The following is a 116,295-nucleotide window of genomic DNA, read 5'->3' as shown; positions in this document are numbered from 1 at the left end:
AAATTTTTATTTTTGGTATTATTCTATTTCTTAAGCTCTGTCTATGCTATCAAAACTAGTTTGACAAAAAAGGTGTGATTTACCTAAATATGGTAGTGATATGACATCATAATGTCCATATATGGGCACATCACATTTTTTTTGTCACATAAAGTTTGATAGTGTAGACTGAGCTTTAGCTTTATATTTTTTACATAAGTTATTATTTATAAATGAACATTTATACTACAAACTGTATCATAAAGGAGTACATTTTTTCAGACAATTTAATTTAATCATGGAGACATATTCTCTACAATTTTGATAATTCATAAAAATGTTTTTGTATTGATAATTACTACAATTACTTATTGTTATATTGATTTTAAATCGGAGATACATTTTTTCATGAAGACAATTTAATTTTATCATGGAGACATATTCTCCATGATTTTGATAATTCATAAAAATATTTTTATATTGTTAATGTTATAATTACTACAATTCCTTATTCCTTCCTTATTAAATCAGATATACAAACTGTTTTATGAATGAGATACATTTTTTCATGAAGACAATTTAATTTTATCATGGAGACATAATATTCTCCATGATTTTGATAATTCATAAAAATATTTTTATATTGTTAATGTTATAATTACTACAATTCCTTATTCCTTCCTTATTAAATCAGATATACAAACTGTTTTATGAATGAGATACATTTTTTCATGAAGACAATTTAATTTTAATCATGGAGACATATTTTCTACTATTTTAATAATTCATAAAAATGTTTTTGTATTGTTTTAATTACTACAATTACTTATTGTTATACTGATTTTAAATCAGATATATTTAGCACAGCTGGCAATCACTAATATTTATAGCACTTAGCTCTTGTATTCCTTGCATTAAGAGTGTCTGTTTTTAAGTTTTATATCTGCTTGTGGATTTCTGATCAATTAGTACAAAGTCTATGACCACAGAGTAGTCTACTTTTAAATTTTATACTTTATCAAAAAAAGAGGATATTATTATTTAAAGGTAATTTCCTACCTTATTAATTTTCTTTTGTTTTAACAATATTGAGTGACCTTGATTAAAATAATATAACGTTATACTGTGATAATTAATCAATTGTAATTAATACAGTATATATATAAAGTTAAATTAAAGAGTCACTATCAAATTGAATTTGAACAATACCAGTGGTCTAATGGTTAGGGCATCTTCATATCAAGCAGAAGGTTCCGGGTTCGAATCTCGATTGGGGCGAATTTTTCTCATTCTCACAGATTTCCTCATCTTTATTGTTTAAAATTAATTAATTAAATTTCATTATATATCACCGGGTGGTTTAGAATTTATTCGGTAGTAACCAATAAAACTATGGGATACATTATGGTACATATCAATAGTAATAGTATATTAGATTACACATTAATTTATCATTAGTTATTTGTTTTTATCTTAATAGCTATTAATTATATAAAGTTAATTATATATTAGGAAACATTAGGTTAAAAAGTTAAATTATTATGGAACATACATTATACTAATAGTGTATATTATTAATGGAGTATATGATTAATATCATAATTACCTCCGCCAAGGAGGTTATGTTTTCACCCCTGTATGTTTGTGTGTGTGTTTGTGTGTGTGTGTTTGTGTGTGTGTCTGTGAACAGCCTGGAGGCCACAGTTTTTATCCGATTCTAACCAAATTTGGACACAATGATCTATGCCCAAAAAGCTCGGACGTGTTCGAATTTGAGGGGGAAAGGTCATAGGTCAAGGTCACAACTAACAAAAAACTATTTTACTGTCTAGAGACCACAGTTTTGATCCGATTCTCACCAAACTTAGCCACAATGATCAATGACACATCATATAATTGTGGTTACATTTTGAAGGGTCAGGGTCAAAGATCAAGGTCCACCAAAAAAAAAAAATAAAAAATAAAAAAATAATTAAAAAAAAAAAACCCTCAGTGGGGCTTGAACCAGCGACCTCAACTGTGAGAGGCTGGATACATAACCATTACACCACACTGTCATCCACAACTTTGTAGTGTGCAGTTAACATATTTACACTTAGAACTAATAAAAAAAAATGTTAAAAAAAAATATTCAGGGGGCATTTTATATAGAGGAATTTTACAGTAGGCGGAGGTTTGTACTCTCGGAGTACCCTTTAGTTTATCATATTACTGTTTATTTGTATGATGATTATTATTATTATTATTATTAAATATTAAAGTATAAATTGCACATATTTTGTATATTTCATTCATTTATGAACTTCCGCCAGTATTTCTTAAATCATTTATTTCTTAATTTAAATCCAGTTTTATTTATTTATTGTAATTTAATGAAAATACACTTTACATTAATTACATTCATTCATAAAAAACCATACAAATACATTATTCAAACATCACAAATACAATATTGGAAGTATGAAAATTATAAAAATAATTTGAATAGCACCTGCACCGAAACGTCTGAAAAAGAGGACTCACCTTGCACAATATAATTTACACTATAAAATCAACAATGTATAAAATATAAAACAACAATGGATGTATCAAATTAAATGGATTAAATCAAAATGTTTTTATTTCTTAATCCCATAACATCCGATTCTTTCTAACTTTGTACGTCTTGACCTTATTATTGTGTGTTTTCATTCGGCAATCACTTTAACACGTGTAAATAATCAAAAACCAATTTGTTTAAGATCCCTTTATTAAAATGACAAGTGATATGATTCGTTGTTTTTAGGTACAGTAACTAGAAATAAAGTGAGCCCTCTATTATTTCTACTTAAGATACTGTAGTTGATTGGTGTGTAATTGTCATGATACAATGAACACACAAGTAAAGATTTTTAAATATATTAAATAAACATTTATATAAAATTATTAAAAAATAAATAAAATAAATAAGTTTGTTTGTTATTTTTTAATTATTGTCATGATACAATGAACACGATGAGTAAAGATTTAAATATATATTTAAACATTTATACTTAATTATTTAAAAATAAATAAATTAGGTTTTTTTATTTATTTATTTATTTATTTATAACAATATTTAACCAGGGTGGCCCAATCAGTCAAAAAGACTGGTCTCCCTTTTAGGGCCGTGGGTACAATAGTACAGTTTAAACTAAAATATAAAAATAACAGTAACACAATAAAACTTAAACTACAGTAATGCCTTAAAGTTACTTTTGAAAACATTTAAATTACTTGACAATTTAGTTTCTTCACTTAATGTGTTAAAAGGATCAGCACCTTTCCATTTAAATGAATGCTTATAGTACTCTGTTCTACATTTTTCTAGGGAAAGTGATTTGCAACTATTTCTTGTAAAATGATCATGATTTTCATTAGAAAATTTAAAATATGATTTAAGGTATTCGGGTACATCTTCATTTAAACACTTAAACACTAAAGACGATTGTTTGAGATCAAATACATCACAAAGGTTTAACCAACCAAGTGATGTGAACATATCTTTATGTTTGTTATTACTTAATTTATTTATTAATGAATTAATTTCTGATTGAAGTTATTGGCCTCAGAATGCATACCGTTTACGTGTATGTTTTAATTTATAACTTTTTATTACTGTAAATTAATGTAGAGCTGTTATATAGACAAAAAAAATTATTAGAAATATATTAAATAAAATTAAAACCAAATCAGAATCTACTATGTTGATTTAGCATTATGCTTATTTTATTTGTATCCTTATTGAGATCAATCCACTGATGCCCACAGCATTGTCATTATTTTCAGTGCTTATTTCATTTGTATCCTTATTGAGATCAAGCCACTGATGCCCACAGCATTGTCATTTTTTATTTCGGTAATTAATAATAATAATTATTATTATTATATTGAATATTAAAAATATTTGTATATAATTTAGATAATAATAAGACAATTATTGGTTATTACCACAAAAATCAGATAATATTCTTAAATTTTAATATTAATTACCAATTCATAAATCACAATTCTTTATAAATTATTAAATATTTGAACTATTGATATTTAAAGACAATATGTCACAAGACAAAAACTGGTTTACAATTCAATAAAGCTCCTATTCACCTAAGATTTGCTGGGAGACCTTCCATCTGTGGACGCCATCTTCTGTGAATACTAATACCAATGTTGGCATTGTCTGAACAAATTTGTATTAATTTACGATCTATATAACTGCTTTATTTTATGCATAGATTCTTTTGTAATGTGCGTTGTATTATTTCATTTGTGTTCTGTCTGTTACTGATTTTATTTTTTTTATAAGCTACGTGAATTCCAAAACATGTTGTGTACTCTGTACAAGGACACTATTAATATTATTACTATAATACTAATTTTACTTCTAATATCAATCACAAATGATCTTTAATATCATAATTTAAATTTCATATTTAATTACTTTCACCTTGTGAGTAGGTAAATCTGAGAATAAATAGAAATTTACAAAACAAATCCTATTGAAATTTTATTATGATATCACTGGTTTTTATGTCAACTGCCATGATGCAAGAAATTATTGTCGACGCCAAGTAAGCGGTTATTAAAATTATGAGACCTGTGTGGATAACAACAAATTTGTCAAATAAAAAAGGACGAAAAAAGATTGACTATAAAAATGTGTAAGAATTGGTAGATTTTGTACTTTCTATTATGATTTTTGATTTCATACCGCAAAATTGAATAAATTAAATAAAATATATAAAGAAAGAGAAAGCCTGACAAAATAAAAATAAAATGTTTAAAAAGTAATTAACAATTAAATTTTTTTTATAATTTACCATCTTGAAATGCAGACAATGTAAAAAAAAAGTGTTGGTCAGTAATTTCCACCCAGGTTATTCAAGGTCATTGACCCTGAATTTTGTCGAGGGTCATGTCCAGATACGTCTGGCTGATTTCTTTAGAATGGACTGCTGCGTTTTTCTTTTAGTAGTAATCCATGTGAATGGGCTTTTAATCAATAGTGCTCCAATAGAGATCTGTCTACACTATCAAACTTTATGTGACAATGAAAATGTGATGTGATCATATACAGACACGATGATGTCATATCACTACCATATTTGGGCACATCACTACCATTTTTGGGCACATCACAAATTGGTTCAAATATGTCAGTGCTGTCGACCCTACTTTTAAAAGGTTATGACATTTTGGGTTAGTAACGAAGCGTTCAATCGTGATATCTTTAGATGGACCACTGCTTGGGTTTTTCAGAATGTGAAAATGTTTTTAATGTGTTTTGCTATATAAGTGCATACAGAATAAGCTTTTCAGTTGTTTTTCATTCAATTGTACGCCCATTTACCCACGCATCTTAAGTTATTTTTAGGAATGGTGCTCTGGATTAAGGTAATAATGATAAGAGCTCTTTGGGCGAACCTTGTATAAATTCAAAATAATATAATTAAAGGGGAACTGTTTCTTTTTCTCAAAACCACAGAAGGTCAAGGCTTCTATTCTGAATTGTGAATTCATATCAAAATTACAAATATTAATAACACACATCACAGACCTAGAATGCCTTCAGGAAATGGTTGGTTACACCGGAAGAGTATCCCCACACTATTTTAAGAATGAACTTATGCATAGGACCAGTGTCTACCTTGCACCAACAGCTTAACAAACATAATTTGAGAACTTTTGGTCAAGGACGAAAAAAATCAAAAAATATGTCACTGTCTTTCTTACTGTTTTCTATACCCTTGATAATAACAGATAATTTTATTTGTTAACCTATTTCAAATTTGAACTTCCACAAATCGTTTATCTCTATATTTGTTTTCTACTTTATCTTCTATCGATATCCTCACCTCTAGTCACCTATATGTACTCTGTCTACACTATCAAACTTTATGTGATAAAAAACATCATCTACCATATTTGAGCATATCACTACCGTATTTGGGCACATCACACTTTTTTTGTCAAACTAATTTGATAGTGTAGACAGAGCTCAGCTTTACATTCTAATTGTATTGGCAACCAAGCTTCAATGAGGCTTCTTGTAATAAATTTTGGATTAAAGTCCTAGTACTGTGGCAGGATTTGAACCCAAGATCCTATTTTGATTAAGCAACAATGTTAACCACATTGCCACTACAACGTTGAAACTATATATAAAGTACTTTTTTAAACTTATTTCTGTCTACAAATACACCACAACCCTTTAAAATGCATGTGAAATCATCTTATTTTACACTTCATTTGTTTTTTAAATTGTTCACAACAAATCATGAAAAAACATTAAGAAAACTGTTTTCAAAGTAGATCTCAAAGAAAGATGAAAATTGGAAGACATATTATAAGATATATCTCTCATTCTTGCTTGTTTAAAAACAGCTTAAGCGTGTGAATTCGCAATTATATTTTATGTTCTCTATCCATCCGAAAATTACATATTTTAAATTGAGAAAGAATATAGAGAATGGTAAACGAATTTATGTTTATTACATGTTTAACAGTGTGATTCATCTCCATGTCTTCATATTTTATACAAGCCAACAATCCCGTTGTGGCCAGGAGACTCGCATATTTTGTACTCATCTCCTGTTTAACATTGATATGCTCTAGATTTTCAACATTTTCTTCCAGATTAGACTTTATAAAAAGTTTTCTACAATAAATATAACAAAAAGACATATAATTTGAGCCATTGTACAACAATCTGAGATCATAATTTTTCACACTGCGCTATTAACTCCTCGCCTCGTGGTCTCGATGATACATAGAGGGCAGTGCCTCATGTCTAAAAGTAGCTGCTGCACCCCCTGTTTGGTTTTTATGCAAGTAGCTTAATTCCATCCATTATGCCATATTGCACAATATACTGTATTGACGTTTAAACTTATTTTTGACTTCTCTAACCTCCCACCCACATAAGATTAAAATATTCTATGAAACCAGGGAAACGCATATATTTATATTCATGTATACACTGTACTTTTGTATATTTATTATTGTGGAAAATAGACAATTGAATAAAAAGAATTTTCAAATTTTGTTTGGTTTGGTCTGGAGGCCTACTTGTATGTAGTACTGTTCCAGGTACACTCCATGTTCTATTTTATCGTGGGAAATAATGACAGAACTCAGACTTGCACTAAATAACACTCGGGCCTACACACATTTGAATTAATTTTCTTATGTAAATAGCTATTGTAGTTTTGTCGTAGATATAAAAGCCTAACTGTATGTAGTACCAAGTACTTTATTAATTCATGTGGAAAATAAACAGAATTTCAACTTGTCTATGAAGATTTCCTCTAAATATTACACATTTCTATATTAAATTCTTAAACCAGCTATCATAATTTTGTTCTAAATATAAAATTAGAATCCTAACTGTATGTAGTACCAAGTAAATTCTATGTTTTTATTTATTGTAGAAAATAAACAGAATTTGTCTATGAATATTTCTTCTAAATAATACTATACAAACACATTTTCATATTAATATTCTTAACTTTTAGACATAGTCGTATTTATGATCTTTGATTAGAAGCCTACCTGTATTCAGTAGTACCAGGTAAAGTCTACGTTCTTGAATAATAATAATAATAATTAATAGAATTGAGACTCAATATTCATCAATATTCTTAATATCCTATTAGATATTTAAACTCTATTATTGTTTTCTTATTCACAAGTACCAGCATATTCAGTATTTTCTACAATACCTTTTCAAACCATATTCCATCTTCAGTAAATGCAATTTGCTAACAAAGCAATGGCTCCAAACATTTAAAAGTAAATATTCTTAAAATAACAACGGACATCCTCCCTTGAATACACTTTCATTCAAATAAACTGGCAAGCAGGGGCGGATTTAGGGAGGGGGGGGTGCCGGGCCAGCCCCGGCCTCCCCTTTTGTAATATATATACAGTATATATATTATGCACCCATTTACATACGATTTTATCAACGATTTTACAGGAAAAGGGGATACAAATCAACATTAAAAATCGTTAAAATCTTCAATTTTTTTTTCAAGTTGAACCGAGTTCAACTTCAACGTTACGATCGGTAAAACTGACTGACCAATCAAATAGTTCGTAAATTACGTCATCATTGTTTGTGAAAAAATACGTACGCGCTGAAAATTCTTGATTTTTTACAACGCGACGATGTTTTTGTACTCTTTTAAAGTCTGATATTTCAAAATAACAAGTGTAAGTAAAACTAAATTTTAATATAAAAACAATTTAATTTAATGTTTGTAAAGCCTAGATTAAGATATCAGCGAAAACATGTCCTACTGTAGGCCGGCTGGGTTGAAGCATCAAAACCCGTAACTTTTTCAATTTTCACACGGGCCCGGCTGCGCGTGACCGGCTTTGGCTTTGCAAAACTTCACGTCCATGGTGTGTCCTCCCAGCAGCAACGTCGAAAGAACAAAGAAACCATTAAAGATCGGACAAAAAACGGAAAAACAGGCTTTATGCGCAAAAAAAACAGTTCTGTATATCAAATATCGTCTATAAATTATATGACTAGAATCGACAGGCCAAAACGCCTCAGGTGCTATCTCCGGGCGTCTAGAAAAAAATTTAGTAACATTTATTTAACATTTTTGGAGAATTAATAATTTATGAAATCGTTTTACATGAAGAGACATGATTAATGTAAAATATGTAAATTAGCATTAATGTTTAGAAACTTTTTTTGAAATGTAAATTTGGCAATTAATGATTCTGTTTATGTTGCTAATTGCTTGCATACTAATAACTTATATTCTGGGACAACCTATTTTATAGACAAGCCTTTTTCAGGCACACCCTATTTTGAATACACCCCTATAAAAATGAAAACCCTGTTAACAGACAATATTAAGATTCAAGAGGACATCCCTGGATATAAGGTAAGACTGGTTCTCTAGTGAACCAAATAAGGAGCAAAATGTTTTAAAATTATGACGAAGACACCCCTATTAAAGGGACATTTTGTTGGTTCATGAAGGCATCCCATTGATAAGGGTTCTTCCGTATTCACTATGACAGAAGATGAGTGTGTGTAAAGCGGATGTGATTTTTTTTCATAAATTTGCATAGCACGTCAGGTGAAAATTGTCTTTGTTAAAAACTTAACTTTTGTAATGTACAATTATCTACAGTATTACTTTATTATTATGCCATAGAATTTTAACTATTCAATATGTTTATTTATTACCTACTGTATGGTCACATTAATTAAAGACAACAAACCAATTTGTTAGATAAAATTATTTCACCTGCAATTTAATTCTTTACACTGGCAGTGTAAAGAATTAAATGTCTGGCAGTAATTGAAATTAACAAATTTACTGAATTTAAACATAAATACAGAAGTTCTGGCAATAAACTGTAAAATGTTATTGGTAAAGGCAGGCTTATATCTACCACAGACATAATACTAATAGTATACAGTACTTAATAGATTTGATAGTAAAATAGTGGTATTATTAAAGATTAAACAATTTTAATTGTTTAATGAATTTCAATATTCTGAATTGATATTATTATATTCCATACAACAATTTCCAAAAAGCTTAATCAAAACACAAAATTTTATTTCCTGGAAAATGCGATTAGATTTAATCCATAGCAAAATAAAATCGTACTTCATTATTGCACTGATATAAAAAATATCTTTTTATGTTCCGAAAAATGTCATATTTTTGTTTATATCATTGCTAGCAAAGTTATCATATTTTATAGTTTATTTTACACTTGCCATTTGGAGTATTAAATATGATGACGATGTTTCGGATATGTTAACCTATCCGCTGGGAATACTTGCCGTATCAAACCGAGCTGTGTGCCGAAAACAGTAACTTGGAGATGAAGTGGTAATATTACACACAGCCTCAGTTTTGAGATACTGTAAAAGCAATTTACACTCATTAACGCACATGTCTTCACCTTAGGGATCTGAATAAAACAAGACGAGTTAATGTAACACTATCAAGCTATATGTAAGTCTACTTAAGTGGGTTGAATCAATTACAGTCTTAAACGATTAGTAGGCTATCCAATTTTATATCAAAAAGCAGTACTCCAGTCTCGTGGAATAATTATGTAAAAAAAACTTATTTTTGTGTTTATTCGAGTGTCATCTTCAGTGATGTTCGCACCTATATGAGGTCGTGCGTAACAAGAGTTATCTCAGTTGTTGCGAAGGTTCCGTGCAAAAGACACGCTTGAGAGGAAAAGTTGCATAACGCTAGGGACTTGATATGAATCACGTATTATTATAATTCAAATATATTATTAGTCAAGTGTTGTCATTAACGTTATTGAGTGATCACTTTTGAACGATTTCACACATTCCTTGTGTTAGGAGTTGCGCTAACGGAAGTCTCCTTCAAGAATATTGTTTGTAGGTGAGATGCTCAGTTCTTCCAGTCTTCTTCTAAATACAGGGATACATTTTTGGTGAGTTTAAATTTGTATTTACTGTTCTGTTCTATTTTTTTTTTTCAATCTTTGTTTAATTTATACATTTTTCTATTTAGGTATTCTAGATTACTATGAATTATTGACAAATGAATACCTTTTAAAAATTATTTTACAGTACTTTATAATTATTTTTCTCTAATAATTTAAAGAATGAAATACATGTACCATATATTAAGTAATTAGTACTGTATTATTTTAAAGCCACAAAACAGTGTAAATTTTATTTAAATGAATGAATTTGTTTATTTTGTTAGTACTTGTAACACACCTATTAAATTCATATAATTTGTATTCAATTTATTAAAAATAATTTAATTTTTGCTTTTTTTTCTTTAAATGAAACCATTTTAATATTATCATTTATTGTACAGGTATTATTTGGGTTTTCTTCAATAAGAATAATAATTCTTCTTGTATATTTTTTATTTAAATACAGTACAATGCAATATTGTACTCTCTATTATTTTTTCCGAAATAAAAGTTGAAATAAAATGAATGAAATACATACTTTAAATACATATACAGTTATTTAATATAATTTATATTATTACATTTATCAAATTGATAATTTGTAGTTAAACATTTCAATTTTTGTATTTATATTTTGTATTTGATGCATTTTTAGTTATAATTATTTATTTATTTTTTAGGATATCTTTCTTGTACTTTCTCTATTAGTAATTATGAGTTATTGACATATTAGAAAATATTAATTACACTTCTTAATATTGTATACTTTACTTTTTAACTTGAATGTTAATTTGTCTTTAAAAAATTTCATAGTAAATATACATACAAACAATTCTTATTTTAATACTAAAATATCTACATATAGAAATTAACATAATAATAATAATAATAATAATTTATTGGAAACTTCACTTTTACAACAGTGGCACACTTTGATGATAAAGATGCGTCCAAGTAATAACTTAAAATGAAATAAAATAAATGTTGTGTGAAATAAAGCATACAAGAATAAACAAAATAACATATTAAAATACCGATACAGTAACAAACATTCAATCCATGTAATTTTTATTAAATCTATCAAATTATAATTTGATTTGCTTTTTATTAAATATTGTATTAATTTGCTCAATATTGTTTTATTTCTATGCCACTTCACTTTGAATAGACATTTCCATTAGCTTGTGCATGATTAGTTTTCTAATTAAATAAGTAAATAAACGTATCATCGTATGTGTACAGTGTAAACGCAATAAAGATGTCGGTATAGACGCAACTGTTTAGGTAAAACACATACGCAAAACAAACAATATCTATATAATTAGAATAATTATTTTTATGACCAGAACATCTCTACACTATTAATTTTAACCATGTAATATACAATAATTTATTGGTAAATGCACTTTTTTTTATCAGTTGCACATTTGAATGTGTGGTGTTAAAAAACATACTTTAGCAATGCAAAATATAGTCACTGGCTGGTTTGTGTATACTTAAAATGTATATTATCATTAGGTTTAAAGGGAAAATAACAATTATTGGCTATATTTAAGCATTTTATTTATATATACATCTTCCTTTAAATACAATTTATGGAATGATATTACTTCTTTAATATTGAATTGAATACATTAAAAAAAACATTGATTTACATGGCAATTTGAAGTTAAGATGTATTGTCCCCAAAAAACATGAAAAATTAAGATTATTTAAATCATAAATATAACCTTGAATAGGTTATTTTGTAGTTTTAATAAAGTTAATCCCTTCTGTAAAAAAAATAAAAAATGTTTTTCTCATATAAAATGACAGTGGTCAAATTCAATCAAAAATTTGATTATTTTTTTAAAGTTTTTTTTCCATTCAATTTTTCAAAGTGGATATTCTATAATGTGACATTAAAATGGCATATTTAACAACAACAATTATTTTTTCAGGGGACAATACATCCTTAAATAAAAATGTTCTATATCAAAACAGTCACTCCTTGTTATTGCTTTTTTTGGATATAGTTTATTCAGAATTCTCAACCATATTTAGACAAGCTGTTTCTTACTTTCCTTCTCAATATTATATTGATTGCGCTCTGAAACAGTGGCATTCAAAAACAATATGGAATATGGAAGTAGATGACAACTTGCAACTAATGTATTAATTACATGTTTATAATAGTTTGAAGGCTTTGTTAATGAATACAACAGAGCAAAGACTGAGGCAATATTTGATGATACCAAGTCATCACCATATGGAAGGAAGAAAAGATCTCCTCAGATGGTCGTTCAATTATTTTAAGAACAATAATGGGAGGTCTATCTCTCTGAATCCCTAATTAGATGTTGATATTAAAAATAAACGTTTAGAGTCAATAAGAAACGATTGTATCGCCAAGATGTTACTCTGAAGTGATAACGAAAACATTGCCGCACTTGTAACAGCTGGTGAATATGCAAATAACCAGACACAGTACAAATATTCTTATCTCCTTTATAGTTTTTGAAGAACCTACAGTTGTGACTTGCTGCTGTATATTGGCGGGCACAAGAAGCTCACGGAAAAACCTGTTGACGAGGAACAAAAGGGGACAGTCTTTGACACAGGTAAGGACCCATTGTTTGGTTAAGCATCTTCTCTGAGATTAAGTCTGAAGAGATTTAAACAGATTTTATGTCCATTGTCTGAAATGGACAATAGCAAGTTGTAAGTAAGTTCACCTTAAAAGATAATGAATTGTATGGCATAGTAAAACAAACCTTGACTGTTAAGTTTATATAATTTAAATTAGATATATATAGTAATATCAAGGGTAACTGTTGGTAAAAATACTTATATTATTGCTTCATGGTATAATTTAGCTCATTTCAGGATAAGTTATGAAATGTTCCTATGTGTAATTTTTTTGTTTCTAGATTTTCTAGATAGATATATAAATTTCAAGATATGAAACATTAACTACAAAACCAATTCAGCAGCAAAAAATTTTATTTTTATTTATGAAAAGAAATCATATACTTTGTTATTAGGAAAACAATATTTTAAAGTTAAAATATTAAATTAAATATTTATTAATAGTAAAGTTAATATTATCATAGTACTCTCTGAATTAACAATAATAAAAACCTAATATATTCTGGAATTTCATTAGTCTTAATTTCTTTTCTTTGGTTTATTCCATTTTGCCTTTAGTCAATAGCTCAAAGGAACAATATATAGACTTTAGTTACAGATTTATTGCTCATGGGTTCCCTTGAAGTCATTGTGTCATTATTAATGCCCTAACGTACTAGACCTTTGATAAGATTAAAATCTTATTCGGTAAGAAGTGTCCACAGGACTTTGGACTTGGTGTTAAGGTGTCGCACACATCACCACCCACATTCAAGTGGCTTAAAAAAATAACACTTTATTTTTCTAAATTTAATTATACATCTCATTTATTATTGCTGGGTAATTTAGAGTGAGATATAAACATAAGATAAAGGATTAAAATGTACAGTTATTTAAAAATATTGATGAACATAAAAATCTTTTAAAAAGTACCACTAAAAAGATTTTAAAAGTGGAATACAATAAAAGAAATTTTTAAATAGCACGTTAAATTATACTAAAAGTCATTCTAACATGAAAGAACACACACCAAAAAAAAAATTACCCAACAGCTACCTTTACTAGGAAGTAATTGGAGTTTTAATAATAAGAATATATTCGGTTCCCAATTGTTATCTAAATATATATTTAGTAAAGGAAGTAATTGTGATATAATACCGTAGTGGATTGCTATAGCCTTGTATTTAAAGGTTTCACGATTCAACACCTTAATTTTTTAGTTTTAAAGACTGCATTGCCAGTTGAAGAAATCATCATAAAAAATTTTTAATCTGAAAAAAATGATTTCTGAAGGTACTGTAGAAGCCCTCTTGAGACATCCCTAAAAAAACACTTTGTTGTGAAACAAGACGAAATGTCGCGTAATAAAGCTCTGTCTACACTATCAAACTTTATGTGACATTTCTCTACTCAAAAGCTGTTATTAAAAATAAAACGGTTTTGTTTATTTTTACATTAAATGTAGTATTTTATCCTGGATTATTATTGGAATTTCTGACTCTTCCCAAGGTTAAAAATAGTAAAACAACAAAAACATTTCCACAATTGAAGGTTATACTTTCTAAATGTCATGATCATCATCGTCATTATTACTAGATCATTTATACCTACTGTATATTTTACTGATAAAAATAAGATGATGTCTCTCAATTATAATATGAAGGGTCATACATAGGTACAGCGTGGATACAATCATTTTGATGGAGCGGGGTGGGTGGAAAGTTGGCCAATATATTACACCCAGTCCAAAGCCTATTTTAAAAACTTTTACCCAGCCTAATTTTTGTGGGTATACCTATTTTATTTGTTTGTAAGCAACACTGTTGACACCCAATCCTAGAATCTGATTTCAACAATGGATCTACCATAAGGAATTTGGTGGTTGGGGGAGGTGAGAGGGGGGGGGGGGGGGGGTTGGAAGATGATCATATTGGAACATGGGATTAAACTCAATCATATACAGTATATGAAAGTCCTATATGGTTAATGCTGAATATTCTTGCGACAACATACAAAGTATTGACAGAATTTTTTCGAAGAATATCTTGGAACCCATTGATACTGTACTTATGTGTAGATTGTGAATGGACAACCTGACTTACAAAAAAGTAAATAGACAAAATATGTCTTTGCAGACACACAGATGAAAGAACTGATTAAAAAACATGGAAGTAAAAGTAACTAGTTATTAAATTCTTTAAGTTAGTTTAGTACAGTGTTTGTTGAATAATTACATTGTCTTTCTTTTCTCATTATTTGTTTTGTTTCTTATTTCATAGCAAATGCACACTTGACTATCTATTGCAACACAAATAGTCTATTATTTGAGTTCCTTTTCAGTGTCATTAGTATTGTTAAACATACAATGTTATCTCTCAAAGAATATAAAAATCTCATTGCAAATTTAAATTGAAGTTGCTAGTTCTACTTTTGATGGTTTTATTCAGGCCTGTTGGAAATTGCAGGTGTGCCTATAGTGCTCCTAGAAACATTCATTTGCTCTGTGTGTTGTTATATTGGTGTGTAGAAGTTTATAAAATGAAAGTGTGCTGTAAAGCCTGGTTTCCATAAAATCGCTACACCGTTTCCATTGAAATCGCTACACGCGCAGATGTCACCGACGCGCATCGGGGAGGTCTCCCCGATTCATCGCAGACAAATCGGCAAAGTTCAACCATGTTCAACTTTGCTGATTTTGTCGGCGATGAGTCGTATACGCGTGTACCAAAAAATATTTAGCGCTCGCGTACTAGATCCCCGATAAATTCCAGCGTTTCCATAGAATCGCTACGCTCTGTCGGCGACAGCAGTCGGCGACACGGTGTAGCGATTTTATGGAAACCAGGCTTAAATGAAATTCCTACTCTGTATACACTATCAAACTTTATGTAACAAAAAAAATGTGATGTGCCCATATATGGACACGATGATGTCATATAACTACCATATCTCGGCTTCTCACTACCATATTTGGGCACATCACACTTTTTTTGTCAAGCTAGTTTGTTAGTGTAGACAGAGCTTTACAGACATGTTACGTTACATGTTAAGTGTGTGATCGCACTCTCATGACTTTAAAACCCTGTTTATGTAAGCATACGTTGTGATTACTGGGTTTTAGGTTTAAATCTGCTTTACTTCCAATCAGCTGAATCGTTCCCCAATCCTGTTTCTCTTTGCAATTTCATTTCATCACCACCAAAGATGATCTTTCTAGCCTTTTATTATAAGCTAAACAGCTGAATACTGGCCCCGTCCTTGAGGCTAACTTATCGTGAGTAAGAACTTCCAATGAAATTCAGGTATATAGTTAGTCATTTTACTTCTCAAGACAAGCGTTTTTATTAAACTTTTGACAGAAAGGAAATGTTGGATACCACATGCTGAATTTAGTAGGCCGGGGGGTTCTTTAATAACTTTAGTCCCAAGGTCTGAGGAGCAGGCTTAGGGAAATGATATCAGAAAAAAATTATCCCAGTAATGACTGATTTATTTGGCACCCTTTCCTGAAGAACTGAATCCAAGGTTGTTCTAATTGGTTCACACAAAAAAACTTTTGCAAGTTTGATATCATCTTGATAATATCATTTTTAAGAGACACATGTTTGAAATTGGCAACAACATTATATAAATAAAACAACAATTTAAAATAATGACAAGTTGTTTTTTTTTTAATAAAAAGATGTTTTTCTGATAGAATTAACAAAAATATAAAGACACAGCGTGGGGGCATGAGGTTTTTATCATTACATACTTTCCTCTCGGCTTACTGTAGGTCCTCCTAAATTTTGCAAAATACAATTTGAAAGATAGAACATTAGTTTAGAAAAATGAAAAAAAAAAACAATTTTAATAAAAATATATTCAGGAAAATATAAAGACACAGCCTTGGGGACCTGAGGTTTTTATCATTGCATACTTTGACGGATAAACTATTTCCACTCAGCTAGACCCTTCTAAATTTAGAAAAATACAATTTTAAAGATAGAGCATTAGGTTTAAAGTTCAGTACATTTTAAGCCCTGGGATCCACCACATGGAAGTTTACGGTGCAAAACAGAAACATGTAAACAGAAACTTTTAAATGGTTAATAATTGGACGATCATGCCCCGCCCCCAATCATGTTGTGAACCAATCAAAATCATTTTCATACTTCATCATCTCATACATATTTCCTATTCAGACCGCAGTGTAATATATACAAATAATACAGAGGCAGAACTTTCATAGATTTTAATATTTTCTATTTATGTTTAAAAGCATGTGTTATCATCATCATGTGATCATAGAAATTATATATAATATGATATACTGTAACTATTATAACATTGAGAGGAAATTATTAATTGACATGTCCATGTGGTATAAGGCCAGGCTTTAAACAGAAATCATATTTGAATATAATATATATTTTGATTTGTAACTATTTTGGAAAATCTGTCTTATTTTGCCGCTGGGCAGTAAAATTGTAAATGGCATTAGCAAGGTCACAAGTCATTTAAAATTGTGTCATATTTGGTTGTTTTTTTTTTATATATATTTTAGTTTATTGACTTATGCCTACAGTAGTTTATTATAGTAAACAAGGAATTTTGTATCTCATAAAATCACTGTTAAAAAGATTTGTAGAGGAATTAATGGTATAGTACAATATAACCCTCCTTCAAGGGACAATCCAAAAGACACTTTCCTGTTAAAACAACAAGGGGCAATAAATGAACACTAACAGCCAATGATACTCCTATTAAGGGGACGTTTTGTTTCAACATGTTCAATCCTTTTATGTATTTATTCAATCTTTTTAGTTACATTTAATCGTCGACATCACTGATAACCAGGCCTATATGTGTTTATTCCTATAGTTTTATTAATCAAATATTATTATGTAATCTCGATATCTGTGATTGTTAAAAAGCTTTTGATAATTTCCTGTTTCATAATTAATAAGGTTATAGGCAATGTGTTTATGATACAATGTATCAATTAGCAAAGTATTCCTGATAGTATTACATTTTTTTATTCATTGGATATGTATAAAAAATCTTATACAATAAACGACGACTCCTTCCCTACCACTGTTCAGGTAACACTCCAATTAAGGGCCCCTATTCAGAGGGAGAAAACATTTTTTAACACTGCATCCTATTAAAGGGACACTTTGCATGATAACTAAGGAGTTCCCTTAATAGGGATTCTACTGTATTTTATTGAACTGTTATAGGTAGTATAAATTAAAAGGGTAATTACATAAAAATTAAAGCTGTGTGCAACACCAACAGGTTCTGAATCTCAGTTTAAATTTTCAATACATAAAACAAATAGCGAAAAAATAAAATAAAACTGAAATACCATTATTTCCGAAACTCAACCTTCAAATAAATGGTTTTTTAAACAAATATGGCTAAAGTAAATCCAGGAAATAAGAAGGTATATATTTCAAAACGCAATTTCTGAAGTATTTTTACAATTTTCCGCATTAATAGTGAGCATACACAAAAAGAACTTGGCAGTGAGGATGACGTATTGTTACTCGTGGGTTGTTTACAAAATGACCTTTCAAGAAGGTATTATGTTTACCCTGATTTCTTAAGCCTTTTTTGTATCTAATCATTCATGGTTGACACGCAAACCAATTCCTATGCTTTTGTGCACAAAATTCCTCTCTTCACTATTCAAGAAGATTGTAGTTTCCTTATAGCACGCAAATCTTTACAATTTGCTGTTCTGCATAGGTGCTGCTATTCTTGTTGGAATGTAGGGGTTTTTATTGGAAATTAAGATATGAAATCTGCTTCAGTTATTGTACAATAGTTCCAGAACACTGAGTCTATTTCAATGTCATCTCTTATGTTTAAAGTGGTTTTAGTTTTGTTATTAGTGGTTGAAAGTATTACTGTATAAAATGTTGTGATTTTGTTCCTGAAGCAACATTTCCAAATTTCTTTTTTTTAATTTAAATTGAAAAAAGGGCTTTTTTCCAACAAAATGAATCCCTTTTATAATTTTCCTTTTATTTTTTTCAATTATAATTCTTTCTTTATTTGTAAAGCGCTAATATTGAATTTTAAATAAAAAGCTAGTACTCTGTATGTAATAGATATCTAAATAGCATAAGAAAAGCATAGGTTTGAGACATGTCTGTGTCATATTTTGTTGTCTCATTGTCCTTCAGATGGAATGTAAGGCTGTTGGTCCTGGGTACATAAAATACATACATGTACACAATAAAGAAATTGATACACTATTCAAAATGAGTTGATCGTGATACTGAGGAGTTGTACTGTGACTATAGCTCGATACTATCAAACTTTATGTGACAAAAAATGTGATGTGGCCATATATGGACATGATGATGTCATATCACTACCATATTTGTGCACACTTTTTTGTCAAACTAGTTTGATAGTGTAGACAGAACTTTACAGTGAGTATACCAAGGGTCCGTAAAAGGCATAATCAAAGTTAAAAGCTGAGGACAATTATTATTAATACATTTACAGATGACAGGATATCTGCTTATACCAACCAGAAGATTTTTTCATTCTCACATATCTCGTCTTTTTCATATTTCATCTTTACACAATCTCACCTTTCCATAACATGAGAAAGAACACAGCTTTGGCAGCTTGCCTATTCAATTGTTATTCAATTTCTCCTTATGGTGCGAAGGTATATCTCGCAAGGTATTATTCTTCTGTTATGAAATCGTGAAATGTATATTGATTACATTGATTCGGTTGCATCTGTGCGCCAACCTTGGGTAATCCTTATCTAAATTTACACCATACACAAAGCTCTAGTTTTCAGCTTCAGTGATTACTCCTAGGCTCACCTACAATTCTGATTTCTTTCGGATTGTTTCCATTTTATCATCTCAATATCAGTTTTACCTAGTGGTTCTGTAGGTTTTTGGTTAACAGGCTTGCTTATCAATCACAAAGTTCGGGTTTGAGTCAGTATTATCATTGAATTCACGTTTAAATACAGATCTATGGTTTTGGTTATAGTAAATTAGACTTATTAACCCTACCACCGAAACAAAACGATTAAGTACCATAATGATTTGAAGAGAAACGCCTATATTTGTTAGTATAATTGCATTTATTGTTATCTTCTCAATAAGTATATTTTTTACAGCAGGATATATATCGTGTGTTGGGAGGGTTTTTCGTCTGTTCTCAAACTTAATTTCATTTTCATAGCATGGTCACACTCTAGTCAGATGATGCAGTTTTACTGATAGATCCTTATTTACTGCTACTGTACTGTGACATCACAATATCTGTATAAAGTGTTTGTTTTGTTATTTTCATTTCTAATTATACCAATGTTTGTCCTAGGAGCCTCAAGAAGTCCAGATGACCACATACTGTACATGCCAACAGGACATACAGTAGTTGACTGTTTCTTGCCTAAAAATAATTATTTTAAAATATTGTTATTACATAGTTTTTTAGACGATTCACTGAAAAATTTCAGGTAAAATTGTTTTATTGTAATTTAGTTGTTATTTCTATAATATCTTTTATCTTTATATCTATTATATTCATTTGTATGTATTCATCATTTATTATTCAAATATAAAATTTATTAATAAATTAAAAAATTATTTTTCTTTGAAATGTTTAAATTTTTGAAAGTATTAAAATTAAAAATATAAAAAACATAATCTATATAATCTTTATCCCATATTTTGTAAATTATTGAAGACTTCGTGGCAACCCATTACATAATTTTAAAAGTTTTATAAACACTTGGTTTAAGCAATCAACTTTGGGAAGAATTCTATATGCATTCACATAGTTGCCAGAAAATTAATGATTTAAATTGTCAATAGAATTGACCCATTTCCATGTTAAATACAAGGTCATTATTCAGATACTAGTCATATTTATGTGTGTATGTACATTATGTTATACTTGTTTATAATTATAGTTTAATTTGCTAAATATATTAACCAACCTTTCAAATTATGTGAGTTATATTTAAAAATTAAATAGTATCTCATATATGACATTTTCTGTGAAAATTTGACTGACCAAAACAAGCCAATTTCTGGGACGGTTAAACCGTTTTTAATACTTTAATGTGGTATTACTGGTAAAGATATTAACCCAATATTCAAATTGTGTGAGTGTTATATTTAAAAATTAAATAGTATCTCATATATGATATTTTCTGGGAAAATTTGACTTTGACCAAAACAAACCAATTTCTGGGAAGGTTATTAACCTTTATGGTCCTACTTGCCATCAAAATGCTGAGTATTGTAAAGTCATTCCTTTTTAAAAAAAATATATGTGAGTAAGAAAGTAAATGTTCTTATAATGTCCATTGTGATACCTTATGCTGAATTTGCTGTATCCGTAAGCCGTACTTAAGAAACAGCTCATACAGAGAGTATTACATCCTGAATCCTGGTATGATGTCTATTTGGCGATCATTTTTGTAGAAATGATATTGTTAAATTTTCTGATGTTGAATTTAAATTAGATCTTATGATTGCTAAATTGATAAATAAATATTATATCCCTAACTTTTATTTACATTTCCTTATAAAGTTAAGTTCAAACTATTAATGAAACAAAAACAATAACAACAAATTCAAAAGGTAACAACATTTTTCATAGGCACGATGGAAATAATTTTAGGTCAATTGAACTTTGCATGTTGGGATAGCAAGGAGCATCTAATGAAGTTTCAGATTTCTTGTTTTTTTTTTTTATATTTGTCTGGTCCGAATCATTATACAGCACCTGTAGAAATGAACTTTTTCTACCTTATGATTTTACTTATGATTTTTGTAAAATATACATGTAAGGGCCAGAGGCCTAGGATTGAAATAAAATCCCCACAAAAAAAGGGAATTGAATGGATTGTTAACATAAGTTTATGTTTACCGGACTTTCAGTTGTGATTTCTTATTATCCTCCTGTAATACTTGTAAGGGGACACATTTGTGACCAAACAAATATAGGGTTGGCTGTAGTGTTGTTAAAGCATTAATATGAAAATGATCAAATATGGGTGTCCAAAAGAGGTTACAAGTCCCAATATTTTGCATTGTTGAACTAATGTAAGAGTTAATTAATTTAATTAATGTTTTAATACCAACTTTATGATAGTTCAGTTCTTATAGGAATATTCCCTTTCATGTCCATGAACTAAACAAATTAATACAACTATTAAAACATAATATATTTTACTAATAAATGTTTGACATTAAATTTATAAATTACTATTTTTGTTGTTAAAGATAAATTAAGTTTTATTACATACATTTTGTTTATTTTATTTTTGTATCTCCATTGAGATCCAACCAACTGATACCCACAGCATTAATGTCATTTTTTGTCAGTAATTTTCCTTTGGATTTATAATACTAAACTAAGTTATTTTTCGCGACATATTTTTATTATTATATTATATTTTTGATCTTGCACTTTCGGTTAATTGAAATATACCTTCCAATTAATAATGCCGAAATATTTTGTGTTCGAGTAGACAGTGTTAATTTAATATCACAGCACACAAGGTTTTAGACAATTGTTTACAAAGACAATCGTACACATATGTCCTTAATCATTTGTTTAATATAGAATTCTAATATCCACCGGCATTCATCACCTTATTCTCTGCCAGTCAGGCATGGCTAACACGTAGCAACAGATGGCCAAGAAGCTGGCGAAGAGGAAACAAAAAATCTTAGTCATTGATTGGTCCTTGAATTCGTGGGCAACTTCACTATGGTTGATTTGGGTTGTACACTCCTTTCAAATAAATCCTTGTATGCTGACCTTAAACAGAGGGAATAATATTTTGGAGCCTACGTAAATTAAATTCCGTAAGCTTCACAATCCGACTCGTGAGTGATCAAAAGTGTTATTTCTATTTATTATCGAGTTTATTACGTAAAAGGTTGTGGTTTAATTCATTTTTATGTCAGAGTTTGTCGATGCAATCCGTACAAGACTATTTCCTATATCCTTGAGGAATCTTAATGTTTGATTCCCCGCCTTCACTTCCTGCAAAATGTCTTTGGGATGGTGGCAGCAGTAAAGGTGAAAATACTAGCGTATTTTTAGTATACTCAGGAAAGTGGGATCACATTGAAGCGAGCCACACTGGACTAAGCGTATTTACAACACTAGGTGAGATAAAATCTTCACTCTCATAATCTGTGCTAATTAATTAATTCCTATCTCGTATTACAACTATTGCTGTAGGCTATCGAGTTTGATAACTAAACGGAACTTTTATGATAATCAATGTTTCCTTAAGTATATCTGGCATATTTAATTTTTGTTTTCTTTTTTATGGTGAAAACTTACTAAAACTTTTTGTAATTTAGCTTATAGTCTTAATACTTATGCACAGAAATATTAAATTTCTGTGCATTAAATTATTTGCTTTTTCATAACTTTATTTTAGATTTACTTTTGCATATATACTGTATCAAACAACAGATTGAGCAATTTAATAAATAAAAGTATTATTTAATTATTGCCATGTTTAATTAGTATTTAATTAATAAACATTTAATTAATTATTATTTAATAATAATTAATAATAAACAATGTATATTTTTACACATTTTTTTTATAAGCTGAATATATTTTTTTATGTATTTCAATAACAGACTGTTATGATAATAATAACGATACTGTTAATATTTACACAAATAATTTTTTTTTCTGTTTTATACTATACTACAGAAATCAATGCTTTGCACGGTAAGCTCTCATTTGGGAGCTTCAGTGCTAGAGAACGGAGCAGAGAAAATTGTTTCTTTATTTTTTTTGGGCAATTTAGTCTTGATATTTCATGGACTTTTTTTTGTTTGTGTACAGCACGAAATATTTATTTAATATTTGTAATATAAGTCAAACATTAATATTAACAAAAAACCTAATAACAAATAAACCATCATTTTAATGTACAGTAGTGTGTATTTTATAAGTATAATAATTCGAAAATAAAATGTTTTTTTTACATTGTTTTTTAAATGTCATTTATGGTCTTAACCCAATGATTCTACTTTTAATTCAACTTTCATATTCTATATAAATAGTAATTTCAAGACTACATACACATTAAGAAAGAGAGTGAAAGTATTATATATTGATGTTCATAAACGCAAGGGGGTTATTATCATTAGCCATTGTTTATTCTGCAATCTCAATCTCAGAATTTTCAAAACTTTCCAGAAGATATAGTTCTCATTTCTTCTAAATAGAATATTAGCATTAGAAATATAAATATGGCATTGTCCAGTATCATAGTCAAATTCCATGACATAGCATCACATGTGTGTCACATGCGATGCTCATTAAGATTAGGATAACATTAACAACATTGATCTAGCCTACTGTATGATACATGTTTCATCACAGAAATTGTCTATGATACAAGAACATTCTTATATGCAGTTACAGAGAATTAAAATATCAATTAATCAGTTTCATTGCCAAATATCTCAATTTAATATTTTATCAATTATACTTTCATCATCTCCAATGTCCAAAAATTGTATTTTTTTAAGTAAAGAAAAAGATTTTAGTATATCAATTAATTGTCTTTGCCCCTTCAGCGGAAGTACTCTCACAAAATGTCTACAGCCCTAAGGGTATACATGGTGTAAGGCACCAATGCCATCCATGCCCCAAATGTATTCTAGCAAATCCAATGTTTCCTTTTTAATGTTTAAGCCAAAGGATTGTTTTAATCAAATAATGTTTTACATTGTACTTGACCCTTTCAGTGACCCTTCTATTTTTAGTCAAATTATTCCCGCATTTCTAAACTTTTATACTGCACTTTGATTTTATCCTTGGCGGAGGATTTTTTAAAATCCAACATTTCCATTTTTATGTCGATTTCAACCCATTGTTCTAAGACGGTACCCCTCTCCCACTGGTACAACATAGAAACAAATAATCATTAAAAAGTATCATTTAATGTCACTTTTGACACCAGAACACGGGAGGATGTGCTGGCGTTGCTATGACTAGCCATGTACGTCGTAACAGGTGCCTCTATCCAACATAATTATTCCAAGATCTAAATTCATATTATGTCATCATTATAATTTGAAAAATGACCTTAGAATCCACAATTAGTTCCAACTCGACCTAATTATCAAGGTTTTCATTTGTATAAGAATCAAAATGTAAATTCCGACCCTGACATGAAACTGAAATTAATAAAGATCTATCTCAGAAAAATTGTTTTTAATTGGTAACTCATTAAACTAACAAGTAAATTGAGATTAATTACGGTAGCATTGTTACGTACAGTAAGTTTATACCAGTAAGATTGGAAAGAATCTTAACTTGATAAATATTGGGTTAAGTATCTAGTAACCAACACCTGGTTATAATAATTGGTTTCTTATTTGATATTGATATCATAATTATACGTAAATTAGTATCTTTAATAATTAAGTGAAACTCATGTTTTGCTCTGTCAATATTTGTTTCTTCTGTTTTAGTATCAGTTGCGTGAGAAGCCATTCCATAATTACGTCTTCAATTACAGCTTTATTCTCTGAATTTAAATTTAATTGAGTAATAATAATAATACTAATAAAAGTGTTTCTCTTTATAAAGATAATGTTATCATTTCTCAAGAACTACTACTTAAGTGGGTTTTTATTTTCTCTTTTCTTTCACTTCAATTTGTAAACTTATCGGTAAATTTCCATTCTTTCAATGGCTGTTACTTTATTGTTTTGATTTAGCTTTTTGCTTTGTTTTATTCGTCATTGAGATCCCGCCAGCGATACCCACAGCATTGTCATTTTTTTCCAGTACTTTGCCTTTGAATACACATTTACAGTACAGTATATTCATTTTTTATATAATTTTTTAGGCTGCTTTACTTTATCGTTTTGATTTAGCTTTTTGCTTATTTTATTTTGTATCTCGATTGAGATCCCGCCACTACAGCATTGTCATTTTTCAGTAATTTGCCTAGTTTCATTTTTTTTTATATATGTATATATTAAAGATTGAGTATTCTTTTTGTTAGTATTTAGTTTTCTTAGTCCTAAATAAATACATTACTAATTAGCAGAACCAGTTGAATATTATATCTTTCTATTGTTGTGTCTCCTTTCTAAATTTATTTTATGAGTCTAAAATTATTATCTTAGCCTCTGTTCCGATTGGTTAAACCCGGGTTTCTTACCAAGCTATTAAGCCTAAATTGAAAGTAACTTTTTGACTGTTTAAGAGGCCTAAATCACCGATTTATTTCACAAAAAGCTTTGGAATTCTATTATTTTGTTAAGTAGCGAATTGTTGTACTTATACCAGCATGAATTCGGGAAATCTTCTGTACAACTACTTAATAATCAAAAATCAATCATGCAGTTTGAAATATTTAGTTTATTAACATAATGATGGTATGAAGAAGCCAGAACAAACAATTGATGGATTTTAAATGCTAAGTGAGTGAAAACACTACACATATTCTTCTTTACTTGGTGTTCTGCTTTTAGGGAAGTTAGGCTGCTCTTTTCGAGGCTGTGAGTTTATCATTTATTAAAGGTATTTGTTTTCAATTTTCACTTATTGATTAAGCACAGTAAAAACTCCTATTATGGGGACACCCTCTGGATCTAACAAACTGTCCCGTTAATTAATAAAGATGTTCTGTGAATATTTGGTTGGCAGTAGTGTGCAGTATAAACATAATATTCACCCTCGTTCGTTTCACAAGACTTACTGATTAGGTGTGTCCCAAAGAAGTGGTTCTACTACTGTATATATTAATTTATTTTCATTTATTAAGAAAAAATTATAATTGTATTTAAAGATTTTTTTTAAATTAATATTATTTTGAGGGCATTTTTATTATCTAAATAGTACTTAAATTTAATTTAAAGTAATATTAAAATATGTTTGTATTGCAATTTTTTGTTTTGTCATGTGAAAACAAATTTTTGTTATAAGAAATTAATTTAAATGGTATAGTTTATTTATAGATTGTTGTATTAGACCTAGTGTACTTTCTTTTATATTTACAAAGTACTTTTAATCAATTTAAACTCTGAGATCTGAATTTAGAAGTAACAAGTTGTTTCATTTAACTTAAATGTGCACAGACTATTAGGGCTAAGTCTTATGTTAGTATAGGATTTGCCTGAATATGAGGTGTAACAAAATAGAGTAAATGGATAAAAATTTAACAAAGAAGAAATGTGCTGTGTACATTTTGTATGCTTTTATTCAGGATAAGGACCTATGACATTTACACCACAATTAAACAGTACAGTTGATACTACCATACATTGTACTGTACTGTACATGGTACTTGTGAGTCAAAGTGTACCACTACTAGGATTTGAACCTATGATACTGGTCAACCCATTTAACCACAAAGTATATATGTATAGATATTAACATTCATAAAAAAATATAGGCCATAAAGAAAATACCATAGTACACTTGACGTGGGACTCGAACCTATGATACTAGAATGTACGGCAACCAGTTTAAACATAAAGTATAGATATAGGCCTAATCCATACGGAATACAATATGGCTGTATAACGAATATACCATAATCTGAACTATTGTAGGATTTGAACTATTGTAGGATTTGAACCTATGACACCAGAAAGTTAAAACAACCCACTTAACCATAAAGTGTATAACAGTATTATAGATGTAGCTATAAAGGATAGAGTACGCTTGCCCTTGTGAGTCAAAGTGTATCCAATCTTAACAGTACACAGTGGACTTTAAGTGCCGTCCAAAGTTCAAAATACACCAAGCTTTATTGACTCATTTGTTTTTTGATCAAGTCAAAAGCCAATCCTTTCTTTTCTAAGAGGTACTGAGCCGCCGACAATGTTACAATCTTGGTGAGTTCTTTCTTCGTGTTACTATTGTGATCTCTTTTCGCTTCTAATCTCAATGACTTTTACCCTTGGTGGTGTTTTCACCCATTGTACCTCACCAAAATCTTAAGGCCGCTATTTATGTTCTTAAATAAAGACATGATTTTAATAGTAACTAAGATTGAATAAGTGCATACGTGACTTTGTTGATTTCCTCAAAGATAGTTAGTCCAAAGGGGGTGTATTTAGGGTACAGCATCTTTGGACTTTGGTTTCTCTTTGTTAATCATTTTACACCTCAGCCATTATTCTCACGTAGCTATAGTCTTGTCTTAACACCGGCTGTTAGTCCGTCACGGCTTGCTGAGGAATTAGGAAAAAAGGAAATTGGACACAAGGTATTTAGATCTTTATTCTTGTATTGTTCTTTAAGGACATTGTAAATAAAAGAGACTATCAAACATATTGGAGATTTATAATCAACAGGTACTTACAAATCACAGCTAAGCCAAGATGGTATCAGCAGACAGTGAATTATATCTGAACAATAGATATTTTCTTATTTCTTTCTTAGAATTATTCTAAAGGAAACACAAATGTGTCAAGGAAATCCTGAAATTATTTGTTTGTAGTTGGTTTAATACTCTTGTTGTCTTTTTTGTAACTCTAAGCATCTTATAATTTTCTCATATGGTGGTTGGTAATACAGTCATTAGGTAAGGTAATTATTTTTAGTTTTAACTGTACAATATTTTGTTGTTTTTACATTCCCTCAACAGTACTTTGTCATTAATTAATCCTAGCCTTTATTTGTGTGTGGTTAGGTAGTTATTTTAATATTAAATTCTTTTGTAATACCTTTAATTAAAGGATTTAAAGTAGTACTACAAGTATAACTATTTTGTATTCTACTTTGTTATTTCATATTTTTTCATATTTAAGAACATACCATACAACGATATTACCTTTTAACATTAGTATTCAATTAATAGCATTGAATCAGAATTTTTTTTTAATTTAATTTACACAAAGTCAAATTATAGATATTTTATTTCAGAATTTGCTTTAATAAGAATTTGTGACTTAGATTAAACGTTAACAATTAAAAGTTTAATTGGTTATGATTATAAAGAATAATTTATCTTTATATTAAAATATTTAAATTAAATCAAATTTTATTATTTTGCACTCTGTAAGACATGCGTGGGAATTTTACATATTGTCAATATGAAGCTATTAAAAGGCGTACTGTGTATCGACTTTGATTGATATTGTTCAACAGTTGAATAATCTTACTGTGTGTATCGTAGCGTGTAAGTTAGATGAGAATTCACGTATTACATTCTCACTTCAGATGTATTAACACTTGTTTACATTACACGCATTTGTAAATAGTCAACGTATCTGATTGTTTTATCGCTTATTAAAGATTTCTTTATTTTAAGAGGAAAGTAGTCTTGTTATCCAATTACGGTTAATCAATAGAATAAGAAAGGAATCTGTTCCGCACCTTGGGAAGCGAGACAGCTGAGTAGTATGCTTCACAGCTATGCCTTTCAAGTGTATTCAGTCTATTGTTATATTATCCATGAGAGAATCAATAGCCAACCTAGAGTCAGTTTGCTAGTCCGTCATCCCTTCTCACTTCTGTATCTATAAAGCTAGCTTGCTTTCGTTGTGATTTCATATGACTCAGAAACTGTGAGATAATTTTTACCAAGAGCAGACAAGTAAGAATACAGATAGAGTTTAATTAGCATACAACAATAACCTTCTTATGGATTTTGTAACTGACTGGGCTTATATACCTGTATACAGTATATTGTAGGAGCAAACTAAAGAGTTTAAAATTGACTTTAATGCCGTAAGGCGTGTTTATTTTCTAAAGGGGTATTCAACGTCAACTGACTGTGAACCGCACATAAGTACATTATCTTTATTCAGGCTTTTCTCCAAAATTGCATGGTTATTGAGTACATCTTAAAGTTGTATTGAAGCAGTGTAAGCTTTGTGTTTATAATACCAAGGTTAAATATAGACTTTGTGTTTTTCTTTCAGAAACTAGTCAGTATAGTGTATTTGCAACCAAGCAGCACAGACCATTCATTAACAGCAGTCAAGCAGCTATATATGTTCTTTACCATTCAATCTGTGCAATAGAAGAAATCAAGCAGACAACAGAGAAGAATGTCTGATGTGGACGATCAAGTAATAAGGCAGAAACGACGTAGAGTCGACGTAGGCGTGCCGAGAAGTGTTCATTCTCAAAACAAGCTGCACGCTAATGCCATGCTAATGAACGGGAACGGAAGTATGTCCTTAACGTCTTCCGACACGACAGAGGTTCTACGCAAGTTGTTAAAACACGGTCAAAACGTAAGTGAAATGGAACAATCTTTTGGAGATAAATCACACGACGGTTCTTCAATCATGTCACATATTTTAAAAGCAAAAATGCAGGCAGCGAGTCAAAATAACTTAGATATGATGCAACGATCACCATCGTCGGAAGCAACTCACGAGATGGACACAAAAGAAGAGAGTTTGCATAATGGAGGACAATATTCTATAGAAAGACGATGTAATGGAAATCAAAGTCCTATTTATGAAAACACACCAGACAGTGCGGAAGCGAAAAGAGCGCGAGTTGAAAACATCTTGAGCACCATGCGTCAGTCACCTCTGCGTCAAATCCCAGAACCGTCAAACACTCCTCCTTTGGAATCGCGTCGACAAAAACGTAAGCAATCGCAACCTCAACAGCAAAGGGTTTTGGATGAACGTAAACAGACTCGCAGGGAAGAAAGACGTAAGTTGAAAGATCTTTTATATCATCTTCAGCAACAACTAGATATGCTTCAAGAAAAGTATTTTGATCTTTACGAAGATGACAACAGTAGCTTGTCAGATAGCTCTGATGATCTCGATGACATCAGAGAGTCTCCAATTCAAGTGCCTAATCTAAGCAAAAGCTTACAGAAATTAACGGCTGCCAGCCAGAAATCAGGAAAATTCACAGATGCTCTAAAGCAAGAACTAACAAATGTTGTATCAGCAACAGTTGATTCTGTCTTAAGTCAGTTTAAGCCGCCACCGGCATCTGCACCAGAATCACAAAAGTCTTCCAAACAACGAAAGCCAGTTGCAACCCCGAGCCCAGGTAACAACAATAACAATCATTATGAAAGACCGTCACCACCCAGCCATCAGATGCCACTAAAGCCAACTCCGAGAGTTCATCAAGACATTTCCGAACAGATGGAAGCCATCCCTTTGATCGTGCCACATCGTACACGAGTTCGTGATACGAACGTGACAGCGGCAGCTTCTGTCCGACATCGTACCGAGTCAGAGTTTGAAACGCCTCTACCATCGTCTTTGCCAACTAGTGTAGCAATTCCAAACCCGAGCCTCAATCATTCTTTATCAATGGCAATGATGCATAGTGCCATGCCAGAGAGTCGAGATGTTCTAGAAGATATGAGGTAAGGACAACTTTCTATCATTTGTATCAATTACTACTGTTTTATATTTCAGCAAGATTTATAAAACTTTATAAATGCTTAAAAATTTCCAAATAAACTGTTATTATTTTAAACTACACTAAACAATAATCATGAAAATACTATAGATAGATAGAAAATACTGTAAGGTATAAATTAATTGTTAAAATGTACTCAATACTATGGCATGCAATAAGTTGGTATGTTTCAAAACATGTGAAAGTAAAGAAACGTCAATACCAAACAAAACCAAAAGCATATGTTATTCTTTTGAAGTTTTGTAAAGGTATTGTGTTAAGTTACCCAATAGTAAATTAGCTAAATAATCCCCAACACAAAAATGAAGTTCATATTAGAAATTAATTCTTACAATTGTTCATAATTATGATAACATATTTATTTTTAAACACTGGAACTTTTAAGTAGGATTTATGTTGTTTTCGTAACGGTTTATTTAACAAACAAATGGTTATACCTGCAGAGAATTTGTTCTATAAAAAAAAACTAGTGATTCAACAGAACAGATAATTACAATAGTAGACAACAATAAACCTACTTGTTAAAATGTGTAGGTTTTTTTATACCAAACAACAATATACAAATTAAATTTATCCACAGAAAAAAATGATAAAATTATCAATTACTGTATAGGTGTTTAAAAAATACATGAAATTTATTTGAAAATGAATTACTATTTCTTAATACACATGGTTCACGCATAGAGGTATAAAATTAGATTTTTTATTTCTAATTTTATACCTCAATGGTTCACACTAGTACGCAATAGAAATTACGCATCATAAGTAATTTGACCAATCACAATCAACAAATCATCCAAACTTGGATTTGGCAACTTGCTTTGCGTGTATGTCCTTCCGTTGCGCTCTAGTGGGAACTAAAAGCTTTAAGTAAGATTACTATTTAAAAATCAATATTTTAGTTTAAAATATTGATAAATATGATGAGAAATAAGCAGATTTGAAAATAATTTTAGTAGCTATTATTGTTGGATTTATTCATTTGAGTGATTCAACCATGTTTGTCTACCAACTGAGATTAAACCAATCGATATAAGTAAGGCGGACGATTATTGGTAGTCAGTGAGGCGTAAGTTTGGTTGCAAAGCTTGTTTTGAAATAATATGTTTTCTTGTCACATTGGGACGAGTAGCTTAGAGAAAAAAACGATCTGAATCACTTGTTGCCATCCCGACATCTGATCAATTCCCACGTACACACTTTGAATTTACTTTAATGCCTCCACGTAAATGATTTAAATCAGATATATTATTACATTTTTTTAAAATAATTTAAAAATCATTTTCTGTATATAAATGCAATAAAATTTATTGTGTTCATATAATTTTTTTATTATACTATAATTTCGAAAGAAAAGAATTTTGTTTTATAGGTAATATAATTATCTTTAATAGAAATATTAAAATATTATATAGCTAATAAAAACAATGTTTCATTGTCTGAATTACACATAATTCTACAACATGCATATTGTTGAAAATTAAACAAATAATATTTAACTTTTTATGCATAGTTTCAAACAGAAAAAATATCTTGAAATTCTTCAAGTACTTGAAAAGTTAATTTTTTATTAATTTTTTTATTACTTGATTATATTTTTTGGTATTTCTTCCGCTGTACGTTAAACAAAAAAACTAAATGGTATACTAAACCAATTAGCATTTTTCATTTAAGATCGTATATTGTAGTAATATTTTATTTCTTATCAATATTAAGTATAGCCTAAGTGTTTACTTTATGTATAAATGCATGCAGGTATATGCATACTCTACATTAAACTTCCTTATAATATACAATTTTAATAATTAATACAAATATTAGATTTACCTGGTTGCTTTTAAAACAACACTTTGTCTTATATATTGTACTTGTGATTTTATATATTCGGTTTAAACCAGAAAAGATCACTTGTTGAATACACTTTAAATCAAGTTGGTAGTTATACTAAATTATTTATTAATTAAAATAGATATTTAATTTTAACTGATTAGTACTGAGCAAAGCAAAACTGAAGCTTTATATTTATATTTCATTTTATGATTTCAAACATTCAATTTAAACAAGAAAAGAATAAAATGTCAAAAATGTTAGTATAAAAAAAAATTAATGAATCCACCAAATACAAAGTAAAGTAGGGGCCTATAGATTTGATCTTTTATTGTATTTTAACAAATATTAAGGAAATTCATAAGGTCAGATCTGTCATCTATTTGATTGTCAAAAAACGTGTTTGATTGTTCAAAATACTATCATACTTATAGTTTGGGTTTCCCCAAAACTATCTACGATTTCTGTTAAAAGTTATTTAGATGTATGAAAAGTTTTCAAGTGTGTACTTTTGGCATGCCTATGACAAACCCAATGAGAAATAGCTAAAAGAAAACATTAAAATTATCATCTAAAATTATACTTTAATACCATGAGTTATTCTATTTAAGTATGTATAGGTACCAGTGGACGAGGAAGACATTATTTTTATGGATGTTATCTTAATTTTAATGCTGGTTTGTTTGGTATAAATATTTACATTTTACACTGTATTTATTTGTGATGATAATGAGCTAATTTGCATATGATAAATTAGGCATCCTAGGTTGTAGCACTACAGTAATTACAGGAGTGCCACTAAATAACCGATGATATCCTACCATCCAGAGAGTTACGATACTAAAAGATGGGAATTTTATTTTTAAACACAAAATAATATATACACTTAAATTTGTTCACCTTTTTAAACTGTAATAGAAACATACTATATTGATGGTAGCCTTCGTCATTTAAGTATTGTTCTTTTGAAGTGTAATAAATTGACTTAGATTCCTAGAATATGCATTCTCATACCATTCAATAGGTTATTTTTAAATGCATTAAAATGAATAGACTATTTAAATTATATCCTGAATACCTGGTTAGTACTTTCTATTGTGAAACAAAGTTGAATGTTGTCTATATCATGTGATGTGTAATGAAATATATATATATATAGCCATATCGCCTCCCCCAACCCTTCTGCCCCTATTTCAAAATCTTGGATCCGCCACAGGTGGGTCAAAATAGTTTATATGTCATTTTTTTTTAAAGTGTCATTTTGATTGATTAAAAGCATTCTTTTTTTTAATGGTTGAAAGCTATTAACTTTAACATTATAACTAGAAATTTAAACTTATTTATATCTTTTATATCTTACGTAAGTTAACTTGTGACATATTGATTTACCGTCGTCGTTCATGCCTCTATTCAAGTGTATTTAACCAAAACTTTATATAATCGGCTCCAAATCTTTTTAAATATTTTTTCACAGATAAGAATAAATGAGAAACAAGTTCTGCTCTAAATACGAAATATTTCAAACTCTGAGTCTAAACAACAAATAATAACAAAAAGGTTTTGAAAATAAAAGGATGTACAACACAATAATAAACTTACAGTTCAGGGTTAGTAATTAATCTGTTTAAGAACACTCAAGGAAAAATATTTTCTTGTGTTGTCTTCATTGTCCTGGTTTTGTATTATATCCGATATTTTACATCTCTCTGCAATCTTCCCATTCAAACAACTTTTTTCAAGGTCAAAACTATCTGTAATATAATAGAAAAATAGGTGAGTCTGTGAGTAATCGTATATTTTCTTTTGAACTACTTAAACCCACAGGAATAAGGCGAGGTAGTTACTAAGATCTTTGCTAATCTTTATGTTTCATTGATTCGTTTCACATCAGTAACCCCACACCCTTTTCAAATAATTGTTGATAGATTCAAGTAAATCATGAAAACGTCACTTTTATAGTTTAGTTTTGGTAAATCCCTAACTTAGCTTTAACTCGTATATAACTATGACAATATAGTGGTAGTCCTGAGTACACAGCCTTACAGTGATTCCTTTTGATTTGGGTTCAAATCATAACATGTGCATTGAATAACTGATGAATATCACATCCAATAATAATACATATATAATCCCATGCTCAAGTCTTATACCCCGTAATTTAGACTTTAAAAAAAAGAAACTGCTATTGGTAATTGGTCAAAGTATTTTCCTACTCCATAATTTTTCCCAAACTCTAAACATAGTCCCCTGGGGCTATACTCATACTCAACATATGGAACTGTTCTACATGGCACACCCTTCAATTTCGTTTGCTTCTATTTGGAATCATAGAATCTCACTATTTTATGGTTAAATAATTATATTCAATAATTTAATAATTATTTTTTTTGTATGACAACAATTTATACAAAAACCACTCTTCAGAAGGATTCTTTATTATTAATGAGTAAATTATTAGTGTTCTCAAACTATCAAAATAGTTTATCTATTTGTTAACATTAATTAAATGTAATTAAGTCTTCTAAGTACATCAACCAGGAAGTGATAATGATCAGTAGTTCAAAGAGCTCTGCCCAAAGGGAAGTCTTCTTTCAAGTCCTGTCTACTTAACTAATCTTTTCATCAGACATTCCAAGAAGATGTAAAACAAATTTATCTCTAGTTATTGAATAAATATCAACTTATATGAAGATTATCAACTGAACATTGCTTTACTTTACTAAATGTTATTTCATGTTATTAATAATATAATAATAGTAATGTTCAATTTATATAGCGCAAAATGCAGGGTGCCTCTAAGAACTGATCAAGAAAATGTAAAAAGCACAAAATGAATTAATGTTCAAAGGGCAAATTAAAAAGGAATGATTTTATAAAAAAAGTATAATCTATATTACAAACATACTTGAATAATTTGTGGAGAAATAAAAAAATAATATAACTAAATTCTTTAGTATTCATAAGACAAACAAAAAATCAATAAATTTAATATTTATTATAATAAATGAAACATTTTGACAAATTTTTGTTAATACTCCTATTGAAATAAGACATCTTCAAAAATCATAATAAACCAAATTATTATCTATAAAAATCATTTTTAATTTTCGAGAAATAAAAAAAATAATAGCAATAATAAGAAATGATAGCAATAAAACATACATTAAATTATTACTTCATAATAAATTAAACATAATAATATTTGATATTATGCCTATTAATTTCTTTATAATTAAAATAGCATAAACTTTTAAACCGATAATAAACAAAACATCATGTTTTATCAAAACAATAATTATGTGCATTAATTTCATCAAGAAAAATGTATTTCATTGAAAAATGAAAATTCCTAACAGCTGTCAAGAATTAGAAGTAATGGAATTGTTTCCCATTTTTAATATCATATTTATAACGACAGATGATGATTGGGCACAGGTGATGGTGCGCTCTGCAATAGGTTGAAGGTCGCCAATCCTTCATTTGATTTCCGTAACTTCAACTGGCGACTACTTTGTCTCTATATCTGTACCATGTAATTAGGTACAATCAGGTGCAATAAAAAAATCATGAAAATATACTTATATGTTCGATGTTACATCACTTTGAAGGATACGATGTGTTGTGTTTATGATATTTGTAATCGATTTATCACGAGAAAACCATGATTTAATAATTGTTATGTAGTAAGGTCAATTTGATTTAGCATCCCCTTCAACAATGTCTAATTTCAGTATCAAATATTGTTTTACATCCTTTTTGTGCAAAGCACTAAAAATCGGGATGCACTTTTTTTTATTTTTTTTATTCATACAAAATTAATATTTATGTTAAAATGTTTGATATTTTTTAATTGGTCCTTAGTGCTCAAAACGCTTAAATCTAACATACAACAGCCATGAAATGGATGAAGGGAAATATGTTGTAACACTATGGCCATCCAATATTCAGGGTAAACACATATTAAGGCAACACTTTCTTGGACCCCAAAGTGTCCCCTTAATAGAGGTTCTGTTGTACTTTTATTTGGGGATGGCTAAATTTTTTAATCATTTAATATTTTAGTTGGAAATTAATATTTTTAGATAGACCTAATGATCGGATGACAATTATATAATTGTTTATTTTAATATTATAAATATATTGTATTTTTTCTTCCCTTTTAATTGCTACCTATCATCAGATATTCTTCCGCTCATTTTTTCCGACCGTAAGTAACTTATAACAAAATATTTGTGTTCATGTTATTTGGGAATGCTTATGTACCGTATGTTTATGGAATTGTGTTATTTTATATTTTTTTCATATTGCTTGCATTTAAGACTATTATTTTGCAGTTAAATCAATATTTGTTATTGTTTCTTTATAAAAATAAAATACAGAAATCAATTTAAACTATAACAACTCACAACAAACACATAATTACTGTACATTTTATATGTATATATTCACTATGAAGCAGAGGCAGAGTTTCTCTATCAATTTATATTACACATACATAACAATATCAGAGTATAGTTGTGTTAATAGTTTCAATTGACACATAATGTTAATTAGTATTTTTTTATGAATTATTGTAAAATTTGGAAATATGGTGCGCATGTTTTTGTTGGAATTGTTGGTTTTATGTCAATTTAGTCTTTTAATTAATTGGTCTTTAATATTATATTGCAAAAGTCATTAAATTCATTTAATAATTCATTCATTCAATAATAAATATATTTTCTCAATACAATCTCTGGTTTTACTAAATATTTTGGTGGTATTTATCGAAAATTCCCTTTTTATTTTCTTTTTTTTAATTGAATTTTAAAAGACACCGTATCTGACATATCCGGATGTAATTATATAAGATATAATTGCTTAAACTAAACAGATCCACCTTAATTTCTTTGTGTGAAAATATCTGTTAGCATGACGGATTCTGAACAATAGCATATTTGCATTGAATATCACGGTTTATTATTTTGTTAAATGGTATTGTTGACGTTGGTATTGTATCTGCTTTTATTTTGCAAAATATTGTATATAAAAGCATAATAATATGGTATTAAAAATACTATATTTGATTAAAAATATTTGGTTTTTTTTTATTATTCAGTTATATTGTGTACAATTTATCGTATTGTTTATGTATGCATGGTAAAGAATACACAGTATCTTATTAAAACAATTAGTTAATGTCATTTTTTAAAACAGTTGATATATTTTTCATTGGTGAACTACTACTATACAGTAGACACTCCTATTAAGGGGACCTTTTTCCCCATAAGATGAAAAAGGGATAATGTAGTTTTAACACTTCAGTCAACGCCTATTCAGGGAATACCTCTTTAGGAGACACTGTTGGTTCCTGGAGGCGTCCCCTTCAATCAATCAATCTAGTTTTTGCAAACGATTAATTTATGTACTAAATTTTAAACTTATTTATTATTTTAGATTCTCAAGTAGTCCATTGATGTCGCACCATGCTGCTAGCATGCTACACACTGACGCTACCAGCGGTGACATGCCACACTACGAAGCGTTGACCGTACCAATGATAAAAACCGATATGGGCGATTCTGGTTACTACCACGACGGAACTACAGATCTTTCAATTTATAATGCCGCCAATGGAACAATATCCTTTGTTTATTGTTTATTTATTAATATCTTTATTGCTTTATTAATACATTATAACTATTTGTCTTGTAGTTGCGATTGTCAACTTTGACCTAGGGATTTGGTTGTCCTATTAAAAACACCAGCGGTGACATATATAAAAACGAAAATTAATGGTTTAAAATGTTTTTGTCAGGTCCAGAACCATGACTTGAAATTGTACATACTGATTATAAAGTATTTCCGTGCCATGTTTTTATATTTCAAATTAATAACATATTGAAGCCTTTTTTAAAAATAGGGAAAAACACAAATGAGGGCTCTCTGATTAATTAACTTATCTCCCTGGCATAAGCTACATGGTGGTAATTATTATCATGATTCTTCTAAGCACAATAAACACCTTTTTCAAATTATGAAGATGATCAGTAGAAAAAATTTATGATATTAAACAAAACATAAAGATTAATTCTCCATCATTTTTATTAGATTAGCATAATAATTCTTTAAAATTGAAAAAAATTAATTACAAAAAAAATTCACAATTTTACAAAAATAAAAAAAGGATGTCTTTGTAAACTTGGTTGCCAAGAATGGCAGATTACTACCCATGGAATTTATCTTTAAAATGAAACAATATATTTGGAAATAAAGATTTGGATATGAATGGAGCTTTATATCCCATAAAACAGACTTTAAATTATTACTTCACAACCATTTTAATCCACAAAACCTCAGGTAAATTCATTGGATCTTAAGAGTAGGTCGGTCACTTATCGATGATAACCCTGATATAATTTGCTTGTTTAATTTTTTTAATGATACTACTGTATAATGGCAACCGTAACAAATGACCATTGTGAATTAAACCAATAGATAAAGGCATGAATTCTTCATTCGTTAATTACTTAAATTTAATTAAAGAAATTGAGGTCAAAACACAATGGGGAAAACTGCACCTACTTTTTGGTTGAAGCATAGAGATCTCTATGGTTGAAGTTAATCAAAGTTTATTTTGTGATTATAAAACATTTAAAATCAAACTTTAAATATCAAAGAAAAGGTCATCAAGTATATATGTCATAAACAATTAAAAATAAATAAAATAACATTTCAATTCAATTCAATTTTCAATTCATTCACATTTATTTAAGTCATAGTTTATAATTACAATTTCAGTAATAATTGATGGCAAGGATCCTGCATAATTAAAGAAGTTTACAATTCTGTTTTTGCAGGACCCTTTACATAAAAACATAAAAAATAAAACACAACATAAATTAAATAAAAGTGAGAAAGAAACGACATTTCCTATATACATTTTAGTGTTGTTCATTAGCATAAAGCGATAAATATTTATTTGTTATCAAGTGTTATTTTGATATATTTGTTGTATGCAATTAAAAATAAATTGTTTTAATCCTTAACCAAAGTGTACTCGCTAACATCAACACTCACGCCATCTCACTTGAAGAAGGCCAAACTCATGTTCTTCTACACTCGTTACCCAAGCTCGTCCATCCTCAAACAACACTTCCCAGACGTGAAATTCAACCGACACAACACCTCGCAGATCATCAAATGGTTCAGTAACTTCCGCGAGTTCTACTACATTCAGATGGAGAAGTTTTCCCGACAGTTTCTCAGCGAGGGAGTTGACAGTCCCGATCAGATTAATGTGTCGACAGACTCGGAAATATTCCGTTCGTTGAATCTTCACTACAACAAAAGCAATGATTTCCAGGTATGTTTTTTGCTAGTTACACTAAGTACTCACTAATATGCTAATTAGATCAACTTAGACCAAGCGTCCAGGACTGTGGCCAAACTTTGACAAGTGTATGACAAAGAAGTTAGTATCTATATATAAGTTGAACTATTATAGGTGGTTGGCTGTATTTCAATCAGTCAGTACTCATATTGGCCACTCTAAGATACAATCATCATGCGGTCACAGTACATATTGACCACCGTATGGAATGCCCACATTCATGGTGTGCTACTGAATACAAAAATGTTATCATGTTCAATTGGCAAGTTTAAGCCGTCACCAAAAAATATAGTTATCCAAAAAAAATGATGGGATGAGTAAATCTGGCGTAAATCTTGGTGGTGATTTATATTACTGACCAGAGTGGCGCGCCATGCATTTAGGTCTTCTATAACTTACATGATCAGACACAAATGTAGCATGATCTATAGATTTTAAGATAAAATATTCTGATGTAAAGATCACCAACTTACTTTTTTTGTTTGTATTATTACGATACTATATGATAAGTTAATAATTATTTGCAAGTATTCTCGTATGTACTTAAAGTACAATTACGTCAAGAGTATGGAAAAATCTGACCAATTTAACAGTATTATATTATTCACTCACTATTTTATATTATATGTTACAGGTTCCGGAAAGCTTCTTGTCAGTTTCACAAGCCACCTTAGTTGAGTTTTTTAACGCAATCAAAGCTAATAAAGACAGCGAGCCATCGTGGAAGAAAAACATCTATAAGGTGATTAGCAAACTAGACGAACCATTACCTGAATTCTTCAAATCAGCAAACTGCCTTGACGAGCTAGAATAAATGTTGTGATTCATAGTTCGCCCAGAGATAGGGGATGCGGGCCAGTAAAGCACCAAAGCTCTTGCAGTGTCCGGTTCGCTTCCGCTGGCCCTTTGAAAGTTCAAGGGACACGTGATTCCACACCATTGACCCAATCCGGACTAGCACTAAGACAAGACACTGTTGTTGATCGTGGTTTAAACCACCATTTAGAAAAATTGGGGTTTTGAACAAATTAATCATGCTGCAAAAGTCTGATTCTGATTGGTCTGTCTTGTTTACAGTAAAACACTATTAAGAGGACACCTTTAAGACCCAAACGTGTCCCCTTAATAGGGGTTGGCTGTAGTATTAAAATGTATATTTCCCCTCCTTCATTTATACATAGGAGAGTGTCCCCTTAATAGGAGTGTCCCCTTAATAGGAGTGTCCCCTTAATAGGAGTGTCCCCTAAATAGGAGTGTCCCCTTAATAGGAGTGTCCCCTTAATAGGAGTGTCCCCTTAATAGGAGTGTCTCCTAAATAGGAGTGTCCCCTTAATAGGAGTGTCCCCTTAATAGGAGTGTCCCCTTAATAGGAGTGTCCCCTTAATAGGAGTGTCCCCTTAATAGGAGTGTCTCCTAAATAGGAGTGTCCCCTTAATAGGAGTGTCCCCTTAATAGGAGTGTCTCCTAAATATGGGTGTCTGAAATGAGGATAATTCTACTGTACTTTAAGAAGAGAAATATCTTTTTTTGTTTTTGTTTATAAATACTGCAATGCAATATGATAAAGATAAAAAATATTACTTATTTAATATCAGCCTTCATTTTTTTGATTATCTATAAATATCTTGACGTAGTACAAGTAGCAACTGATATCAAGTCTTTCCAATTAGTAAATAGTAATTATTATATATATTTTGATCAAATTATTGATAACTGTACATGTTTCTTCCATATAATCAAGTGCCTAATTATAATGTTTGTAAATTTTAACTTGACGATTTGTAGAAAAATGTGCCTTTTGTAAATATTTCAAATAATGTTGTTATCCAATTTCTTCCAAATTTGTAGATAGAAATGATCTCTGTGCCTTATTGAATAACGATAATTTTATTATCTGGGATAACATGTCAGTCCTACCTCAGGAAACTAAAAAACTATGTGATTAGGGAAAAATTATAAAATGGTTTATTTACATTATTTCCTATAAATGTATTCTTCATCATCAGTAGAAGTGGCATTTATGACTTACCTATGACCGAACCTATGACTGTAGAATTAAAAGGTGGGCACCTCATCCACAATACCACATTTCATTCCACTACTAAATTTTTTACAACTAATTAAAGTTAGTATATTGATCTGCGTGAAGTTCTTTCAAGAACTCAGTATTATTGTAAATATTGTTGTCTATTATCAATTACATTTATTTATTTTATTCTTTAGTGTTAGATTGTCAGATTCATATGTCATTAAATATTAAATTTTAATTAATATTAAATATTTTAATTGATTACAAATTTGGGACCAGGTTCGTGGTATGTGCAAAGATTAAATCGATTAGTTTTGTTTATAATTATATATGATTACAAATTATTAGAACTAAATTAACATTAATTTATTTCAGATGTATTTAGAAAAGCAAAGGTATTTTGTAAATATTACAAATAAAGTGTTCTTCCATTGGCGTTCTATAATTGAATTTGCTGCTAATTTGTTTATTTTTTTGTTTGTGTCAGATTATTTATTTCTGCATGTTTATATTTTTTACGTAGTTTTCACTTTTATTAGTTCGGGTTAAAGAATTTTTTAACTAATTGTGAATGTAGATTTTAACATATTATAATTGCTATAACATTATTATTAAATGGAATATGATTAAACTGGAATTTTTTGCATTTAAATTATACATATTTATATAGAAAAACAACTCATTTAAATATTAATGTGTGTTTGTGTAATTGTGCATAATTTTACAGAGGTAATATTATATATATACCTTAATTTCACATTTGCATATTTTGAATTTATTTGTATATTACATTACACAACGTACGTATGTGCTAATATATGCGTGTGCATGAATTTATTGTAAAAGCATGCATGCTAAATAGGTTATGTTTGTATTTTTAATCATTAAACATGAAATTGGTAATTTGTTTTTTAAAAATATAAAAATCCAGTTTTAAGAATATAGAATATGAAAATTATATAAATTTATTCAATGACATTTAAATTTCTCCTGCTGCTTTTTAAAAAAATGTATTTTCTAATGAATACATCATGAATATTCATGAACTGTATTTGGTTAAATATTTAGACTTTTTATAAAATATTGAATATTTAATGACTAAACACTACTATTACTACTGATCAAAGAACTTATAACACAAGAATCTCCTGTTCGTCCGAAGCGCGTAACAATTTCGAAAGGCATTGTGGGATAGAATACAGCTAATGGGTGGCGCCATTGTGAGCCATGGAGTAGTGCGCCCGCATCAAATTAGAAAGTCAAAATCATAGAGGGGATCTGCTAATACTCTAGGGGGGATAGAGTAATTGACTGAGGAGTAGGGCGCCCACATCAAATTAGAAAGTCAAAATCATAGAGGGGATCTGCTAATACTCTAGGGGGGTAGAGTAATTGACTTCCTAGTTTGGAGGGGGCGCTGCTCCATGCTGTGAAATGGCGTCGCCCAGCCCAGACCTTTTAACCCTGTACTTCCGATACTGTGTTTTGAATGCAAATTGAAGAACAGGAGATTCTTGTGTTATAAGTTCTTTGCTACTGATCTCATTAATATTTAAAGTGGGTTTGAATACAGTAAAACTCCTATTTAGACCAAACAAAGTGTTCCTTTGTAGGGATGTCCCCTGAATACTGTTCAAACTTATTTGTTTCACAGGAAAATGTACCCTTAATAGGGGTGTCCCTAAAATTACTGAATAAACTTAGGTGATTGACTGAAGTTTCAAATTAAATTATTGCTGATTACCATTGTTATCTATTAAAGTTAAATTACTTTTAAATCGACACATGCTTTAGCAATATCTACTGAGTTAATTAATTTCTTAAAAGATGAATATTCATAAATCTATCAATATCTTTCCTTTCACTTATTGGGTCAGGAGATAATGTAGTGATAGGTGATATACTGTATTTCACCTGGTTTTTATTTACAATATCCAATTCAAGTACAATACGTTTTTTTTTACTTTAAAATATGTAGGCAAAGTTGTAATTTAATGGCCAATTTGGTAAAGAAAATTAAATCTCCTTTTTTAAGAACTGAATTTTTACATTAATCAAGAGAGTACTCTATTAAAGTGTATGACTATCATACTATTTCATACTATTGTGTTTAAACTGTGGAATACCCAAAAATAGAAGTAATATGCCTATATTTGGGTATTGTACTACACATGAATATTAATTGGTTAATTAACCTTTGTTGATTGAAAATAAACATGTTATATTTATTATTTTTGTCAATGGTTCCTTTAAATTTGCAATGTCACTTTTAATCAGCATTATTACATTGTCATACTAATATAGCATTATGTTATTGTTATGATTATTATAATTATGCCATACAATGTTTTGTTGGTACCTTAATAAATAGTACTGGTTCATGGAGTATTGTTTGTCGGCCATGTTCTTACAAATATATTATCACCTTCTCCATCAGTGTTATAATCACATCATTATCTTAATCATGCCTTTTTTTAAGTATGTTGTCAACATCATAATATCTTTTCAATCATGCCATGCGAAAGATAAAACACAAATAATATTGAATATAAAAGTAACCAATTACCTAATCCAGGTAGTAAAATCGAAAACTATTGATTGGATAAAAACTTGTACCCACAATTTTTCATCATAAACCAAGATAATTTTTGTGATTCTAACAATATGCAGATTTCCAATATTGTGGACACTTAAGCTTTGTCTACACTATCAAACTTTATGTGACAAAAATATGTGATGTGTCCATTATGGACAGAAATGATGTCATATCACTACTATATTAGGGCATATCACTACTATATTAGGGCATATCACCACCATATTTGGGCAAATCACACTTTTTTTTGTCAAACTAGTTTGATAGTCTAAACAGAGCTTTATGTAATTTTTGTTAGTTCCTTTAATAGTCTTCAGAGTTAATAATATTTAGTTCAAGTATAAAGAAAAATAATTTGTGTGACGTAAGCGAGATAGTTGTTAATAATCATCTGCAATATCTTGCACGTTTCATAATGAACTGTCGGGAGTTCTGTGGCTAAGCTTCAAATTGCCCGACTTAGATTTATTCCTTTACTAATCCTGTGTAATGGAAATAGATGTAAATGCCAATTTAATAAGTGCGAGTTCTTAAGTGCATGTCATTAATAACAAGTAGTGCGTACTGTGAAGCTTGGCGCTCATACTTTATATGCCGTCTACTTAATCGTTTGAAAATCCAAATATGAAGCCAGTATACCTATTTTTTTATGATTCTATAAGCTGACGACGTGTCATACTTCTTAACCATACCTGTAACATAGTCTTCAAAATCGAATAATTGATGGTGAATTATTATGTTTATATAGTCATATTATTATCAATGTAAAAACAAAACATTGTATTTGTAGTGTAATGTAAGAATATCACCGCATTGTTGTTGCTAAATGTGACGGGAAGTTTAGCCCCCCCCCCCCCCCCCTAGGCCGGTGCCATCATGTACACGCGAGCCTTGTGTGTTTGAGAACGTTCTCTCTGAGTGGTAGTCACGTTGCAGATTGGTGGGTCTGCTTAGCTAGGTCTTGAGTAGGTACTTAAGACAACCATACAAAACAATCATAACATAAATGAAAGGTACCAGAATTATTATTTTTAAATACTATAAGAATCAAAGTTAATTAACACAGAACACGCACAGGATATACGTTATTCATATTAACTGTAACAACAAATAAACGTTCAAAACTTACCGCCTGCTCACTGCACGCGTCGGCCATTTTCATTGGGTGAAAAGTTGAAGAATGTCGTCACCACATGACGTCATCCTATTCAACGCATGCGCTTTCTATACCATCCCCATACCGAATGTTTCTGCATATATTATCATCATCATCAGGCATCCTTCAGTCAAGATTGACTATGGAGGCGACATTGGAGAGAATTTCATCCGTTTTCCAGTGAGTCTGTGTGAGTTGCAGTGGCTGATCTAGATTTTCTTTTCAGATACCTCTCTTCATTTTCCATACGATATCTTTCTTCGCTGTGTACAAGTCCTGCCTTAATACAATTTTTCCATGATTTTCGGTCATCAGCCTTTTTTTCCCAGGTTATAATATCCTATAACATCTAAAATAATAACCTATTATATTGATAAATTAAATTATTTATGTTTGTTATGTGTCAACCCTTCTTTGAGCTTTGGAATCGTTCTGCATCTAAATTATACATTACGTTATATATAGCAGGTTACATACAACTCGTTAACATGTTTTTGAGAATTACGACTCAAGCTTTTTTTTGATAGCATATTTGATTTTGATAATCTTCATCAGAGCATTCGTTAAATTACATTTTGTTCCTACACTATTCCCAGTATCTACAAGATACATGTCTTTCCATCTGCGAAAGTGATCAATGCAGCAATATAAAAGTGTCATAAGTTACGCTTGTAAATTAACTAGAATTTAAGCTTAAGTAGTATTTTTAACTACGGTTGTTCACGGGCCAACTCGCATTATCAAGGCCTAGTTTCACCTGATTTGCTTATGCGTTAATTTTGTCTTAGTAATTTTACAATATGTGTCTTTAATGATATCACACACAATTTATTAGCTAGGCCCGCGATAGGATGTTCAAACGAGAAAGCATAGACTGAAACGTGTAGGAAGAATTAAATAATACTAAATGAAAGTATATTCTTTGTATTTATTAGGCAGATGTTACCACTGTTATTCTCCACTCCATATGTAACATCTTTGCATAATAAAGGATTGTGTTTGAACCAAACCACTGATTCTAATTCTTCATTATTTTGCCTAACTGTTGACAAAAGTACTTTAATATAGATGGATCAATCAGTTCGTCTCTAATATAACAAATAAAGAGACAAACAATTACAATAATAATATTGACTCTGATATAATTCCTGATTCATACGGTTCTAAGCGTCTGGCAGTATCGTAATAAAGCTTGATTCCACCAGGACGTAACATAAAGCGTGGTTCCCACTCTACTAGAGACGCAACGCAAGTACGCGCAACGCAAGCGAGTTGACCAATCCCAAGCCACTGTTCGAATAATCCATTGCTTGTGATTGGTCGAATCACTTAAGCGTGGTTCCCACTAGCGACGCAACACAAGGACGTAACGCAACGCAAGTGAATTGACCAATCACAAGCGATGGCTTATTAGCTTGTGATTGCTAACTGTCTATAACTTCGCTTGTCATTGGTTAAAACGCTTGTGTTGCGTTTACGTCCTTGCGTTACGTTCTAGTGGGAACCAAGCTTTACGTTGCGTTATGTCCTTGCGTTGCGTCGGAACCAAGCTTAAGGACGTAAGTGCAACGCAAATAATTGACCAATCACAAGCGATGGATAAATCAAACTGTCGATTGTTATTGGTTAACCATTGTGCTTTATGTTATATAGTCTCAAAGCGCAGTATGAACAATTTATGTTACTCAATATATTGTTTACTGCTGTATAACTTTCAAGTGTACTATTATAGTATTATTTATTGTCAATGATTCATTTATTGTTGCATAATTCAACGTTCTTTCCCTCTAGCATACTGTTCCGGACCCGTCCTAAATTTATCTTAAGTGCCTGTACATTCCACTGTTTATTTTTGACGAATTGAACCGACAGTGTACTGTCATTTTCAAGACGAAGTGATGGTAATCTCTCAACAGATAGTAATAAGTGGCTAAATAACCACCAAGAGAATGTATTAATGTACCTTTGAACGAAAAGCTAATCTATATTATTGTACTTTGTATCGATTATGTACAAGCTGTGTCACAACAAGCTGTTGGTTAAAGACTCCACCGCGATCTCATTAGAAACGAATTACTTGTTTATATCTCATATTAGGCAATGAACGTATTCTCACTGTTAGGCCTAGCGATACACATGCCTGCTTTGCGCTGCCTGCTTATAAGTCCCGCGGGGGATTTTAGCAGATTCTTCTTCATAAAATGCTTGTTATTAGATAATCATTGCTGCTAGAATAATCACTCTACACTAATAAATGAGTCTTTATCACATATAGTATATTGCTTTGCGTCTAATAGACCGTCGCAAGAGTTTACTTGTCGCAATTTTATTAAAGTGTTGATTTTTGTTTGTGGCAATTTCATTCACAGTTTCGTTGAGGTCATTTCTATACTTGTGGGACGAAATATCTTGAACGATACATTTTAAACGACCACTCAAGTGGTTATGCTTGCTGTAGCTAATTGCAAATTAAGTTTACATTCAACATCAATAAACACGTTTAATGCGATCGTTCACTCAATCTTTCGTTTTCACCCATACATAATAATTTGTTTTAAACAACTTCGTCTACATTTTACATAACATTTTAATGTCATTCTTCTATCGAATTTAGTAAATATAGTTAATAATATTTTGTTTATATTCTATTATTAATAATAATAATAATAATAATTAATATTTAATAATCAATAAAATGTATATCAAGCTGTTTGATCATGCCGCCGGCTCTTACAAAATTACTTTAAATAGATAAAACAGCTAAAGGTTCCGCGTTAGAATTTCGGTTGGGGCAGCAATTTTTCATTTTCACATATTTCCTCAACTTTACCGTTTATACATTGTTGTGTTATTAAAACTAGTTTGACAAAAAAAAATGTGATGTGCCCTAATATGGTAGTGATATGCCAAAATATGTTAGTGATATGACATCAGCATGTCCTTATATGGACATATCTATACAGATTTTGTTGTCACATAAAGTTGGATAGTAAGTGTAGAAAGATACTAAGTTGGCTACTCATCTAATGTGCTAGCCTAATATTAGTATTACCATCATGCAATATCAATAAACATATTATTTTGCCGGTGAATTTAATTTAATATTCTCCACAGTGTTTGATCATATCTTTTGTTTGTTTACAAAAGCTTTATTCAATTTGTATACTGAGACATATGTGGAACCACATGTTCCTTGTCTTTTGTACGCAGGTAATAAAATACTTAGATATAATACTATAGTATTAAATCTCAGTACAAACTTATGCATGATGTATGGGATGATAGTCATAGTCATATAGTCATAGTCATATATACTTTATTGTCCATTTAAAAAACAGAAATGTGATTTGAAAACTGGCAAAATACAAAAATATAAAATACAATTTACAAAAACACACACAAAAAGTTAAGAGGCTAAAAATTGTTAAAATTAGATAAAAATTATCGGTTACAATTACATTTTACCTTTGTACTCTGGAGTTATATAAGTGTATAGCATTAGGTACAAACGAGCACCTAAACCGTTTTGTTTTGGTATTAAGTGCACGTAGTCTTATGCCAGAATTCATGAGAGCAAATTGTTTGTGAAGAGGATGTGTTTCATCATCAATGATACTTTTTACTTTTTTTAACACATTTTCTTTATACAAGGATTCAACATCAGGTAAGTGCTCTCCTACTAGTCTAATTGCTCTATTTCCTATTCGATTAAGTTTAATTTTATCTTTTTGCATTGTATTACCATAAAAACAAACATTACAAAAAAGTATTACACTGAGAATTACAGAGTTATAAAACAATTTAAGTATAGTTTTGTCAATTTGTAGGTACTTCATTTTTCTTAAAATAAACATCCTTTGGTTGGCTTTGCATGTGGCTTTATTTACATTATTTATCCAATTTAGCTTATTGTCAATTATACAACCCAGATATTTGTACTCATTTACTACTTCAATCTCATTTTCATTTATAATCAGAGGTTCTAAGGGTTCTTTAATTTTCCTAAAATCAATTTGCATTTCTTTTGTTTTCTTTATGTTTAGTTTCAGGTTGTTATTGCAGCACCAGTGATAAAAATCACATCCTAGTTGTCTATAGCTTGTTTCATCATTGCCAGTAATGTATCCAGTGATGACTGTGTCATCTGCATATTTTACTATACAACATTCATTTGAATTGGCTCTGAAACTGCTGGTGAACAGTGAAAACAACATTGGGGAGATAACAGACCCTTGTGGCGTGCCAATGCTAACAGTTCTTTTATCAGATAAAATACCGTTTAGTTTAACATACTGGAACCTTTTTGTTAAGAAATTATATATCCATGAAGTCAATGTGTCGTTTACGTTCATTTCTTTAAGTTTGCGTACTAATGAACCAGGTTCAACGGTATTAAAAGCACTAGAAAAATCTATATACAAACATCTTACATATGATTTAGGCACATCTAAATGTTGGTAAATATTATGTAAGTGGAAGAGCACAGCATCTTCAACACTTCTATTACTCTGATAGGCAAATTGGAGAGGATCGAGAAACAATTTGGTCTGATCAAGCAACTGCCTAAGTACAATCTTTTCTAGGCACTTACTAACATTGGATGTGATAGCTATTGGCCTATAGTCATTAAGTTCCTTGGGATTTTTTATCTTAGGAATAGGTGAGATACAGGCCGTTTTCCATTGATTGGGCACTGTACCACTTGCTAAACTCTCATTAAAAAGTTTGGTATATATCGGTGCCAACTCTTGGTTGCAGTATTTAATAACACGATTTCCAATTCCATCAGGGCCAGTACTTTTACCAGGCTTTACTTTGGCGAATACATTACGCACATCAACTACATTTATGACTGCATTGTTTACTAATGAAGTCTCATTTTCGCGGATTTCTGTGTCTTCATTTTCATTTTTGGTAACTAATATCTCGGATTCATAAAGTTGGATAGTAAGTGTAGAAAGATACTAAGTTGGCTACTCATCTAATGTGCTAGCCTAATATTAGTATTACCATCATGCAATATCAATAAACATATTATTTTGCCGGTGAATTTAATTTAATATTCTCCACAGTGTTTGATCATATCTTTTGTTTGTTTACAAAAGCTTTATTCAATTTGTATACTGAGACATATGTGGAACCACATGTTCCTTGTCTTTTGTACGCAGGTAATAAAATACTTAGATATAATACTATAGTATTAAATCTCAGTACAAACTTATGCATGATGTATGGGATGATCATTAAATGGTTTTACAGAGGTGGTCGACCGTAACTTATACAGCAGAATCTCTTTATTAAAAGAGAACATTCCGTGCCCCGGGCCCACTAAAGACCCTTAATGAACGTGTCCCCCAATAGGAGCCGGGTTGGCGTATAGGCCTAGTGTTAAAGCATGTCCTTTGTTTGACGGGAAAGTTGCCTTCTTAAGCTCTGTCTACACTATAAAACTAGTTCGATAAAAAGAAGTGTGATGTACCACAATATGGTAGTGATAGGCCTATGCCTAAGCTCTGTCTACACTTTAAAATGTGATGTACACATAGTATAGACATGATAATATCATATCACTTGTTTGGGAATATTATCCCTACCATATTTGGGCACATCACACTTTTTTTACTAGTTTGATAGTGTAGACAGAGCTTTAAATATTGATGTCCCTGCTGAAAATAGGGGTGTCACATCAAAGAATGGTTCTAATATTAACGGAATCTACAACATATAATAGTACCTATACTTAGATAATTTTCCACTAAATAGAGTATTAGAGATATATTAATGATTTGGTAGGTCTGGTAGTCTTGTGAAGCAGTACTCAACAATTTCTTATAAAACGAAGATTAGAAAGCAAAATTCAAATATTGTCTGTGTAACAGCTGTTTTTATGAATATGATAGCAAAGTAACAATTAAAATAAATCGATAGCAGTGAGGCATCTTGGGTGAGCCCCGGATGATAAAAATATACATTTAAATAAAAATGATGATGGTGGTATAGCGAAAGAAGGGTCGATAGTTAATAGCGAATAAAAATATTATGAATTATGTGAATATTGATGAGAAGAGGAATACGGGAAAGAAAAACGTGTTATGTTTGAAAGGTAGCTTCAGGAAAATGATTACATTCCCTATCAAAATAATCGCAATATTAATATCTGTAAGTTTAGCATTTCATTGAGGGCGACATGCAAAAATAATCACATGTTCTCGACGAAACTGCTTAAATAAGACATAAATATATTACTGTATTTAGACTTTGGGATTCTTCTTAAATTTCATTCTTCTCACGGAATTTGATAGTGTATAATGACAAACTTTCTTTGGAGACCTACTTGATAGTTTGATTTAGTTCGCTTTTGGTAATCCTGTCTCTCTCTCTTTTGTTTGTTATTTTTTTGATATAACTATGTGAGACGAAATAAATGAAATGAAATGAAATGAAACTGTATGTGACACGATAACGTCATATTTCTACCACTTTCGTAGTCAAGTTTGATAGTGTAGTCAGACCTTGAATCATGACTATACAATAATCAAATAGTTCTTTTTGAAATGGGTACCAATAAAATAAAATAGAACATTCAACATTATTGAGATTTAATGTGTAAAAAAAACCAAATATCTTAATTTTGTCTTGGGCTACCAGCAGCTTTAAGTATAAACACCATCTCCGTGTATTTGAAGTTTCATTTGTTCTAATTTAGCTACAGCCTGTAGAGTAAGTTTGTGTTTCGAACCTAGAGCAGACTTGTAAGTGCGAACAATGTTCTGTAAAATAGGTTCCGCTTCTTGTTGAATTTGTAACATTATCGGAAATGGCAGACGGGTTCTTTCTGCTTTCCAATTCTCTCGGATGTCGGCCATGTGAGTCGGGTGCTGGAAGAAACAAAAATGCCTAAATAAAATTATATTATTCTAAGCTATGTCTACACTATCAAACTAGTTTAAGAAAAAAAAGTGTCAAAATATGGTAGTGATATGCTTAAATATGGTAGTGATATGGCATCAACATATCCATTATGGGCACATCACATTTTTTTGTCACATAAAGTTTGATAGTGTAGACAGCTCAGAGCTTTAGACGTGTCGATTAAAGCAATATTCACACTTAATTCAGTTTTCACTCAATTATTTATATGATTTTCCATTATTTAACAACACAGCGTCTTTCGTGTGAAGAGTGAATGTAACTTAAGTATAGGTTGTTTGCCTACTCGGAGTTTTCATTAGTTACCAAATTGAAGTTTACCAAAGTGTTTCCACTGATAAACTTTAAAACTTTTCTTGACAACTCCGAGTTTACCAGCAGTGTAGACCATAATCTATTTGTATTTACTGTACTTACAGTTGAATATAAATACAGGCATATGAAACAAAATAAGGTTGTCGCACCGCCGGGTTCACAACAAAACATTTACGATATTATTATAAAGATTTAGTAATTCGTGTGAAGTCGATATAGGGGGCCGGGCGCAAGATAAAAAAAAGTATTTCTAAAAAAAGATTTGTAATACAAAATAATCTGAATGCTTTTAGTACAGGAAAATGTCAACAATTCAATTCAATTAAATGGATTATTATATTTATGTATCAATCAATACATTTTGAAATTATCGCAAAATACAATTTTTTCGATAATTGTATACAACATACTGATACGACTCTTCAGATTTCAGTCCTTCGAATAATTCAACACATAACCATCCTGCACATTATAACAGAGTAAAATAATAGTGGAAACGTCCAAGACGAAAGGCGTAACTGATGATGACGAATAAAGTTCACCCCGACCATGTGGAAATGACGTAAAATGACTTCTTTTCTAGGCCTATACTTACATTTTACCTTGCATAAGATTCATCTTAAACCAGCTTACCTTGGAAAATGTATTGGTTAGATCCGAACTTTTCGATCTTATTTGCCATTTTTTTAGGCCTGTAACCATTGCGGCCGAAGCTGCCATCGGTGCTATATATACAATAACAAATAAATAAAGAACACTATTTATTTACATACGATTTCAAACAAGGTAAAACATGTACACAGCCTCTATTATTATTATTGTTTAATTGTTTAAAAAAAACCGTTGTCATCATTTGTAGAGATCCTAAATTATTTTCTTTATTAAATCATACACATTAGGCCTATCAACAAAATTTTGTTTTTGAAAAGATCAACATAGGCCTATCTATTATGCGCAATTTTAACAAAGTTCGCAATTTACCGTAAATTGCCTAAGATTCGTTTTAATGGAAACATTGAATTCTCTGTCTTTTTTCTTCGTTTTATTATTTCCAGATATTTTTTTCTTATCACATCTTACCTTTTGCCATTGGTGCAAATACACTGTTTTCACGTCCCTGAAAAAAGTATGGAAAACCTTTGATTTCTGTTAGCTCTTTAATTTGTTATACAAATAATATGAAGATAAGCAGTTGAACAATCAAATATTTTTTTTTTTAACGAAAACTTGTACAAAGTGTTATCTCTATACAAAAAAAAATATTATTCCACCCTCTCTCTCTCTCTCCATTATGTTTCATTTCCGGTTTGTCGTTTTCTTAGAAATGTTTACGTACCCTTGTTGGCCCAGTTTCGTCCGCCGCTGCAGCAGAAGGGGAATTCCCTATTAAAAAGTAAAAAAAGATAGTTTAATTCCTTTTACAAGGTGAATTATTAATAAACAGGACGTAATTGAAGGGTTGATTTATCCATCATAAAACAGACTTAAGCTTTGTCTAAGCCTACACTTTCAAACTAGTTTGACAAACAAAATGTGATGTGCCCAAATATTTTCAAATATGGTAATAACATGACGTTATCATGTCCATATATGGGCACATCACATTTATTTGTCACAAAAAGTTTGATAGTATAGACAAGGCTTAAGTTTTGTTAGGCTCATACGATAATAACCGGTTGTTGTAGTGTACCGTAGGTTGTAATCCATTTTCGTGCTGCCTATATCTGAAATAAAGTTGAGTTGTGTTTTGTTTATCGAACGACCGGTTTTATACTTAATCTCACCTTTTATCTGAGCAAAAATAGAAGACAGCGGCTGTTTTTTCTGTACACATTCCTTCTTGACATCTTTTCTGAAGAAAAAAAACAAAATTAAAGTAGTAGGCCTACAAAATTCCCTTACATTACTCATAATATTTAAACTTTCTCAGAGCACAATAAAATAATATTAGGCCTAAATTGCGTATGGAGTAATAACAAAGATTGTCTGATATACGATCTTTGGTATTAATAGGCCTAATAGGCTAAAAATTATTAATAATATCAACCAATCATCTTCTTCTGCTGTTTGATTGCCTTGATAAACATACCCTTCCGATTTAACATTAAATGGTGAGTCAGCATTCTCCACTACCTCGATGGTCGGCAATGGATCTATGTTCGAAGCAGCAGCACCTGGTTTTTCTGCTAAAGACTTTGTTTTCATCCTACCCTTTATCATCTCTGCGATCTGTCTACACTCTTGGTCCTCCTCCACCGCCGCAGAGGGAGAGTCGTTTCTGTTTGTGAAAAAAATACCAAAAAGAAAAACGAATTTGGAAATTTTGGTGGATTCGAGAGCGTTTATACTCCTAAAAAGAGGGGAAAATTAACAGTTTGACTGTTTGTTACAGTTCTTCATGTTAGCATTTTTTAATATGTTAGAATTACTGCGTAGCCATGTATTCTTGAAAGTGGTTTTCACTAAGGCAACGCAAAGACACGTCACACGATCATCCGGACTTTCGCTTGTGATTGGTCAGCACTTTTGCGCCTACTTGCGTCTATGTGGGACCCCTTGTATACTTTCAGCAAATGTAAAAGGCCTTATTTGCTAGCAAACTGAACTAAGTCCAACACCTTTCCAATGAACTGCAACCCGCAACAATGTGATATTGTATGAAACAATGACTTGAAAAAATTACCTGTTTTTTATTTTAGATTGAATTGTTCAACTATCTATCTATCTTTATAGTATATTTGATTTATGGAAAAATAAATATTGTAGGGTAAAATAAAAATTAAAGGCTTTTCGATCCATACTTTTGTTGTTGAGATCATACTCTACTACCGTGTATATTGTATAGACGTCTTGTTGAACAACCGGGTTTTAACTATAAAAGTAGGCCTACCGTACGATAGTTTAAAAGTGGTTGTTTAAATGAAAATATATTTAAAAATACTTGTTAATTACGTTGGTTTTTTAGTTCGACGTTTTAAAGCTGGGCTTGGGGACAATTCATCATCGGCGTCACCCCCAACGACTGTACTACTGTTGGATTCGTTATCCTCGTCCGATTCTCTGTCGATCGCCGACTGATCCATGTCTGCTGAGTTGTTCGTCGGCTGAAATGAAAATATCAGGAATGTTTACTTTATCGTTACAGGTCTAGGCTAGGCCTAGGGCTAGAACCTTCCTTTCATCGGAATTGCGGGACACAATAGGTATAGGCCTAGCCTAGGTCTAGGTTGGTTCTGTTATAAAACCAAAATTACCTTACTTACAACTAGGCCTATAACGGAATCATCAATTGTCTCCGTTGAATCTTTTACAAAATCGTTCCACGATCGACCATCTGGGTGTTCTTGGCCATTCGAAAGAGCCGACCTGGTTAGGCTAAATAAATATTAATATTAAAACTGAAATTTTAACCCATTTTTACCTTTAATGCTGACTTTCGACGGCCATAAATAAATGTTTTGTGAACAAAATAATGCTTAATGTTTAATGTATATACTGTACCCAGAATCAAGGTTGCCTTGTAACTCAGTAGGCCTATTATTGTGCTCTTCTCCAACACCACGCTGCATCTCACCTGACATACTATCAAATCAAAGTTCTTCAGACGTGAAAATATTTAATCTAAAATAAGACATGCATTGAGAAAATTCCAGTCATATAAATATGAAAATTAGAAAGAGTTTGAGAATAGGCCTAGTTCTTTATTCACGCGTACTATACGCGTGCGTATTTCCGGTGGCAAAATGTGCGTATTGAAGAAGCTACCTGAATTAAGAATTTAAGCAAATTAATAGTAAATTCGTTCTAAATTTCACGAGGCCTAGTATATTATGACATAAATACTTAATTTAATTCTATTATTGTATTCAAGTGTTAGACGTGTTTTTATATTCACAGCAATAAGCCTATAATACCTAGTGTTTTCCAGTACAGTATCTAAAAATAAAACACTGTTAATGTAATATCGTCACAAATATTATTAATAATAGTGATGATAATCTCTCTTTAGAAAGTGGATATATTAGTTATGGCAATGGCACAGTTTTTGTTTTCATATATTTTAATATAATCTTAAGTTACTCCTTTATTCTGGAAAAATGTCATAATTTGAAATCTTACCATTCCTGAGTGTTACATTTAGGCATGATTTAATGTCTTGAATTAGTGAGATCATTTTCTATTACATCTAGCCTACTATCAGCCTCGAAATGTTTTGTTCGGAAATGATTGTACGCATCCCCTTAAATATATAGTCCTAGTACCGATGATCTATCTATTGAACTAAACTGTGCTGTACCGCGGTTTACGGGATTTTGTTGCTACCATGTTTGTTCATACTTTATTTTAATTTTTGTTTGCGAATTCAATACTCGTATAAAATGAAATTTTACAGCAATAATTCTCATATAAAATATAGATAACAGCCAGTATTTTCAAAATTTCCAAAATTGATCTGTAAGAATAACCACAATTCATACAATGCAGTTATCAAAATAGATTAGCATGGTATTAAATATTATTTAAAGCAACTGATAATTTTCCGTAACCTTCAGAAAATTGTCGGATTACATCCCTACTAAATCCGGGTTTTATTCTTTTATGATCAGGAAGGTCGTGAAATGAATGACGTCTTCTTTATTTGCAAATGAATAGGCGAGATAAGTATGCATGGACGCCATAGTAACTCTATTGTTTTCAATTAAATTGCTTGTAACGACTATACGCGCACACACGAGATCGAGCTGCTGCTAACTCGGTTTAAGAGACCAAAGACTTGAAAAGTGTGTTGTTTTCGACAAGATGGTGGTCCAAGAAGAAGAAGCTTCGTTGAGATCCACGTTGCTGTCAAAAAAAGTCGGAAGAGGACTGATGGCCAGAGGTCTATTTACGGCACATGCTATGTTATGTGTGTACAAGGTGGCATTCTTTGTGGAAAATAGCAAGCTATGGTTACTGTTACTTTTGTTGGGTACAATGTACATTGAATTTATTGTCTTGGTTATAATTCGGAAAGGAAAAGAATGGAAATGGTATGTTTGACAATGTTATCACCTTTATATGAGTCTAGAATATCTAAAATTCTTGAAAGTTATAATGTTAAGTAATAGCATGCATAGAGGAATTATCCACTAATAGTAATCTTTCTTTTGGAGGGTAGGCGGTTATATAATATACAATTTACAAACAAACTTAATCTACGCATGCGTAAAAGCACACATGTATACCGTTACGTTTATATTCATGGGCTGTATTTGGTCGATTTGGTTCCCACTAGAACGGAACGCAACTGTCGCTTGTGATTTGGTCAACTCACTTGCGTTGCATGTACGCACGCCCTTGCGTTACGTCCGGTAGCCTACACGTGGGAATCAAGCTTAAATGTTCGTCCTTCGTCTAAATTAGATACAGCAGTATTTTATCTTGATATTTGTTCCTCCCTCCCTATTTCTCTTCATCAACTGAAAGATATCCAAGATAAAAAATTTATTCTAGATATTATCGACATATTGGTTTAATTCAATCTTTAACCAAAGTAGGCATATCCAACGTTTTGAAAATATTCTGTAATCGGATGGTAATTTTAAGCCATGGTTATTTTGGATATAAGTGCCGGAAACGGTGCGGTCATTGTTTGTGAACTATTTAAATACGGTAGCCTACATATTATACTCATGAAGAAAAAACCTATTCATTAGGTAGTTACTAAGAACTAGATATTGTAACTTTTTTAATACCTGTAAATTACTATATCAAATCCCGTATCGAATAAAACAACCGATATAGACATCAAAAGACCAATGGAAAATTATCTTATTTAAGATATATAAGTTATTGACTTACATAAAATACTTGTTGGATTCATGAATAGCACCACCAATAACCGTATTGTTAAGTTAAACACCATAATACTTTGTTTTTATTATCTAATGAGTACCACTTAAGGAAATTGTATTTACTCAAGTGAAATAACCGTACTAGAGAAATATCTGATTCGATACGACCACCGCAAACTTGTCTCTCTAAACCGTTGAATAAAATACATATTGAGCGTTAGGCCAGCTACTTTCTATTCATTAAAAATGCTGAAATTAAACTATTTACCCAAATTAACGAAAACAATTTTCTTTAAGGTTTTTTGTATCTATATTATGTTACCTGATGGTTGTAATCCCCTCTATTTGGCTTTTGGAAAAAGACGTGCTAGACGCCAGACTTGCGGTCAAGATGAACGACGATGAAGATTGTGGAGTGTCAGAGCTGTCTACCAACAATACGATAGACTTTCTCTTGCTATTTGGATTGGATGTGAGTATTACATTAAAACTGTAAGCCAATGAATACTTGTCTAGGCCCCCTTTGTACCAGAAGCCTGGGAGTACTGTGTCATGGGAATCGACGTCTTGAACCTTATGAAACTGTTTCAAGAAAGAAGTAAAGGAAGGGAGGTTGATAATGTCGATCGACGTTGTGGGTGTTCTACAACCGTCTTCTGGAATAATAATGCGGCATGTAAATTCGAATCGAATTACTTTCATTGACTTGCTTTGCTGGTGTCGCCATACAGCCTTTACTTCCCGACAACCAAACATCGCTATCCTAAATTGCTCTTTTAAACTCTTGACTTATAGTTAAAAATCATCATTATCTTTTTCTTGTATAGGGTACATCAGAGAATTGGTCCCTGATTCTTCAGCAGTTACTGATATTCGTCCTTATAATTGGTCGTTGGATTCTTCCTCGTGGCGACCTAACTGGTGACCAACTTTCACAACTTCTTCTAGTGTACATCGGCAGCGGCGCAGACATCTTAGAGTTCGCATCTGAAGGACTACGACTGGACGAAATTAAATGCGACATAACTATTATATATGTGATATTAACAATTTGGACAATTAGCCTGTTGCAGTTCACGCTACCTTTGACGGCGAAAACACGTCGGCGGCCAATTGCTAGAGCAGGCGGCGTCCGGAAAATACGGAATGGTATGGCTACTTGCTGCGCGACGGAGGTCTGGTCGATAATTGTTGTTGTAATGACACAAGACGCACCGTTTCTTGTCGTTCGAATGTATCTTCTAATCAGTAAAAATGTAGTAAACGAACTTCTTATCTTTTTCGCCTGTAAAAATATTTTAACAATTCTGCTTCAAGGAAATCGCTTCCGCACAATAATGAAAGAAAGAATTGAAATACGAAGATCAAGACGGAACCGTTTTGCAGTGAGGTGGGTAGGCGCTACGCATGCGCAAAGCGGCGAACAGCATCAAAAAGATCCTGAAAGTGAAATTGAAGATCAAAATGACGCGGACTATGGAAATCCAGTGTCAGAAAAAGTAAATGACATAGAGACTGGAATAATTGAAACACCACAGCAGGATATGGACAATGGCAACGTTGATGAATTATGAAACGAAAATACATAAGAAATACTATTGTTTATTTAAGAATAAGTTATCCAATGCAATAAATGTTTATATTTAGGGTACACTAGCAATATTTTGTTTGCCACCACTGCCACTGGAAAGGTTGTTCATTTTGCAGACTATCAATCTGAGTATCACGTTACTTACTGTAGTCATGTGATCCAGTATAGGAACGTAACAGCCATGATCTCTAAACCATAGTGGCCAAATCTAACATACTTCTAGCATAATTTTGACCAATCTGGCATCTACCATTTATGCTAGGAATAATTTTAGTAATAATCTGGCATAATTCTGATAAAAGGATTTTTCTAGAATTATTATTCATACATTATTTCGACAAAATCTAGCATAATTGTAACCAAATCATAATTTTGCCAAAAAAACGATAACCTTTTTTTTTTCTCATTTGTGTTATACATACAACATATTCAAATACGTTTTCATCGCTGGCCACACTGCTCCAAACAGTACAGTGGCAAACTTGACTTAAGTCTCCTATAGTATCTTCTCATCTTAAGAAGGCCTATATGTTTTTGCACATTATTATTATTAATGTTATTATATGACATATTTGCGTAATTATTTATTCTTTCGAATATTTCTTGTACGATCGTAACTTTATTCTCAGGAATAAAGGCATTATTCATTTTTTTATGAAGTGAATATTATGTGTCATCGATCATTGACCACTAAGGAAGTAATTGTGTATCGTGTAGCTTGACATGAAACTGCATGTAGCTAGTAAAACTTATTGTAATATAATATATTTCCCTGTACCCCTTGTACGATTTTATACAGATAGAGAATGTATTCTCTATCTTTCTTCTCAGAATAGAGGCACTATTCATTGAGTAATAACTGTCATTTATTGTGTTAAATGACCATTAAGGAAATAGTTGCAGTTTGTCACGATGAAGATGAAGCCACTAATGTAAACTTTGGATACCATTTAAGTTATTTAATTGTTCCGCTTATTTGTGTGCTAAAACTGATTGTAATACAATATAATATTTTAATTTAGTTTTAAACCTGTGGTTGTTGGTTATATTTCTTATTCACAGTTGAATATTCAGCTATTGTGTAACGTGCCTTTCTTATACACCTGATAACACATTATTTTTTTGCGAGCAAAACATTTTTACCGAAGTAGTCTGATAATACCCGAATTTTACCGAAATAGTGCCAGCAGTACTCTTCAAGTCAGCTTAATTTTGTTTAGGCCGAGTGTCGTCTTTTTGTAAACTCTCATCATGCCGGCTAACGACACACATTCAGTATGGGCGGTGTTACGTTCGATCAAATTTGGGCGATCCTTTCTGGCTAGAAGCCTGTTTACGGCTCACGCTACATTGTGTGTATATCAGGCAACGTTTTTTGTAAAGAATTCCAATCTTTGGTTTTTGTTATTTTTACTTGTCGCTATGTATATTGAGTTTATTATTGTCGTTTTATATCGCAAAGGAAAAGAATGGAAATGGTAAGTTTTTGATATATGTCGTATTATTATATATATTATATTCTTATTAGGCCTACTATATATGAACTGATTTAGCAAAATATCCTGTACTTTATGTGACAAGTAAAATGTAATGTGACCATATATAGACATGATGATGTCATTTCAATACCATATTTAAGCTTATTACCATATTTGGGCACATCAAACCTTTTTTTTATGATAGTGTAGACAGAGCTTAACTCATCGATTAACAACCGTTATAACATTTCTTTCTCTCAGGTTTTTTGCTTGTATTCTATGTTACCTAACGGTTGTTATCCCCTCTATCTGGATCCTTGAAAAGTACGTTCTGGACACCAGACTTGCAGAAGTGAAAACGAATGACGATAAAGATTGTGGAATATCAGAGATGCCTACAAACAACACTGTAGACTTCTGGTTAGAATTGCCTGTATGTAATTCATTTCAATCCATTTCTGGAGGATTTTTCGAAATTCATATCTATGGAACAGTACATAACAATATATTTGTTTTCAATAATCCTCTGTATCAGGAGGAATACCACCTATCTGATAGGATATCAGAATTAATTAATTAATTAATTTAGGCCTACTATTGGTAATCCTTGGCGACATGTGCTTAAAGACATAAAAAAGAATAAATAAAATTAAACTTTGTTTAAATTTATTTAGGCGACAAACAAAAGCTCTTTCCATTTTATTTACAAGCTGCGACTTTACAAAAAATGTCATTTGGAGATTGGCACTAAAGGGTTTATTTTAATTCGTTGTAGGAAGCAATAATAGACCGATTTCCTCATAAGTTCTTGGTATGATATAATATATTGTTCTACTGTACTATGTTGGTGACAATCGCCACACTTAACTTATCTCTTAATCACCACATTGGTTGCTTGCTAGGAAATTCGATAAATTACAAAATAGATTATAATTTCATAAGCTATGTTCTTGTTTTTATAGAGTACAGCAGATAGCTGGTCATTAATTCTTCAGCAGTTACTAATATTTGTCCTTATAATTGGTCGTTGGATTCTTCCCCGTGGCAACCTAACTGGTGACCAACTTTCACAACTTCTTCTAGTGTACATCGGCAGCGGCGCAGACATCTTAGAGTTCGCATCTGAAGGACTACGACTGGATGAAATTGAATACGATATAACTATAATATATGTGATATTAACAATTTGGACAATTAGCTTGGTGCACTTTACACTGCCTATGACAGCAAAGGCGAACACGCAGAGACTGCCGAAATTAGCAGCAGGCGGCATCCAAAAACTACGGAATGGTATGGCTACTTGCTGTGCGACGGAGGTCTGGTCGATAATTGTTAATGTAATGACACAAGACGCACCGTTTCTTGTCATTCGAATGTATCTGTTAATCGGTAAAAATGTAGTAAATGAACTTCTTATCTTTTTCGCCTGTAAAAATGTTTTAACCATTCTACTTCAAGGAAATCGTTTCCGCGTGATATTGAAGGAAAGAATTCAACATCTAAGATTCCGACGCAGCAATATTGCGAATAACTGGTTATTAAGTTTTAGAAATACGCATGTGCAAAAAGGAAAACAGCATAACATGAGCGATGTTAGTCAACAAAAAATGGAGGAGGATGATGTGTGTAAAATACTAAAGCCGGAAGAAAAGGATGTAGAAAGTGGTAATGGCGAGAATAAAAATGAAGTTGAATCGAAAAGCCAAAATGAATTAAGTTGTATTTCCATGGATGAACACAAATAATTATATTAATATGAGTATAAAGTATTTGAATCACAAGGTTACATGTATTTTCTCTGTAATCATTTTTATTTATTTTATTATGTTTCAAAATGTCAGCTAGTTGTAATTTGTATATAAAAAATTATGTTGTTACACTCTTATTACAATTATTATTTTAGAAAGAAAGAGCGGCTTGAATTGTTACAAAAAATGTAATTCTATTAATGTAATGTATCCAAGGGCTGTCATGGTAAACTTTAGAAGAGAGAAGAGATCTATCCCTAGCTATACCGGTAGTCAATGTATAAATGTTTTCACGGCCTTGCGCAAACGATATTATTAAACGAAATTGAGCTGATAATTTATAACCAATTAACACGCAGAATAGAACGTCTAAATATAACAATAAACACAATTTATTTATTGACTTATGTTCTGTATATTATATTGTATATTGTATAGTGTGAAACAATGAACTTGAAACCCTAATATACTATTTAAGATAAAATCGTTGTTAAACGTTGCAGGCGCTAAAATATCGAATAACCTATACTAACTTAAATTAAATATTCTCCAGCAATTGCTATTAATTTCTTTTAACAAAACTAATACTTTTTTCTCCGATTTATTTTGTATGAAGACAAACAACAATGGTAAAACAGGTTTTCTTTTACCTTATTATGTAAAAATCCGGATACAAATTTAAACTTTCTGTTTCAATTGTGACAAGGTAGCTAAAGCATCTTGTCCCGTACCTATTACAGTATACTATTGTTCCGTAGATTCAATACCCGGTATGTTAATAATCCAATGCCGTTCAGAAATACTCGGAAATCTTCATTTGAAATATAATAGTATAGTCAACGGTGGATAATGGGAGATTATGGTCCATGCCTACTTAACGCAATGATTCGATCTGTCGAGTTATTTCGCAAACTTCACCATGGCAGGATCAAACTCAGAAACATCGCCGAGGAAAACCACGGAAGGATCACTTTCGGTTTTTAGAGGAATATTCGTTCGATTACTGTTCACGGCTCACGCAACCCTTTGTGTTAGCAAGGTTGCGTTTTTCGTTGAGCAGCCTTATATTTGGTTTTTCATGTTCCTTTTGGTGGTTCTGTACATTGAGTTCTTCGTTGTCATTCTCCAAAGAAAAGAATGGAATTGGTATAGTATATAATTATTTAATTTTTAGCCTAACATCAAACAAATACTATAGATTTAAAATAAATTGCGTTTAAAAGTTTGAAAGATAAAAATAAATATACAATTTGTTAAAAATTGAGTTATAATTTCTTTTATAGGTATTCTATTACTGTTCTCTGTCATTTACTCATCATTATTCCTGTTTTATGGATCTTAGAATTGAATTTCTTAGAAAGTCGTCTGGCGATAAGATTGAGCGATGACGATGATTGCGGGTTAGTGGACGATGAATCTGTCGATAATAAAACCATAGCCTTTATTGCAGTATTTGGCTTAGAAGTAAGATATGTTTCTTAATTATTGATGTGGTATAAGTTTCTTAAAAAGCAACTACTTTTTAAAAAAGGAACTACTAACGCATGTGTATTTAAAACCAGATGAACGTTTTTAATCATGACAGGTAAGACATCTGTGATCTAACGATAGTGACAAATTAGTATTTCTTATAGGCATATTAGGCGCTTATAATTTGATATTTTCTGCCTAACTTCACTATTTTTAGATTTTTTATTTGTGCTTTTTGTAATATTGCCGATGTTGTTTATTCGTTCGCCTTGTTTCTTGTCTTTTTGATATTAATTTTAGAACGTATAGAAAAAAAAAATTCGCATGAAATACTTTTACCGTTCTTTTAACGTTTTAGAATAACGGAGAAAACTGGTCGTTGATACTTCAGCAACTATTAATAATTGTACTTATTGTGGGCCATTGGATTCTTCCTCGTGGAGAAATGACGAATAACGAACACTCTCAGCTCCTTTTGGTGTACGTCGGTAGTGGTGCAGACCTCTTAGAATTTTCAGTTGAAGGATTACGATTGGACGAGATACAGTGCAATACATCAACCATATACGCCATTCTTGTTATCTGGACATGTGGTCTTTTACAATTTACTATGCCTTTAACAAGGACGTCAGCCCCAGCAGAGGAGCACAATGGTGAATTCGCTTGTGCTAAATATAGGCCTAAACTGTGTAGGATATGTGTAGATAAATTCTGGGGGACGGAGATATGGGCAATATTGGTTATCATGTTGTTTCAAGACGGACCGTTTCTTGGTGTTCGGCTTTACCTTCTATTTTATAAACAAGTCGCCAATGAGTTCCTTATATTTTTCACGTGTAAGAATATCATAACCATCGTACTGCAACTGAAAAGGATCCGGATCTTATTAAACAAAAGACTCAATAAAATTGTTGATAAAGTTGTTATAGGCTACATGGTCAAAATCATATAGCGTATACATGAATCAGATCCTATAGGATGAAAGTTATGTATATAGTATAGGCCAAGGATACTTGTTAAACGTCAACCTATTAATCAATTTCAGGGGAGGGAGGGCGGTTTTTATATAATGTTTTCTTCCTAAAAGCACTAAATTTTGACACATCGACTTTGATTTATGCTACCATTTCGAATTAAACTGACACCAACTCTTATAAAACATTTTAAAAAATGAATCGCATGCATTAAGAAAATTCCAAGAAAACCATGGACAGAGCTTAAGGACAAATGTCCATGATTGTTATAGCACATAATGAAGAGAATGTATCTGGATGTCACCCATTACTGGTTTCATTTAAACTTTATAATTAGATCTAACAGGGCGATAAAGGTTATTTTTCTCTGCAGCATCCCTGTTTACTCTGCATTGAAAACTTATTGCTTATACATTATTTGCTCGTTACTTTTACGCAGTTTACACTGGTGAATGTCCATTTACAAATTAAACGACAGAACATAAGAAGAAAGAATATTGTCATCTGTCGTATGCGTTTAAACATGTTTTGGGCGATTTTCGGGTAAATGAGGAACCAAAAATATATATGTCAGCATTTGAGCTGCTGACTCCTCCTAATCTATATATAAATTTACGTAAGGGCAAAATTCGGTAAATCTCGGTTTATTTCTAGAATTTCTACTCGATGGTATAATAATAATATAATACTTTATTACTGACAGTTGCTTCTCAACGTTTGTATTGATTAATAATTACAAAAAAATATAAACGTCGTGGTGGTGTATCGTTACATGTACTTTACTATTTCAATCGACTATGACAGTGACAATTTTAACAGTTATTAAATCGGAAATGTTTTACTCTATTTAGTGTTATGTTATTTATAGGCCTATTAAAAAAAAAACCCAACCCTCAATAATGTTAGATACAAAATACAAATTGGGTTTGTTTAAATGAGTCCAAATGAAACATTTGGACTCATTTTGTGAGAAGTTTCTCTTTTGGAAGTAATTCGCACGGTGCTAATTTTGGTTGACTACATAAATACATAAATAAATGTTTTATAGTCATGCGGTACGTAGGCCTACATTTTGAAATCGCCAGTTTTTTTACGCTGAAATTACTATGTATTCGAGAACCATATGTGGGCACGACCTAGATGGTACGCGAGCGAAGCGAGCGTGCCATCTAGTTATTAGTAAAGCGTGTTCATTATATATTCGTATAGGACCGTACAAAACAAGATTTAGTTTTTTAGCTATTTTATCACCTTTTGCAATGAATCAAGAATAATTATGATCATATAAATAATAATAAATAAATAATTATTGAAATTTACTAAATATTCTAGGTTAATTTGACGTTTTAAAGTTCATGAAGTTAAATATTTTATTGTCCCAAAAACTTGCACCTAGGCCTGAGAAATGGGCCTAGAAATGTTCTTACGCTATGTAAATAAGGTAATAAGGTTGAAAGGGTTTAAGAAATATTGTACCGGTACACGTACAAAGCAAATGTATTCTTGTTAGGATTTAAATTTGGTAGGCCCTAAATAGAGATTCAAAAGAGGATTTAAAGTTGAAAATGTTTAAATAAGTATGTTGACATCACAAAAATGCTACAATTAAAAGTAATATTTATGTAATATTAACGACTAAAATTAATTATTTTAACGGGCATACGTCCTTCAAATTGTGGGCACATTATACATATCATATACGGCTTTACAACGTTTTGAAACACCGGTTCTCGTCAGATCACAGAAGTTATAAGCAACGTTGGGCCTGGTTAGAGCGTGGACCATCTGAGAATACCGGGTGCTGTATATGCTGAGGGTCCCATTAGGCATTTGAAATCAGCACCGTTGACTATCTTATGATAGCCCCTGCATCTAGTGCTTTAAACAGTCTTCTTTTATCCATAATTCAGACGAATTTAACTATATTGACATCGTCGTGTAAGACAGACATCGGCCATACACACAAACAAAAGCATGGAAGCAGCATACTCATGTATACAAGACATAAAGAAAAGAAAATGAAACTATGATTAGGCTTATTTGTTACCAACAAATTCATTCCTAACATTGTGAATTGTTCATTATAATGTATATTTAGTATGTACTAGCAAATAATAATACAATATACTACAAGATGATTGTTTCAATGTTTGTTTCTTACAATGATGTATCATTGCATTATGCAGTTTTATATGACATGTGTCTAAATAGATTGTATTTTTACCACCAAGAGGTAGCCTATCCACTTCTGTGTTGGACTTTCGGCTCATCGTTTGCTCTTAATTGGCACTTCGCCAATGTTATTATGCTATTTTCATGCTAGTGATAATAAATTCAAACTACATAGGCCTAGTATATTAATTATACACACCGCTACCAGCAAAAATCTTAGAATAATCCGAGAAGAATTAATGCCGACCGACTTGTAAAACCAACTCATATTCATCATTTATAGCTAATACTGTACAATGGAAGTATATAAAACATTAAGGCCCATTTACATTAGGACGATAACGATCGACGATAAATAGCCTATAAGTATGCATTTTTTTGTTTACATAAAACAAAAGAAATTAAGAAAGGTTTTCATTCTAGAACTATAGGATAACCAATTATGCTGTCATTGATAACAATAATATTGTTGAAATTCCAATAATAAATAAAAACAATAAAATCGTTGTATTGTCACGATATTATTGCTCTTACTAACATTACGTCATTTGATTGAACGTGTGAAAATATCATTTTCATTAATGGAAGCATGATGGTTATTCTAGTTCTAGAGTGAAAAAAGTGTTTATATTTGTTAATGTTAGCGCACACCCGGATCCTGGATTATTATTATGATTATTGCTATAATAATGTTGTTCCTTTTTAAGGTCATTTTACATGTTTCATTCATTGTGCGCACACACGAATTATTATTGGGACGTGATTTCGATTCCTCAGTTTCGATGATGGGTTTTTTTTTTGAAGAATTTCCATTACATCCTGTTTATGCAAGTCTTTCTCCTTCCTATAGGTAGTCGCAAATCGAAAGCTCTCTATAGACGTTCAGTGTTCATTGATCAACTGTGACGACGCTTTAGCCTATTATTACAGTTGAAGAATTGTATAAATAAAACACATCTATTCAATTCTCGTTGTGCTTAGCCGGGAATTATTATTCGTAGAATAATAGATAGAAGTATCTACCACTAGGCATGGTTGGTAAAATCAACAAGAAGACAAACATGGCGGGATCCATTTCAGGAAAAGTGCTGAAAAAAACCGTTATATCTAGACAATTTGGCCAAGGGCTACTCGCTCGATTGATCTTCACGGCTCACGCAACAATGTGTGTATACCAGGTTGCGTTTTTCGTTGAGGAGCCTTACATTTGGTTTTTCATGTTCCTGTTGGGAGCTATGTATGTAGAGTTTATTTTCGTCGCTGTTATTCGCAAAGGAAAGGAATGGAAATGGTATAGTATTTTAATTATAAACATCATAACCTAGGATAAGTTACTCTAGAACACAATCACGTAGTTTCTAAAGCTTGGTTTCTATTATGACGCAGTGACCAATGACAAGCGCCAATTTAAATAACCCATCCTTTGTGATTGGTCAAATCACTGTGCGTCGGCTTACGTCCTTGTGTTGCTAGTGGGAACCAAGCTTTAGCTATGACGCTAAACTGCTGTTATTTAAAGATGTATTGTCCCCCAAAACATGAAAAATGAAGATTAATTCAATCAGACTTTGAATAGATTATTTTGTAGTTCTAATAAAATTAATCACTTCCGTAAGAAAAGAAAAAATGTTTTCACTTATAAAATAACATAATAAATGGTTAAATTCAACCAAAAATCCATTGGCTGGCAGCCAATTTTACAATTTTTTCTTTATATTACATTTATTCAAGTAAATAAATTTTGTTTAGATCCAATTTTTGGTCAAAGTGGATAACTATTGTGGGATATTAAAATGGAATATTCAACAAAAAAAATGTAAACATTATTTTTTAGGGAGACAATACATCTTTAAGGCTTGCTGGTAATACACATTGTTAATAACCGGTTGAAAATAATTCATTTAGGTTTTTTAGTTGTGTCCTCTGCTACCTGCTTGTGGTTATTCCCGTTTTATGGATCTTAGAATTGGACGTGTTGTATAGTCGTCTGGAAATCAGAACGACTGATGACGATGATTGCGGAATATTGAACCCACCTGTCGATAATAGAACCATAGACTTTATATTAGTCCTTGGTTTGGAAGTAAGTACTTACTTAAGCTGTTCTTATTTTTCTTAACATCATCTGTTATCCTCTAATTCGATATTTTAAAACAATACTAAATGTGTACCAGATTTGTTTCGTGTGGCATTTTTTTGTAAATATTTTTGATCATGTGAAAATCATAAATTTGTGTATTAAAGATGTATTGTCCCACATTTGTTTTGTTGAATATGCCATTTTAATCTCACATAATAGTCATCCACTTTGGATTGAACAAAATGAATTTACCTGAAAAAACTGTAATTTAAAGCAAAAAAATGTCAAATTGGCTGCCAGCTAATGGATTTTTTGTTGAATTTAACCATTTTTCCCCGTTTTTTTTATACGGAAGTGATTAACTTGATTAAAACTACAAAATAACCTATTCAAAATCTGATTTAATTAATCTTCATTTTTCATGTTTGTGGGGGACAATATCGAAATACAGTATTATCATTTTTTTTTCCTTTCATGATTTAGGGTACAGGGGAAAACTGGTCGTTGATTCTTCAACAACTATTGATATTTGTACTCATAATGGGACGTTGGATTCTTCCACGTGGAAAACTGACGAATAACGAACACTCTCAGCTGCTTCTGGTTTACGTTGGTAGTGGTGCAGACATCCTTGAATTTGCAGCTGAGGGGTTACGTTTGGACGGTATACGGTGCAATAAAACTATTATATACGCCATTCTTGTTATCTGGACCGGTAGCCTTTTTCAGTTCACATTGCCGTTGACGAAAACAGCTAGGAATCCTGTCAAAAACTCCGCAATTAATAACTTAATTAAACAGAAAGAATCCGTAGCTAAATGTTGCGGGACGGAGATCTGGGCAATACTGGTTAGCATTGTTGTACAAGACGGACCGTTTCTTGGTGTTCGACTGTATCTCCTGCTTTACAAAAAAGTAATCAACGAACTGCTTCTGTTTTTTACGTGTAAGAACATTCTAACTATTGTACTGCAATTGAAGAGGATGCGCATCTTGTTCATGCAACGCCGCGAACTGAATCGTAAACGTTTCGACGCGGTCGTAGTACGAGAATCTAGAGGTAATAGAAAGAACAGAGACACACCCGAAAATGGAGGCGTTACGGAGATTGAGCTACCAGAATCAACAGTAGGGACCACAAATAGCTTAAATGGGGAAACTAACTTAACGTATGAGGCGGAAAACAAAACTATATTCCAAATTTAGAAGAGGAACTGGAATAAAGGTATAAATCAGCACATTCTCCAGAGTCAGAAAATGTTTTAATGACAGAAAATTCAAAAGAAATTTGAAATATTCTGAAACACTCAATTTAAAACTAAAGAAAATCGATTTCATAATATGTACTGTATTTTAATATTTTACAAGACAACTGAAATTAATTAAAATGTATTAAAATTATACATTCGTGTGGAGATTGTTTTGCTAACATATCACAGTCGCATGACAAATAGGCTGTTGTCTATATATATGAGAGTATTATGGTAACAGCATAGGCAGATCCTTGAGGAAATATTATTCTATGGTTCGATTACTGCAGTAAGGTAACATTTTACTTCATCAACTGCAGTAAATATTCGTATTATAACACAGTATAAAGACATTCTTGGTTACTGGAATAACGAATTTGCCAAGGATACTTATTTACGTTATACAGACTATATCTTGTTGTATTCAACTGGCATTTCTTTTAAATATGCTTTTGTTAATGTATACGGTTCTATGTATTCTAATAAAAACTGAATAAACGCCATTCAAATATCTCTTTCTTTGTTATTTACTTTCAAAATAACGGCTTTGTTGAATTGAGGTTTGTTATTGTATTGTTTAACATCTAGGCTACTGTGATGCTTTCATACGACAGTATAAAGCACAATATTAATACACGGAAATGTTTGCATTAGGTATTATATAAGTCAACCATTATTATCGTTAACCTCTAGGCATCAAAAGGGGGCCAAATTCAGTTATTCATTTCCGTATTCATATTACAGTGTGTCTTTAGTATTCTATGCCATTATCCACCATACATAATAATAATCATCAAATTTATATTTAAAATTAATGATTAGCTGTATCTCAACAAAGTGTATTTAAAAATTCATAATCAATCAATAACAAAAAATATAAATAAAAATATTTTTAATAAGGAAAAAATAAAAATTACCGTAATGGTGTATCGTTCAGATGCATTAAAGTCAACTCCCCAAAAACTGGACTCGTTAAAATTATCCCTTTAAACTAGCATTTTCTCAAAAATTCTTTCTTATATAAATGAATTTCAAACAATTTTTTTAAAGAAAACCAGATTTTGTGGCTAGCCCAAGGGTGTCCAGTTTTAGGAAAGTTGTTTGTGTTATGTAGTTAATATTTAAAATAGTTATTTTTATTATCATTTTCCTCCTCCTCCACCACCGCCGCCACCCATCCCTCCCATACCACCCATGCCAGGTAGTCCACCACCCCCAGCACTTTGTTGAAACTGTTTCATCATGTTTTGTAGCCCACCCATTCCACCTGCAAAAGAAACAATGTAAATAACAAAATCTAATTATTGAGTAATAAAATTATAATATTGAAAAACTAAAAATATTGAATGAATCTCAATGATAACTTACCAATTTGGTGCAGGATGCGAGGGTCCATAGCTCTTGCAATGCTCTGGTTGAGCCTACTCATCTGGGCTGGGTTCACATTTTTAGCCATATCTCCTCCTGAAAAACACAATTCAGTTTTAAAATGATTGCTCAACTTGTGTAATGATTACTTTTGGATTTTTTTTTATCATGTAAAGCAAAAAAACATACAAGGCATGTAATATACTTGGCATTTCCCCAAGCACTTTAATATTGTCTAAATTATCCATGCAGAATCTTGTTTATGGCATAAAAAAAAAAAATCCAAAATGATCTGTACCAACATACCTTTAAATAAGCCTTTAATACCGCCCATTTTCTTGACCATTTGAGCAAATTTACCATACTGAGTCATAAGCTCTTGGACCTCTTTGGCAGACACACCTGAGCCTTTTGCAACTCGGTTTATCCTGCCATTCTGTCTCGTAAATAACTTGGATCCTTCTTTGCTATCCAATTCTATTTAACAAAAGTAAAGCAGTGGGTAAAAATGAATATATAATTATTAAACTTATTCCCTCAATGTTTAAATTACATATACCCGCCTAAAAGTTTCTTGGAGTACAGTGATTTTGTGGTGTTGTCGTCATTGATTATCAGACACCAGAAAGGATATGAACCGAAGAAACAAGAATTAGTAGGCAACCATTAAAACAAATATTCTACATTATCTCATGATTCCTGTTATACAGTAGACTCCACCCATAGGACACACCTTATTAAGGAATAAATTGCCAATTGCACAAAGAACAATACATGTATTAACTCCTATTCCTGGGAACATTGTTGCGATCCTAAGTAGTCACCTTAACAGGTGTTCTACTGTTTTTTTAACATCACCGATATTGCTTGTTTGATGATGATAATTACCTTCATCTGTCATACTGTCCATGATTGTCATGAGTCGTTTTAATCTTGCCATTGATTCTTGTTCACTACCTTTTGTCATAAAATCACTTCCAAGACCGGGTATCATACCCTATTAATAAATAAGAAACAGTTACCAATAAATAATAATAATAAATGATTGAGCAATTATATAATAATAATAATAATAATAATAACAGGATTTTTATAGCGCACATACCACTCAAGAGTGCTCAAGGCGCATTTAAAAAAATAAAAAACAAATCATACAAATGCCTGACAAATAAAATGCAATTTCTTTAGAGGGTCCCCATCCGTTCTCGTTCTGTCGCGGTCCCGGACCCCTACCTAGGTGACCAAACAAAGGAGCAGGATACACATTTGCCTTGCCACAGACGACCGGGTGCTCAGAGACAACAACCAAGACAGAGGCACCCCAAAGATAATGCTATGTCTTCATCGATATCTTTACATCAGCACAGATTTGAAGATAGATACAACTAGTTAAAGATTTGCTAATTCTCGTATAATGCACTTCATTTCAACAAAGAGTAATAGGAACTCTGAAAATAACTTGGTGTAAAAAACACATGGTTTAAAGGCCAATTTACACAGACAAGCAATAATGGTATTAATCAGGAAACCATGTAGCTTTTCCCATGTCGTATCTGTATCTATCCTTGAAACCGCTCATCCACTCTGCGTTGAATTGAAATTTATATTTATACTGGGTAACCTTTTCAGTCAAAAACTGGTCTCCCAGAGGGCCCAGTTAGTGATCAGTGGCTGTGATGTACTAATACACCGGGGTCACCCCCTACTCATCTCGAAAGATGTACTAGGTTCTTTAAAGTGTACACGAGCTAGATGTGTACACTGGACCTACGGTTTATAGTCCTTATCCGAGAAGACTCGTTCTACCACCAGCACCATGGAGTGAGTGAGCCTCGAACCCCTGCCGATGTTATGGCTACGTAATTACGGTTCCACTGTCTTAACCGCTCGGCCACTCACTCACTGAGTTGTGTGTAGATGGTCATAAGGAATAGATTCTATATTTTTATTCCTGTTACCGCTTGTGTAAATTTGCCTTAAGGAGTAACATAATAATGTTCGTTAGAAATTTAAAAAAAAAACAAAGATAAAGTTACCATTATTTGACTAAAAGGCCCCATTTTCATAATATTTTGAAACTGCTCGTACATATCACGTAATGTAAATTCACCTGAAAGAAATTAAAAAAATACATATATGTTTGAGGTTTACGAAGACTATGGATAACCACTCAATCTGGCAAAGATGCAGTGTGAGGAACAGCGGCGTAACAGCTATTAGCACTCACTGGCTAACTCCAGGGGCCCATGAGCAGTGGAAAAAACAGGCATTCAAATATGCCGAAAAGGCTAAAAACGCCAGTGGCATTCAGCGTTGGAACTTGGAGGGCCACTTGCATTCCCTAAACCACGGGCCTCAGCGTTATGCCACTGGTGAAGAAGGGGCCTAGACTATTACAGTACAGCTACCCATTTAATGTGTGAAAAATACAGTTGAGTACATCTAAACAATTTACACTTTGAAATAAAAGTTTTTTTTCTTTAAGTGAAATAAATAAGGTACATAAGTTTTCTTACCATGTTTCAATTTGTTTATAAGTTCCTCATTTTCTTCTAAATTCAGTTCATTAACTTTATCGATTAAACCGTGAATATCTCCCATACCTATGAAATGCATAAAATACAACAAAATAAGAAATAATAAGTTAAGGCAGATGGTGTCAAATATTTGCAATGCTAAATTCACAAACATATAGGCAGACTTAAACACACTATCAAATGTTATGAGACAAAAAAATCTGATGTGCCCATATATGGACATGATGATGCCATATTTGGAAATATCACTACCGTATTTGGGAACATCACACTTTTTTTGTCAAATCAGTATGATAGTGTAGACGGAGCTTTATACCGTATATTGCCTGCTTGCCAACAAACACTTAGGAGAAGAGAATTAACACAACAGGCCCAACTGTACCCACCACTGTGACCATGGTAGGCCTACAATAGAAAGCCTTTATTATTCTTACCTAAAAGTTTACTAACAAATGGCGTCGTCTTGAATTGTTCAAAATCATCTATATGTTCTCCTGTACCAATGAAAATAATAGGACTCTTTGTTGCTGCAACTCTAAAAATTAAATATAATTATAAATAATTAATAAATAAGGCCTCTTTAAATAAGGCCCCTAATAATATTATTTTTGAAAAACTAAAAATTAGCGAAATCTAACAATGACAGTTTCACTGTCCTGATTGGACAGCTTCTTCATAAGAATTGTCAATTTACCAGATGTATATCAATATCGACACATTTTTAATCATAAAGTCCACACTATCAAACTTTATCTGACAAAAAAATGTGATGTCCCTATATATGGACATGATGATGTCATATCACTACCACATTCACATTTTTTACTTACGCACTAAGAGCACCGCCTCCTTTTGCGTGTCCGTCTAATTTTGTGATGATAACGGAAGCGACATCTACTTTACTTTTAAACGCACTAGCTTGTGATTCACATGCCTGTCCAATCGTGGCATCCATCACAAACACAATGTTGTCTGGATTCTGAAATCAAAGCAATTAGTAAATTTATATTTTTTTTATTTCCATGTGGCCAAGGATTACCAGTAGTAAATTAATCATTGTGGACATGATGATGTCATATCACTACCATATTTGGGCATATCACACTTTTTTGTCAAACTAGTTTAATAGTGTAGACAGTGCTTTATATAACTCACCACTGCATTAGATACTTGTAACATTTCTTCAAATAGCGAGTCTTCCTGTTTATGTCTTCCACTCGTGTCAACTACAATAATCTCAAAGCCTTCTTTCTTAAATTTCTCTACGCCCTCTGCTGCTATCACTACCGGGTCAACTTCTGTGTAACTAGAAATGTCAACAAATAATTAAGAATTAATTTATTTTCAAAAGATTAATTTAGTTTATCTTGAGTATAGGGAGAAAAAGTGATGACGTCACGTTACAGATTGCGCTGGATCCAACCAAAGTTCGGTCGGCCATCTTGTCCTATTCTGACGCATTGATTTAACACCGCTTTTTCGTACATCCCGATAAATTTCGTTTTTACACAATTTAGAGTTGTTCATCTTGCTTTATTGTACTACGTACTACTGTTGAATATTTTGCTGATAATATATCGTATGTTCACTTTCAGTTTATAATCGCAATGTTCGAAAAATAGCATTTTAAATTTCGTGGAAACGTGACATCACACCTTTTCACCCTATAAGTGTGTACTCATTTATTTAGGATTGTAATGTATTGTGACAATCTTAGGTTACATTCATTTGTCAAAGCACTATCTACTGGGACACTATCAAACTAATTTGAAAAAAAAAGTGATATGACATCATCATCATGTCCATATATGGGCACATTTGTGTAGACAGAGCTTTTATTTAGGTTACACTCAAATATTAAGACATGTTTTTTCTTTTTATTTTTTTTCCACACTTTGAACAAAAAAAGAACAGATATTTAGAAAATAGATAGATACAAGGACAGTGTGTGAAAGGAGATCAAAATAAGTAATAATTACTTTATGCATTGACCACCTGTCCACATGACAAGACTAAAAACTATTGACAAAAACAAATAATAAGGTTTACTGTTACATTATTCTATTATTATATTATGTCATCTCACCTTCCATAAAAGGGTATCCTTGCTTTTGTAGCATTCTGTTTTAGTTGATCAAATGCACCTAGTTTAAGATGAGAAAAACAATTATTAATGAATAATATCATTCAATATATTAATAATTGTCACCTTTTATGATATTATGTACAGTTTAAAGGTAAACATTGAAACATACCTGCTCTAAAGGTATCAGCACACACTAGACATGACTTCCAGCCTTTTTTCATGTAATGATAAGCCAACTGAAAAATCAACAAACTAAACGATATTTACAATATTTATGATATAATAAAAAAACAGAAATTTCTAAAATTGTATAGTAAAAAATAAAATACAAAACTATGTTTCTGGAAGCAACAAATCAGTTTGATTAGCAATATTGCAAAATCAAATTTTTTAAGTTGACATTTTCCCCTAGTTATAGAAGTCAGGCATGCAGCCAGTATTGTTACAGGGGTTCATTTTCCTCACTTGTGGGTACCCTCCAGGCCTGTAGCCAGTATTGTTACAGGGGTTCTTTTTTCCTACTTGTGAGCACCATCCAGGCCTGCAAGAACCTAAATAGGAGTTAATTTATCTAATTCAACTCTTATTAATCTATAAAAAACAAATATTTGCAATATAACCTTTGTACAAGTTGTCGTCTTTCCACTCCCCTGCAAACCAACAAACATAACAACATTCTTTTTTCCTTTGGTTGGCGTCCATGCTTTTACACCGGGATCGACGAGCTGAAAAAAAATGTAAATACATTTTAAAAAACAACCTCTTTGAACATAAAGTCCATTCATATAGAAAGATTACTACTAGACTTGTTCCACCACCTGAATCTCATTATTACCTTAACAAGTTCTTTAAATACAGCAGTCTGGATCATTTTTCGTTTATTTAAACCTGCTGCCATTTCGTCAAAATCAATGACAGACCGAACATTTTTCCTTAGCTGTGAAACTAATTGAATATTAACATCTGCCTCCAGCAAAGCCCGACATACTTCTGTCAGCATAGAATTTAAGGCCTAGAAATAATATGAAAGATGGACTGATTATAAATATTATTGTATATTCTTCTTACTGCACTGCAGTAAGTTGTGATGTTGTAAGTGTAATAATTCTATTAACTGAGCTTATTAATTTAATTGTACCGCGAAATGTAGATTTCATAACATTAGTTTTCAGTTCGACGCTATTGTTCCATATTTCTATCTTAGGAAGATATTATAAAGAGTTTTTTTTAACAAAATTTATGATTTCAACAGTAGATTTTCAACTCAATTTCAATTCTTTGCGGTCAAAGTAATTTCCGGGTTCACAATGAGTTCACCTTGTAACAACCTGGTTTAATAAATAATTAAAATTTTTAATAACGATTTAATACTTACATTTTCGTCAATAATTGTTGCATTACTTAGTGACTTTAAAGCCGAGGTAATCTTTCTTCCAAGTTCTGCTAAAACCATCTTCTTGAATTGACAATTTTGTCACTTCTTAAATAAATTTAGGGCCTACTAGGTAAACTTAAAATAATCAAATTGAACCTAGAAAATAAAAATTGGCTCCAGATCTTTAAGTTGAGAGTTGATGATCCAATTTTCTATGAGATGAGATCCTGCCAGAGCTAGCTCTATGTTAACTTAAAGCTAGGCCTAGAGCATCCACACAACGGTGGGTAGGAGACGAACGGTTGCCGACGTGTTCGTCGTCTTTAACAAGGAAGGATTGTACTTTCGGTAGCCTGGCTATTTACACAAATTGGTCTCCAATTACAGCCTAAAAAACATAAAAAAATTTATTGTAATTATAATATAACTAACACATATATCACGTTTACACGAAGAAATAGAATTTCTACATACAAAAGCTTTAAACATGAACAATATGTTTAGTTTTATTAGGCTATATAGCCCCTATACCTTTTTTCGATCATTCACACATCATACGACGAATTCTTAAGTTAAAAGCGTCATTATTGACCCATGACCCTGAGAGCAGAGAGGAAAACACATGGGACGCCCTCTCTATTCTTAAAGAGCGTCATGTTGCTTGACAGCAAAAACAATCAGGTCAAACTGAAAGATACTAAATTAAAAACAGGTAGGTTTTGGTATAAAAATGTGATTATATTAAACAACTTATTGATTATCAATGTAAACAGAATGTGTCCTTCTTCATGAAAAACGAAAGTATTAAAAAAGAGGTTCTACATGTCGTATTTAGGGCGCTAACTGCTAGCTAGGCTAGAGGCCTGGCCTAGCCTCACAGACTAGCAGCAGTGGTAGATTTTAGGAGGAGGCAACAAATTTGCTGTGTTGATGTGAAGAAGAAGAATGATGATGAATGATGTGGTGCGAAAGGGAGTTGACAACAATATAGCCAACACGGAAAGATGTTGATTTTAAATAAATAAGGGTTTGAATTTATTATTATAGGCCCAAGATAAGAAACTCTCAATTATTTTCACTATTTTCTGTACAATTTTAAAATGTTGATAATAATAATATATTGTTTCTTTTTTGTTATTTCAGATTATAAAAAATGAAGTCTTTATAACCACTATGCAGAAATAATGAAATGTTGTTGATAAATCTAGTTAGTTGCCATGGTTACATCAATCATTAAACTCACCAACTCATCATGGCTACTGTCATTAACGATTACAAAAAAGAGTTTGTTGTTAAACGACTTCCTCAAACATTTTTCGGTGGCATGAAATTAAAACTTGGTTACGATGCGCCAATATATGTTTACATTAACCAAGTGTTAATCTTTATTTTACCTTTTGTGATTGGTGGAATATTCACATTATTGGTAGAATTTGATGCAATAGCCTATGATATTGCTTCTTATATCTACGGAAGCATCATATTTTTGTTTGTTTTACTCGAGCAACTTTTTAGCAGTTTTAATGCTCGAAACTCAAACAATGTTAGAAGACTTAATAATGTTTTTACAGAAGAAGATGAGATTGAATTTGATTCCTGCTTTGGCAGTGAAACAATTGACTTTGTACTGCCGGTGAAGAAGTTTAAAATCAACATTATTATACATTCTCTCCTTTCCGGACCTTTATGTGGAATAGGTTTATGGTATCTACTGCCCTCAACCTTAGAAAGCTTATACCACAATGTTGGCGCAACAGTGGTGTTATTTATGTTTGGGTGGTTCACCATCTGTGTTGCTCAGTATTCGTTGACCGTGACATCACCTCCGGAGATTGCCATATTTAGGAGCACAGATCCATATGAACTTCAACCTCTGATGAGACCGTTATATGTGTATATTTTTCTTGCATTTCACGTTGTCCAATGGTGAGTGACTATTCCAACGAAGAATAACATTTTAAATGACGTAATTTCCACCTAGTTCGAGCCTTGTGGTTGAAGTGTTTTAGAGAAAATTGATTGTGGTTAGGCGCTATGCAAAAGACAATTATTACTAACCCCAGTTCAACATACAGTAAGGGTGCCTTTCTCTTGTGAAAACATCCCAATCAACCATTTGTTTGTCTATTAAAAAGTCAAAAAAACTTTTCAAAATTGGTATGGATCTTATAGTATCAACTACAGTACTATTTTAATTTGTACTAATAACTTGTTCTTTTGCAGGTATGATGACAGTTACTTATTAGTGAACCAAATCCTGCATGTTGTGTTCATATTCCTGCCTCTTCTGTGGTCACTCGCAGTTCTTCCGCCATTGGACGCTCTCTTGTTGTGGTTGATGGAACAGTGTCTCAGTATTCTTGGTGGATCTCCTGTTGCAGGTGATCTTCGGTAAGTTTCAGGTATTACTCAAGTGGTACCCTGTGTGGACTTTGTGCACTACCTGTCTATTGTATACTATACATACAGTATAATGGACTCACTGCAGCAGTGTATTGCAATTGCTACAATTAATCATGATTACAAGAACCTTGCAAAATGGCAGACAAAGAAGAAAAAAAATGATGACATTCAGATTTTGAATAAAATCCAAACATGGACATTGGCTTATTGTAACTCCCCAGAATACATTATGAGTAAAGTGTCAAGCACTGTCTACACTATCAAACTAGTTTGACAAAAAAGTGTGATGTGCCCTAATATGGTAGTGATATGACCAATATGGTAGTGATATGACATCATCATGTCCATATATGGGCACATCACATTTTTTGTCACATGATAGTGTAGACAGAGCTTTATAATGTTCATCCTAGCCTATGACAATGCTACTGTACAATTGCACATACAGTAGTACAGGTATGTACTGCAGTAAGTAAGTAAGTACTGCAGTAAGCTGGATGGTATTTTAATGTACAGTAGATCTTATACATAAATATTCCTTTACTTTTTTCCTTTAGGTTGATCCTACTTTTTCTAGCATCCAGTCTTATCTTCATCATTATTTTCTTCACTACGTCTGTGACCGGAACAACGATTCATGCTGCTTACACTGGATATATACTCAGTCTGGATCATGCAAGTCTAGCGAATAAAATCATATCAGCAATAAAGAAACCAAATTCAACCAATCAAATTACATCATCAAAGACTCCATTAGGATTTGGCTGGGACTGGGGTGTAAAAGAAGTCATATTTCACATTGTTATGCTCAGTATTTCAGTCATAAATATTTTTTTAGCATATCTCAATGTAAATTCATGGAGTTTTAATAATGCAGATTCTGTTGTGGGTGACCCTGATTTAATCAAGGCTCTGGGATATGTGATCATTGGATTGACAGTACTGGTTAAGATGTTTGGCAGTTTTCAGAGTGTTTACACTGTGTTTGGCATGTGGAGGAACAATCTATATCCACATAGTATCTTTCAGATGGAAAAATATTCAAAGGCCAAGTCGAGATTGAACATATTAGCTCTCTTGCGCAGAATAATTCTTGACTTTAGTAAGTTTTATGTTACTTAATCATGTACAATGCATCAGGCACCTTTTTGTTGACATTTATTCTTTCTAAGCCCTGTCTACACTATCAATGTGAAAATGTGATGTGCCAATATATGGACATGATATCACTACCATATTTGATCATATCACCACCATATTTGGGCACGTAACACTTTTTTTGTCAAACTAGTTTGATAGTGTCGACAGAGCTTTATACTGGATTCCCTCTTGAGTTAATCCAGATCCATGATCAGCACACCAAGAGACAATACTACTTTTTTCTAATAGTGTGCCAAGTATACTTTATCATGCTGTGTACAGTATGTACACGGGACCAACAGTTTTATGTCCCATCCGAAAGATGAGGCAATGAGAGTAAAGTATCTTGCCTATTTAGGATACAGCACAACAGGTCTCGAACCAATGACTCTGCTAGTCTATCCCTTACCATTACGCCATACTATTTGTGCCATCCCAGCATACATAAATATGTTTTACAGTTATGAATTAACTTAATAGATACTTGGAGTGGAGCTGTGGCTTGGAGGTGATGATGCTTGGCTACCAATCTAAGGGTCCTGGGTTCAAGTCCTGTCATATGTCAGGGTTTTTTTCTCATGACAATTTACAACTCCACTCCCAAAGACTTAATAATAAGTCTTTGTCTATGTAGAGCATCTTGTGTATATGTTTGTCTTATATGTTCTAGTGCAGTATTTGGAGAGCCATCTCGATAGTGCTTTGCACTCATGGCAATCCTCATGGTGCTGCACCGCTGTATTGTCATGTATGTGCCTGAAAATTGAATAAAATAAAATAAAATAAATACATGTGATCTCAAGTAAAAGCAAAATTCTTTCTTTTTGTTTCCAGTTGCACCAGTCATTATGGTACAATTTCTAGGCTTAAGTTTTATGGCCAGCTCAGCTTCACATACTTTCATTCTAGCACTTGGAATTGTTCGAGCGTTAAGATGGGTTAGTAAACTTATTTTTAATTAATTTTTTTCTTTTAATTACTTATCTGACATTATTTTTCAATGACAGCCTAAAATGAAATTACAGTTTTATGCAAAATTGAAATTTTTCTGTGGATTGTAAAACTAAATTGTTTTTTCACAGGTTTGGCAGGGTACTTTTAATTCCATGGTTGAGATTTCCATCGTCCATATCATCAACCAGACATTTGTACCAACCTCAGGCTCGTGGTACGACTTAGGTCTAGGCCCACAACTCCTACTTGTAGGCCTAATATGGAACCGTTCAAACAGTACTATAGACAAAATCTACTGCTATTTAACTGTTTTAATTTCATCGCACACGTATGAGAAGCAACGACCAAAACATTCCACCCTGATCATCGCTCTATCAGCCATTTTCTTTCCGTTCATTCTGTTAGTAATCTACGTTGCAGCGTTCCTTTCAGCACCGTTGCTCCCTTTGTTTACTCTTCCGATCATTCTTATTGGGTTTCCTCGACCAATCAGAAGCTGGCCTGGTGAGGTTGGTGGATCAGCTAACACGTGTCAAGACACAGTCTATTACAGTCAGTTATCAGCTAAGCTTACAAGTGCATTGAAAAGCTCTTGTAATAGCGGTTCATTAGGTAAGGGATTTTAGTGAGATTATATGCTGGTATTCACATATGCTGCTTGGGTCAATATGAAATACATTAGAAAAACCTCTATTTGTTTTGATTTGTTTCACACGGCCCTTTAACATAATGTTGTAATCATACATTTGACAGGACACAACAAGCCTAAAGCTACAGTATTTTTATTACCACTGCCAAGTACTGTATGTTTTTATCAGGGAGCTATGTTAAATGGTCAGAGGTTTTTCCCGTCTCTCTGACATAAACAATTTAATTTAAGAACTTGAGAATTCTCAGGTGTGATTGATTGCTAGATGTTTTTTGTTTTACTCAATTCTATATTTTTCTTATTTTTTTATTTCTTGTGCAGGTAATCTAACTGCTGGTTCACATTTCTTAGCAAGATTTCAAGATCGTATTATATGGTTACAAGTTCTTGAGTGTGGCTTTGGTTTCTGTTATCTTAGCATCAAAGGTATGGAACTCCAAGAGACATCCTGCCATACAGAGGAAGCAGCAAAGATTGATGACATGTTTGAAAGATCTTTTGAAAAAGAAGGTGGATTTCCGTTTTGTTTCTTCAATGAAGATTTCTTTCATGTTCTTACACCGGTTGATGCCATTCCTGTTGATACATACTCCAGTGCAAAGACGGTTTTAACTGGTCTGATCGATTCTCCAGATACTTTGAGAAGTATTGGTAAAAACTTCTGGAAAAGTTTGACATGGGTGCTGCTTCAGCATATTGCGCACAGAGGACAAAAACCTGTGTCAAGGACAACATCCCCAAGTCATGTTAAAGGAATCGATAGAGGATCTGTGAATAGTCGGACAGTACTAGTGGATGTCAATGGAAAGATGTCACAGAATAACGATGAGAAGGACAGTGGACGAGCTACTGGAGAAGTGTCAAGACCTGTTACGGCATCAAGCCATAAATCACGGAAATCTCTGGCATCTTCTTGGGGAAGTTTGAATAGCTGGAATGATGATGATTCCCTAGATAATGTGGCATTTGAAAAGTCTGGGAATAAGATTCCATTGTCAAACATTTCTTCTGTCAAGAAAGAACCAGTGACTACTATTCCTGGTGTTGTTGACAGTGCTCTTGATGATGATTTAGATGACTTTCTCAAAGATTTTGCTACAGGACTTCCACCAGTTGATACTGGAGACTTTTTCGACACTTTCTCTGGTGCTCCAATAGGTTCGATAAAGTTAGCAGGATCAATTCAGTTCTCCTCTCCACATTCCTCTAAGCTCAGTCTTCCTCTAAAATGGCGTGACATACCGTTGGATTCGCACCAGATCAGCAACCTGCTCTGTGATTTTCCAAAGGACTGGTACAGACATGTCATAGAACATTTAGATCTTTCTTCTGGTGTGCCATCTGCATCTGTTGTTGATGAAATCATGTCTGACGAGGCTCTTACTTCTATTTACGTCCAGCTTATTAGTGCAATATTCTCTGTGGTGAATGTTCTTGGTCTATCGGGAGTAGATTTTGTCAGTAGAGGGCCAATGCATGTTTTTAAGGTGTTCAGTGGTGACATTCCATGGTCTTTGAGTTTGGATTGGCTTAGTCAAGATGAAGAACTATTCAATCTGGTTATTAAGGCCTACCGGTAAGCAACCCATCCTATAATTACTTAATTTTTAAACTATTCAAACTACTAAGATGTATTGTGATGCCGCTATAAATAACTGGGTAATTAATGCAGCTTTTAGGAATAATAAATAATAATAATTGGGGCTTGTATAGCGCGTTACGCAAAGCCTCAATGTGCAAAACAAACGAACTAAAAAGCGGAAAACTAAAAAAGAGTTAATAATAACAATACCTGTTTTTTTACAGATTTGCGGTGAAGATGTCATTTGATGAAGTCGTGTATGGTGAAGCAAGTGACAATGATGAAGTACGAGAGTACCTAGAGGAGTATAAGACCGAGTGTTACATGGGCCTAGAAGATGACGCAGGTTGGGCAGAGGCTGTTCTGCAAGAGAAGCCTAAATTATTTTCTATGGGTTGTGACACCAGTAGCCATCCTGTAAGTCAGAAAATAGGTCCTTGTTTAACTTCCATTTTTGTTGTATTTTCTTAACTACTGTATATTCTCCTTAACTTGTTGTTATTATTTTAATTTATAGAATGTCATTAATGGCCCCTTTATACTATTTCTGTTTACTTTTAAAACAAAATGTAAACTATTTCATTTTTTTGTAATAATTTCAGCCCATTTTCACAAGTCACATTTTGACTCGACAACCAGTGATGATATCCATTGGGCGACTTAATGGAGAAATCGTACGTGCACTCTGGGCGTCTCTTGCGATGGAGCTGTTCTACTGCACCAACGATGATGAAGAGCGGTACAGCATTCAAGCCCACCCATCAATCCTGCGAAACTTGACCGTCCAAGCAGCAGACCCTCCTCTTGGCTACCCCATATTTTACTCCAAACCAGTTAATATTCCAACATTGTGATTATATAGTTATGGCAGGCCTTGTCGAGGGAATGCAATCACACACTTAACCTAATGTAAAATGCCCCCCGAGGTGTGGCATTTATAACACACTTACTGTATACCCTTTTCATATCTGCATAAATTGTTACAACTTGTAACACGGTTTTTCAAACACGCATACGCATACATAGACCCTGAGAAATCTTGTTCGCGCACTATTTGATTGGTCAGTTTAATACCATTCCTTGTGAAATCTTGGGAGATGTTCCGCAAAATTGTTTTCACTCTATGCAAACCTGATTAAAACTTTTTACTTTTTGAAAGTGTGAAAAGTGAATTAAATTTGGTAAACTTCACAAATGCAATTTTCGAAAGACTAGGCTTGGTTTGTGTCAAGTTTCAGTTGAAATTTAACTTCTTTTTTTTTTCAGTATATACTGTTGATATAAATAAAGCGTGGTTCCCACTAGCGACGCAACGCAAGGACATAACGCAACGCAACATGAATTGACCAATCACAAGCGATGGCTTATTCGCTTGTGATTGCTAACTGTCTATAACTTCGCTTGTCATTGGTTAAAACGCTTGCGTTGCGTTTACGTCCTTGCGTTACGTTCTAGTGGGAACCAAGCTTAAGCATTGCGTTTACGTCCTTGTGTTACGTTCTAGTGGGAACCAAGCTTTAGAAAGAATACAAGAACCCAGTTTCCATAAGGGTTGTATGAGAGCATTTTAGAATACTGCGATGTAGAGAGGTCTGAACAATATTTGTTTTCATTTTATACTAATGTTCTATTTATGAGAAAGAAAAAGTATGATATACGAAAGTATTTAAAATATATATTGCAGTACATACATTGGATTTTAAATATATAATTGTTAACCTATCAAATCCGTCCAAAATATTATTAGTATATAATATTTTAATTAAAGGTTAACCAGCATGTCCGTCCAGCAAAAATAAAATATTTAGTATATGTTTGATAAATGTATTTTAAAGATATATGGTAGAAAGAAAATTAATATATATATTTTATATATTTCATAATCATTTTTTAACATATTCTATATTCTAAATATTACATAAGAAAAATGTTTGGTATATATTTGTAAATAATTGTTTTAAGTTATTGTAATAAAGGTAAATGTTTAGTCCGTCCTCTCATCCACCATTTAAAACAAGGATACAAGTCATGTCATAAGTCATATGATTCGAACCAGAGACTCAAGGAAACCTCAGGGCTTTTCACATGAAACAATGTCTTAATTTATAACTCTTTCACAAATGTAAACAATATTTTTGTATTAACAAAATAAAAATAATGTTTATTACTATTTATGGTTTGAAATGTTAATAAAGTATTGGTAAATAAAAATTTCTGTAATGTAATCTTCTATTTGCTTTGACAAACATTACTTTATTTATTATTAACATGATTTTATTTATACTAGATGGTACGAAAGAGAAACTAAAGTCATAAAATTAGTCAAATTTTTTGATTTGGACTCATTTAAACAAACCCAATTTGTGTTTTGTATGTAACATTAGGGTTGAGGGATGGGAAGAGGATGGGTAAAAAGCGGAACAATTTTTAAATATATTCTTTATCCTCTCAGTTCGTGTTTTATAGGCCTATAAATAACATTTGCGATTTAATATTTTGTTAAAACTGTCACTGTCATAGTCGATTGAAATAGTTAAGTAGCCTACATGTAACGATACACCACTACAACGGGTTTTTTTTGTAATTATTAATACAAACGTTGGGAAGCAAGTGTCAGTAATAAAGTTTATTTGTGTAACTATATTGTGCGTTTATATAACAGTACCCACACTCACACAGTAATAAGTTTATTTGTACATGTGTTACTCACAGTAATACATTTGCTATTCAAATGGCGTACAAAAATGGTTAACAATATCTAAAGGTTTATTCCCCAAGGGCCCATAAATTTACCTACAGAGGCACTTGTGTTAAACCAATTACTGTACTGTAATTATATTGGAATGTTCATCGCAAATCAATACATTTGTATAAAATTAAATCTATCAAAATAGTATTTTTTAAAGAAAATCGTCTTGTTTTCAACATATGATGCTGTACTCGAGCTGTTTGTTACCGGTTTTCAGCTCCAAAAACAATTATTGTAGAAGGAGATAGGTAAATGCGAAGCATCCTCGTATTGTTGTGTGCGGGTATTTTTCAAGATGGACATCTATAGACAGTGTATAGGCCTACCACGATCGGAAAACACCCCTATTTGGGGAAGCAAATCGTTGAACCTAATTTCGTTATAATTGTTAATAACTTATTATCTAACTCAATTTAATTAGTAAACAAGGTTAAAATCAGTACCGAAAGTACGAACCAACTTTATATACCATCGAGTAAACATTCTAGAAGTAACGCGCGATTTACCGAATTTTGCCCTTACGTAAATTTATAGATCCAGTTTTACGATGGAGCATTCATGCCTCCATTTACTTCCGAAATAGAAGTAGTACTACGGTAACTGGTCCAGTGGATGAAATTTGGCACCAGGGGAGCACAGTGGTATATAGAAATAAAGTCACTAAATTTTAATGAATTTAAGAAACAACAATATCCGTTTTGTTTCCTTTAACATAGTCAATGTTCTTAAAAATTGTTACATCAGTAGATTAAGTTTATCTTATAATAGTTTAGTCCAGGACCATCCCCATATCAACATTTTTAATTCCAATCCTTATCTGTTTCGTCGTAATTTAAGTGTTTTTGAGTTGTTGTAATTGTCTTTGTATCTGTTAAACCAAGCTGTAAAGTGGCGGATTTGTTTCTGCTATTGTTTCTGGTTAAAACAACTAGAAAATTAATATTTAATTTCATATTTCAATGAATAGGTTCACTTTCCAGGGACAAGCTCTATTTATTGTCCTGGTGAGTCTTTTATAGTTTGTTTAATATAATTTCAAATCATGTAAAGTGCCTTTTTTTTTCGGGCGGGAACCTATGCGGATGCAGCTCTATTTTTCAAAATTGTCTTTGCTCAGCCCCCGCGGGCCAAGCATGTTGGGGTACTGACGATTCTTATACATGTTGTTTGAAAAAAATAATAGATGTCATATCCGGGGACCTTGCAGCTCTATTTTAAACAGTTGGGTACGCCATGCGTTGTTATGCAAATGAGTTTGTGCAAGTGTATTATGGGGAAGATGTTATGTTAGTCATTCGCGGACAACACGCCACACTGCTATGTTGTTAATATTTACATTAGAAGATTATTCAAATCATGTAAATAAAACATTTTCCGGGTGGGAACCTAGCAGCTCCTCTTAGTTTGCAAAAGTAATCTCGAAAAGAACTCCGTGTGGAAAAGAAGCTCACCCAAGAGTACTAAAAATGAAGGAGCACATGGGCTTCTTTTCGAGGTTTAATGGCAGTCTATTTAATGGAAAATAATGCCATGCAACTGATTTTAAAAATGGTCCACTTGTTTTTAGGCCTGACATTTACAACCTTTAAAATATCTCTATTTCAAAATAAAAGAAAAACAATATTCATTATTTAATTTATTTATTTTGTTTTTTTATTTATTTATTTTTTATTTTAAAAAAAATATCCGTAGAGGTTCGAACCCAATCTACTAGAGCTGAGAGCACCCAAAGCTGAGCATTACCCGTTAGGCCACATATTAGTACATGATGACTGAACAGCTGATAATAGTCTATTTATACGTGTATTACGTAATTCATCATAAATTTCACATTAACCTAGTTAAAACCAAAATAACCAGTTAGCTCAGTCGCCTGAGCGTCGTGTTGACAACACGTATGTCGTGGGTTCGATTCCCACGCTGGTCGGTGGAATAGAGTTAAAGGCATGCGGCCACTGTGTTTGGGGTTCACAGAATTATACGTCCTCCTTTCCACCACTCATCATGAGGCGACAACATCAATGCATCTGGTGATGTGCTGGAAACGACCCCAAAAGGCTGTGGCAGGGCCTTAGTGCTGAGGCAGGGAGTGCACAGTTAACATCTTTTTTTTTATTTAATTTTTTTTTCAACCTGTAGGCCTATTATTCGATCTCGTAAATTTTATGTTTGCCGCCCTCAATTTTAAAAGAAATTGAATTTTATATTTTCATCATCGCAGGTGGTGTATACGAAACGATTTGGTATGCCGCCGTGCGTTGTTATGCAAATCAGTCTGTGCAGGTGTATTATGGGGAAGATGTTATGTTAGTCATTCGGTCATAAATCAGTCAGTCATAAATAAAAGGCCCTAGCCTAGGCCTAGCTAGGTAAGGCCCCTCTTGCCTGAGGGAGGGCGCAGCCAGTCTGTGTGTGTGGTGATGTGTAACCAGGCTTAGCTAGAGGGTCTAGACCTAGCTAGGGCCTAGCCTAGCTAGGTAGGCTAGCTAGGCTAGTAGGTGTTTACCCCTCTGACCTGTGGGTGGCTGAGCGCTGTACTACATATGCCTAGGCTAGCTAGGCTTGTTTTTGTCCTAATAAATACGGCATACTATTACTAGGCCAGGGCCAGGTCTGGGCCTACTAGACCAGTCATACTAACTAATCTTTGCCCGGTATCACCATCTTGAAGGGCCTGGTATCGCCTGATGCCATGGGGTTTTAAATTATGATATAAAATGGTGTCAAGTACATGTTATATTAAGATGCTTTAGTTGTCAATTTAACTTAGGCTATATATATATTTTCTTTCCAGAAACAAGATAAAATCGGTTAAAACATTGTTAAACTTGTCATTCCTCACAACGCGTCAACAGAAACATCACTTACCACAAAGGACGTTCACTTTCAGGAAAACATAGTAAGTATTTTTACAGTTTTTTATATTAAAAAATGTATAAACATACAATTAAATTAAATATTACAATAATATTAAATATCATGTTAACATCACTTAACATTTTTTATCATAAAACTCTACCGGGCGATACCGGGTCCTGCCGGGTTAACCGGGCAAAGATTAGCATGACACCACTATCTACTGTAGACTGCATGCACTTTTGATGTTACAGTAGGATTCCTCAAGGGTTTAACTTGTTTTTACACATGATGATGAAGTCTTTTATAGATTAGTAATAGTAGGTAGTAGTACTGCATGTTTCAAAGTTATTTAAATTATATTAGTTATTATTTTTAATACAGTACTGTATATATTATTAATATAGACCTAGGTAGGTAGGCATATCTAGCTTTATACTAGCCTTAGGCCTAGTCATTTCTATTTCAATTAACATTTGATTACTTAAAGGCTAAGCATCAAACCTGAAAATGATAAAACGTCCAAAGCCAGGCGAGGGAGAGGAAGACCTCTTAAAACTTCAGGAACAATTCTTAAAGGACAAAGTGAACCCATCCGTAACAGTTGTCAAAGCTGGAGACAAGCGCAAAGCAGAGGGCAGCAAAACAGTCGAAAGTGCGCCAGAGAAACATGGAAGAATCAAGAGAGATGTTGTACAAATGACTGGTAATATTCAAAATAAATATTTTCTTAATAATAAGTATACATTAAAAGACTGTTATATTATTGTGCTTTTTTTTTGTTTGACATAAGGACTGACTAATTATTATTATAGACCATCCACATATTATGTACCTTTAATTGACATCCTCAAAAGTCTAGTAGAATGTCTTGTCACCCATTAGACGATACATTCTACCAGACTTTTGATGCCACCCTGCATTTTTATGGTTAGGTCTCTTCAATTTTTTTCTTAATTCAGAAGGCGTACCGGGCATAGCACTATCTGGTGATCAGAATCAGAAAAAGCAATCGCGGTTTAAAGCTGAACAAACTAAAGAAGTAAGTATTCACTATAATATCGCTATGGTAACACAAAACAATTATTTTCAATAGATACAAATAATTTTTAGTGCTCAAAACAAGCTACAGACTACATAGATATTGTAAAAAATAACTAGAGTTGTCATAAAACAGTTCAATAATGTTCACCAATGTAAAGATCTTATCCATATTTGTTTTTTCAAAGTTGCCCCTCTTTTCTTTCATCAGACAGGAGCATCAAGCTCCCAGCGTATAGTGATTGACCTCGAAGCGAACCAAAATCCATATGAAGCTATGGATGGTAAATCTTTTGTAGTCATCATTTAAAACATCATTCATCGATAATAGTCCCAGGACCTCTTGTTATTAACCTAGCAAAAACAGTCTAGAAAACTCAGATCTATCTGAATTTCTTAAGCTCCGACCACACTATCAAACTAGTTTTACAAAAAAGTATGTGCCTTAATATGGTAGGTGATATGCCCAAATATGGTAGTGATATGACATTATCATGTCCATATATGGGCACATCACATTGCTTATACTCTAACTTTACTCTATTTTTTTTCATTCTTTTTCAGCTAAAGATTCTGATCTTCAAAGTGTATTGACTGAAATTATGGTAAATAAGTTTATTTTGATGATATAATTTAAGTTGCCTTTACAAATTAAAAATATATGTTTTGTAATCATTGTGTATAACCTGCATATTTTGAGTGTTTTTGCTGTATACTCAAGTGTAAAATTAATTTTCAAATTTTAACCATTGGACGAAATCTTAACTTTATTTTATGTAGGAACACGATGTAAAAAATATACCTGTATACCTTCCGAATTCAACAACCCAAGGTTTTCCAACGGTTCTTCATAGAGGGCAGGCTTCATCTACTAATGTAAGTATCGAGACGCAATAGAGACTAGTGCTAGTGTTCCTTTTATTAAAGGTTATTTTTGTTCTGAAAATCTTAAATTCAAATTTGTTACAGACAACAGGGAAAAAGAAAAGTCTGTTTGCACAACAAGTGGAGTCTTCCAAACCAGCAAGCTTTGGTGTGTCTGTAGCCTTCCCACCTGTCACTACAATGACAACTTCTAACCAAACTACTGCTAATGATGAGGCTACCAACAGAACGGAGTCTACCAGTACAAGGTCAAATATTGTGTCAGGAGAAGGTTTGCAAGGTGAGCAAGGAAGTGTGGATTTAAAAGTCATTCATGATGAGAATGTAAAGAAGATGGAAACAATGTCGGAGAAAGAGATATTAGAAGAACAAACAAGACTTCTGAGCATGCTCGGTAAGTAAATAGGTCTCCTATATCAATAAATATTATTTTTTTTAAATAATTTACTCTATGTAACTATACAGTCAGGGGATATCAAAAGGCTTCCTACTTTCTAGGAGTTTCAGATAATCTATATTGTTTTGACAACTTTGTAACAAGACCACAGTGCTGATTTTGCCATTTTTCTCCTAGCTGTATATATATATTGCATGACAAGTTTATTTTCAATTTGTTTCACCTGAGAAACAGAGTTAGGCAAAACATCTTGCCACCCTAAAGCCTTGTCAAACTTTATGTGATGTACTCATATATGGACATGATGTCATATCTCTACCATATTTGACCACTACCATATTTGGGCACATCACACTTTTTTGGTCAAACTAGTTTGATAGTGTTGACAGAAGTTAAGATAAAGTTACTTTGTAGTAGCTACTGTACATCATTATAAAGTCTATTTACATTGCATTCACAATTGCTTTTTATAGATCCAAATGTTGTTAAATTTCTTCAATCCAAGAAAGCGTCAGAATCACCATCACCCATGGAAACAAATCAGAATGAAAACTTGGAAGGTGTACAGATATCTAACGAAGAAAAAAAGATGGCTTCTTCCACATCACAAGAAAAAGATAATAGTGGCAAAGAAGTACATAATATATCAGAGGAAGGTGAGACAAGGGGTAGTTGGTTGATTGGTTGATTGATTGCGATTGGTTGATTGATTTTGATTGGTTGATTGATTTTGATTGGTTAATTGATTGATTGATTGTGATTGGGGGATTAATTGATTATTTTGTGTCACAGGTCAAACAAATCCTTTCTGTTTTGCTGCTTATTATCTGTTTGATATTTATCTTTTAACATGATTGGTAATTGCTAACATTTATTCAATTAATTATTAGTGTAGCTTTGTGGTATACTGCTTGCCTTCCAATCCCAGGGTCCAGAGTTCAATCCTGACCTAATGTAGGGTTGTAACTCACGACTCTTTCAACTCCACTCTCTAAGCCTCAAATGAGTTTATAAGCATGATCAATTATAAAGTAGTTAAGTTGCTGTTGGATGCGTATGAAGTAAAAAATAAATAAAAAATTAATAATTATTATTAATACATCTTGTGATTGGTGATTAGGTTGTTCTATCACAGTATTTGTTTGCTTCATTTAGGATTAACATAGGTATTTGATTTTAAAGTAAAGTACTGTATCCTTTATTCTTTAATAAACACTCACTTTTAACATATCTGTTTGAATCAGTAAAACACTCAGCAGTTGATGTAAAGGAAGAGTGGGTCAACATGTCAGCAGTAGAAACAGAGAAGTTAGCCTGGCTAAAAGACCTACCAGAACCAAAGGCTAAGAACAAGCAAGGTGGCTTGGCTAGGTTTGACTTCAATGGTCGTCTGCTAGCAAGAGATGCGAAGATACCAGTTAAGGAAGGGCTTCATCACCATGGTGACGAGCAAGAGGTGAGTTTGTCGGTTGTCCTCCTCTTGTGAAGGTGCTGAAAATGGTGTATTGTAAAATAATAAAGTTAATAGATAAAGAAGGTATAACAAAGTGCTTATAAATCTAACACTTTTCCCTTCACAAATAAATAGTATTGTCCTTTGTTACAAGGCATACAAAAATGTACTAGCATTAATTTGTCCAACTGGAAAGCTTACGAAAACGAATACGTGTGCGTGACGTATCCGTTTTCGTTATCGTATTCGTAAGATTGCGAAACCTCCCTAATGTCATTTATCATTTCTATATGTATTTAATTGTAATTTAAGAGGGCCCCTGAATATCAACTAGCATTAATTTGTCCAACTGGAAGGGTTACCCCTCTATATAGGTTTAAATAAAAAATAAAAATTAATGCGTCACTAGACTCAATAGCTGCATAATTGCTTGCTGAGTTGTGAAAAATGGCGTTTCATGATTACTAAGAATAACTGAAATGGTTAGTTTATAAATCAATATTTATATCTGATTTAAGCATTATAAAATATTTCTTTGCTCTCAGGTTCCTGGCTACACAATAGATGAGCTGTTTATTTTATCAAGAAGCACAGTTCAAAGTCAACGAGTTATAGGCCTACAAACACTTGCAAGGATTGTTTACAGTGTAAGATAACATAATATTTGCTTAGATCACAATACCTAATGTTTTGTATGAACATTAATAGGGTCCTATCAATTTCAAAGATAATAAGACTGAAAATAATGTGAAATGGACTAATGATTAGACTAGAACTGGGACTCTTCTTGATATGCATATGTGCCCTATCTTTAAACCACAAGAGTGTTTATGGCAAACCAGCTTCATTTCACACTCTGCATGGCACAGCACTAGTTCTGTTGGCTGCAGATCAATATGGATACTCCCTAATCTAAAGCTCTGTTTACACTATCAAACTTTATGTGACAAAAAAATGTGATGTGCCCATATATGAACATGATGATGTCATATCACTACCTTATTTGGGCATAACACTATCATATTAGGGCTCATCAAACTATTTTGATAGTGTTGACAGAACCTTATTAAGTTTAATATCATCTTTTCTAGTACAGAATTCATGACATTAATGGTGAGCTACAGAAACCATTGATCTCAATGCTGCTTAAGTCTGGATACATGTTCCTGCTTCGATGGGCTTTGGACGATGCAGCTGAAGTTGTCATCGGAGCTGCAGCGGAAGCTCTGGCTTCTTTCTTGATCAATCCTGGTGATGAGGTGTGATGTTACTGTTTTTTATATAAAGATCTATTTACAATTTAAGACTTGCTTGGAGTAAAGGCCTTTTATCAGTAAGAAATCAAGGTCCTGTTCAAATTTAGATAAGGACCTATTTACAATTGAAACCAAATAATTAAGGCCCAATAAAAATAACCTGAAAATAAACTAGAGCAGACGAAATTTAGACTATTTTAAATTTATTTTAAAATTATAATTTTCTTATTTATAGGAAACACTAGATAAGATTTATTTCTGGTCCCAAGGCTGTGAAGTACCATGCTTGGAACCAACAGATTTTGACGAGGAAGAGGATGAAGAAGAGGGCGCTAGTAGAAGCAAACAAGACAAGCCAGATGCAGAAGTATTAAATACTGATGTTGTAAAGGTGTAAATATTTGAATGTGTATTTAATTGTTTTTTTTTAGTTTATGAGGAGTTTAGTACAGTGATTACTATCGCCTTTTCTCTTGTTTTTTCTAGTTTTGTACAGCAAAATAAAGGATTAACTTTATGCATTCGGTTTATTAACATTAATTAAGTTTATAATTCACAGGGACTTCTAAAGATGAATGTTCTGCCACGGTTACGCTATATACTGGAAGTTGTACGACCAGCTGCAGACATCGTGCTTAACATTCTAACTATACTAATACGAATAGCACGACACTCTCCACAATCGGCAAGTGAAATAACTAAGTGCCCTCGCTTGGTTGGTACGGTCGTCACATTGTTCATGCCAACAACATCCTGGATCAGGCAAGGTAATTAAATGAATTTTTTAATTCATTTCGTATTTCAGATGATACTTATTATCTTTTCACTTGCCTCATGTGTTCATATATTATATTTTGCAGGTGATCTTGTTACTGATGTTTATAACTATCCAGTAATCTCTGCTGTCAAATTGCTAAGGGTACTCTGTCTAGCAGGAAGAAACATGGCCACCATATTGGTAAACAAAATAAGCCACAAACAAATACACACACTATCAAAAAAAGTGTAATGTGCCCAAAAATGGTAGTGATGTGCCCAAATATGGTAGTGATGTGCCCAAATATGGTAGTGATATGACATCATCATGTCCATATATGGTCACATCACATTTTTGTTGTCACATAAAGTTTGATAATGTAGACAGAGAGCTTAACAATACCACATACAAGCACAAATTCAGGACCCATAATAGTCTCCGTTTGGGGTCTCCCAAAGTGTTCTACTCTATATTTACATTCAAAAATGTTTTTTTTTTTAAGTTTTCAAAGTTCTCATTGGTCAGCATCATAATCCGTTATGTTTCTGTGGAGCCGACCGATATGCAGATGAACATTGGAGAAGCGTATAATTTGAGTATCGAGAGCTTTAGGTTGTGGCATGTTTTGATTGGCTATGGACTGGCATGTGATGCATTTAGGTGGGTGACATGCTTGCATTGTTTTGTTTAAATAAAACTTTTCAGTAAAAAGTAAAGTTAATGAAAAAAGAATGACTCTACTTTCAGAATCTTAACTTTTATTTGTCTGATTTTTACAGAGAACTTTACCCATTGTTCATGCAGCAGTTGCAACTCTTCCAAAGACTGTCTGTACTCCCTCTGTCAGTTACTGAAGAGCCACCAACAGTGTTGGCTCATCAGTTACAGCTACTCCGAGCAAGTGCAATATTTTGTGTATTAGAGGCGGCAGTGAATGTTGCAGGCACGGCAGCACGTCTGCAGTCTCAACTTAAAATGAGGTAGGTCTATTTACTGAGCAAATTTACACATGTAATGGTAGCGTGTGGTGTAAATTTTACGATATACTTGCCGTTTTAAAAATCTACCTCATGAGGTGGATTTTTCAATTACACCTTAAACCGCAAGCTGGTTAACCGCAAGATAAGGAGCAATTTGTGTAAAGAGGTGCATGAAATATGACCCTGCTAGGTATTTTTTGTTAACACGTGTAAATTGTTCATCGTCCAAACGATCACTGATCACACATAATTTTACGTCCGAACACAGCCTCTGTGTGTCTAAAATGTTGATTATTAATTTAAATGTCCTAACTTGCCTCAAAACCGGAAAACCCAATGCTAACAAGTAAGCCAAAGGGGGCTTCAGGACTGAGCTTCCAAAAGACATTAAATTGTACATGGTAAAACATAAAAAAACTTTTAAAAAAAGTCACAATAATTTACTTTGATTTTTTTATGTTAGACCACCGGATGAAACTAGTTCTGATCAGCCTGCACCACCCCCAATCAACTGGAGTCATGTAACAGGTCTGCTAGGCCCTGTTGAACTCTGCTTCCAGAAGTGGATGGCAGAGATGTCCAGGGCTGAGCTTCACCTTGAGATGGAAGCTATGACATTAGCTGGATGCTGCATGAACTTCTTGTCATCTTTCTATGATAAGTTATTAATACAGGTGAAGATTTTCAGATTAATTTCATTAAAGATATATTATCCCCCAGGGCTCGATTTAGTGCTAGCCCGGCGTACAATGGCTAGTAAAAACAGCTCCGGGCTACCTAAAGTATCTTCCTTTAAGCCCGGATGGCTAGTAGGTTGTGGGAACTCGAAATTGGGACGAAATGACCTCATAAAAATAACTCCAGCATAAAAGACATATGTCTTGGCAACATCAGCAAAAAAAACCACTCGCGCGCTGCTGTGGCCATAACAAGTGATGATGTAGGCGGAGCCTCTCATAATCAAGCAAATTTTCCGAATTATGATTGGCCATTTATGTTTTTGTCACCCAGGTTATTGTGAAGTAGGCGGAGCTTCATTATCAGGTCAAACGTGTCACAAAAATATGACCATAAATAACGAACTGTGATTGGCCAAATGTAGTAGAATTTTGTCAATGTTAAAAATAACTTGTCTAGTCTTGTCAGGCCTGGTTGTCACAGATCAAAGCTAGGGATATTTTGTAGGGCCGGGTGGCTGGCTCTATCCCTGTAGGTAGGCCATGGAGGCCATATTTTATAATATGCGTAGGCCAGGTGCTGGTCAACCCGTACCCAAACCAACCCGTACCCATGCCAACTCGTACCCAACTTGGCTAACCCGTACCCAAATAATTGGTCAACTCGTACCCACTTTGGCTAACCCGTACCCAAACCAACCCGTACCCATGCCAACTCGTACCTAAATATTTGGCTTACTCGTACCCAAGTATTTGGCTTACTCGTACCCATTATTTGGCTTACCCGTACCCATTTTTGGCTTACTCGTACCCATTTTTTGGCCTACTCGTACCCAATTTGAATAATTACTTGTAATGATTTGATCGGCGCAAAACGGATGCTTTTGCCGTATGAATATTTTTATATATTTAAATTGTTTTTTTATTTTACAGGTCTCGGTGAAATGTGTGCTAATAAAAAAATTAATGACCATTGATTTGATTGTAGACTTCGTTTAATTAGGCATATATTTGTTAACATTTATTTAAATGTAGTATTATAGTTTTATAAACGTATGTTTTATGTGTCTTTTTTATTTACGTAAGAGAAAATTAATTAATAAAAAAATATTTTAACTGTTGTATAGTTAGTATTACAATTCAATTAAGCCCAGGTAAAGTACCAACAACGTATAATTTTATACTTATCAGTTTTTATTCTTTTATTTTAATCTAATTATCTTCCCTGATTACATTCGATCAAGTAATTACTGTATTATTTCTATTGTATTGGTATGTTCAAAATTGATTGAATTAACAAAAAGCCTGCAGGGCTATGAGGTCGAATTACTCGTAGATTTCGTGTTACGTGTTTTTGCTGACCGGGATTAACCTTTTATTACAAAAAAACACGCATTTATAGGGCCGGCGTCAAAGAGACGACTCAGTAATGACGTATGATCGTTTTCCATATATTTTATTTATTAATAATTCAGTGAAATGATCATATACACGTACTGTTGTACTGTAAGGCAATTATTAAACATTTTGGCAGATTTTCTTCTATAACAGCTAGTACGTACGTGTTTTTGCTGAATGGGGATTCCTCTTTAATATTTAAAAAAAACGCATTTGTACGGGTCCATTTGTAGTGTGTCCAAAAATAGACAACGCAATGTGGCGTATGATCGTTTTCTATTTATTTTTTTTCTAAAATAATTCAGTAAAATTATCTGTTTGTTTACGGTAGGCCTAATTAAACATTTTTGGTAAATGTTTCCTCAATAACTTACAGCTACGTGTTTTTGCTGACGAGGGATTCCCTTTAAAAAAAAAATACGCATTCTATAATGTGTCAAATAAGACAAATGAATGAACTACGATCATTTTTCCATGGCAACGGATGTCGTCTTATTTACTAAAATAATATACGTTCTGAAGGCCTACCTACACGTGTCTGAGTACTTACGTATCTGTCAGCGATAAGATGATTTTTTTAAGTTTGTAGTATTTATTTCGGTTTTTAGTCATAATAATACAGACTTAATCATTATAAAATGAAAACGTAATAACAGCAAATGTCGTCGTTATAATATTGTAATTAAATGTTAAATTATTGGGAGGTTACCTTTTATTATTACTCTCACATCCGTCATTGTATACTAGATAAACGGCAATAATCTAATCTACTACTAAGATGCTCATAGCAGCAATGAGGCTGGTATCCACTTAAATAGTTTCGTGATTTTAAAATACGAGTGACTACTTAAAAATGTATTAAATATTTTCGAAATGTTAAAACAGTTTAATAATTTCCAAAACTTGCAAAACAAAACAACAAAAAACATTCGTTTTAAAACGATTTTCAAAAAGCACATTACTTCATTATCTGTAAAATAAAATGAAAATACAAATTATGTATAAAAGATATTCATGTTTACTTTTAATAATTCAAGTTTTCATCATCACAGTGGGTATTTCAATTTCCGTGTACTACTATTTGTAGAAAATAATAGATGAATAACTCATAAATGAAAAAAAAATAGAATGCAGCACAGCCGACCACTGACATCTTCCACAGAGCCATATAAAACAGCGCCCTCAAGTATTAACTTGACCAAATACGACGTACGCAAATACGATGAAAGCTGTGCTTTTTTCGTACGAGTCTGTACATATTATTATACTTTTTAGGTCAATAGTTTTTGCCATTATAATATCGAACATGTGATTGGTATCTAAAAATTTAATAAAACTGGGTTTAAATGTAATATAAATATACTTTAAATAGCATTAAACTTGGGTACGGGCTAGCCAATGATGGGTACGGGTCAGCCAATGATGGGTACGGGTCAGCCAAAATTTTGGGTACGAGTAAGCCAAAATTTGGGTACGAGTTGGTGGGTACGAGTTGGCATGGGTACGGGTTGACCTGTATTCCGTAGGCCTAGATAGAATCAAAAGCCATCGTTTGGCATCGTGATGGCTGCTCAGCAGCTAGGCCTAGCTAGATACTACCATTTTGGTAACAGTTGAGTAGAGTAGGCCAGGTGCTCCAATGCGATTTAGCTAGGCTAGGTAGGCCTACGTCTATCCTAGCTACCCTACTATAAATAATAGGCTCTCTAGGCCTAGCCTAAGGTAGACAGAATCTAATTAGTTTTCTTGGCTAGGTTGAAGCCCAACAACAAAAAGACCTCAATAAATTGAAACATGTGTTTCAAATTGCGCAAGCAACGTATTAAATTGCGCAAGTAATCTGCAAATTGCGCAAGGTTTTTCGACAGATTGTGAAATCATGCACACCCATATTTTGTTAGTAATTTCTAAGAATGATTCAAAATTAAAGATAATATCGCATTTCCTTACCCTCCCGGGAGCCTCCCTCCCGAATTTTTTTTGACGAATAAAAAAAATCTCGAATTCCCAATGGTTCTATAAAATACCATATTCACACATAATATGAGGAGAAGGCATAAATAAATACCAATAGTAATATAATAATTTCAATTCAAATATCAGTACTAATGACGATTAATAAGACTAATAACGATTGGATTTTTTTTAGAAACAATAATTATTACGAATTATTAGACGTTTACTATTTAACTTAAAAATTAAATTTAATGACAAAAAAGATTGACCTTTCGGTACCATTTTCAACAACAAATGAGTACAATAATAAAAATAACAAACAGTTAGAACTATCTTGCGCAATTTACAAATTGTGCAGCGCAATTTGAAATTGCGCAAGGATTTTCTTGCGCAATTTAATATTGCGCAAGAAAATCCTTGCGCAATTTCAAATTGCGCAAGAATTCTTTGCGCAATTTTAAATTGCGCAAATCGTTCAAATTGCGCATAACACAGTATTTATGTAAATGTTTAGCAATTCTCGAGCGTTTAGATTAGTGCGCCCTCTATTGTACAAAATGCCTGAATTCATTTATATGGCGGCCCTGCTATCACGGTGCGATAATAAGAGTGGGCTAGTAAAATAATGTATGGGCTAGTGAAATCTACAGTGAACTAGCCCAGTGGGCTAGCAACATGAAAAAGATAAATCGAGCCCTGATCCCCTTTGTTAATTTTTCTCACTGAATAATAGCATAATAGTTTTCCACTTTAAACAAAAAATTATTTACCTGAAAAAAGCAAAATATAGTCAAGTGGGTTTTTGGTTGAATTTGACCATTTATTTGTCATTTTATATGAGAAAACATTTTTTTTGTTTTTTTTGTTTACGGAAGTGATTAACTTTATTAAAACCAAAAATAACTACAATAACTTATTCAAAGTCTGATTTAATTAATCCTCATTTTTCATGTTTTTGGGGGACAATAAATCTCTACTGGTCTATAAGAGTTTGTGTAAAATATATATTTATTTCAAAATTTAGTTGCAGTAGTGTAGTAGTAGTTGTTTACTTTGTAGTAATACTTTTTTTTTCACTATAAAAAACTGGTAATTTGGTTGACTAATTTATGTTTTCCAGCCTTCCTACAATGCAGTGGAGTGTTTAGAAAATTTAGAAGTTCTTATAAATGTATCACTGTTTCCATTTATGACGTCATCAGCATTTTATTCTTCTATGTTAAACCTCAGGTAGAAAATAATTAATAAATTTATAGTCTTTGTTCCTACTAGCACGCAACACAAGGACGTAAGCACTATACAAGTAGTAATTTGACCAATCACAAGTGATGGATTATTCGCATCGTTGCTTGTCATTGGTCAACTTGCTTGCAATTGTGCTTACGTCGTTGCACTACATCCTAGTGGGAAACAGCATTTATTTTACAGCGTTGCTTTGTACTTTTTTACCAATAAATACAGAAAAATAAAGATACCAATTTTTCTTGTAGGAATCACTCATCTTGTAATTTTAAGCTCAGTAAATCAACGTCAATACGTCAACTACCAAACCTTGGTTGTCACATGGCTAACGACCTAGTACTTCATCCATGCGTACAACGACACTCAGCCTTTGGAATTATGGGATCTCTATTTAAACTCGCAACTACATTTTTAAAAATACATAAAGGCATGGCATCAAAGGTAACTTTAAACTTTTTTATATATTTGAAATTTTCATACCTTAAAAGGTTAGTTAATATTCATTATCGAATGAAGAATTTTATGCCTTCAAATTTGAAATATTCTTGGAGAGCGTATTCAAATTGTGCGTTATTAGTATTCAAACTATATTATACAGTACTTCTGTATTTCTAGGTTTTAAAGGTTACACTAAATAACAAAAGTAACACACAAACAGTAAAACCCTTCCTTTAAAACACTATTATGGGGACAATTGTGAAATGAACAAGCAGCAATATATGTTTTAACATTATGACCAACCTCTATTCAGGGGACAGCTCTATTAAGGAGATATTTTGTTGATTCCCTAGTTAGTCACTGTTATTGTCTTTTCTGAAAGTATGTATTCTCATTTCAGTTCAGTGCAGTGATTGAAAGCAATCATGTGATTGGCTACTTAGAAAAGATTGTCAAAAAGCAGTTATCAAGTTCAAATTGTGCAGCGGCTTGGTTCGCACGATATGAGCATCATGTCTTGTTTCGGTTACTAAAGTTATATCATTTTGTGGTATGTTGATTTTGCAATCTAGGTGGTTTCATTAATCCAAGTTTCATTATCATAAAGTCATTCTTCTACTTTCGGAGAATGTTTTTATAAGTTTGTTTGAATTGATTCCTAATATACAGCTTTTAAAATTCACTCTATCCCATTCTAAACATTACATCTACATAGTATTTTAAAACAGTAAAATAGAATTAATGATAAATGTTCAATCCTGACCTAGTGCCAGAGTTCAATCCTGACCTAGTACTAGAGTTGTAACTCATGACTCATGACTTCTCTCCCTAAGCCTCAAATGAGACTCACTGTAGCTTTATAAGCATGATCATTAGGAAATAGTTTATCCATCCTGTAATCTCGCTGTTAGATCTGTGTACATTTAAAAAAAAATTGTTTTAAAGGCCAGGTGCGAGCAAAAAAATTTCTATTGATCATACATTCCAATAATTATTGATCTATAGTTTCCCCTATGTCTCATAATTTTTGGGATTTTATTTACACGAGCTTGTAGAAAACAAGCACTTTCACACACACACAGTAAAATCTCTATTCTTTTGTACACAAACTTTGTAAATAGAGAGGCATTTTAAAAAGCCATGAAAAACAACTGTGTGGTAAAAATGTTATCAGATGACTAAATATAGGTAATATAACTTGAATATTACATTTTTGGTATTTTTATTCAACTTCAGATTTTTATTTTCATGCTATAGAAAAAATTATCCACCGTATAGCCACCATCTTTTTTCACCTTCTAGGGAGTCGCTTTACATGTTATTACATTAGGTTAACTATTTAACTACTGAAAAAAGTCTTTCTGGTTTTTATAGCAGAATTTTGCCAAATTTTGTATTTGACCATTTTAAGGGAAATTTATGTTTTTTCGTTTGATTCCTTTTACCAATACTTGATTTATGTATAATTAACCAGATAGTATATTTAAAATTCATGCCAGTACCTGAGCTTTAATGTTATAAACAACTAAATATAAATGATTTTTCTTGAAGGCTCAGCAAACTGATAGCTGCCACCAACATAGCAACTTTTATCATAGTGTTGCATTAGTCTTGTTTACCAGCCTTTATGCGGGAGATGAACACCTTGCTCATGAACTGTTATCAGCTGTTCTGTTTCACACAGATTTTCTAGTGTAAGTAAATAATAAATAAATGCTTTGTAAGTAGCTCTGTGTAAGGTTCTGTCTACACTATCAAACTTTATGTGACAAAAAAATGGACACGATAATGTCATATCACTACAATATCCAGGCAAATCACATTTTTTTTGTAAAATTAGTCTGATAGTGTAGACAGAGCTGAGCTTAAAGCGTGGTTCCCATTAGCGACGTAACGCAACGAAAGTGAATTGACCAATCACAAGCAATGGCTTATTTGCTTGTGATTGCTAACTGTCTATAACTTCGCTTGTCATTGGTTAAAACGATTGCGTTGCGTTTACGTCCTTGCGTTACGTTCTAGTGGGAACCAAGCTTAAGATATGTAAAAGTAATATAAAAAGAAAATCTTAAACAGAGTAGCTTAAACACACACTGTAAAGTTTTTTAACAGTGTTGCTTTTTACCAACTTCTCCTAATTCCAAAATGACCACCGTTTGTCAATTGACTGTTTGTGGCTGCGTTACAAAATACAGTGAAGTAGATTCTCCATTCACTGTATATTGAACATATTGACACCATTGGAGTTACAATCTAGACTTGCTATTATGTACTTGTACAGTACTTTACAGGTACATTCTCTTTTAACCATAGTGAAGGAAAGGTTGGTGATCCTATAGCTGCAGATTTAGCTGATTTCCTAACAACTTCCGACACCACTCGGCAGCCGTCCGTCTCTAAGAACGTCGCTCTGGAGAGCGGGCCAGAAGCTAGTAGAGGAGAACTTCTACAAAATGCATACAGCAACCTTGCCAGTATTAGAGCCACTTACATGGCGTTCTTTTCTACTCTTGAAAAAGATGTATTTGCATCCAGGTACTCTCATCACTAGTATCACCACAACCATCATCCATCATCACATTTACCTATTAATGTGCGTATTCCCTTAGGAATAATCTAGATTTGTCCTTGTATACTGCTCTAATCGATGTACAGCGCTTTGGTCTTTTTTTGGGAAAAGCGCTTTATAAATCTGTATAGTATATAGTATCACTATAAAACCATCATCACTTTCCTCATCTCTTTCACTATATCACTATCTCTACCATCGTCATTCGTAGTATCATCTAGTTTCTAGAAGGCAATTCAACATAATTTGTTTTTGCCCACATGGCATTTCATACGTACAATACTTGAGCTGTAATTTCCAGAAAAAAATTGAAACGTTGACTTGTAGGTGTATAAAAATAACTAGAGAAATAATAATAATAGTAATAATACTGGTATATATAAAATATCTTTCTGCAAGGGAATACCATTGCTAACTGCCTCACCTTGTTAACTTATGAAATAATGTAAATAAAGTTTTCTTGCATTTTTTACAAGGGCAAGAGCGAACCACCTTCCACATGAGATTCAACACTTTGTACTGCCAGCTCACTCTGGACAACTGTCGCCGACAGATTGGATGTTTATGCCCCTACTTCATTTTTACTCTGAAACACAAACAGCGTAAGTTATGCACATAATCGCAAGTTTTTAAAACATGCACTTGAGATGCTGTATTATCAAATATTCCTAACTGGGCATATATTATAGTATGTGGAGATACAGCACTGACATGAATAATTCCTTAACCACTGCATTAAAATGTTTTGTCTAAACTCAAATTATTTTTTTTCTGTCTTTATAGTGAAATGCTTGGAAACTCCGTCCAATCATTCCCATCTCATATTGTCAGCACTATCGTCAATTCACTTCATTGGATTTTCTTAATTGAAACATGGAGAGGAGAAAACTTAAAAGTTGTACCTCTGGCAGCGAAGATGACTCGACTATTCTGTCTGTTTTTAACAGGTAAATTTATCATTTGTGTTGGTACATGGTAGGGTTAAATTGGTCTTTAACAAATTCAATATTCACATTTATTATTTCATTTACCTTAAAGGAAATGACCTATTCTTTGAAGACCAGGTGAGATCATATTTGACACAGTTGATGAAGATGTACACCAGTCCTAACTGGCCACAGGAACTAGATTTTAATATTCCAATACCAGGAGTAGCCTCATTTCCAGACTTGTAAGTATATAACCTTGCACTTTTTTAGATTTGTTCAGATTGCGATGTGCAACTTTTTCATACAGTGTCCTTGTAGTATCAAGGTAAAATAAAGAACATCTTTTGGCATTTGCCACATTTAAAAGTCTCATCAAATACATCTGCTTTAATCTTGTTTCCACTAGGTATATCTCACTTCTGACCCAGTTTGCAGCAGTATCATTTGGAGACCACCTATTTGGCCATGCCATTCTTCTACCCCTACAGCAACGGTTTAGTTCACAGCTAAGAAAGGCTATTTGGAGTGAACATTCTGGGGTGCCAAGGTCCTTATCAATTCCTGTAAACAAGGTAAAGTTTTTATTTTTTTAAAATTTAATTTAAACATTTTTTAATAATTTTTATGAATCCTCTTTTTTATGTTTTTATGTTTGAATGTAATTTGTATATTATTGTATTGTTTTAAGAGGGCCTCTTCAAGTCAACTGTACTGATGTTGTACAGCTGTAACTACCCCTGTAAAACAAAGTTTAATAACTAAATGATTTATTTCAGTAAAACATTGCATAAAGATATATAGCAAAATGAAAGTGGAGTGTTGGGGAATGACGTTATGCTCTAATAACTCCAGCTTCCATAACATAACAAAATTTGTCATTAAAAGAGATGCATAATTTTAATATTTGTTATTGTTTTTTATTGTGCTTTTGTACTTTTCAGTTCTTCATACCTCTAGACGGGTTCCTTCATCCCATTGAGTCGAACCAAGAACTGCTAAACATATATTTAACAGGCCTAGCAACTGGAACAGTTAGGCAGACATGGTGTCCAGTGCTCTATCTGATTGCTGTCCACCATCTCGCTCATTTTCTATTCAGAGAACATGATGGCCAAGAAAATGACGATGTTAAAAATTGTAGGAAAAAGATGACTAGTCGATTTGAGAAGCTGAAAGACAAAGTATGTACATTATTTTAGTTTAGGATCCTGTCATATTACTAGAAGGCTGGATTGATAATACATTAGAACCTCTATTAAGGGGACACCTGCTTCAGGACCCAACAAAGTGTCCCTCTAATAGATGTGTCCTCTAAATATGGGTTAACCGTATTGTTAAAAAACATATTTATCCCCTTCCTCGTTTAATGGGAAGGTGTCCCTTAATCCCAAACAAACTGTATGCTTAACTTAATCATAACATAATCATACACGTTTTTGTTTTTAGACATTGCAGAGTCATATTATGCTTTATAAAGGAATTAACAAGTCATCACCTCTTGGATTTGACCTCTTTAAAGGTCAAGAGGCATACATGGGGCAGCAAACATCATAGGTATGTTCAAATTTTAATTATCAGCAATTTCAATAGTGTTATTATCGGAATATATACTCATTTTGATTATTCACACACCACAAATCATTTTACTCTAAATTTTTTTTTTTTGTCCACTCAACATAAAATAGAATTGGTGGGAATATTTAAATCATTGATGGGTATATCTCTTTGCACTGTTCATGGAATGGCATCTATCTTGCACTGATAAAGAATGGCATTTCTCGTTGTACTGATTCCAGAATTGCATTTGAGTTAAATGGCATTTCTCTTTGTGAGGATTGATAGCATTTCTCTTTGATTGTACTGTACTGATGTTGGAATGTGTTATGTGATAAAAGACAGAATGGACAGTCTTAATGATCTGTTTGTTGAATTATATCTTTGTTTGCACTAAATGACAGTCCCTGAGCTAACAGTTGAATTTATCATGCAATGGCAACTCTCTTTTCTTGACAATGAAATGGCAACTCTCTTCTCTCGACAATGAAATGGCGACTCTCTCTCTCGACAATGAAATGGCAACTCTTCTTTCGACAATGAAATGGCAACTCTCTTCTCTCGACAATGAAATGGCAACTTTCTTTGCACTAATACAATGGCAGTCTAACATTTCTCTTTGTACTGATGGCAGAATGTTAATTCTCTTAAAAAATGATAAAAATGTTATGGACTTGATCAGAATATGGCAGCTCTTTCCAGAGTGGCAGAATTTGTTTTTCTTGCACCGGTAATGAAATGGTAGTTCTCTTTCTGCTGATCATATGATGGCAGAATCCGTTTTCTTGCACTGACAATGGAATGGAAATTCTCTTTCCGCTGATCATACGACAGAATCAGTTTTTTCTTGCACTGATAAAGGAATGGCACTTCTCTTCCCACTGATCATATGATGGCAGAATCGATTTTCTTGCACTGATAAAGGAATGGTAATTTTCTTTGCACTGATGATGGCAGTTCTTTTAGCTATGGAATCCTAGTTTTCTTACACTAAAAGCTTGATGAAAATTCTACTTTGTTGATATATCATGAAATAAAAAGAAAAAAAACATTTGCACAGATCATGAATTGTTAAGAAAATATATGCTCTGAATCCTGTGTACTAGTTTGCTACTTTACTCACTACGAACTTTGTATCCAAAAGAGGTACATTAATACTGATATCTTTGTTGGATTTTTTTACATCAATTTGGGAACATTTTTATGTGGACTTTGCAGTATGTAAAGCAGTATATTACATTTTTATATCAAAAGGATAAAAACATACATATACAGTGTTTTTTTATATATATTTATTTTGTGTAATTTAATTTTCAACATCAATTTGTTATCATAAGCACATTGAAAATATGAAATAATAAATATAAATTCTAGCACACTAATATTGATATTGACCATTCAATTCAAATTATTATTTTAGTTAAATAAGAACAGTTCAAAAATGTTTTTCTAGTAGACATCATTTACATCCACCTGTTTGCTATGCTATCAGGTGGCTTATTATGCAAAACAGGTGATACTTGTAGTGCATGTCATTTATTTGACATTTATAGTATCTTTCTCTCTTGGAGACTAACATTATTATTCTAGAAAAAGTGATAAATACAGATGTATGTGTTTTAGACAACGCTTTAGTTTTATTTGGTAACATATATAGACAATTGCTACCAATGTGTAAGTTTAAATCTACACCCAATCATGCCCTATTAAAGCCAATATCACACTGGGTGCATTTTTTCGCGTGAATCCAACATTTCATCTACCCTTTCCACTACAGGAGCGACTAGCTGCGATTTTCATGTTCGAGTGTATGCTGAAATTTGTTATTCACATGAGTGCTCATAAACGTGTCATAGCTCATTTCATGAGCTCTGACTGGTTGCGCAATTTTTCACTTCGCAAAAAGTAGAACAATTTGATCGGTTTAATGTTTTTTTTGCTGTTGAGAGAAAGTGTGGAATATACCACTCTTAAAAAGCACATTTTAAAATGTTTACTCAGTAAAAAAGATACATAAATGTGGTATTATTTATTATTATTAACTTGTGTTGTTTTTATTAATACATTTTATTACATTACATTTTGTCATTACAACACATATTTCATAACCTAAATACTGTATCATTTTGGAGTACTTTAAATTCATTTGTGCTTCATACAAGGATTTTAAATTAACAGGACATTTTGGTATAAAGAAAAACCAGACTTAAGGCAAGAAAACAGAAGTTTCATGTTACATTATTAAAATTATTGAGATTGTCTTTATTCAATCGTCTGTAAACGTTTTAAAATGTCCTGAATTCGTAAAGTTGTTTTTACCAAAAAGACAGTGCATGTTAAAACTATTTTTGGGAGATCTCTGACGCCATTTGTAATTATACTACCTTGTTTTCTCTCAATAAAACTTTACTCTTGGTATAAAGTAGGTCACAAGTATAGGGAGATCATACATATATAGAAAAGATTGCTATTTGTTGTCCTCTGACATATACTCTCATCAACTGTCTATTCCTGACTGTATGTTCTAACATATGCTTGAATCCATCCACTCTACACTGTTTATTAGTAACGTAGGCAAGATATCTGCCCCTGGTTTCAAATGTTTTAAACCTTCCCAATAAAATTCTGATCATTTTTTAAATATTGAGATTGGGACATGGTTTTACTGATATTAAGCTCTGTCTACACTATCAAACTAGTTTGACAAAAAAGTTTGATGTGTCCAGATATGTGATAGTGATATGACATGACATATATGGGCACATCACATTTTTTTATCACATAAAGTTTGATAGTGTAGACAGAGCTATAGAGTTTAAGCATATGTTTGAACTGTTAACCTTTGAATTACAAGTCTGGTAACTTTCAAGACCGCCACAGAACTTTAGTGATTGAATATGTCTGATAATATAGAAAGGGAATGATGAACATGCTTCCAAGTATGATGCATCCCATATGTTAACTTTTTACTTCTAAATTTATTAATAAAGATTCTGTCTGTTCAAAAGTTCAATTTCTTAATTACATCCATATAAATGGGTTTGGCATGAAAAGGTTTTTGGAGGCAAAAACAGCTAAAAATATTATGCTGCTTACTTCTTATTAGTTTTCTCAACTCCCAACCCCTTCCCCTGGTAACCCCTTAAAGTGTCCCCAGGTGTGGCCTCCGGGATTTTCCCCCAGAATAGGAGTGTTCCCAGAATAGGGTACTATACTGTATTTAATTTTAATGAGTAGTATTGTATTGTCCTTTTTTGTTTCAAAAGGCAAACATTTTCTTAATTTTTTCCCCCAATTAGCTATAAATATTATATTTGAATTAAAAACTAACATACATTCTTTTACAAATATGGTGATTTGTAATTTCTATTAATGTAATTTGTAATTAATGTTAAATGTGATTACCGCCACACTTTTCTTTTGTTCTAAAAGCCAACAATGTTTTCATTATATTTGTATCAAGTTTCTTGAAGGACAACATAATATACTTGAAATTGTCATGTTTTGATTTGACTCTTTGTTGAATTTGTAAAAATAGTTAAATGCACTTTCTACGACATCCTCTATTTTGTATTGTTTACATCGGAATTCTTTTGTAGATTGTTTATTGATGACCTTGTTAACATTAATATTTACGAAAGCGGTCGCCGGCAGGTCGGCAGTCTTACCAGAATGATCAGGGAGTTCTAAAAAGTCTTAATATAATCCTAACCAGGGATGTAACTTAACAGGGCAGTCTTCCTAACGGCAATCACGTATAGACAAAGACCTTCAACTTTAGAACGACCCCTTTGCCAGAGACTAAGGATCACCGGCCTCTAGGTGGCGTTGGTCACGTCTTGAATGAACATCCTTCACCTCTAGATGAACTTATTTCACAAAGAAGATCTGGAGAATCTTGTCTTTGTATTTATGCTATTGTTTTGTACTGAGAGTTCAACTTACGTACACTTACAAGTGTTTAACCTAATTTTTGTTTTACTAAATTCTATAGCTTCCCATTCACAAGGTTTCACATAAAATATGAATTTTATTATTTGCTTTTATTATTATTTTTGAAGGTTTAATTTATTAAAATTGTAGCAAAAACAATATTTACTATTATAAAATATATAAAATATCAGGGTTAACGGTTTGTATTATAACTTAGCAAAAGATAATTAATATTTCCTTTCCTCTGGAGTCCTCTGCTAGGGGTCCTTGTAGTAAGTTGAGGCCCCTGGGTTTAGACAGAATGCTTATAGCCGTTTTTTCAACAAATAAGGGCAAGAGAGATGCTTTTACCATCACTTCCATTCCAGTCTCTAGTTTTCAGCGAACACCCTAACATTATTTGTTTTGGGAGGGTTAATTTGAGTGTCTACAACAGTTAGAATGCATCAGTGCTCAACAGTCTTGTTTAACTATTGCAGATAACAAATGTAATCGTTTACTTTGACGACCGAAAAGGTTATATCATGAAACATGTATCGGATGTTCATCATTTTGATAGTCACAAACATTGTAACATGTGTTCCAAGAAATGCCCTGGCCTGGATCCAAATGTAAACCATACACATGCACAACCAGATAGTTCTTGACATTAAAATCTAAATATTGTGTTCATCAGGTGATGAACGTTTTCGGTAATGGGTTTTATTTTTATCATGTTTATTTAGCACGGTGTGTTCGGTACGCTTCTGGGTAGATAAAAATTAATTAGGCTTGAGTTGTTCCAGATTATTGTGTTTCCAACTTATCGTCTCTCCTCATCTAAAGGATGTTAAAAAAATATAAAATGTTAGTATTTTTTATTTTGTACTATTCTTAAATATTGAAGTGATATTTAATGTGGATAGCTATGATTATTATTATTTTGTATTTGTGACCTGTCACCATGGTGCACACGTAAAATGTTATCTATTCAATGAAAAAGTTCATAAATCTTCATCATTTTGTATAGTACAACATGTTGAAATCCATCAACTAAAAACAGCATTCTCTGTCAAACAAACAAATAATGAAATATACTTAACTATTGTCTTATTGGTATCAAGGCTAGAATAGTAAATAGTTCAAAGGGTATTTTAAAGCCTTGTCCTAAATCCTAGGCCCCCCTTGTGGCAGGCAGGGTGAGTCGTAGGTCATCCTAATTGTTGACTTACAATACATCTAATCAAACTCTCCTTAATAGCCCTTCTTGAGGATTATACAGCAATAAAGCCATATTCAAGTAGAACATAAGCTTATATTTGTTTGGAAGTAGATTGTAATCCGTTATTCGTCTAACTGTCCAGGCACTGCACGTTTCTCTTGATCCAGACTCTCATTAGCTCCAGCCGAATGTGTCTTTAGACCTGATCGTTTCCTTCCATCAGACTCGATTCATTACATTAGGACATGATAAGGCCTTTATTGCCTTTTATAGATGTGTCGTTAGCTTCTCAGTCTCCTGGGAGGCTAGTAATGTCAAGTTCATGATTATTATTGTCAGACAATGTGTACCGATTCTATTGTATAAAGCGGAATCTAAGATACCACACAGGTTGATAAAATGTAGTGATACTTTAATTTGTTTTTTCACTCCCTCCTACATGCCCTGATTAACTCGAAGGTAATAATTCCCATCATTAAGTTATTATAATAATAATATCAATAGTATTCATATTTATGATTGGAGTAGGCTAAGTTTTGTGATACCGATCCTCTGTGTTAATAAAAAAAAAATGGTAATAAAAACAATCTAGTAACAAAACGATGGATGTAAATTATCTAAAAACCGAAATTACCATAAACCCTATGTGAAGTTTAAATTTTTTAGCCAAGACACTATTGCATATTATTATTATCATTATTTTTTTTTTTTTTTACTATATTTAATAACGGTGATCCATCCAGCAATTGCTGATCATTAGGGACCCTCAGAGGTTCACAAGACAAACATATACACAAGATGCTCTACATAAACAAAGTCTTATTACAAGTCTTTGGGAGTGGAGTTGTAATTTTGTGCATATTGCATTCATGTTGCTTATAAATGCATTTTTTTACCAAGACATTCCCAATATCATCAATTATCTGAGGCGCCAATACTGATCATTGTAACAGGCTGTTAGAATGCCTCAGGTAAGCTACCCTGGATTACATGAAATTGAGAAAATAATCTAATATTACTGAGTTGCATCTCGCATTCAAGATGTAAGTTTGGCAGGTTTTAGATATAAGATCTACACTTGCTTTGTCATCACTCATGTATAGGGTACACCTCCCCTCTCCCATCGCCTCAACTGCTTCAGTGTCAATGTATTTCCCCTCTACCATCCCTACTTAAGTGTCCCTTCTAGGTTCACCACTACTTCAACAAGATCTACTTGCTTTGTCATCACCTATGAGTGGGGTACACCTCCCCTCTCCAATCCCCTCTTCCATCCCAAAGTGTACCTTCAAGGCTTACAAATACTTAAGTGTCATATACTGTATTGCCCCTCTCCCATCTATACTTAAATGTTCCTTCTAGGTTCACCACTATAGTTCAACAAGATCTCTACTTGCTTTGTCATCACCCCTATCCCATTCTATGAAGTGTATACGTTCAAGGCTTACAACTGCTTCAGTGTCAAACTATATGGCCCCTTTTCCTTACCCCCACACTATTTCATCAAAGTATTCCACAACTTCAAGGTCAAATATTTATATTTTTCATCACACATCAGTATGATAAATTTCCTCGGGTTACTATATTACCAACATGTTGATTTCTTTGTTTATCTTGAATATGGTATCCCACTGCAACCTGGCAGTCACATGTCGGGTCTGATTATCC

The 116,295-nt window shown here is 32.3% G+C and overlaps 9 protein-coding genes across 14 annotated transcripts; 7 read left to right on the top strand and 2 right to left on the bottom strand.

Moving 5' to 3' along the window:
* Window positions 1–9,937: 9,937 nt before the first annotated feature.
* On the top strand, window positions 9,938–44,380 carry LOC140060266 (prospero homeobox protein 1-like). 5 transcript variants are annotated; one of them, XM_072106399.1, is made up of 7 exons: window positions 9,938–10,452; window positions 12,940–13,046; window positions 29,958–31,384; window positions 37,448–37,474; window positions 38,704–38,887; window positions 40,307–40,612; window positions 41,274–44,380. In XM_072106399.1, the coding sequence occupies exons 3-7, from the start codon at window positions 30,087–30,089 to the stop codon at window positions 41,451–41,453; spliced, it is 1,995 nt and encodes a 664-aa protein (XP_071962500.1). In that variant the 5' UTR covers window positions 9,938–10,452; window positions 12,940–13,046; window positions 29,958–30,086; the 3' UTR covers window positions 41,454–44,380. The 5 variants fall into 5 exon arrangements, with proteins under 5 accessions (XP_071962500.1, XP_071962505.1, XP_071962504.1 ...); XM_072106404.1 differs by lacking the exon at window positions 37,448–37,474; XM_072106403.1 differs by lacking the exons at window positions 9,938–10,452; window positions 12,940–13,046 and adding an exon at window positions 23,187–23,205.
* Window positions 44,381–53,001: 8,621 nt separating this feature from the next.
* Window positions 53,002–57,334, bottom strand: LOC140060665 (uncharacterized). 2 transcript variants are annotated; one of them, XM_072106965.1, is made up of 9 exons: window positions 57,167–57,334; window positions 56,920–57,040; window positions 56,618–56,769; window positions 55,755–55,943; window positions 55,450–55,517; window positions 55,002–55,048; window positions 54,746–54,782; window positions 54,299–54,390; window positions 53,002–53,298 (listed from the first exon to the last, which is right to left on the bottom strand). In XM_072106965.1, exons 1-9 carry the CDS (start codon window positions 57,244–57,246, stop codon window positions 53,074–53,076), a joined length of 1,011 nt encoding a protein of 336 aa, XP_071963066.1. In that variant the 5' UTR covers window positions 57,247–57,334; the 3' UTR covers window positions 53,002–53,073. The 2 variants fall into 2 exon arrangements, with proteins under 2 accessions (XP_071963066.1, XP_071963067.1); XM_072106966.1 differs by having other exon boundaries at window positions 56,929–57,040; window positions 57,167–57,333.
* Window positions 57,335–58,313: 979 nt separating this feature from the next.
* Window positions 58,314–61,387, top strand: LOC140060641 (transmembrane protein 26-like). Its single transcript, XM_072106939.1, has 3 exons — window positions 58,314–58,695; window positions 59,797–59,971; window positions 60,327–61,387. Exons 1-3 carry the CDS (start codon window positions 58,466–58,468, stop codon window positions 61,071–61,073), a joined length of 1,152 nt encoding a protein of 383 aa, XP_071963040.1. The 5' UTR covers window positions 58,314–58,465; the 3' UTR covers window positions 61,074–61,387.
* Window positions 61,388–62,512: 1,125 nt separating this feature from the next.
* LOC140061302 (transmembrane protein 26-like) lies at window positions 62,513–64,313 on the top strand. Its single transcript, XM_072107811.1, has 3 exons — window positions 62,513–62,568; window positions 62,830–63,001; window positions 63,531–64,313. Exons 1-3 carry the CDS (start codon window positions 62,513–62,515, stop codon window positions 64,311–64,313), a joined length of 1,011 nt encoding a protein of 336 aa, XP_071963912.1.
* An 860-nt stretch (window positions 64,314–65,173) lies between these two features.
* LOC140060747 (transmembrane protein 26-like) lies at window positions 65,174–67,377 on the top strand. The gene is made up of 3 exons (XM_072107083.1): window positions 65,174–65,462; window positions 65,600–65,780; window positions 66,145–67,377. The coding sequence occupies exons 1-3, from the start codon at window positions 65,236–65,238 to the stop codon at window positions 66,736–66,738; spliced, it is 1,002 nt and encodes a 333-aa protein (XP_071963184.1). The 5' UTR covers window positions 65,174–65,235; the 3' UTR covers window positions 66,739–67,377.
* A 2,294-nt stretch (window positions 67,378–69,671) lies between these two features.
* LOC140060203 (transmembrane protein 26-like) lies at window positions 69,672–72,759 on the top strand. Its single transcript, XM_072106316.1, has 3 exons — window positions 69,672–70,223; window positions 70,838–71,015; window positions 71,496–72,759. The coding sequence occupies exons 1-3, from the start codon at window positions 69,964–69,966 to the stop codon at window positions 72,216–72,218; spliced, it is 1,161 nt and encodes a 386-aa protein (XP_071962417.1). The 5' UTR covers window positions 69,672–69,963; the 3' UTR covers window positions 72,219–72,759.
* Window positions 72,760–72,773: 14 nt separating this feature from the next.
* On the bottom strand, window positions 72,774–80,187 carry LOC140060202 (signal recognition particle subunit SRP54-like). The gene is made up of 15 exons (XM_072106314.1): window positions 80,160–80,187; window positions 79,629–80,016; window positions 79,089–79,265; window positions 78,874–78,978; window positions 78,423–78,489; window positions 78,254–78,311; window positions 77,323–77,473; window positions 76,998–77,146; window positions 76,602–76,702; window positions 76,147–76,233; window positions 75,667–75,740; window positions 74,519–74,627; window positions 73,937–74,107; window positions 73,631–73,726; window positions 72,774–73,529 (listed from the first exon to the last, which is right to left on the bottom strand). Exons 2-15 carry the CDS (start codon window positions 79,704–79,706, stop codon window positions 73,405–73,407), a joined length of 1,548 nt encoding a protein of 515 aa, XP_071962415.1. The 5' UTR covers window positions 79,707–80,016; window positions 80,160–80,187; the 3' UTR covers window positions 72,774–73,404.
* Window positions 80,188–80,807: 620 nt separating this feature from the next.
* Window positions 80,808–88,645, top strand: LOC140061301 (pecanex-like protein 4). The gene is made up of 8 exons (XM_072107809.1): window positions 80,808–81,554; window positions 81,852–82,019; window positions 82,589–83,133; window positions 84,006–84,109; window positions 84,254–84,737; window positions 85,096–86,350; window positions 86,581–86,773; window positions 86,959–88,645. Exons 1-8 carry the CDS (start codon window positions 80,881–80,883, stop codon window positions 87,208–87,210), a joined length of 3,675 nt encoding a protein of 1,224 aa, XP_071963910.1. The 5' UTR covers window positions 80,808–80,880; the 3' UTR covers window positions 87,211–88,645.
* Window positions 88,646–91,332: 2,687 nt separating this feature from the next.
* Window positions 91,333–112,963, top strand: LOC140060994 (RNA polymerase II-associated protein 1-like). The gene is made up of 30 exons (XM_072107377.1): window positions 91,333–91,474; window positions 91,900–92,004; window positions 92,452–92,667; window positions 92,924–93,003; window positions 93,214–93,286; window positions 93,567–93,607; window positions 93,783–93,878; window positions 93,972–94,281; window positions 94,758–94,940; window positions 95,529–95,740; window positions 96,283–96,384; window positions 96,829–96,996; window positions 97,229–97,384; window positions 97,553–97,760; window positions 97,854–97,951; window positions 98,253–98,410; window positions 98,530–98,730; window positions 99,194–99,404; window positions 103,882–103,991; window positions 104,252–104,444; window positions 104,842–104,991; window positions 105,993–106,135; window positions 106,755–106,976; window positions 107,487–107,612; window positions 107,794–107,957; window positions 108,049–108,181; window positions 108,346–108,511; window positions 108,881–109,120; window positions 109,386–109,493; window positions 109,625–112,963. Exons 3-29 carry the CDS (start codon window positions 92,472–92,474, stop codon window positions 109,491–109,493), a joined length of 4,248 nt encoding a protein of 1,415 aa, XP_071963478.1. The 5' UTR covers window positions 91,333–91,474; window positions 91,900–92,004; window positions 92,452–92,471; the 3' UTR covers window positions 109,625–112,963.
* Window positions 112,964–116,295: the final 3,332 nt, after the last annotated feature.

The sequence above is a fragment of the Antedon mediterranea genome, chromosome 10, assembly GCF_964355755.1.
Source record: "Antedon mediterranea chromosome 10, ecAntMedi1.1, whole genome shotgun sequence".
Taxonomy (NCBI): Eukaryota; Metazoa; Echinodermata; class Crinoidea; order Comatulida; family Antedonidae; genus Antedon; species Antedon mediterranea.
This window is presented reverse-complemented; position numbering and strand designations above follow the sequence as displayed.

Coding starts and splice junctions, on each gene's coding strand:
- LOC140060266 (XM_072106399.1), top strand. CDS start 30,087: ATGTCTGATGTGGACGATCAAGTAATAAGGCAGAAACGACGTAGAGTC. Junction 31,385..37,447: donor GATGTTCTAGAAGATATGAG/GTAAGGACAACT, acceptor ACCTATCATCAG/ATATTCTTCCGCTCATTTTT. Junction 37,475..38,703: donor TCCGCTCATTTTTTCCGACC/GTAAGTAACTTA, acceptor TTATTATTTTAG/ATTCTCAAGTAGTCCATTGA.
- LOC140060665 (XM_072106965.1), bottom strand. CDS start 57,246: ATGTCAGGTGAGATGCAGCGTGGTGTTGGAGAAGAGCACAATAATAGG. Junction 55,049..55,449: donor TATTTTTGCTCAGATAAAAG/GTGAGATTAAGT, acceptor ACTTTTTAATAG/GGAATTCCCCTTCTGCTGCA. Junction 54,391..54,745: donor ATTTGCACCAATGGCAAAAG/GTAAGATGTGAT, acceptor TTGTATATATAG/CACCGATGGCAGCTTCGGCC.
- LOC140060641 (XM_072106939.1), top strand. CDS start 58,466: ATGGTGGTCCAAGAAGAAGAAGCTTCGTTGAGATCCACGTTGCTGTCA. Junction 58,696..59,796: donor AAAGGAAAAGAATGGAAATG/GTATGTTTGACA, acceptor ATTTTCTTTAAG/GTTTTTTGTATCTATATTAT. Junction 59,972..60,326: donor TCTTGCTATTTGGATTGGAT/GTGAGTATTACA, acceptor TTTCTTGTATAG/GGTACATCAGAGAATTGGTC.
- LOC140061302 (XM_072107811.1), top strand. CDS start 62,513: ATGTATATTGAGTTTATTATTGTCGTTTTATATCGCAAAGGAAAAGAA. Junction 62,569..62,829: donor AAAGGAAAAGAATGGAAATG/GTAAGTTTTTGA, acceptor TCTTTCTCTCAG/GTTTTTTGCTTGTATTCTAT. Junction 63,002..63,530: donor ACTTCTGGTTAGAATTGCCT/GTATGTAATTCA, acceptor TTGTTTTTATAG/AGTACAGCAGATAGCTGGTC.
- LOC140060747 (XM_072107083.1), top strand. CDS start 65,236: ATGGCAGGATCAAACTCAGAAACATCGCCGAGGAAAACCACGGAAGGA. Junction 65,463..65,599: donor CAAAGAAAAGAATGGAATTG/GTATAGTATATA, acceptor TTTCTTTTATAG/GTATTCTATTACTGTTCTCT. Junction 65,781..66,144: donor TTGCAGTATTTGGCTTAGAA/GTAAGATATGTT, acceptor TTAACGTTTTAG/AATAACGGAGAAAACTGGTC.
- LOC140060203 (XM_072106316.1), top strand. CDS start 69,964: ATGGTTGGTAAAATCAACAAGAAGACAAACATGGCGGGATCCATTTCA. Junction 70,224..70,837: donor AAAGGAAAGGAATGGAAATG/GTATAGTATTTT, acceptor TAATTCATTTAG/GTTTTTTAGTTGTGTCCTCT. Junction 71,016..71,495: donor TATTAGTCCTTGGTTTGGAA/GTAAGTACTTAC, acceptor TTCATGATTTAG/GGTACAGGGGAAAACTGGTC.
- LOC140060202 (XM_072106314.1), bottom strand. CDS start 79,706: ATGGTTTTAGCAGAACTTGGAAGAAAGATTACCTCGGCTTTAAAGTCA. Junction 77,474..78,253: donor AGGATACCCTTTTATGGAAG/GTGAGATGACAT, acceptor TGACATTTCTAG/TTACACAGAAGTTGACCCGG. Junction 74,628..75,666: donor GGCCTTTTAGTCAAATAATG/GTAACTTTATCT, acceptor ATTTATTAATAG/GGTATGATACCCGGTCTTGG.
- LOC140061301 (XM_072107809.1), top strand. CDS start 80,881: ATGGCTACTGTCATTAACGATTACAAAAAAGAGTTTGTTGTTAAACGA. Junction 84,110..84,253: donor TTGTTCGAGCGTTAAGATGG/GTTAGTAAACTT, acceptor GTTTTTTCACAG/GTTTGGCAGGGTACTTTTAA. Junction 86,774..86,958: donor GTGACACCAGTAGCCATCCT/GTAAGTCAGAAA, acceptor TAATAATTTCAG/CCCATTTTCACAAGTCACAT.
- LOC140060994 (XM_072107377.1), top strand. CDS start 92,472: ATGATAAAACGTCCAAAGCCAGGCGAGGGAGAGGAAGACCTCTTAAAA. Junction 96,997..97,228: donor TGATCAATCCTGGTGATGAG/GTGTGATGTTAC, acceptor TCTTATTTATAG/GAAACACTAGATAAGATTTA. Junction 108,512..108,880: donor TATCAATTCCTGTAAACAAG/GTAAAGTTTTTA, acceptor TGTACTTTTCAG/TTCTTCATACCTCTAGACGG.